Here is a 144,179-nt window from a genome sequence, read left to right as displayed (position 1 = left end):
TATCGTTCAACAGCCTATTGGTTAAAAGTTTTTTAATGAATATGTGCAATATAATGAGTACAGTGTATAATACATATATAATAATTATATTTACAGTTAACAGAGATTTGAGCACGATATTAAGAAATTAAATAACATGGACATTTAAATAATATTGAAAATTAACAGGAGATGATAAAATACATAATTTCAGTATGACATAAATATGTAGAAGTACATAGCGTTTGACACAATGTAAATAAACAATATAATCCTTAAATTAGCTAGGGGCAAATACTGTAGAGGGAGAATACAGGACAGCTCGCTCGTTTTCGCGAGAAACCGACGGTGCTGCGCTCTGGCGGCTCGGCGTGATGACTACCCCTAGCTGCCGCGACCACGGCCGCGCCATACGAAAACCTCTGAAACTAAACTCGCTGAAGTACAAAGAGTAACCGTCAGAATTGAAAGGAATTATTATTAAATATTTTTTTAAAATTCTATACCCTTATAGAACGTAAAAATTTTCCCCAAGTCAAAATATTTCTTTTAGAAAAACATACTATCGTGAGTTGTAATATTTCCCACTTCCCGCTTTCATTGTTAACTAAATATGCCTTATTTCTTGGTTTGTTGATATTATAGTGATTTTATGCTTTGTTTTTTTCTTCTTATTTTCACACAATTCCTTTTCAGATAATGTATTTCCTCGCAAAAGCATCGTTTACACCTTTTATAAAACAATTGATTATGACATTAAAATATTTGTTTTACGATGAATGTGGGAGAACCCGGAGTAAAGAAAACAAAAAAGCAAAAAAAGTCATGCACATGTAAATTGTATGGAATATCTAGCATAGCAGTGGTTATAAGGTATGATCGGGGAAAATAAACTTCTTGCTACCTATTTAGGTACAGCTGGATAAAATTTTACAAGCATATTCGTCTCTTGTATATTATTTGCCTTTTTCATTTACAATGGAAGTGAATCTGGTAAAACTTGTTCTAGCTCTGGTACCATTGTAATAATGCATTTATTTAAATATTATTATTTTAAAGTAACAAGGTATTAATACATATTTAATATTTATGGTAGCTTAAGATGGTGCAATTGTAAGTTCTAATTTAAGGATTAAAATTTTTATTTACATTGTGTCAAACGCTATGTACTTCTACATATTTATGTCATACTGAAATTATGTATTTTATCATCTCCTGTTAATTTTCAATATTATTTAAATGTCCATGTTATTTAATTTCATAATATCGTGCTCAAATCTCTGTTAACTGTACATATAATTATTATATATGTATTATACACTGTACTCATTATATTGCACATATTCATTAAAAAACTTTTAACCAATAGGCTGTTGAACGATAGCAAATCAATAGTATTTAGTGGCTAAAAAATTTGGATGATTTAATTAATTCATTAGATAATTCCCTAAATGAACGATGATTAGAAATAGAATGCTTTGAAAATTTTTTCTTCAATTTTCCTTGAAAATATGCTGTTCGTTGTTAACTATTTTTTACATCGAAAGCAACTAACTTTTCAGCGAATAAATTTACATCTGCATGGCCGCAAAGAATATGAGGGTCAACACAATTTTTTTCAGAAGAATCTGTTGATTAGTCTAGGTGCAATAACGAGTTGAATTTAATACATTTTAGGCTTGGAATGCATGGCCGTGGGTGCTGTTATCACGCCGAGCCGCTAGGTAGCAGCGCTGACGCTCTTCGCCCGCGCGGCTGTGCTATTAGTATAGAGCTGTCCTGTATTCTCCCTCTACAGTATTTGATTCAACTACGTCCCAGCATGCCGTCTCCTGACAATTCCTAACTCGGTTGTTTCGAGTGTCGTCCACAGCGAGGTCGGTAGAGACGGACGAACACTATACCATTCGGGAAAATCGGGGAAAGGATCGGACTTGTTTATCGTTTTATTTGTTAGGCCGGTGGTACTCTATAGCACACTAGCCGATGCGGATAAAACGTCCGCCACTTTTTATTTTTATTTTGGCTGGATATTCTTTCGACTGCTTTTCTAAATTGCACAATGTAGGTCTCACAAGGTTAGGTCCCACACACAATTTTTTTCTTTTTAAAATTTTTCATTACTTTTATTTAAGAGCTTTATTTTTTTTTTAAATTTTAACTTGATTTTCCCCCACCTCCCTTGTATTTGTTGTTGAATATTGAATATTTTCAACATATATTCACTTAATGTAATATACAGTACGTCCGTGAACGAATGTCCCAGTTATACATTTTTATAGTATCAACTGTATGCGTTGTAGAGTGTTGGTTCAAGGTCATAATTAAAGAGTAACTCAAAACAGTTTTAGATAAGCGCATGCGCGAGGCTCAGAATTATCGCGTACTGAAGCAACCAATGCGATCATTTTTACCGTCTTGCACGGCTGTCATGGCCAAGGCGCGCCTCTCAGGGTCCCAGGGCTGTGTTGTCTCATGGTGTGTTCTGATGGGGGTACGAGTGGCGAGTGAGTTTGGATGCCTACGCGGGGGTGAAGCGATGTGTGGTGGTGACGGTGTGGTCGCGGTCTTATCTGCCGCCAAGGTCCACCCGCCGAGGGGCGGCCAGCTGGTCTGATCAGTGGCATCGCGCCAGAGGTCCCAGGGTGGCGCAGCGCATGCGCGAGTGCTGCTCTGTTTACCCGCTTGCAGCGCCACCTACGCAAAACGGCGACTCCTATTCGTAATACGTTTTGTGTTCTGCAATTAGCTAGTAGTGAACCTGTAATTTCAGTTTAAGTGCGTTTCCCATTGGAATATCTTTTATTTATTTATTTATTTATTTATTTATTTATTCAATTTTTGTTCTGTAGATCCCATATGGAGGTAAGGACTCTGGGATATAGAACAAGTCAATTAATACAAATATTTACATATATACAAACTGTACAACCACAAAAACTAAATATTACAGAGTACTTTTACATTTCAAAAGAAAGAAAGATAAAAAAAAAGCATGTGTACATAAGGAATTGTATAAACTGAAGTCTAAAGCTCAGAGTGACGAGTTAGTTTACAAAACTCAATATTTTTCTCCTCGTTTTGTGATGTATTTAAAAAAAATTTGTACGAGAGTGTTTGAACGTCGAAATCCCTGACCGTTGGAATGGTCGTAATGGTCGAGACGACAGTGCTCTTTTTCGCTGGCCTCCACGTTTACCTGTTATAACGCAATGCGATTTTTTTTCCTATGGGGCTTTATAAAAGATCGTGTCTACGTTCCGCCGCTATCTAATGATTTGCCAGAGTTGAGATACAAAATTGAAAAGGTTATTGCTTGCCTTACTCCGGGCGTGTTAACCAAAGTGTGGGAAGAACTGGACTTCAGATTGGATGCGTGACTTATAACTAAAGGTGCACATATTGAAAATTTGTAAAAAAAAAAAAGGTAAGTTTACCTTCAATTTGATGTATGATTTGTTGTAAATAGTCTCAATTAAAATGATATAAAATACCAATATACCACTGAAACTGAGATTCTTTTATGGACATCTGTATAATGGGTGTAAAAGATCGCGCAAGTGATAAAAAAAAGATTCACGCAAAATTTAACATTCACTATATTACACTAAGTGGATATCTTCCGAAACTGCATATTTGTGACAAAACAAATATAGGTAAGGGAGATATAAGAGTTAAAAAAATTTGCCCTTAAATAAATATAATCACGAAAAAAAAAAACACATAAAAAATAAACATGGCATGTGAGAACTAGTCTTAAGAATGCAGTAAGTAAATCTATCATAATCGAATATGTAAACAAATGAAGTAGAATAAATCCCCGAGTAGATACTGGCGACCCCATAGTGTAACAACAGCCGGCCTTACCGTTGCGCCTGATAGATCAGTAAACGCAGCGCTTACAACGTACAAACAACTTGGAAGCGAGCCAGAGGCAGAAAGTACATGGAAAAAAAGTGAATAATAAACAAAGCTGGAGCGGCAGCATGTGGACGGATGAAAACAAAAGCTTGGAATGCCGCTTGACCGTGCACTGAGGCCAATAAGGTGCTCGTGAGCCCTGCGTCACTGAAGGAACTGCTGCGTGGATTATTGGGCACTTTATTACTAGGAGCCTTAGTCACAGTTCTTATATTGTTTCTTGAAATAATGACGACTTTTGACGTGACAACGTCTAATAAATCGATGAACGCCGGCTGCACGCACGAAAAAGTGTCCCGTTACGCACATTGTCCCGTTACGCTTTGTCCCGTTACGCTCATTGTACGCTTGCGCCGCATCTATCTCTCTTACACTCGATTGGAACATCCATCGATTTGACTTTTTCGAGGCACATAAAACTTTAAACAGTCCCATTTGTTTCCTACTTTTCCTATCATCGTCCTATCCTTAACAGAATAACACAGATTGGAAGAAGTTAAATAGCAAACATGTATAAAATTTATAGTTAAAATAATATGTTCGTTAAAGTTATAAACATATTTGAATTAATGAGTGCAAATAAAAGTAAATTTATAAATTAAATTGTAGATTTCATTTCACTCCTTCTTTGTATCCATACAAAATAGTGATAAATCAATAAAAATGATTCAATTTTATTCATAAAAGTATGCAATAATTTCATCAATGTTTTTTTATGACGTTGTCACGTTAAAATATCGTCCGTAAACCGATTTTACAGACAACCAATTTTTTTTTGTCTTTGAGTTGATGGATTTACCTCGCTGGGTCTTAAGTGTTTTCAACTTTGGTGTAGCCAGGATTGCTGAGAGTGTTAGAACATAAGTTTTGATAGAATCGATGATTCTCTGGACGAGGGTGTATGTTGGAGTAGAAGTAAAAGTGTCAGTCTGTGCACGAACTGCAGTACACAAATTTGTAACATGAGGTTCTGACACAATCTAAGTTTGATAATGCAGAAGAAAGTATCTGTTTTTCTTTATGATGAATACACCGCAGCTAAAAAAAGTTCTTTGACACTATCCTGAAGTTTAAAAATGTAAATAGTTCAGATGTAATTAATAAGAGCACACTTTAACTCTAACAAGGCCACCGAAGATCCTAATAAGGCCACACATGGCCTTATTTGGCACAACTACATGGTAAGATATTATCATATTTTACAACATTAATTTATTATACTTATGAAATTATATACACTATACTTGAAAGCCTTAATTATAATGTAAGAACACACATAAATAAGATTTGTAAAATTTATAACTACCTTTCATTTTCACACAGACATAGATTCTTAATATTGTAACAGACCTTAATAATCATCACTCTCAAGATAGTCTACAAGGAGCAATAGTTAGAAGTTCAGAATACAGACACCAGGTACAGCTATATTGCAGATCAAGTTAGTGATGCCATTTCTGGTATTTTCCATATACTTTTCAATATATCGGTAGGTGGTCTTATTAAAATCATGGCCTTATTTTGGTCGCTACCTTACATTGCTTTATGCATTTATTAAACCACTGAGTTTCATTTAATAAATTTGATCTATGTCTATCAGAATTCCACGACCCTATCCTGGGTGTACGCAAAAGGGGGGGGGGGGATGGTGGGCTATATATATACTCCCCCCCTCAAGTGATATTATGCGTACGCTTTTGGCTAAATTCCCAGAATGCAGTGGAAAATCCTTAGCCCTTCACTGCATCATTATCTCAAGGGAAAAAATGAGTTAATCCACTGTTTAGGACAGGGAGGTTAAGGTTAGGCAATAATGTCTTTCACATGGGGGCAAAAGAGAATCAATTTTTATTTATTACTCTTGGCACCAAAGTTTCAGTCAAGAAAAAAAAAGGCCTTATCCCCCCCCCCTCCCTTGTGAAACCTTAAGACCGCCTACCATGATGAACCGATGGCTCCTTTTTTTCTCCATAGTGATATTTTCACTGCACGTCAGCCATTTTTAAAGCACCTGTTGCACCGAAAGAAGGGGAAAATAAAAAGAAAGTCAGTTGCCTTTCGCTTCATCGGGGTCCTCGTTGGCAATGACTCACCGGCCGTTATGCTCGCCATTATACAAACGCTGGGATTGGCACTGCCAACTTCACGCGTCTCTTTTTTATGGCAGGCGTCCAGGGCCGACAACCTCGTGCGCATGAAAGAGCCGAGGAGACAGCAACCGGAAGGAATATGCGCGTGCACGTGATAGCAAGAGCTGTGGACTGTGAACTCCTGATAAAACCGCTCGTGAGGCACAGTGGCGGATACATGACATTTTTCGGTGTTTTGGGTTGGTCTTTCAGTACTCGCCAGAGATGTGTAACACGTAACCTCGGTAACGAGCGATTTCGTGTGTTTTCGTGTTGCAAATACACTGTAATACGAAACTCGGACACGAAATTAAACGTAGAATTCTTTAAAATAATGGCGAGCGTGATAAAAATACGCAAACTGTGTTTTTAACTACATATTTGGACGTGAAACACACGTAGTTTCCGCACCCGCCGCTAGAGTTCACTGCCAGATCAGCTACGTCGACTATCGAATCATTCGATTTGTAGAGCGAAATGTTATACTATATAATGAAACGGCTCCGACAAAGCTAAAAAGACTTGACGAAAAAAAAAATATCCCGGTTTTGTACCCGATTTTCGATAAGGAATTGTATTAAAATACCGTCCATCTTGTTAAAATTCACTAAACAGTTAATACTATAAAGTTTCCCTTTGTCTTTGTGAACTTTGGTTCGCGCCATCCGCCACAGATGGCAACAGCGTGGTTACACATTTCCGTTCCATGCGAAATTTATCCTACCAAAAGCCGTTTACCGAGAGTTAAGATGTTACTTATCAAAACTTACACTACTATTGACACTAACACACTGCCATATGGGCCCTTTAGTAGTAGTTGTAGGAGATGTGGCTTCACACCAGCAACAAACTGACTTCACTGATTTTTGCAAAGTTTTTCATAACTTCGTGTGGAGGAGGGAATATCATACCTATTCCCCTCCCCCCAAATCCTTTTTCCAGCTTTTGGAATCACAATACCATGGCAGACGCGGCGCTAAAGTCGCGACGCGACAGCCAAATATCACGTTATGCTAGAAATCTTCATAGGGCGATGGTCGCGAATATTATTGTTCTAACCAATCACGTTCAGCACATTCGTGATGTCACCAAAAACTTAAATGGTGGACGCAGCAGATTCCCGAACATAAATAATTTTTGTTTCCTTCGCGTCTTAGGCACTACGTTGCTGAATTGAACGGCAAAATTTTGTTTTCCGTAAGATGGTTAACTGGTGCGCTGGTAATAAGTATGTACTATTATTATTCGACTGATTTTTAAAGTCTTGTTTAGTTAATTTATTTGTGAAATCTTGGAAATATGTTCAGGACCTTCCGAGTGAAGGTGGAGGGCAAGCTGTCCAGGCCACGGCCAATCTCCAGTGGAGTGCCGCAAGGGGCGCGGCTAAGCCCCTTCCTTTACAGCTTGTAGGTCGCCGACATCCCCACAGCGCCGGACGTGCGAGTCCAGCTCTTCGCTGACGACACTGCGCTGTGGGCCACCGGCCCGGACATCGACCAGGTCCACCGCACCTGCAGGACTACCTAGGGCTCTTCACTTGTCGCAGGCCGGAACCACCACTACCTCTGGAGCTATTTGACACGCCCATTCCCCTAGCCCCCACGGCTAAATACCTGGGCCTAAACCTAGATTCCCGCCTGACCTGGCAGAACCATGCGGCCAGCAGAGTGGTGGAGTGCAAGAAGAGAGTGGGAGCACTCTACCCACTACTGAAGGGCCGAGTGCTGCCAGACAGGCTTTAAAGTACGGATCTACAAAGCAGTTGTCCTGCCCGTAATGCTTTATGCCGCCGAGGTGTGGGGTTATGCAGCCAGCCGCACCATCCAACGACTCCAGGTCGCACAAAACCAAGCCCTACGTCTCATCACTGGCATGGATCGTTTCACACGCATTCGCACTCTTCACAGACTCACAAGCATGCATCTCATTTCACAGCTGATCCTCACAAGGAACATCAAATTCCACAACACTGCCAGAGCGCACATAAATGCTCTAATTCGCGAACTGGGGAGCCACGACCCGGAGGAGGCCCACGTCTCGCAGCACCCTGAGCGCTCCACGGGGGCTGGCAGGACTCGTGCGCTGGCTGCCCGCAGCTGCCGGCCGTGGGTGCCTCGCGCGGGAGTCGGGCCACGCACCACAGACTCCGGGACCGATCCCGCACTCACGCCTGAAAGAGAGGGAACACCACCGGCCCACAGCTCGCTCCACAGCCACTCCACTCCGGGGTTCTCCGCGCTGCGGCCACATGAGGTCGACAAAGGCAAACCTAAGAAGGCACAGTCGTTAAAGGCGCCTCCAAATGCGTGCGGGGCAGGCAGGCGCGGCTGTACCGGCGCCCGCAGTGCGATAGCCGCGAGATCTCTCGGCGGCTCAAAGCCGGTAGTTCAAGGCGAGACAGGAACAGCTGGGGTCACCGGCGCGCGAACCCACGACTCTGGCATTGCCCGCAACGAGTGCAGGGTGAGGCGGGACAGTGGTGCCGGCTCTCTCTCGTATCGGGAAACTCGACCGCGTGACTGTGTGCGAAAGCGGCGAGCCAGAGCACTGGCTGTGCTAACACATGGCTAGTAGTCTCCTGGAGCGAGAGGAGGGCTCGAGTGACGGTCTCTTGCGGGGAGAGCTCCCGGGGGCCGTATTACTGCGCAGTGTGTCATCTCACTCATGTCCACAAGTAATCACCCACATTGGTTGCAGATAGCTGTGGGAATAGAACTGACTTCTATCTTTATTCATCGCATATGGGTTCGAGTCCCTACCGCAATCCCGCTAGAGAAACAAATTTCAACACCGCCTTATAAGTAACCCAGTATAATCCTTTTCACAGACATCCACACAGAAACTCTATTTCACAACAAGAGGCAGTGGGCGGCACTCCGCGGCCTGGCACTCCTCGCGGGCCCTTGGTTCGATGCTCGGCTCTGGCACACGGAACACGAGGCCCGCAATAGCTGTGATGACAATACAGTTTGCGGCACACTGTGTCGCAGTGTTGTCTGACCAAACAAACAGTCTGAACATGTTTTACACTTCAGAAATATCCGGGTTTGATCCCGCCCGGGAATCGAACAAGGAATTCCTCTGTGGGAGTGACCCACTAAGTTCACCGTAAAAATACTAGCAAGAATAATGTTATGTTTTGGATTAAAGGTCCGGAAAGGACAACCAAAATTAATGAACTTGAGCTTATTGATTATCTTATAATGATGCTATTTCCTAAATTACAAAAATCTGAATGACTGTCCACTTAAATGAGTCCACTATTCACTCTACCCGGGCCATTCTCCCATAAGTGTAAATTTTAGCTGTATAAAATTTTGATTTATAAAAGTCGTTTTTTATGCTGGTTTTGATTATATCTTAACTCGTTATATATTACAAAATAGGAACCAGCACTTTTACGCAAACTTTAAAGTTAAACTAATTTTTAACAGCAGTTTGAATACAATAAAAAAATTATTAGATGTCACTACTGTCCCTTCAAGTAGGCCTCATAAATATCACTGTAAATAGTTATTTGCTGCTACATATATAGTATTGTGTCTTAATATATTAATATATAATTTAATTAGAAATAGGTAAGTTATACAGGATAGGTGCAGAGATTAACATTTAAAAAAATAGCCATTCGAAAGTTATAACAAAAACTTGATAAATTTATGTTACACGGTATTGCTTAATTTATCAAGGTCCAAAAACAAAGTAAAGTAGCACTTATGCTGTTCAATAAAACACAATAAGCTACTGGTTATCCCAGTATTATAAAAATTGTGTGCAGTTAAAATGTACAATATTACGCTCCTGTACAATAAGAATCAACTTATGAATGAGCTAAAACATGTTGCAATTTTCTGTCTATTTCAACATCACTTGCGATTGTAAAATGTCTTGAAGACACAGGGCACGGTGCAGCTTCAATCAAACACAAGATTTCATCTTCAGGCACTACACGACTGTCTGGTTTGGTAGGCCAATAAAACCGCTTTCCAGCTCGGGACATGAAAGTGATCGTCACCATGTTGCCATCAACATCTTCAACTAAGCCTGTAAAACCCAATCAACTTTTGTAGAATTATTTATGTTTGACTAATAAAATTAATTATTTATTACTTAGCTGAACTTACCTGGATACCACTGTTCATCATAAATAACTGCAACCCATTTTCCAACAAGTGATGTTTTACTGTCATTTCTTTTAGATTTATTTACAAGTGTTGATCCATTGCAGTCATTGTCTAAATGCAGAAAATTGAGGAAAATAACTCAATGCAGATACATAGATTATGTGATGCAAATCAAGTAAATTGTGTACTGTGTCTCTCATTTAAACTACAGAACAACAATCTCAATAAGAGAACTGTTTAATAGTAACCAGGAAGTTGTTAAAAACAAATGTAATATGAACAGAACATAACTACTTACATGGAGAATAACATTACATATAATGCTTTGTAAAAGGATACTTGCAACCAAAGAGTGATGAAGTAAATTTACAGATGAGGGATTTAAGCTAAAATGTTTGCATTCTTTGTTGGTAGCGCACATGAAACAACTCAAGTATCGTAACTGTACCTTTGAAGGATCATTTTTATTCCATGTAACTTGGTGTAGTTTCATTGTATTAGGTACTGGAATACAAGAAATACTCAGTTTTATTTCATCACCATTTGTTATATCTGTTTCTTCTACTTTAAAAAGTTTGATATTAAGATTGCAATTTGATAATGTTTGTAACAATCTTTTAGCATATATTATGTCTGTTCCATATGCTACGGCCTGATCTGCTGTGTTCTTTAAAACTCTCCCTATTCCATCTACTGAACCCTTTCCATGTCCACTTTCAGTAAAGTTCCATGTAACATTTTGTAGTTGGAATTTGCGTGCAAAATAAGTCAGAAGAAAAAAATTAGTTCTGTTCCTATATTGAGTTGTTGGCCCATCACTTCCAAAGTGAACTGTGTTGACATCTGGAAACTCATCTTGAACAACCTGTAGTATCCTATGCACATGGGCCCATACGGCACAGGCATCATGCCTCAAACACTCGGATATTGTACAAAAAGACATCACAGAATAACCATCTTGGTTTTGTGTAACTACATTACTGGTTTCTTTAACTTCCTTGTGAAAGTAAATTACACCTGTGTCTAGTGTAACCTGATCTTTAGAGGCTCCAAAATGTGCACTCTGAACTTCTTTATTACACTTGCAAACGTAATTTTCCGAAAAATCAATGACAACAAGAATTTCATTTGTATTAAGTGATGTTTTAAGCTTCTTAAGTGTAGAAAATTAATGCCACCAATTGAATGTGTGCTTTAGAAAACTTGCTAAGTTTTCTTGAGCTTTTGCAATGAGCTGTTGGATGTCACAAACAATTTTTTCTTTCTTTGTTAATTTAACGTTGATAGTTTTCCCATTTTTGTCAATTCGTTCTTCGGTTTTTGGAGTCCATTGATAATAAAATGTCTGTTCCGACAGTTTTCTTTGTACTGTTTCTATGGGCAAAGCCTTATTTTCACAACGACTGCATTCTCGGTACATACATTCTTTGGAAAGTTTACTACAACAAACAAAGTTGCTCACGTCACTGACATTTTTGACTTTCAGCAGTTTATAATAGTGTAGCTTATCTATCAAAAATTGGTAGTTTTCATGTTTTGTGCATAAACAAGTATCCCTGTCGGACACTTGAGGATGAACAACCCAAAACGGTTTCAGTTTACAGAAGGTTGCATATGATATGCTAATGTTTGGTTTAGTTTCATTAAATTTCCTATGTAAATTCTTCAATGAATCTAGAAGAACTCTTTTTTTCTTTTTGGTTTTGTTCTTTGTGACAAACTCCTTTTTACCAGGTGTCATAGAGCTGTTGACATCTTCCTCATAAAATCTACAAACCATATCTTTTGTTTGTTGCGACATTGCATTTTGTTTTTGTTTTCTTTTGACAGGTTGTCTTCCTATATGAAGTCTCTGTCGAACACTGAGAAATCCTGTTTCGTGTAAAAGTCTGTATTTTTTTTATAATTTTACCAGAACAAATATTTGTGAGGCATCGCTTATCTTTCTCTGTAGAATGCTTTGCAGTGTTGGATAGCTCAGACATAAGTACTTCACCAAAAAGCAGTTTTTTTTAAATGTCTTTCTGGGTGCCTGATTTGAGCATTTTCTTCACTTTAGAATTTGGTGATGGAGAACCCATTGTATTATTTTGTACCTTGATTCTTTGAGGTCGTTTCTTTAGTTTCTCTGCCTTCCTCTTGTATTTATCAACATCTTTCTCACTTCTTTTAAGCGATACACTGCACTTCTATTCTTCCTTACTTTTTTCCTGCCCGATTGCCTTCTCTTGTTGGGAATTGTTCTGTCTTGAATTGGTGGTGGTGTTGGTGACGAAGTCTCTAGAAAAGCTACCACTTCATGATGAGCTTTCTTAGTTTGTCTGCTTTTTCTTTGCCTTTCTCTCCAGTCTTACCTCCTTTGTCGCTTCTCTCTAGGCGATAAATCTGTGATTAACTTTATTTTGCCTTTCTGCTTTCTTGTCTGGTAAATTTCTCTCTCTCTTTGTCTAAATCTTTCTCTTGTCTCAGGATCCTGTTTCATTCTTTCCCTTTGCTTTCTTTTTTTCTCCCGTTCTTTCAAACGTTTTTCTTCTGTTGTTATCTTCTTACTTTTTTTTGCAGATGATATCTTGTTGCATAACACTTTTGTACTATGGCACAATGGCACATCAGAAGTAGGCCTAAGGTCATTGTTTATGGTATCTGATTGCACTTTTGCTTTCCCTTTTTTTACTTGCTGATTAGATGTGATCCCCAAACTTGTTGAAGGTGCATTATAGTCAAAAATATCCATGTCACCTTTGAAAACCGGTTTCACATGTATTTAGATGTCAAATTTCCATTTGCAATTAAACCATTTTATTTATTTCCTAAAAAAAAAAAAAATTGTAACATAGATAGTTACATAAAAAAACTAATTAACATATATGCAGAAGTCACTACTGTCCTGTTGTTGTCACCACTGTCCCCATGAAAACAGTTGCTTTTAAGGGACAGTAGTGACTGGGACAGTAGTGACAATATTATTAAAATTGCTAATTTTAAATAAGTTAGAATTTACTAGGAAAGACACTAAGACCTTTGGTAAACAGAAAACAAATCTGTTTCATGCAACTAAAATATTTGTATACCAATTAACACTAATACATAAATAAACATTAGGGACAGTAGTGACAATAATAAACATACTCTTACCTTTTAATACATTTTAAAGATAATAAAATTGCTGTGAAACATAACAACCACGAATTGTGTTTCTTGCAACAAACAATATGGCTTCCTGCACTTGAAACTGCTGTGGTCAAGGCTAATGAAGCATCCCTGGTGAGTATTTAAGGAACTATTTACATAGGGACAGTAGTGACTAGACAAACAAGGGACAGCAGTTCAATAAACCCAAATAAATTACAAAAAATTTTTTACTAGTAAGTGGACATTATTGTATTTTCTTTTACAATGATTAATTTTAGAAAAAAAATTGTTTTCTGTATTATTTTATAAATTACACTTGAAACAGGACTTAACATTCATTATTTTGGGTTGGGGACAAGGGGCAGTAGTGACTTTTGGGTTCTTAAAATTTTCCTGTAGCCAAAGTTATTTACTTTGACTTTAAAAATGTCATAAAATTAAGAAAAACACACACAACAAAATAATTTAAGAACATAACCATTTATGCTTTAATTAATATGAACGATATAAAATTCCAGGGACTAAAAAATTTACACTTATGGGAGAATGGCCCACCCACTGGCGCTCGGCTCGACAGTGGCTCTCTCTACTGTTTGTTCTTGCCACGCATCTCGGTCCCAACACATTGCTGCGCACCAGTCACTCGTCCGCAGCACCGCAGCACCGTCCCCGATGCATCATTCTTCGCTCACGAAGTCCGTCCCTCGTCGCCCGCTATCGCTCGCCAAGAGGGTCACTCACCCTCTCCACTTCACTGCTGCTCGCATGTTGGTGTCCCTTTTATACCTCTCAGGTTCCGCCATGGAAAGGTCTCGTAGTCCTCCAAAGTGTCGCGTCATCAAAGTCCCCTGACTTAAGGGCCCCGCCTACCTGCACATACGGTGTGCAGAGTTTCAGGAAAAATAACGCGATTGGAAAACTTCTCAAGATATCTTAGTGAAGTCTGTTTAAGAAAAGCATTTAAGAATTCTCCGAGGGCTGATGATTAGTTTGGTTTCCGGATGAAATTTTTACTCTGTATTTTTAGAAGAGTAAAAAGGCTAAAAGGCGTGTTTTCAGAGTAATTTTTAAGCAGATAACAACTGATATAGATTATTGAAAGCACTTAGGGGACTCGCATTACACCTTTATCTTTATTTGTCCGCTATATAATGTTACGGTCACTGCTCAAATTTCATAGTGCCCTGTGCACGACGAGAAGACTGCGCACCAGTTCAGAGCGCTAGAAACACCAGCGAGCCTCGCGCTTATCCCGCATCACTAACCTAAATTCACCCCATGACTAGGCAGGCCCCTCAACACTAGAAGCTGCAAGAACAGTGGCGTTATAGTTACGCCACTTTACGCAGTGGTGCCATGGGGACACGCTGAGCTCTCCAGACGCCACAGTGATGCGTCCGGACTCTTTGGGAAGGAAGCTAATGGTATTTACGAGTGGGTCGCGTCCTTCAAGGAGGTAGGGTTTCCCCTCGTCATCCGCCTGGCCTGCGTGCTGTGTGACTGGCCGGACCTCGCCTCTGGCAGCCTCGTAACAATAATATATCATTTCGCACAAACAAACCAAAGACTGAATAATACTGTCTAATTGCTCAGGGAATTATTAATGGAAAATAATATGCCCATCACGTGATTAAAATGTGTATAATTATATTTTATAGGTATTGATTAAATGGATGTGAAAATGTATATAAGTTATTTGGTTTCCGATTATATAACCGCATACAACTAAGGCACAGAGCAGTAAAATTTTCTTCCCCTTCCCTCTGAAGTAATTCTTTAATTGAAAATTACTTCTTAGGTTTTTAGTATGTGCTAATGAACACCCCCTTCCCCTCAAATTAAAGGAGAGGGGATAGAGTAATAAAACTGGATTGAGGCACACATTTTTTGCTAGATTAAGCCAAGCGAACTAACTAGGTGAAAAAGTTTGAATAACATTTTCTTAAATTGCTCTTTTATTTTACTGGTAAAATTGACTCGAAGTCAACTAGTTTTCCTGTTTTATTTGCTTTTCAGAACATAATTGCCTTTTTTTTGCCCTCTGAATTTGCTAACTTCAATTAGTCCAGTTCGCCGCTTTAAAGTTTTACGACTTTATTTAACTTTATAGTAGCAGTCATTTGCATAAACGAACTGCTTGAAGTAACCGTTCTTAACTACTCGTTTTCTAAACGTTTCAAAATGAATTTCAGAGGACAGATGCATTTAAAGGTGCTCCTACTGGTTTGCTTGAACGTGTTTTGAACACGCTTTTCCTCATGCAATTATTGGGGAAATACATACCTGCGAATCAAATCCATTCTTCTGTCGACGGGGTAACTATCTTTTATGACAGACGCTACTTCTCTCGAAATTTGTTATATTTAGAAAAATAGCATGTGTATTTCTTTGCATTAAAAAGAATTTACTATTTTTTGTACTAACAAAAATAAAAATGAAAATTTATCCTGTCATCCGATTTAGTGTCAAAACTTAATGAATAATTTATTTTTCGCGCTTTGCTTTACAACATGATATTTTCAATTACAAAAAAAAATATCCGCTATGTAAGTGTTAACCCGCAAACATGCACTTAAATGAAGAAACACTCATTATAGCTTAAGGGATCCGTCTACCTCTACCCGGGCACACACACGGTGCGCAGAGCTTCAGGAAAAACAACGCGATTTCAGAACTACTCAAGATGTACGAGTGGGGTCTGTTTACGAAAAGCATTCAAGTGTTCGTTGAGAGCCGATAAGTAGTTTGGTTTTTGGATGAATTTTTAAATCAGCTGTATTTTTAGAAGAGTTAAAATGGCTAAAATGCGTGTTTTCAGAGCAATTTTAAGTCATAAACAACCGGTGTAGAATCTTAAAAAAACTTTAGGTAATTGCATTACACCTTTACCTTCATTTTTATGCCATATAATGTTACAGTCACCGCTTTAATTTCATAGTTGCCCTATTACTGCGCGCCAGTTCAGAATCTTGCACTTAGAGGCGGCACCGCTCTAGAAACACCAGCGAGCGTCGCACTTATCATCCCGCTTCACTAACATAGATTCACCTCTGACAAGGCGGGCCCCTTAATATACTTTAAGTATTATACTTTTATACTTTAAGTATTAATATTGTTTTTAAATGATGGTGGCTATACCTACATACAATGCTATTTATTATTTTATGTATATTATCACGTGAAACATTAATATTATAAACGTGCTGAATTGAAGGAAAAAAAATCTACTATTTATAGTTGAAAACCTGGGGTTTAAATAATGATACTCCTCAAAAGAACGAAATTCCCGTTTGAAGTGGTGATCGTGAGACGTGTACGTTATATATGGTTTCGTTCACAAAATCGCGAATCAGTGATCAGTGATCAGTGATTTCCATAACTTTAAATAATTCATCGTGACCACACACAAGAATTTTCGAAAATCATTTTTGAAGTGAAACGTCTTTGGGCGCGACGAGAGTAAAATTTCAAGGCAGAATTTTAATGCAACGTTTTCGTGAAACATCGTCGTGAAATGTTTCTGTCACGAAAAGGACAGAGAAAAGAGATTTGGCCAAGATATGTTGTTTTTTTCCTTAACCTAACTAAAACTAAGTGTATTTGTTTGTGAGGGTCCGGGTTAGGGAGGGACCTAGGTGCGTCTCAGGCCGAAGCCTATACGCCTAGTCATGCTGGGATTAGCCATGCAGGGAGATGGTTGCATGCATCGTGTGCTTTGTGCGGGGATTGGCCAGCCGTGGCAGGGAGTGATGCCATGGCTAACTCCCCTCACTCCTAATTCTATACTGTAACTACTAGATAAGTTGGGCCCAGGTAAAACCTAAATAGTTACAGGGAAAACCGTGGGCACTGTCATGTGGGGTGCAGATTTGCATGCATTAAGTGTAGGAAAATACAGGAGACAGAGGATGGTGAGGTTGAAGAGTTGGACAGAATAGAAAAGAGTCTACCACGTGGGAGTTGGGAACTTGGACTCGTGATCCACTTTTATTGTTGTCCAGTTCTGGCGGTGGTGAGTGGACACACTGACCACTCACTCTGCTTCCAGGCAGCATCTAAAACTGTAGAAGAAGGAAGATTAGTACATCTTACATACTAGAATTTATTAAATATGCAGTAGGTACATCCAGCTGATGCATGGGTGTGCTGTGCTTAAAATTAGGCTTTGTAGTGTAATACAGCAACTAAAACTATTATATATTTTTGGTTTTTGTATTTATTTTTTAACTTTCTCTCCCCCTCTTAATCTAGGTCCAGTGCCTATTATAATAGTAGAAGAATTGTCAGCGTGTTAACTTAAAAGCGAATGGAGAAGGAGCATTCGTATGTACATTTGTTTTGTTCAGAGAGGTATTGTGATCGTGTCATACGCAGGACGCCACCCAGCAGCGAGCAGCATGCCCCTTGTATCGGTTTCCAACTCGATGGGTGTATATTTGCACTGAATGCAAGGGCAAACTCACCGCTGTACGAAGCTCTTAGCCGCTAAATTGTAGTAGCCTAATTGTTTATTTAAGAAGTATAAAAATTAAAGTCACAGTCTTGATCGCGGGGAAAGTTTTCCCACCAGTCCGCCACGGCAGGGCTAGGGTCTGCGCGCGGGTTTCGCCGAAACGTATTTTTTAAATTTCCTAACTAAACTTAAACTAAGTGTATTTGTTTTCAAGGGGTCTGGGTTAGGGAAGACTGTAAGTGCGTTCCAGACTGAAGCCTTTACGCCCCATCATGCTGGGTTTCAGCCATGCAGAAAGGGTAGCATGCATCGTGTGCTGTGTTCGAGGATTGGTCAGCCATGTTAGCAACTGATGCCATGGCTAACTCCCCTTTCTTAACTCTAGACTATAACTAGTAAAGTTGGGCCCAGGTAAAGCCTGCATAGGCACAGGGAAAACCCTGGGCTCATTAATGCTGGGTAAAATAGTGCAAGCATTAAGCATGCAGGTTCAAAGCAGCGCAAGAAGGATGGTCCAGGAGGAAGAGTTGGTCAGGGACAAAACGTTCCCACCAAGCTGGTGTCGTCGGGAGCTTGGGCCTCTCGGCCCGCATTGTTGCTTGTTCGCATCTGGATGTGCACCAGTGACGCATGCGCCCCTGGCGGTGGGCAACAGTACTCGTCGCCCTCCAAGCTGTCAGTCAGCAATTTCCCTAAAGAGATATAAAGAGAGAACTATACGTTGCTGGGTTGGTTTTTGTTCTCCTCTTTGTGCGATGATTCGTCCCCCCCCCCCCTTCCAAAAAAGAACCGAGCAAGATAGATGAACAAAAGAATAAGACAGAGAGTGTGCGCATGTGCTTGCTTCAGGAAATAGATGAATGCCTTGAATTTTATATTTGCTACCAGCGTGCTCGCGTTCCTCCTTGTTCAACCAGCAGCGTAGAGAGCACTGTTGAGACAGTCCCTGCATTTTCCACACAGATAGCGCTACCTGTAATGAATATTATGTTTCGTTCAGAGATTTGGTGTGTTCCAAATGGCAGAATTGTTTGAAGAAACCGTAAGACGCACAATTTTTATATGGTGTGAGATTTGAATAGTGAGTAATATTTTATTTATTAAATCATTATTAATTGATCAATAGTTATTGACATCTTGAGATATTTTCAATTCATGTGTATTAATTAATTTTTATTTTTATAAAATTTCTAATGAATACAAAAAAGTTGGGATTCTTAAATAATTTAAAAGAAATGATAAAAAAAACCCGTGTTTTGTTATTTTTAGAAAATTGTTTTCTTTCTCTCTTTCCCTCTCTCTGCCGTTTTACCTCTTACGATATTCTTCGAGTCGAGGTTTGAATTGTCAAAGAAGTTTTATTTCTATCACGTGTACCGAATTACACGCTCTCGTTATTTTTTTTTAATCCTACCCCTTAAATTTATTTTAACGAAATAGTGTTTTTTAAAACATTTTTGAAATACATTTTTTACACTGTAGTACCTTGAACGGCAATGATGGTCTGAAACAAGAGATGATTGAAGTGTTGTAATCCCGAAGCTGACGAGGAGCCAACCACAACAATGATAATTTACCAAACATCAAGCCAGTGGAGCCTCTACTATACCCGGCCGTGCAAACAGCGCGCCGTGTAAACAGGTCACATGACCTCCTGGCGACCCGACGTGACCTGGCCGAGGCAACACCCTCCCCCCTCCCCGCTCGGCAGCCGGGGCTGTCTTACCCTGAGGTTAATTAGGCGGCGGATACCCCGCGCGTCTCATTAGGAACGGACCGGAGGTTAAAACTGCCTGCCCTGCCCGGCCCGACGTCCAATTAGCCCGTCCGTATGAAGTGGCAGCAGGCCTGCCAACCAACATCCCCGTGCCCGGTGAAATATCCCTTGCTTCGCCCCTTCTCTCGCCGGCTTTTGTTAGCCGCGACGGCCGATGTGCAGCGGAGTTCGTTAGGAACTGGCCATTATTAGACGGACCGAGGGTTTTTCGCACTAGGGAGACAGACAGAGACAGATACATAGGGAGAGATAGATGGTGAGGGGGAGAGTGAAATGTGATATATTCGGCTGTTCTTGCAGCACACTTTCAAATACTCAAGCACCGCTGACCTCTTTCGAGCCGAAGCCACAACAAATATAGTGAAATGTTTCACAACCATAAATATAGCGTAAAACGTTAAAGAAATCTAAATCTATACAAACATAATTCTTAATTTTTTTTTTTTTAAAGAAATGACATCAACCAGAATTGTGGTTTTATGAATCGAAACGCCAAAATAACTCGAAATAAGTTTTTGTTTACACATAAAGAAATTTGGAAACAGTCTCTAATGCACTGCCTTTTAGCTTAAGTCCATGTGACGTTTCCTTGTAGGTCAAACGTGATATGTTAGATCGTGGCAGAAATTTGAGTTACTAAAATGTTTATTTATAAATATTACCAAAAATTTGTTCTTTTCTTCTTGGCATATATATCACTCTGTCCGGAACGCTTCAATTATGTTTCTTTGTCACACTATATTACTGCACTTGTCTTTTAATACCTTTACTTATTTACACACATGTGTTGTACTTTTCAACGCTCCATTATATACGTCGTTGAGCTAATAACATGGTGGCTTGTAAACCAAACTTAACCTGTTGTAAAAATTAAAAACACGCCAGGCTCAAAAATGCCCTACTCGAGATTCGAACCCAGAAATCCTCGCACCTAAGTTGGCTCTTCGACCAACTGCTTAACGGAGGTTGTTTCAGGGTACAACCAGCTTCGATTTTTTTTTTTGGTTGGGGGGAAGGGAAGAGAGATAGATAGATAGAGAATTACCAGAGTATTTTGGGCGTATGGAAGGAGTCAATTTGTTTAAATTAAAAAAATATAAGCCAAAATCAGCCGATGTAAAAATTTAAATCCATAGACTGCACACAGAATTCCGCGGAGGAATTAGTAAGAAAAAAAAATGTTACAGCACAGATGGACACAGAGTGCTGACAACGACGAGACTGTTGAAACAAAAAAAAGTATATTAAGACAAAAAAATACCCTGGAAAAACAGTGACAAACAGACTAATCTGTACAACATAACGACAATACAGAGACGCATAGGTGAACCTCCAGCGATGTGACTAAACAGATAATCTGGACACCACAACGACGAAAGCACAGTAGGCTACCTAACACAAAACAGTGTATACAGCAATGGAATATGTAATTCTTTTTATCTACACTTTTGTTAAGTTCTATGGGGAAGGGGGAGAGAGATAGGTTGCCCTATCCAACCCTTCGGACCACCACCGTGTCATCATTTAATACCTTTACGTTAGTTGGCTTAGCAAAATTGATTGACTGTCGGGTGGACCGAAGAGGTGCGTACCCACAGCCGCGAAGCGAAGCAGAGAGACGCAAAGAGAAGAGAAGACAAGCGCTCACCCAGGTTGTCCGCCCACTGCTGCGAAGCGAAACGAAGAGAAGCAAAGAGTAGAGAAGCGAAGCGTTCTTCCTGGGTTATCCGCCCACTGCAGCGAACCGAAGTGAAGAGAAGAGAAGCAAAGAGAAGAGAAGCGAAGCGCTGCACCTGGGTTTTCCGCCCACTGCAGCGAAGCAAAGTGAAGAGAAGTGAAGCGAAAATAAGAGCAGCGAAGAGAAAAGAATAGAAGTTAGGTGCGCACTTGGGTTGTCCGCCCACTCGAAGCGAAGCGAAGAGAAGAGAAGCGAAGCGCTGCATGTGGGTTGTCCTCCCACTGCAGCGAAGAGAAGAGAAATGAAGCGAAGATAATAGAAGCGAATAGAAGAGAAGCAAAGAGAAGAGAAGAGAAGATAGGTGTGTACTCGGGTTGTCCGCTCACTGCCGCGAAGCGAAGAGGCGCGAGGCAGCCAACAATAATCTGGAATCCTCTTTCGCGCGACTGCGTAGAGGGAAGTGAAGGAACGGGGTATCCCTTTTCAATGTCCTAAAATTACAATTTATAAACGAAATAGCAAATTCTCATGCACCCTCAGCGTATTCTTAATTGATTTTCGCAAACAGACCCCGCTCTGGTAGCGAGAGCAGTTGTTAAATGGCGTGGTTTCTTCTGAAGCTCTGCACACTGTATGTGTGTCCGGGTGGGCGGGCCCTTAACGTCTAGTCGTTGTCGAGGTCATTAGAGACGATGAATTGTGCGGAGGTGAGAACGGAGCTTTGACGGAAAGATTGGGCGAGGGGTAAACGGGAATACCCCGAGATAAACCTATTGGCACAAGGCAAGGTCTACTTTGTCTGCCATGTATAATCAAGGAGCTGTGATGTGACCAAGGGCGAAGGAAAGTTTTCTTTATTAGGGGGACAGGGTATCAAGGTATAAAACTTTTTAAAAGCAATATGTTCACGTATTAAACATTATTTTAAAAAAAACTAGCAATTATCAGTACATCACGAAAATATATTATTCTTAAGTGCTTAACTACTTATTTTAACATTATAACCGAGGCTGTTCATGAACAGATATCGGACCTATCAAGACTAGTAATACTACTAAAGACTACAGAGTTTTAAATTTATTCTGTGAATTCGACCCTTAATATCACTCCTGAGCTGTGGTCCCGCCACCCATAACGGAGACAGAATCAGGTGACGCGGTACAAAAAAAAATCTCTCACCAAGGACAAAAACCAACGAACAAAGAAAAGTGAATTGAGTGTACATGGGATGTTTCAAAATTCGTGGTGGATACGTTAGGGGATAACTAGACAAGCCATGTCTCCGGAAATAAGCCGGCGAAGAGCTAGTAAACGGCATAAACGCGCAGTTCACACCGGTCGATGGAAGCCTTACTGAGCGCAGAAAAATAAAATGTTTACTAGATCTTGTATGTGTAATATTTATTATAAAAATGGTAAATAGTGAAAATAATCTGAAATAACTCAAACAAGTTACAATTATTGCTAACTTTTTTCTAAAATTTCCAGGGGAGGACCCCCGGACCCACGGACCCCTTACACGTAAGGACATTCCATACCCGCCAGACGTCCGGTACGACAACCACCCCAGTTAAAAAGCTGAAATAACACCTCTTCACAGTACTGTACTGAGCAAACTCTTGATTTGTGAGATCCTCTGACCACTATCAGCTCACATTCTAATCTTTAAAAAATGTTAAACGCTGCCATATTTACACTATAAAACGTTTTAATAATTGGGTGTATGTATATATATATAAATAAAGGCCACAGTGCACCATTAGTCACCCTACCAAGACTTATGCATCGTCTGGACTCGGTCGATGACCTCTGTCCTCCCACTGTACAGGACAGGAAGGCCTACTATTGGCTTTGTCCATTCCAGACTGCAGCCAGCCCCCCCCCCCTCATACAATGCAGGTTCGACACCAGACAAGGTGGTGAAGGTCACAAATCGAATCAATAACCTGTCTGGTTTTTGTCGAAAACTTATATATATATATATATATATATATATATATACACACACACACATATATATATATTTCTTCTAGCACGCCTACAGCGTATGAAGTGTTCAATTAAGTCTATTTAGTCAACTGGGTTTCATGAAACAAGAATGTAAATCGTTTCAAGTCTAGAAGTAGTTAATCGTACAACCATATTTCGTTTAAACTACATATCCATGGAAATACACGAAAGAAAATGCACAAAATGAACAACAACATTATTTGGAACGTAAAGTATACATTATAGCAAACAATTAATCTAAAAAAAATGCTTCTCTTAAATAAAAAGAAATATAGAGCTGGAAATGATTTGGAAAAGCAGAATGACATCCATTCTTTATAAAAATACAAACAAAAGAATCACTACATACTTTTAAAGTTTTAAGCTTTTCAGCTGGCTTGAACTCAAATTTAAATTTTTTTTTTCGACGTAGGTAATTTATTGCCCTCATGAAGTCGAGCCTTAAGAAGCTAGTAAAGTTAATTTTTTTGGCGTTAACGTAAGCCGCCCAAAAATTTCCATTTCCATATTTTCTTATTCGTAAATTATTGCCGTGGATCTCCTTTCGGCGACTTTCATAAAGTTCCCCTGTTATTACTCCTTCCAAGCGGAAGAAAGAAAATGAGCACAGAATTTTTTTCTTTCTTTTCCACAATCTCGCCTCCCTTGAAATTTCTTATTGAAGATGGGCATTTCTTATAAAAGATAACTTTTGCAATTTTTCGTGCCATGAACAGGAAGGAAAGTAGTTGCAACCTGAAGTTTCAAGAGCAAACTATAATTTACGAGCACTAAATGGGGGAAAAAAAATCTATGCAGATCGTTGAAATACTAAATTCCAAAACTAATTTCACCACCGGACTATATTTTTACGTCATTCATTTTTATAAAGTATGACAACTTTAAGTATTTTCAAAATTAGAAGATTTCATATTAGGCAGATTTAAAAGAAATACTACCTTTGTAGTCGTTACCATGGTGCAACTTCCGAAATTTTTATATAGTTTTTCATTTTATGGTCTCTAGATCCCAAAACCATCGTCAACTCAAAAGTTTATATATATATACACATATATAAATCACAATTTTGTGGACAAGATAACTGTAGCAATTTTTCACAAATCACTTCCATACTGATACATAAAAACTATTAGTGTAAAATCTCGGTCGAGTTCGTTAATTGGAAATATTCGACTAAAGGGGTAAAAATGGGGAAGGTTTTTTGAAAAACAGAATAATTGCTGTTACTCCCATAAAACGGAAGATATCACATCCTTTTGAACGTATTATAACCCGTAGGACTCATACTAAATCTTTTACCTAAACATGTTTTCGATATCACCAACCGTTACTGCAAAGGGTAGAATAAAAAAAGTGTTGGAGGACAAAACGTAATCATACCTACCATCGTGGACACAACATCGAATACGTTCGGATATTTTGTAAATCTCATAATTTTTATCCAAATTTTTTGTCTAAAACAATTTTTGATAAGATGAGCAATTGCTGCAAAGTTTGAAAAAAAAAGGCAGAATTTTAAAAAAATTCTGAAAATTAATACTATGTACATTAATAAATTCGTTCTAATTTATTGTAAAACCTTGAATTATTATATACAACCTTTGTCTGAAATAATTTTTTATACGACCTCCCATGACTGAAAGGGGTGGAATAAACAGGGGTTAAATAACAAAAAAAAAAAAAAAAAAAGAGTCATAACTCCCTTAGTAGGCACACTATCAAACCCGTTCAAATTGTTTATAAATCTTATAATTTTTATCTAAAACGTTTTTCTGAAACGATTTTTGATAGTACAAACCATTATGCAAGGGGGTTAAAAACAAATTGGTAAACTATCGAATCCATTGTTATTTTTGTTTAACTGTCAAAACATTTATAAAAAAATTGTTAAAATTAATTTTTGTTTACCGAACTATTACTGCAAGGGGTGGAAATAATAACGTTTGAAAGTAAAAAAAAATCATTTCTTTTTTTAATATATGTATATCATATCCGTTATAATTTATTGTATGAATCCTAAACTTCATTTAAAACTTTGGCTGAGACAATATTTGATGAAACATATAATTACCGTTATTCCATGAGTTGAAATAAAAAAAATTCAAAAATTTGTTAGTATCGACTTTACTTAAAATCATCTTAATATTACATTTCACATTGTTGCAAAGAAAATTTATATACGACCACGTTATTAGTGCAAAGAATGACAAATATTGTTTGAAGGTCAAATAAATTAAATAATTACCAATGAATTGCCATATACCGAGAGCTAAGATGTCACACATAAAAAAAAAATCTTCGGATGTATCAGGTGATACCATTAGATCTCCGCTCGGGGGAAAAAAAGCAACCAATTGAATACGTCTAAAGTTATCTTAATTGACTCGCCTGATTTGTTCACCGACGCTAATTAGCCGAACTGTTCGTCTCGATCTCAACGCCGACTGTATTTTTTCTTTTTCACTTTGGACTCCTCTTTCCTCGAGAACACCATAGACGGGGGGGGGGGGGGGGGAGGAGTAGGACTCGCCGGGGTTGGTCTCCGCGCGCTAATTGCGCGGCCGGACGCAGTTCCTGATCGCCGACTGCAATCGACCCGAGGTCGTCAAGGCCGGTCCGCGCGCAACGTTCCGAGCAGCGATCCAGGTAGAGACCCAAGCCTTGGACCCACACAGCGACTCCGAGTCTACGTGATGCCGCGACGTTGCACGATGTTGCGCAACACGTGACCTGCTCCCGCCCCGAGGGCGCACACAACACGTCAGCGGTGTCTTGACACTCTGCGAGGGCACGACATAGAAGCACACGACGTGCATCTCACTGTGATTGCAAATCTGACCTGAGGGAGGAACAGCGTTCCGTAATATTCTCTCTTGCTTGGCTATTGGAGGCCTGATCATTTGCAGCAAGTTTCAAAATCATTTATTTACTTTAGAGTAAAATTTACAAATGATCCATCTGAAATTGTAAGATCGCGTAGAATATCAACGTTTCTTTCTCTTTGCAGGTCGTAGCTTCGCACACACTGCCTCTTGTTTTGGCTCGATATACTCGTAAATATAATACACGCAACATAACTCAACCTCCTCGGGCGAAATTTTCCGCGGCACTGACCTGGTGTGTGCGAGCAAATTGTCGTGGGACATTGTTCCCGTAACATTACGCAGAAGTCCCTAGTCGTATTCCGCGGCATGTTGCTCCAGTTTGACCCCTAGTGAATCCCACGCTTTTTAGAGGAAGGCTACAGTTCACAAGGAAGAGAGCCACTCCCGAACACTTCCGAAGTTCTCCGAAGTTTGTCAATGGCTCGTGAAAAAAAATTTGCAATGATTTATATATTATACGGCCATTTTAAATAACACTAACCTAACCTTTCATTTAAGTAAAGGTAACCTTACCTACTCTCCCGAAAAAAAAAACAACTATTATTTACTACGCTGACCGAACTTAACTTAACATTTTACTTCGGTAAACTTCGGAATCGTTCAGGTTGTGCTTGCGGCTTTCATCACTTTGAACTGTAGGCTATCTTATACAACATGTGTACAGGAAAACTGAGCAGTGCTGTGAAAAACGGAACACTGAGACGAAAGACTGAGCCAATTAGCTCAAACCTCAGATAACTGCCCGGGCAAGTCGATACGTCACGCAGGTAAGTTGGTGCTTGTGGACAGTCGCTCCGTCTTCCGTTACGTCGTTACACAGCAGTTTTTGTTTAAAAGTTGCCGATAAACAACATTCCAATTGTATTGTTTTCTAAGATAGTGAAAATGACAATCTTCGTCAGTTCTCTATACAGAAAAAGTTTTTCTGTAGTATTACGAAATCTTCCTTTGGAATCCAGTTGTAAAGAAACAGTTTGTAATATATTGTAACTGTGTACGACACATGGCTATGGTTATATTTTCATTGATGAAATACGTTTGTCGAGATGATACTGAGTATTTCTAACAACATTTGGGGCATAGTTTTATGTTTTAATTTATGTTTAATTTAAGCATATTTTTTTAAAAAACATGGAAAATATATTCGAATATTCAAATAATTTAATTTATTTTGTTTTAAATGCTTATTAATGTGCGCAGTTAATACAGGAAAGCTGTTCAGGGAACAGGTTTACAAATAAATTAAACAACAAGAGATACTGGGAAAGCACAAAACATAATGTCCGGGTGAGAATTCGAACCCAGTATTATTGCGAACACTATTTTGTAGCAATATAGATGTTTTAATGTAAACTTAAAAATTTAAAAATAAATGTGTCTTTACATGAATTTTCTGTTCCATTAAAAAATACAGTGTTAAGTGTTTTTTATACTACTATATAAACTTTGTGAACTCTTGTTTGGGACGAGTTAAAAGTAGAGAGTATAGTGACTTTCGATGTGTGGAGTCGCTAATTGTAGTACACGAGAGTGTTTACTGCCGTCCATACGTAAGTCACTGCACCGATCTTAAGAGTCGCCTTGGAATTCACGAAGTAACCTCACATGGGAAGATTGGTTTCTCTTCTTTGGCCAGTGCGTGCACCATCTTGAAATTCGTTTCCTGACACATTTCGACCACCGTGTTTTAATAAAACAGATTGCAAAAAACTGACCAAAGTAACCACTCCTCAATGGCTGTCTCGTACTGATTGCTGAGAGCGAGTGTGAACGCTCTGCACAGTGTCAACTGCGCGTGTGAACCGGCCTTAACGCAAGACGTCGCTTCGGGGAAGACAACAGGTGTCGGATCACCACAGTGTCCGTATGAAACCTCAAGTATGCACTTAAATGCACCTGAACGCACTGCTGAGAACGCCATTTCGCTTCACTTCTTTTAGTTAATTTATTTCCCTCTTTTATTTAAAACTTCGACAATTCACAGGATTAAACAGGACATTTATCACTCACAAAAACAAGCTTATGTGTGAGTGCATAGTCAATTTTATATACGTGCGCTATTTTGACTGATGTAAACATTTAAAAAATTGTAACAATTGAAAAATAAATAAGTAAAAATTTAAGAAAACTTACATTAGTTAAAAAAGTTGAATGATGAAAATAGGAATTAATTTATATTAAATATAAATAATAAAAAAGTTTCAGAAAAATGTATTCATAAAAAACAATTTAAATTTAAAGGAAAAGGTATAAGTACTTACAAAGGTTAAGTCAGTATATAAAATCTTAATTGAATATTAAAGAAATCTCTTCTTCAGTTCAAATATCCAGCAAAGATTAAAATATTTTAGTTTTTGTTTAAATTTTTCAGGAAGAATAACTACAACTTTTGGAAGCAAAAATTCTAAAGATCGTTATGAAATTGTTATATAAAATAGAGTAATGGAGATATTAATGTTATATGTCTGTAAACGGTAGAAAATGATGAGACACATAATTTAATTGATTATTCCCTTTGATTAATACACGTTATTGCAGCTGTAATATATGTAGTAAACCTGGATAATTTTGTGATAAAATGTCATTTTATGATCATTTCCATGATACCAATAATAATTGCAAGTCTTTGTTTAGTATGTTAGCATTTAGTACACACTCAATTTTAATACAATCTTTTAAAAGTTCCTTGGATGGGTACTATATATATATATATATATATATATATATATATATATATATGAGCAACAAATAGGTGTCGAAAATTATTTATTGACAATAAAATTTAAACATTCTAAAGATAAATACCATACTACGAAAAATGCGAGTAACGAAATGCATTCGTGTGCAACGTTTCGTTACTCGGTACTAAATGGCGCACCCGTTACTCAGTACCGAATAGATACGGTTTGCTACAGCTCTAAACTTTAGTTTGCGCCATCCGCCACAAATAGCAATACCATTTTTGTCACACATTTCCATTCCATTCACGAATTTACTTCCACCAAATGCCGTATACCGATAACTAAGATGTTACTCATTTAAAAATGTCATTTGTCCCATTAAGTGTGAAAAATCTGCGTTCGAAGAATCGCGAAAGAATGAATGAAAGGGGGTGTCAGTCGCCGAAGTGTCAGCTTGAGATCGAAGACGTCAGGTGTATTGCTGATCTGTTGGCACCACTGTGAAGCTGCTTTGGTTCCCGTTGCAAGCAGGGTTGGGGAGGGGAGGTGTGTTGTTATCCCGTCGCACTTCCAGGGACACCGCGACTGCATTCGACGGAACCGAAGTTCCCTCTGGCGCGGCCGCTCGTGCTGGAATATGAGTGATGAAGTTGAGTCACTCTCCCCCTGGTGGGACTCTTTCCTCCTTCCTTAATCCTGCCCCGCGGAGCGTCTCCGTTTCCCGAGGTGTCTCCGACGTAATGGAACCAGTACCCCCTCCCCCAGACCCTCGTCTGCTCACTCTCTATCCTCGGGAACACGTATCGCACCAACCCCTTCCCTGCCAACCAGTCATCCCCTTCCGGGAGAGCAGATAACCGCGGTGACAAAACCAATCCTCTAACTTAGTCCCATCCCTTGCCGCGAGAAACCGAACAGCCTCGCCTCCCCCACTGATAAGATTTTCACGGAAGGATTCGTTTTCTTTCTCGCTAATTTTCCTCTTTTCCGCGTCGCCGCGGGCTTCGCTCTTCCCCTTTGCACACACCCCTTTCTATCTCCTGGTATATTTTCTCTCTCTCTCCCTCTCCCTTCCCCAGCCATATTTTCGCCTTCCGCTTCGGTTAATTTTCCACCCATCGCGTCAAGAAATTCCCCGCGCACGTCGTGAGCTGTGCCGGATAAGGCCGGTGTACAGGTGCGTACGGAGAAGAGTGCCAGACGCGTACATTTGCATGAGTAACGAAACTGATGAATAAATTGCCACGTCGCTATGAGCACCGATGAGCGAGATAGGGGGACCGTGTGTACTGAAAGAACCCGCACAGAATCGCCGTCTGTTCACTCTGAATTTTATATATATATATATATATACAGTTCACTTGTAGTTCTATATTAAATCGAATGAAATTTAGAATGACTTAAACACAAGTCTGGTTTGAAATACATAAAAATGAAAAAATGCACCTTACGCAATTTGGTATGTAATGCATGACTATGTTTTCTACAAATTACGAATGTTGCGACGCCGCGACGCCATACTGTACGCGTACGCAATACGACTCGATTCGTTGCTCTAACATAACATAGCATGTTATGAGGTATCAGAAGTAACGAGTAACGTAACGATACGATAGTAACGAGTACTAATTGTTATAGCAAGGAATACATACGGGTACGCTTTCTTTCGTTACTTTTACACGTCTACTAAAGTTCACAAAAACAAATGTAAACTTTATAGTATTAACTGTATACTGCATCTTAACAAGATAGGGATTGTTTTAATAAAATTTTTTTGTCAAAAATCTGGTCAAAAACTGAAGTTTAGTATTTTGTCAAGTCCTTTCACTTTTAACGGAGTCGTTTCATAATATATTTTAATATTCGCTCTGCAAACCGAATGATTCGATAGTCAACGTATCTGCTCCGGCAGCGAATTCTAACGGGAGGGGGGGGGGGTTGCGGAAAGTCCGTGTGATTCACGTCAAGAACTGTAGTTTTGAAGACACAATTTGCGTATATTTATCACGCTCGGCATTATTTTAAAGAGTTCTACCTTAAATTTCGTGTGCGAGTTTCGTATTATAAGTGTAGTTGTAACATGAGAAAACACGAATTTTCTCGCTACCGAGGTTAGATGTTACACACATCATTGGCGAGTCCTGAAAGACTGGCACAATTTTTTTTTAAAAATTTACGATGGAGCGTATTTATAAACGCTGCGTTTTGTAAACTGGAAGTGGGTAGTTACGATACTTAGGGTTTGAGCGTTTCCTAATACCACTGTGTTATATGGTACCTTCTATTCACAGCGCTGTGATACGCCGCCGCATGCAGGGTTGCCAACACTGTCACAGTTTCATTATGCTTGATGTTTGTTATGGACCTGTAAGCAGAACTAAGTTGGTGCAAAATCAGTAGAGTGGATTTCGAATATCTTACTTACGAGATAAGATACTGTTACGATTTATTAAAATAAAAATAATAAATCGTCGTGGGAAAACTACAGGGTTCGTAAATGGATAGCCTAATTAAATATTTTATTACTAGACGGTATTATTGATCTCCAATATTTACATCACTAACGAATAATTTTCTAAAAATGCTTAATAATCAATTACACTTAAAAAATTGGTTGTCTGTAAAGTCGGTTTACGGACGATAGTTTAACGTGACAACGTCATAACAAAACATTAATGAAATGATTTATCCAGAACAAAATGAAATATCATATTCGGCCTGAGACTGAGCCGTAATAGGTTTTTGCAACCAACCATTTAGGCATTAAAAATATTATATTCCTTGAGTAAGAGTTTTTTTTTTAATTTTTCTATCTTTTGTATGATAAAATCTACCTCTGCATACTTTTATGAATAAAATTGAATCATTTTTATTGAATTATCACTATTTTGTATAGATACAAAGAAGGAGTGAAATGAAATCTACAATTTAATTGATAAATTTACTTTTATTTGCATTCATTAATTCAGATATATTTATTACTTTTGTAGTGTCGCGTGCGCCGTGTTTATTTTTACAAGTACAAAACTAAAAGTACCGCAGCGGCCGGGATTCGATCCGTCAACTTTTGGCTTGGTAGTCAGCGATGCTAACCGCACGGCCACGAGGCCATATTGGAAACATTTGTTTCAGATGTTATATATACATTTATAAAAAAATTTGTTTTGTGTTGTGGAAGTTTTAAAAACGTACATAGTCCGGCAAATTACATAATATTAATAATTCAAACGACGAAAATATGATTGAATAGTCAAATCGATGGTTGTTCCAATCGAGTGGAAGAGAGATGCCATGCATGCGTACAATGAACATAACAGGACACATCCGTAGTGGGACATCCGTAGTGGGACAATGTGCGTTACGAGACACTTTTTCGTGCGTGCAGCCGGCGTTCATCGATTTATTAGACGTTGTCACGTCAAAAATGTCTATTCTCCAGTCACTCGGTTCTTACACACCGCACACCTCGCTAGGCCGCACCTCTGGCGCAACTCTCGCCGCAGCACCCCTCGTGGACCTCCGCCGCCGCACTCCGCCGCCGCCGCCGCCGTCGCACTTCCCTTCGCCGGGGCTCCGCTCGACGCTTCGCTCGGAACTTCGCTCGGGACTCGCCGAGGAGCTCGCTCGCCCAGGAACTCCGCCAGTGAGTAGTGGCGCGGCGCCAGTGAGTAGTGTGTGACAGAGAGTTCGGGTGTAGAGGCGCGCGGACACGGACCGACAACACACGGGTGCGCTGAAGCTTCTTCCCTTTCGCCATCCAGCTCCATCCTTTGTCATTAAACTGTAGACTTAATACGCACGTATGCCACGAGCTCCACTGGTTCGGAATCCAACATTACATGGGCGGGTCCCGTTATATCAAGCCTTAGGGCTTTACCTTGACGGTGCGTCGTGATGAAGTGATTAGCAGGGGCGCTCCTGCAACACACCTGCAATGTAATACTACTTGTCATCGAATTTTAAATTCTATTCATTATACGATGGTAACGTAATTTTTTCGAATTAAAAAACCCTTCAGCATACCATATATTGAAATTTAAGTTTAAGTTCAAGATTGGTTTAAACATGTTGTTTTAGTGAGTTATTTTTCAAATATTATAGTGGAGGGGCCTGAAACCCCATTATTCCCTTAGGGCCATTTCATACTCTCTGCCCCCCGCCCCCCTAGTAAGACCCCTTTAAAATCTAGGACCGCCATTGGCTAGTTAAACCCTTTTACTCGCATTCCAGGACACCTGTTGAGCTTTTATCACATTCACTAAAAAAACCCAGGCTAGGCAACGTCAACATTACCACCTACTTGTTGCAACCGGGCGCTACCGGGTTTAGGAGGCACAACTACTGTTCAATGCTGGGAAATAGCGTTATTCATTTCTACTATACCCATGGACATGGAGCTACTACTAGTCTATGGAGTGGGTGTCTGTTCTGCATTTGCCGTCAACTGGTTAGCAACTGTATAGAGCAAAACAAATTATAGTGACTTAAAGGCAAATAAGCTATATATTTGTTTGATAGCTTGAAGAGGACTCGAAAAAAAAAGCAATAATGTAATAAATATTGCTAAACATACGTGATACTAACGCATTTACAAGGTATTACCGTCCTAATATTGACTTTAAGCATTAACACGGAGACAGCGCACCCCAACTCTCTTACCTCTTGGCAACGAGCGAAGCTGTCAAAATGGCGAATTCGCGCGTGCGGCAGCACAAACCCGCATATTTTCGCGTTTGTGGACATCGGGATACGTACCAAATATATATTGGTGTGTCAAATGAAACTGTTTCATAATGAAACTATCATGAAATATATTCTGTAAACTTAAATAATTATAATATGAAATAAAAACAACTTTAAGAATTCATGATAAAATTAGCTTTATTGCATATATGAGGTAATGGCGCTAGGTTTTAGGATTACGTGTGTTTATAGCATAACGGTAAAGTGCTTGGTGTCAGTGAACAAAACATGGAGCTAAGATGTGGTTCAAATCTCTTCATTACATTTCATATTTTATTTTTTTATGTACCTTCTATATACTGTAAACTGTCTTACATACTTCTTAAAATAATATTATATGACTGCATTTATATATCAGCCCTACAAGGAAATCTTCATCTTTTAGTCGAGAATTGGAAATAATTTTTTTTTTTTCAATCTACAACACTTAAGTTGCACTATTTGTTTGCAAGTGTAATATATAAGAAAAATATTTAAAAAATCAATTCCGTGGTTAAAATTATTTTAAAATCAATTACATATTTGTAGTGTTTTTTACAGTTTTTGGTTAAATTTACAGCATGTTTATTTCTACCAAAATGTGCAGCTTCTATACAAAAACCACTTCATAAAGGAAAATAAATAAATTTAAATAAACATTAAACAAAATGTATTCTTGCTTTAGCTTTGGTTGCATACCAACTTGCTTGTCTAAGTAAAACAATTATTGCTGTGTCAAAGGTGAGGTATTATGTAAAACATGTATTACAAGCTTTATCCCTGTGAAGGTAATAAATGAGAAAATATCAATAAAGGAAATGTTGCAGTAGCCACTTCAGCACCGATTTCTTCATGGTTTTAAGAACACGAAGCTGATAGAAAACCTTAAGAAATAAAATATTTTTAAATTTAAACATATTCGAATTCTTATTTCAAAATTTAATTCTCATGTGTTATATTACCTATGCAAAAATTAACTACACACATTAAAATTATATATATGAAATACTGACCATATTTCGTAAACACAGTTTATAAAATATTATTTGTATTTAAGTAAATTTTGTGACTGATATCGACCAGCAGCGTGGTGTGTTATTTCTGGCATATCTTCTGTTTGCACATGGAATAAAAGTGGACATGACAGTTTTTATAGCAGTAGAGAAGAATGAATTCGTTTCTTCACACACACGATACCTAATGTGCTAACAGAGAAACAGCCATCATAGTTGCCGATCAAAGCAGCTGAAAATATGGGTAGAAATAAACATACTGCTGTAATTGAACCAAATACTGAGCAAGCACGAACATCTTAGCAGTGTATTCAAAAACTATGCGCCATGGCCCATGGGGAATGAATTATGGTTATTATATCTTCTAAACTTCACTTGCAAAAAAATACAGCAAAGTGTCTTCATATATATATATATATATATATATATATATATATATATATATAACATTCTGTGAAAACGAAATTTACTGCTATGCTATTTTTAAAATATAGTAATATGTAGCTATAATATAAATATAATATAAGATAATTGTGGCCTGATTAAGATAGTTTATGATATAACAATAACATTTCATGTTATTAGTCTTTCATCGAGATAGTTCACAGCAATAATGTTTCTTATTAAACGTTAAGGGTTCAAAATGCCACCGAGATAATTTTCTTTAAATGTTGATTAATTACTTACTTATTAGATTATTTTGAGAGATTGTAAAAACATTTTGTTTACGAACTGAGATAAAGGAACTGAAGTGAATTAAAATGAGCTCGCTTTTTCCATTTAAAAGGGGCGCATTTCCTAAAAATAAAATATTTTATCATTGAATAATGTAACGAACTTATTTACTAACCAACGTAGGTGGGTTCAATTAGAGAGTTAATTTTTTAAGTTTATTGTGCTCATATTATTAAATTTATTTAAGTAACCAGGGGCGTACGCAGAGCGCCTTTTCTTTAAGTGATCATTAAGGAGCTGCGCAACCTAAAAAATTGAATAAATAAATATTGTTCCTGTCGTAACACTCTCCGACAGGCCAGTTCTACAAAATTCGTACATGAGTGTAGTGCCTTAAATTCTTGTTCTTCATACGAAGATTGCACAAATTGAATAAAAAAATTGACATCGTTTCAATTTATTTGTTCGTGAGGAATCACCCGCGGTGTTGTCTGTGTTATTTGAAAATATCATTTGCTCCCTAATATTAAGCCTGAACTTAAAACGTAAATTCGTCATAGTGAATGTAAAACTTACACCTTCCCTTTCTAACAGTTACACTCCTAAATTCTGAACTAACGCCTGTGCTGGGAAAAAATCACGAATATAAAGAAATCTCCATAAATTTACGAAGTTCCCTTAATAATATGTAACCAGCGTATTTTTTATAATTTAACGGTAAGGCAAGTTTGACTGCTTGCCACCTAGCTAGCTCCAGTAGTTTAGTGAAGAGACAGGTAACCTTTCGGTGAGGATACATACGTCACTCAGAGACTACTCCAGATTGGGTTGCTTATTTGCACTTTTGGGGGAAAACCTTTTTGGGGGGAAATTTTTGTGGAAGAAAATTTCGGTATTTGGGAAATTGGGGAAGTATTTTATCTGCCTAGTCTTACTACTAATTTAGTTCAAACAACACACTTAGTTTTATAGACATTCACTATATCTCTCTCTCTTTAAATCAATCTATACAACTTTCATTTTTTCGTATCTGGTCTGTGTCTGTTTTTTTGTTGCTGTGCGCGCATGGTTTTTGTTATTTTTACGGTAGTAAGGAAGTAGGTATCTATTACCAAAACTTATTATCATGCAAATATATCATGGGAAGTTGAACCACAATTTTCTGGTAATTTTCTAAATTTCTAAGGTTTCTAGGTAATTTATTTGATGAAAACTAGAGTTTAAATCTCGTATAAAGCAAAGCTGAATAATGCAAATAAATTATTTTAATTTTAGTTTAAGAATAAATAGCATTATTTTTCTGGTCAGGCTATGGGTTTTTATTTACAAATTAAAAATTTAATTTATGTTCTAAGATTTTTGGTTGTTTACGATAATTTTACTGTCCTGAACACATAATTTCACCTCTTAAAAATACCATCATTGCTAATAAATATTACGAGAGCTATTCTTTATGTTCACTCCGTTTGGCCATTAAAAACTAAACTCGTGAGAAAAATACACACCTACCTTACATTTTTACATAATCACTATTCAGTTCCAAGAACTTTCGAAACGCTGTGCCAGTTCGCCGCCTGGAAATTAAACCAGTTAACAACCGTAATTTTTATAATTTTTTATGTCATTTTTGACCCAATTTTCATTAAATCAACCAAAATGACCCACATTTCCCTAAAGCGGTAGTTATCATTTTTCGACTCGAGTACGGAGATTACTTAAAAGTTATCCGGAGTTACAAAATTGTTTTGAACTAAATATTGATTATTTAAATATATGCAGTAGATATGTAGTAAACTAAAACAAAAAAAACTATTTTATCACTAGATTTTTAATGACCAAACGGAGCTAACTTTACAAATAGCCCTCTTAAGGAATAGGTAGATAAGGTAGGTTTAAGATATTTGGGAAAAAGTTGCTGAAATTGTATCAGTTTGGGGAAAATATTAGTCTGCACTGGGGAAATGTCGAAAACTCAAGCTGGAAACCCTGTCGTCACCACCACACAATTCCACAGATGGACCGGCTGGTTGACAATCTGCACTCGGACAATCAACTGTGCGCAGTGCTGCAGTCGCGAACTCAGGCTGCTATGGAACTGCCCCTGGACTCACGAGGGTTGCAGACGTGTCCGCGAGCACGTGTTCGCAATAAACAGCGTGTCCAGCTCAAAGCGGCAGGATGGGCATTTTTCGACATGAATTAATCTCATGTTGTGTGTCATTTCGGCTGAGGATTCGACACCGCTCAAAACTCGTAAACTATGAAAGCTACAGAGATGAAGTAATTATATATTTGTAGAGCAGACATTACTCGTGGTCGTTACGCTTGACTCACCCGGTTAACTCTTGAAGTGATGACGTAATGAGCGCTGGTGGGGAGCGTATAATTGAAGTCAGGAAGAGCTGTGACTCAGAAAGTAATAGGCCGAGTTGCGTGATTTGAACTTTAAGTGGCTTGTGAGTGAGCAGCACTAAGTGGTGCTAGTTGTGTGAAATAACTATAAAGTTACTAACTTTGGTTTTGGAGCCATTAAGCGCAAATGCCTAAGCGAAAACCGGTTATGTTGGAGAAAAAGAAAACAAATGAAATCGCTCGAGCAGAAGCCATTAAAAAAGCAGAAAAGTGTCGTAGGTGTCGAATGAGGCATAAGTACCCGAGAAAACGAGCCAGTGGAGCAAAAGGAACTCCCGAACGAGACGCGAAATTCGCGCTCGAGCGAGCCTCAGCCGTCCACCCCGCGAGAAGCAGCGGGGAATGAGAACATTGTTTGGTAATGGACGTGGACATGCTCTCTGATGATACTGATGTTGATATGGGGTCAGTTCAGCCAGTGGTTGTGAACGATGGGCCGAGTTTGGCGCAATCTTTCTGGCGTGGCTGCCCGACCGTCAAGTAACACATTCATCGAATTCACATAAAAAAAGAAACCAATATAAATTTTGTTAAATTATTTTATTTATTTCATATACATCATTCTCGTTCATTGCGATGGAAATTCATTAAAAAAAACCCTGGTGGCTGCAGTCCAAAATGCAGAATAGCCAGAATAGTTTCTCTCAGAAATTCAACCTATTTCATGGGGGAGGAGGGTCAATAGTGCCATACAATAACAAACAATAACAAAAAGGCAAAAAATTAGTGTCTCCATTTCGTAATTAGATTTTTCAAAGAGCTGAAACGCTAATAACAAACATGTTAGAATGTCTGAGAAAATTGTCTACATATTTGTTTTTATTTATTTTTTACACTTCGGAAAAGAAGGGGCAGGAACTACCCCTCAACGACTCCCTCCATTGATGTGCCCTTTTTCGGAAAAAAGAAGGGGAATGGGAGCGTAGAAACATTTATTTTTAGTCACCGGTGTGATTATCCCGCGATTTTTTTTAAAAAAGAGAGATGGTGAACATATATAACAATTTGTTTGGCTGCACGCTTTCAGATGGCGAAGCGATGCTAACTAAAACAGTCCGGAGAAATTTTATGTCCCTCCCCTATCTTTTAAAAGCTGTGTGGGGACCCCTGCGAAGGGAGGGGTGGAAAGGAAATGCAATAAATCCACATGTGCCTCCGAATCCTGATTTACGCGACCACGTCACGGGTCGTTATTATTTACGGCGTGAAATGCAGGGATTCCGGACCGACGCAGGATGTTAATAGACACGACAGATATAATTTATCATACAAAGATAATACACATCGACTCATGTTTTTTTATAAATCCCCGCCCGAGCGCACGATAATGTTCCTCCACTTTTGTTACCGGAATGACCGCTGCAGTCTCACTACACTCCAGTCTTTGTGGCCGCGAGGATTTTTTTTCTAGAGGAAAACGTTCGTGTGTACGGGGACATTACGGCACGATATACAGGACCAGCTAAAATTTAAACAACTCATCCTGGAATTTTAATCGCACGAAATAAAAAATTTTGTCTTTTAAGTTTTGCGGAAAATTTTCCATTATCTAACATGTGTAGAAAAAATAACCAAAGACAGGTAAACTCCAATTGAAAACACCAAACTGGAAATCAACAGAGAACTCAAAGAGTCTAAAACCCACGCTGAAAATAGTAGAACAGAAGACATAAACACAGAAACAAATACCTCCACAATTTATTAAAAGCGAAGTGCAAAACATTATTTATCAGTAAAATAGCAACTAAGGAAGGAAATCAAAAACCAAAAATTAAATTATGACGTTAATCAATCATCACGTGCATGAGGACGCTTCACGCGAGTATACTTATGTAAAGAATGCATTTTCTCAGACACACTCGCATGGAACAATACAACAACAAAAAACGTAAACAAATTTTGTCAAGCCATTATTTACCGCTGGCTAATTTTTGCAATATCGGTGGTGCGTTATACATGATTACCGCCATAAATACATAATACCGTAGAAAAATACGTTAGACCTAAATTCCTTAGAAGGAATTAGAACAATATCACAGTATCGTTGGCTGACAACGAGACAGTTTAAAAAAGAAAAGCAAAAAAATTGGTTGTCAGTAAAGTCGGTTTACGGACGATAGTTTAACGTGACGTCATAAAAAACATTGATGAAATGATTGCATACTTTTATGAATAAAATTGAATCATTTTTATTTTAATAATAAAAGAATAAATATTTGAAATTATACTAGTAATCAGATTTTTAAAATGCAAGAATAATTAACCTTGATTGCCGAAAATGTTGTTGTAATAAGCAATGAAAACCACATTAACTTTTCACTTCACTTTATAAACAGTCGACGAAACAGTTTACGTGTGGATGACTTGTAATTAATTTCAAAAAAATGACGTTTAGCTATAAAGTTTAAATAAAATAATGAACAAGTTTTCATTTAAATAAACTGTAATCAAATATCTATAATCAATTATATGAATCACCATCATTTTTTAGTCAATTGAAACATAACCTATTATTACTGCACTCGCCGACAGATGCTATTTTTTTTAATAATAAAAGAATAAATACTTAAATTATACTTGTAATCAGATTTTTAAAATGCAAGTAGATGTAAGTTGTGTGCTGCCACTGTCTTTCTTCTCCTCGGACGCATAGGCCAATCTAGTGGAAGAGAGATAGATGCGGCGCAAGCGTACAATGAGCGTAACTGGACACAGCGTAACGGAACAATGTGCGTAACGGGACACTTTTTCGTGCGTGCAGCCGGCGTTCATCGATTTATTAAACGTTGTCACGTCAAAAAACGGACAGACATCAACCGTGGACAACACAATGACTAAACAGCGAAGCACAGGCGAACACAGCGATGAAATTAAACAGATATTCTTGCAACACAATGGTGCCAGCATAGAAAAACACAGTAGGCTTCCTAAGACAGAACAGTTTTAACGTTTCAGGAAATGAGATCTTTTCCCGTCATCAGGCACTAGCAAATTGGTCTATGACAAACAGTTTAAACCAGCAGTGGCGAGTAGGAAAGCCCACGTGTAATGGGTTTTGTCGCTGCTGAGTCTAGGGCGACTATCAGGGTCACCAGGTCCTATGTGCAGCGCTGTGTTGCAGCCGAGTTACGCCCGCCGTGAGAAGGTGTTCCTACGCCATATCTTAATATATAAAAATACAGTTTCCTGATATTTGTTTCCAGTGAACTCTTCACCAATTCAACCGATTTCGATGAAAATTGGCATTTATGTGTAATTTTTTCCAACTTGAGAGATAGGATAGTTTTTATTTCGATAAAGGGTCTTAATTTATAATTAATAATAAACTGATCATCAATGTTGATTGGTGTTATTAATCGTAAGTTTCATAAGTCTCAAACAGATGGCGTCTTAAATCAGTTTTTTTACAGACAACTGTTGTACTGTCTGACATAAATATTTCATAGATGGCGCTACGTTTCAATTCTAATTTTAATTTTCTCCATGTTGTGCACATTTTCGTTGATCAATGTACTATGTAACCTCGCTTTTTTGTATTATTTTTTATTTTATTCTCACGTGTTTACAATTATGGATATCTATCTTCAGCTCTCAATCTACAGATATAATCAGAGTATTTATTAATAAAATGAACTGCGATTTATTATAAGTATAGGTAATCAGAGTATTTAATAATAAAATAGAATTGAAAACGGTATGTTAATCTGTGTTAAATTTTGCAGCCACAGCAACGCGTGGCTGGGTCTGCTAGTAATATTTATATACTTATAAAATATTTATGAGTAAATTTATAAAAAGCGAAGAGCAAGACAGGAAACCAAATTCTGCTATGTATGAGACTGATGACCACATAGTTCAATGACAACATTAATGCATTAAGGAACCAGAAGAATAAAAAAAAACATCAGTTAGGATTTGTGACGTAACCTTGCTATGCTCCCGGATGCCCAGCGAACTGGAAACAACATCCAGTTAGGTCAATTTTAATGTTTACGTTGATTTTGATTGACCAACTTTCGTAGCGCAGTCGGATGCGAGCCAGCTTTCAGCGCGAATAATTCTAAGTTAAGAGTCCCAGGCAAGGTAAGGACGTAAATTTGTACAGGCCTTAATCCGTCACTATTACGCCATGTAGTCACTAAATTGTCAAATAAAATCATTGCATGCCAACAGGCCAATAGTTATTCATCAAAGGAAGGATGCACGGCTCTCTAGTGACAACTTACCAACGAGAAAAAATACAAAAAAAGGAAAGTGTTTGGAGCTATTGACTGACGAGCCAAGGGACTTCGGTTCAATTCCAGACCAAGTCGGGAATTTTTTGGAAAGTTCCGTCACTGGGCGTAAGACCGGGCGTCCGGGCGTCTGGTTGTTTCATTGCCTCCACACTGCGGAAGGCAATGACGAACCATCGCATCATCATCTCGCCCGGTGCGCCGTGGTGATCTCCCCGCGGCGATGTCTGACCTCGGGCTGATCAATGCGCCAATATCAGTTATAAAATAAAACAAGTCTTTAAACGTTCTTTGAATGGTTCTTGCAACGAGAAGGATTGATTAAAAATTAAAAAAATATATATTTTGGAGAACGTCAACGCTGTTGACTCTTTATGCCACAGAAAAACCAAACCGAAGAACGGAAAAAGAAAGATTAATACACAGATACACAGAAAACAAGCCCAAATCAGCCGATAAGTCTGTTTGTGCCTGAGGACGGGAGCAGATATCAGTTCCCGAAATGTCTGCCGTGTTCGTGTGTGCAGTCGTCGTTGTGGTGTATAGAATACCTGCTTTATTTCATCGCTGGGTTCGTACGTGCGTCCTGTATTGCCGGTGTGTTTGGTATCATCGCTGGGTCCTCCTTTTTGTCGCTATGTTGTCCAACGTTATAGTCTGCCTATATTTGATGTTTCTGTTGAAACTGTCTCGTCAATTTCAGACAAACTTGTTTCGTCTGTGCTGTGATATTTTTCAGATTAATTACTCTTTCACAATTCTCTGTGCGGTTTATTTTTTTTTAACGTTTGGTTCGTTTTTATATATTAATCTTTCCTTGTCCGTTCTTCGGGATTGTACTCCATGACATACAGCACTAACTAGCAATGGCGTATGTCCTAAATAATGATTAAAAGCAAACGTATTAAAATGTTATGTACACCTTTATTTACTTCAGTGGGAGCCTCGCATAAGCTGACAATACCCTTCCCTTGGTGAGTGGACATTGATGAATAATCTCCTCCTCCTCCTTTTTTTTTTGACTTCCCACAAACGAATCTCGGGATTGCAGCATCATTGTCCGACGGCGAGGGATTGTTGTCAGGATGTCGACGTCCTTTCTCTACGCGGATACGCCGCCGCCGACAATGCGGTCGTATCGACGGTATTAAATTAAAACCCTTCGCATCGCTGTCTCTCTTTCTCCGGCACTCTCGGCCGGCCACGCTGATTTTTGGACGATAGAAAAAAAATGGCGTGCCTTTACGAATACGCATACCCGCTCGCGCAGCTGTAATTTAATTAAAAATTTATGTCTCGTCCGTCGCGGAGGAAGACAGGGGTGGCACCCTCTCGGCTGAAGAAATGATTGAAGCCTCTCGCGGAACGCTTTTCGCCTGCGATCTAATCGGGCGACACTTTGGGCACGTGATTCGCTTCTTTTTTATATCTTGAGATGTTTGATAACTTTTGTTTGCACGAGAAATAAAGAAGCCAGTGTTTCGAAATGTTTCAAAAATTTATCTGTTTTCACATAAAAATTAAAAAGATTTTATTTTATCAAGTTTTTGTATAGACAGTAATATAAAAAACAAGGAAATGTAAATTTTGCATTTTTTAAATATTTAAACGGAGGGGTGGGAGTGGTCAACTGGGAAAGATAACACCTTAAGTCTTTTGCATGCGCCGTGTACGAGTATTTTTATATGTTTGCATTTTAGATATTACAAATAATTAGAAAATATAATTAGCACTCATACACATGCTTGCTTTTGTGAGTATTAAATTTCCCGAAATCTTAGTGTGATCGAGTAAAAGATGTAAAAGGAACGGATAGTAAAAATACTATTATCCCGTATGTTATTTGAAGATATTTTTCGGACGTAACGTCATTGCTGGTTACGTTGTATATCGTAGACAAACCTCAATTAATGTCAAAAAGATGAATATGCAAACACACAGAAAGACCTTATTGAGGTTTATAAATTAAAAAGAGTGTCTGGTAGAAGAACCGATGGAATATCTTGAGGGATTGGGGAGGTCATTTGCTAGTTATTACCCATAGACCACATGTTCCAAATGTCACGGTACTGGGGATATACTTATATATTTTAAATATTTTTAATAAACCAAAATTTCGCTTTGTCATCATATATTTTGTTTTTGTTTTTGATGGTTATAGCATTAAGTATTTTTTGTTGTGTTCTACAATGTATTTTAATTTTAAATATATATTTTTAAACAATTAGTTTCAAGAAAATAACTAATGCGTTCCAAAATCACAACAATGTTTTAAATGTATGAAACAATGACACAGTAATGACGTAAATCCAACAAAAAATTTCAATTAATAATACCCAAACACATCCATACATTAAAAAGAACTGCAACGTGTGTACATGTATATTTGTGGTATATTTGTGATTCGAAGTGGTATATAGTCTATCAGTAAATTTCATATATCATCACCAAATAACTATTTAATGGATTCAATTGATATTTAGAACGGTAATACTATATGCCGTGAAGTATCATTAAATACATTTTCAATCCCTATTAGTTGAATCATTCTCGCAGCAAGCACACATTTTCTTTTCTCGCATAGCTCAGAACTCTTTAAAGCGGTCAAAGTTGCACGTATACTGTACATGTACAATTATTTTGTAAATGAAACAAAACAATTAATGTAAACTGACATATATTTGTAAATTTACATTAAAGTTTTACTGCAAAATAGTTTCCTCAGTAAAATTGGGTTCGGATTCTTACCACGGCATTTATGCTTTATAATGTCCCAGAACCTCCAATAGTCAAAGTTGTTTGTAAACCGTTTTCTAAATAGCTTTTCAATGTTAACTTCTCACATAAGTAATAGTCAAAAAAATTCAAATAGGTGAATATTCGATTATCTTTTCCATGGTTTAAAAAATTAGGCTTGAATGAAACATCACTTAAAATTTAAAATTATGTGCCTTTTTTCTTAAAATATACTGGTATTATCTAAAAACGTATTTCGTATATGCAAAAATAATCATAGTCTGAAAAAGACAGAAAAAGAGAAAAAAAAGAGTGATCTTTCAGTTCTCGCCAGAGATGTGTAACATCAAACCTGGGTAAGGAACAAATTCATATGTTATCATGTTGCAAATATACATATAATAAGAAACTTGGTAATGCAATCTAAAATAGAATTCTTTAAAGTGATGTCGAGCGTGATAAATATACGAAAATTGTGGTTTCAAATAAATTTATTGACACGAATCAAACGTAATTTTGGCAAACTCCGTGAGAATTCGTTGCTGGAGCAGCTACTTCGGATATGTATAAAATAATTAGATTTGCAGAGCGAAAGATAAAAGTATATGATGAAACGGAAAAGTGAAAAAGAGTTGAAAAAAAATGCTAAACCTCGGCTTTGGACCCGATTATCAACAAAGAATTTTATAAAAAAATACTGCTCATTTGTCATCATAAACAGGTAAATCTATAATGTTTAGATTTGGGTTTGTGAACATTCGTTTGCGCCATCCGCCACAGATGGCAGCACCGTGGTTACACATTTCCGTTCCATGAAGTAGCATTCACGAAATCACTCCTACCAAATGCCGTACATCGGGAGCTAAGATGTTACACATCAAAAATATCTCGGGTCTTGGCCAGCATGTGAAGGTAATTATTTTCGCTTGTTTTGTCTAAAATGTATCAGGTTTCGAGACGACGGCCCACATGAACTGATCGGTGTTCGAACGAAAACGACGTCATGGCAAACAAAACTCTTGATCCGAACGGGCTAGTGAGGCACCGAGGCATCACGTCCTCCCTTCTGCATGCCAAGTGACGTCACGCAACGCGCGCCACGCAAGTTTTCCGAACAGGCTTGCCGCCAGCTTATCGACTTATCGAGCGGTCGCCTGGCCCGAGCTCATGCGCCCCTCCAAGTCGCCACGCGAGGGTGTTTGCATATCCGCCAGGCGCGTCGAGTGTTCAGGGGAGGCCTCTCGACCAGTCGCCGGAAGGAATAGGACCTCCAGGAGGGGAAAAAAAAGTAATCAAGCTTGTATTCTTTTTTTATATTTTAAATTTATGCAGATTAAAAAAAATTCCCCAGGGTGATCTATTCGGGAGCTCGTGGGTCGCGCTGCGCCTGCAGGGTATACTCCGGGCGATGCACCACGCGCGCAACGGGAAGCATAAATCAAAGGCGCCCGGCGCTCCTCCCCTGCAGGGTCGTGAGATACAAGCAGTCGGAGCGGAGACGGGAATTTCCTTTCTTAACTGCCTGCAGTCATTCCGAGGAACCGACTTGCAGTTTCCTGACTCAGAAGTGATACTGCGGTAAAAAATGATAGCGAAGTAATTCGTGTTTAATTTAATCCTTTCCGCCACACTATGTATATCATTTCTCAATGTTAAATATTAATATTTTGTATCTGAAACAAGCAACGTTTTTATTTTTCATAAAATAAAAATAGAAAGATATTAAATTGTTTATTTTAAACACTGATATGAAAATATGAAAAGTCATTATAATAAAATTTAATATCTTAGGTGATAATAATTATGATGTCGATTAGAATGTACACCATGACAAGGTACACGCCTTATTCTCGAAAAGATCTCCAGATCAGCTTGGTGTTTAAACTTTGTAGCATTGTCTGCGTTTCGTGGTTGGCTGGGTTTATCTCATGTACGCGTATACCTTCAGCGCACCAATCATGGCCATCCAGTGTGGAAACAAAAGCGTCCTGAATGGCCGGCTTCTCATGCAGACGGCCGGCAATTACAAGGAAACAATCGCTAGTGCGGGCATATCGTACTTTAGTCTAGTGAGCAAACATATTTATTTTCGCTAAAAAATACATTCCCCTAACCATGACCCACAAATTAAAGTTGTATATAAACTCAATTTATCATTGGGTTATGAATCGTACACTAAAGTGAACGAATGGACTGAAGGGGTAAATTTGATTCTTGCATCGTATTTGTTTGCGAATAGAGCAAGAAGTAATTCCAGTGAACTTTATTTCAAATGATTATCTTAGCATTGTTTCATTAGTTATGTTTGAGTGAAAATGCATTAGTTCAGGAATTTGAGTGGGAAATTTGCTATTTTATGTTTATTTTCAGTTTTTTGAGTATATATCTTAAAATGTGTTGGTTTGGTACGGCAGACACGAAAACCTGCAAACTGAATATAACGCTTTGGTCAACAATTTAGGAACCCAGTTCCTGGCTTCTGAGTAGATTTTGGCAACGATAGAGAAAGTGATTCATACATTTTCAATATCCAATTAATATATTTTTATTCAAGTTTTTATAACACAAGGCACGGCTTAGGAAAAACATAAGATAAGAAGGTAGAACCTATCTTACTCAAATTTGTTTAGTTGCTGAGGAACTTTCTTGACTGCGGAAGATTCACACTCAAACGAAATACACTTTGGTTGTTTACGAACAGCTCCTTTAAGGACTTAGCTTAAAGGACCATTGAAGAGTGCATATTCAAGAATGGTAGACATTTTGGTTGACTTTCCAAGTAGTTGCAAGCATCCTTACAGAATCTTTCGCGTCAATTCACGCATCCATATGACATTTTATATCGTTAAGTTAAAATGTAATTTTGTCTACTGTCTTTTGGTTTGATATATTTGTGTCAAATTATTAACTTAAAAATTTTAAAATTTAAATTGCCAAAAATTTAGCATGGTCAATTTGCAAACACAAAAAAGAATGTCGGCTAAAAAAGTATTTCAATGTTGATACAGCAGGTTTTGTTAGCGTCTAAATAAATCGAATTATTTCACGGCTATTCTCTCAGTGAATGCATCCTTGAAATTAAAGGATCCTTTAGTTTAGTCTTCATCCTTACTATTCGGAAAGAGTGAATTTGTAATTGTGTCGGCAAACTACTAGTGTGGTTGATGTTAAAGACTGGTAAGGAAACCGAAATATGCAACATACAGACAGAAATGATGCGCTTTGCCCAAGCTTGCGGAACAAAGTTCGTGCCGCATGATGTGCACGATTAAACGACCTTTTCCCTCTGATTTCCCGGCCAGATTCCCAAGTGTACCTCTCCTTTCTCTTCAGGGAAGTAATTTAATTAGTTATCTCATGCCGACGGCTTTTTTTTTAGTTCGGTGGAAATCGATACTCATACTCGATTGTTTGATGCCCGCTGCTCGTTCTTTAAATGATTCATTCAACGGGGAATTTTGATTTAATACCATTTTTTGGACATATGCCATTGCAGTTTTTGCACTGTTTGTATTGGGAAAAACTCAAGAAGGCAATATAGATTTTAAAAAAAATTGGTTGTCTGTAAAGTCGGTTTACGGACGATAGTTTAACGTGACAACGTCATAAAAAAACATTGATGAAATGATTGATCCAGCAGAAAATGTAATATCCAATTCGGCCTGAGACTGAGCCGTAATATGTTTTTGCAACCAAACCATTTAGGCATTAAAAATATGGTATTCTTTGAGGAAGGATTTTTTTTTTTAATTTTTCTATCTTTTGTATGGTAAATTATACCTCTGCATACTTTTATGAATAAAATTGAATCTTTTTATTGAATTATCACTATTTTGTATGGATACAAAGAAGGAGTGAAATGAAATCTACTATTTAATTTATAAATTTGCTTTTATTTGCACTCATTAATTCAAATATGTTTATTACTTTTGTAGTGTCGCGCGCGCCGTATTTCTTTTTACAAGTACAAAAATGGGAGAAAAATGGGTGGTATCGCGGCGGCGGGGTTTCGATCCGTCAACCTTTGGAATAAAAGTCAGCGATGCTAACCGCACGGCCACGAGGCCATATTGCAAATAATAGTTTAAGATGTTGTGTATGTGCTTATAAAATTTTTGTTTTGTGTTCTGGAAGTTTTAAAAACGCATGTAGTCCGCCATGTTTATTTCTTATAGTGGTAGGCGGGAAATTAAAAATATATTGTCGGCTGCTAGTCGGCCGCCATGTTTATACTAACTTCAAGATCGTCGAGGATGTTTTACGCTTTTTCGCAATTACACATTTAACGACGAAGTTTGTTCGTCGTGAAATTAAACGTAGAATTTAATAAAAATGCCCTTGCAGTTAATAAAAAAGTATAAGTAAGTTTAAGAAATAATTTCGGCTTTAATCTCCAACCCAGACGCTCGTGGTGCGCTGGGGCCGAGATTAAAATTCGTCGAGAATATTTTACGTTTTTATGTCTTCCAGTGCTCTAAATGGTATGCAATTGTGGCCCCGGGCACAACATTTTATTTATAATTCATTAATAATAACGCCATTCGCGATAAACAAAGGAAAATATGTATTAACGAGTGCCCGGTTTCCGCGGAAGACAATGAGCGTAACGGGACACATCGTAGTGGGAAAATGTGCGTAACGGAACACTTTTTCGTGCGTGCAGCCGGCGTTCATCGATTTATTAGACGTTGTCACGTCAAAATGAAAACATAACTCCTCAGAGAACAAGACTAAATCAGCTGATGTCGAACAGATGGACCCGCCGATGAAACTGAACAGGTATTGTGGACAACACAATGCCGACAGCACAGACGATCAATGTAAAACTTTAAATATCAGACAGCACAAGAATTCTGTGTAAGAAATTTAGTCATGAAAAATTAACAGCACAGACGAACACAGTGGACTAACGTTCTAAAAAGAACCTGGACAACGCTGCAAAAATACGAACACAACGATGAAAATAAACAGGTATTATGTACAACACAACAACTACAGCACCGACGAATGCAGTAGATTTCCTATGACAAAACAGTTGCGACGTCATCAGGCACAAAGTTCGTCTGTGCTGTAGTCATTGTGTTGTCTATAATACTTGTTTAGTTCCATCGTTTTGCCCATCTGTTTGATATCAGCAATTTAGGCTTGGTGTATGAGGGTTTATATTTTCATTTTTATTTATTATTTTGCATCCTTGATTTTTTTTACTTGACAAACAGCGACGGAATTTTTTCCTTGTACAAACCTCTCTCTCAATGAGAGAGAAGTTTTGTAGTTATTGCGTGTTAACTTTCCGTCCCCTAACCTCTGTGTGGGCAACCTTGCCGAAACACTACTGTGCGCGGGTGGTATTGTGTTTCGAGTGTTTCGAAAAGTTTCCGAATGCCACCCCTCGCCGAGCAGCCTGTAGTCGGAAAGCTCGAATGTTAACCACGTCGTTCTGCGTGTCTCGCCGGAGAACGCGCAGATTCACAAACGAGTTTGGCATCTTGGATCAGAAGAAGAGCAACCAAAGCCTCGTGCCTGCCGAATGAAACGACAACCTCATTTCCCAACCCCCCTGCTTCCCCACGCCCTCGACACAACCCAGCCATCCCCGCCCACTTCCGCCCCTAGCCCTCAACCGGCTGTATAGCTTCGGTGGGCGGGGGCTCGGAAACTTGCGCGAAGCGCCGGAGGCAGGCTTGCAGGCGTTTCTCCTTTCGGAACATTTTCAATTAGTGGGGAAATCGTGCGTGGCACGTGAACACACGGACGTGGCACGTGAACACACGGACGTGGATGGTGAACTCGATTGCGACGGCAGTTCACCGACTGTCAATACGGGAGGAACGTAAAGAAAAATCACCTGCGTAAAATATAGACTGAAGTCAATTTGCAGTTAAGATCTCGAGGCCTATACATAAAATATTAGCTTTACTCCTTCAGCACTCAGACAATGGAATCTTCCAGAACGTAAAGTTTGGGAACATTGTGATACAGTATTACAACAAAACCGCCAATCTATGGTAATATTACATTAAAAAAAAAAGGAGTGGAGAAAGGACGCATTTTTTGTTTGTAACAAGTAGACACGAAAACTACTAGAGCTACTTTAAAAATTATTTTAGTGCTACATTATTCATAACATAAGACACTAAATTTTATTAAAAAAATATTTTAAATATAGCAAAATTTGTAACTGTAACTGTAGTAAAAGGACTAAAACGAATAATTTCTTGTATTTAGACGATTAAATCGTTAAATAATAACAAAATAACATGTACTTAGAATATGACATATATGTTTTATATACGAGGGATTTTTTTCAACATCCGATGGGCTATAAATTAGACAAATTTACTTAACATAATTTTATCATCCAATGAACTGCAAGGTCTTACATATTTTTGTTCATAATCGCCAAAATGATTGAGACATTTGTCATATCGTGACACAAGCTTCTCGATGTCTTCTCAGAAGAAGTTAGCCGTCAGTGAATAGAGATACAGGGCCAGCGCCTGGATCTCCCTCTCCCTCAGGACGCCGCTGTGAGGCGGATGGACTAATAGCGCGGCGCACTGGCTCCCGCGTCAATAATAATTATCACAAGAGTTGCGAATATTGGGACATTACTCTTTCCAAATGCAGTATACCGAGAGCTAAGGCGTTAAACATAAAATTTTTGTTGGAACTTGAAATTTAACTAAATGTCAGATTTTATAGTGCTTACAAATCTGTATCATTCAGTGCGAAGTCAGGTACCATACTAGTTGTTTATTTTCTGGTCCTGTTTGAAGTTTGTCTAGGCCGCCTATCGCAAGACATCTCGTATTACCGTTTAGTGACATTTATACTGAGAAAACCCTCTTCTTTGAATTTCCAGTGTTAACCAACTTAGAACGGAGTGCTAGCGGTTAGCCAAGCATGACATTAATAGGATAATTTTTCAACTGGTGAGCCCCCATTTCCCGCTACGCCAGCGTCAGCCCCTTCACAGTTATGACACTCCTCCGGCATGCATGTAAGTAGCCAAGTTTTGTCAGAGTGAGGACACGTTTCAGGACAACACCTGTACGCTTGAGGTAGGGGTTCTTGATGTGTAACATTTAACTCTCGGGATACGGCATTTGGTGGGAGAAACTACGTGAATTAAAGGAAGTCGCATGGGACGGAAATGTGTAAACATGATGCTGCCATATGTGGCGGATGGAGCGAACCAATGTTCATAAAGACAAAGAGAAACCTTATATTATTAACAGTTTAGTGATTATTATTTTCAAGATGGCCAGTATTTTAATAAATTCCTTGCCGGAAATCAGGCCTGAAGCCTGGTTTTTTATTTTTAAAAGTATTTTTTTTTCGCTTTAATCGGAGCCATTTCATTATATAGTTTAAACTTTTACTCTGCAAATCGAATTATCCGATAGTCAACGTAGCTGTTCTGTCAGCGAATCTTAGCGTCATGTGCGAAAACTATGTGTGATTTGCGTCCAGAAATGTAATTAAAAACCAAATTCGGTTATATTTATGGCGCTCAGAATTATTTTGAATAATTCTGCGTTGACATTTAGTATTATATTTAAGTGAGTAGTATTTAATAGTTCCTATTGCGCCATGCTGCAGGTGTGGAACTTGACCGGAGCTCAAGCTGTGATTGTGATGTAACGGCGGCTATTTTGGAGGTTTTTGATCTTAAAACTTTGACCTTGACCTATGACCTTGACCCCGGCGGCCATCTTGGATCCACTATCTATGATTCCGCGATTTTGTTTTCTATAACTTTCCAACATTATGAATTATATCACCATTGCAATTTTTATTATAGCCACCATTTTGAATTCTGAAATCATGTCCGCCATCACGGATGTGACATCACAGTCCCTTTTTTCGATTCTTACATCATGTCAGCCATTTTGTTTTCGTCCGCTGGAGACCGCTAACTTGGATGATGTCATGTTTGCCATATTGTTTTTTGTTCTGCTGGAGGCAGCCATCTTGGATTCCGACATCTTTGTTCGCTCTATTAACTGCTATAGAGTTCCAGCATCTCTCTCATCACATAAGGTCGATGTTCCATTACCTACCATAGCTATTATGGTCCTTATCGACATATTAAATGTAATGTTTTATGAAAAATACATTGGGAGTACTGTGATTCGAACGAACGCAGCTCTGATCTCTAGGTTGAGAAAATACACCTTTAACCACTCGGCCATCGAGACATTTACCCGACTGAGAATTAAATAAGGTATAAAAATTAAAACACATATTCAAATATGTACTTTTTTTTTTAATTTGAAGAAATAATAGTATCGCTTGTTCGAGACAGAAGCGGTGTATTTTTTTCAGTACTCGCTACCAGGAGCGCTAGTGCCACTTAGTACACACGGTATCTGCTAGAGAGTGCTGCCATCATCTTGTTTTCAATACTTCTTACTTGGAGCCCTAGGGTCACTTGGTACACACATCATCTGCTAGAGTGTGTTACCACCATTTTAGTTTGAATTTTACCCGCTAGAGTGCAAGACTCATTTATTGTTACTGTGGCAACCACGATATTGACATTTGACCGCCATCTTGGAAATTAGTAATAATTAACCTAAACATTCAGAAACAATTCCACAAATTAAAGATTATGCAATTAATATACTGATAGATTAGATCGGTTCCTATCCTTGGTTCAGTACTTGATCGATGCAAAACATTTTAATTTTAAATAAAAAAATTAATTTAAATAAATATAGTGGAAAGTTTTAATATAAGCTTAAATTAATCTACTACCATCTTGGAAATTCGTAATTAATTAGCTAGAAATTCGGGAAACATTCCAAAATTCATCGAAAAATATCACTCATTTATATAATGATTGATTCGATCGATATTTGTCATTGGTTCGGAACTTGATCAATGCAAAAAAAGTTATTTCAGTCAAAAACACTTATTTAATAAATCATGTTCAAAATCCGAAACGCAGCTTAAGTTCATAGTATACCAGACTCCTATAAGCCGATATGGCCACCGTCTTGACATTTATATTTATTGACCTGAAATTCGGAAAAAATTCCAAAATTCACAAAAAAAAAACAAAAAAAAAACACTTATTCAAATAATGATTGACGTGATAGATTTCCGACCTTGGTTTGTTTCTCAACAAGTGATAAGAGTAACTAATACTAAAATAAATTTTAAATTCTGTTTCCCATTACCTTTCGTGGAGTTTATTAACCATTCATTCTACGAAAAACGATTTTATACAAGATACCTGACCGATGAAATAAATACGTTGTCTGTGTGCCTACCATGGAAGTCTAATTTTTCGATATTTGGAATAAGTTCCAACCAGGTATTTTTCAATGTTATGCGTATAGACCAAGCATCTCCGAACCAAGAGGTATTTTACGATGATTATAATACAGTTGATCCACCTTTGCGAGGGGATAACGGAACCGTTCCCAGCGGTTTTAGTGCAACGTGGGCGAAGGCAACGTTGACGTGTGGCCAGAGACCTGTCTTGCGTGGCCTCGCATCTTGAGGACGACCGGTTTTTACGTCGTTCCTTTTTTTTTTTTCCTCTCGTCGGCCACACCGCAGCCATCTCCTCGGTGGGTAATTCCCGATCTTGCGGTGCACCGCATTTCCTCGTGGCCACCGCGTCTATATGAGCGCGCGGGCTGGCGGTTTTCCTCCAGTGTCTCCGAGAACCCCTTCCAGTGAGTGTGGACGCCTTGCCTCCCGGGATCCGTGACAAGTAAGTCTGAACTCACAACGCTAGCAAATTGTCCACTGATTTTAAGGGCGAGGAATAGCATCCGAAAGAACACAATCCACGTTTATATTTATGTGTAACTTCTTAGCTCAGTATACAGCAATTCGTAGGAGTGATTTCTTGAATGGAACGGAAGTAGCATGGAACGGAAATGTTTAAACACGGCTATGCCATTTGTGGCGGATGGTACGAACCAATTGCACGAAGCCAAAGGAAAACTTTATAGTGTTAACTGTTTAGTGTATTTTTTTTAACAAGAATGGACAGTTTTTTTTAATAAAATTATTTTTATAAAATCTGGTCCAAGTCCAGTCATTATTGCTTTCATCGGAGCTGTTTCTTTATGTAGTTTAATATTTGTATCTGAAAATTGAACAATTCAGTAGTCGACGTAGCGGTGGGTGCGGAAACTACGAGTGAATCGCGTCAAGAAATGAAAACACAATATATTTATCACGCTTGGAAATATTTTAAAGAATTCGACGTTAAATTTCGCTTCAAAATTTCGTATTATAATTGTATTTGCAACATGAAAACACATGAATTTACTCGTTGCCGAGTTTAGATGTTACATATCTTTGGCGAGTACTGAAAGACTAGCTCTAATTTTTTTTTGGAATGGCTACAGCTGTAATAAAACTGTTAATGTAACAATAATATGGTTTTCGTAAGCCCTAATCTCTAACTTGATTTTCTTTGGACATATGACTTTTTTATTATAAAACCATACTTAAGCCTTTTATCACCCTCTCAGGGGTTAAATTTCAGAAAGTGGGATAAAAGTGTTGGTGGGTATTTTATGTTAATTATTCATACATAATATCATACTTTCTGCTACTTTGTTTTGGAGAAACGATTTTTTTATTAAACAAAACAAAATTATCACAGTTTCACACTTATAAAAGTTAAATTTTGAAAAAAAAAATCATCAGGCTAACTAAATTTTGTAAGGAAGTATTGTTTTTAAAATAATTTTTAACTTATACAATCAGTGGTTGAGGCTAGGTTTCGATATGCAACTATGCCAGTCTATACTTTTATATGTAAGGAAGTTTACCATATATATATCAGAGCAGTCGACAGTCGTGTGCAATGTGAGAAAAATGATTAAAGATACAGGAAAGTATGCATATGAGTGCCGACTGACAGACTAAATATCTGCACTCACTTCACGCACGAGAATCGTCCTGCAAGTTGACTGCAGTCTGCAGGTTGCAATATCTTACTATCGCCAAACAGCGACACTTGACTACATATAAAAAAGGCGTGCTAGAATTTCTTCATAAATGGACGATTTCAAAACAGCTTCAATAGTTATATGCTGTCAATTGTTATAGATTTGCAGTAGGTTACACAGTTTTATATGTAGCATGCAGCTAGCAAAGACGAATCAGTAAAATTTTTGCTCTCTTTATTAGAAAAAACAAGACTTTAAGATTTTATTTTAAACTATGTAATTTATTATTTACGTTAGCCTAATTTAGCATTTGCATGTAGGAGAGAAACTTGAAACATAAATATGTAAAAAAATTGTCACGATGCAACACATAATACACTGTTGTTTAAAAGTATGAGTGAAAATACTAGAAAATTAAGCAAAAAGAATTTAGTTGGCAAAGAAAAAACCAACACAACCGAGTCAAAACAAGTATAAAATACTTGTATTTTATACTAATAACAATAAAACTTCTCAATGTGTGATAATAAAGACAACATAGACGAACACAGTAATTAGTCTGTGTTCACATGTGGCTTATTTGTCGTATCACTGGATTTTGGTTTCAATTTTGGTTATGCATAATATTTTTTCTGAGAAATGTTATGATATGTTTATTTATATCCATCGACCACATCTTCTTCCGTTGTAAAAAAAAATGAGGTTTGGTTACTGCATATTTTTGAGAAATTAAATTTTTTATTAAAAGTGTATATATTGAATTTATTATTTTGTTTAGTAGGTACACCCACAGAAACAAACTTAAAAAAAGGCCTGTTTTTAAATTTTGGGAGGGGGAGTGAGAAATCGCACCACTGAATAAACGCTATTATATTTGTTGTAAATCAGGTGTCCCAACACCTGAGTTTTAATTTTAACCCCGGTTATTCTAATTCCGTTTTTGTTGACCCAGCAGATCTGCGATTCCACATTTTCGGAGGTCTTCCTGTAACTTTTTTCACCGATAAAACAAGGCCAATAGTGTCGGTAGAAGTAAAAGTTACCATTCATTATCTGCGTTATTTTATAGTTATTTTTTGGCAACTTAAATAAACATTTTCTGGAATGCGCTCTATGAGCTTACTGAATTGGACCCTCACAGATAATCATGATGGCCCGCAGAGAAATAATCTTATAACGCTCAGAGATTGTTTTTCGTCTGGCTATTGCTTGTCTGTTTCCCAAACGAGAGGTTCAGTTAGACCATACGTTTCTCATCTGCCAGATGAAAATGCAGTTCTACAACTGCGTACATTGCCCTAGCAAACGGACGGTATCACTAAGGATTTTTCACTATACTGGTTGAGAGTGAAATGGATCGACAATCTCTGCCGGCAGATTCATCACGATAAATAAAAGTTGTAAATATCAATAAAACTTACGTTTTAAAATGCTTACCAGGGCTGGGATTTGTTTTTGAATTTGGACCTAAACACCAGTTTTAGTGTAAATACTTAAGTATTTAAGATAAAATTCTGAGCATCTGGATTAAGTTTAATTGAATGAAGTTCTTCAAACACCATGTGTTTTTTCGCTGTCGCGAACATATTTCATTAAAATAATTGGGGGTAACACCTATTTTTTTTTCCACATATACATTTTTTGACGTGTTACTACCTCCAATTAATTAATGAAATTTTTTTGACAGGGAAAATATTTTTGACGGTTGTATAACTTGATTTAACTAAACAAAATTTAGACGTTCAGTGGTCCATATTAAATACTTTCTTATTTACAACAAACAATGTTCTTCAGCTTCAAACTTCAAAGAATACCTAAATGGCAATTTAAATAATCCATCAGCGAGTTAATTTTTTTTATTTGGAAAAAAATGCGCTCAAAAAAGTTCTGATTTTTAGGAACAGATGTCGCATCACGAATGACTATATAAATATTTCGTCAGTGAGAGTTACTTTATCTCATGCAATAAACATGTTGAAAGTAGTTCCGATGTCACGTTATGTTTTGTTAGAGTAAATAAATATATTTTTTATTTTTATGTGGAATGCTGGATGCTCTCTTACAGTCACAAGAGAAGGAAGGCTTCGCTAGGCCTTAAGGGGAAGGGAAATCGTCTTGAATTGTAGTGTTTCTCTGTTGTTTTAAGGCATAGTAGTAATGATTCTTTCTGTTTGAATCACACATGATAAAAATATTATAAGAGTATATTTGGTAACAGAAACTCACGAACCAAAATACTATTTCTAAAATGAAGTATTTCTTATAATCTGTAATATATTAAAATATGCATAAAAATTATAAAAAAATATGCTGGGAATATATATATTTATGTTAAAAAATAAAAATATACATATGCATACCAATACATCATATATATGACTAGTAAAGAAAAGGGACTACTGGGACAAAGGGCTCAGAGTGTGGTGTCTGGCGCTGACCGAGCTCTGATGTCACATCCATCTCTGACGTCCCGGCAGCCACCTGATGACGGCTCCCAAGTATTTGACAAGGGTTCAGAGAGAGAGAAAGAGAGAGAAAGAGAGAAAGAGAGAGAGCGTTAATTCATTGCAGCAAATATTAACACATTAATTTTATTTTCTATTGTCCCACGGACAACTGTAACGACAGCTATCTTTTCTTGCTAACGACCATCACATCATCATATCACCTTCATCCTCACGATTAATTTAAATAACAACATGAAATGCCTTTAACTAAAACCATATTTTCCAATATTTCATACCTTCATGTCACAGAGAGGTTTCTGAAACTACCCAGGAACTGATCCTACCTTTTAAGCCATTGTTGCTGTGCTTCTTCAACACCACCCAAGTGGGGTGGTGACCCTGGGGAGTTTTGGGAAGAGAGAATGATGAGAAGGAAGGGGGAGGAGTACCTATGCTAAAGCACAGGTTAAGAGGAAATCATATCAAAGCATTATAAACAATAAGTGGTTGGGTAAAGAGGACGGGCAGGCCCTGAATGGATTGAGGCACTTTTAGTTCAAAGGTGTGTTTGAGGATATTTTAGTCTCACTGGTAACATTCAACCTAATTTTCTTTACTGTATATAATAAAAAATATCTAACTAACATATTGTATGCCACACATATTTTATTTTAGTAATCGTACAGTTGCTAATAAAAATATTACATTGAATTTTTTTATTATGTTATTTTTAGGGAAGTTATCTTAACTAACAAAATTAAAAAAAAATATTTAAGAAAAAATGAAGTAAAACATTCTATAATTTAAATAAATTATATACATTTGTAACATATTTATTAAAATATTGGTTTTGGACAATTTATTTAATGAAACACTCATTGAAAACCTTTAGATACTTAGCTGATATGAAAATAAATTTATTAATAATGCGTAAGAAACACTTAAGTCCATTTTCAAATCTTTGTTGAACAGAATGAGGAATGGATGAGTTAAAATATTAAAAAATGTGTTGAATATGTTCAATTAAATGTTTTAGGGAAATTAGCATGGATTCCAAGTTAAGCATTATTTTGATAGTCAGCGACCTGTTAAAAACATTACAACTCGACTATTAATAGATATTAATAGATTATTTTCACTCTCAAACTACATATTAAACATAAATGTCTCTTGACTATATATTTAAGGCAAAAATGTCTTCTTAAATAATAAAATATGATTCAAGGTTTTTTTAAAACGAAATATTTATGTAATAAGTATATATTGCTAAAAAATTATAAGTTACTATAGTAAATACATTTTATAATAATTTGTCGAGGAAAGGAGGAATCCAGTACAGGTCCTGCGAAAAAAACTACACGATGATAAAGTAGTGTTTGGTGCGAATACTGTGACAACACTCTACACTGTCAATATAGAATAGGCATATAGTGTGGGTATTGCGACAGGTACCGGATGTCATTCGAATAAAGTATAGATCGGGTACTGCGACATGTACCTCACAATTCTCGCCTGGAGTTGAGTGCTAAAACTAAGACAGGTACAAACGACGTCAGCATATTGTAATTTGCGTACTGTGACCAATCCTCCACGACATCAACATAGAGTATATTGTGGGTACTGTGACAGGTACACTTGCTCAGTGTCAAATGTTATTAATTCACCACGTATTTCACGGTGTTGCTGTTTAGTCTAAAGCAATAACTCCAACAACCATCCTTCTACATTGGCAGGAAGTGTGGTCACTGTGACAGGTATTCCACGATGAATATATGAAGTTCAGTGCGGGTACTGCGACTAGCACTCCACGACATCGGTGTGGCCCTTACGGCGTGCCACCTCTAAGGGCGTCAATGTGTCACAGTCCGTCAGCGCTGTGCTTAGCTCCCGCCTACGTGTACCGTGAGAGATCTAGATATGCACGCGCCAGCCCCGCCCAGCGCTCGTCGTAGTCGATGCCGTCGACGTCAGCTCCGCGGCGCCACAGGTACCGCGCCACCTCGAGCCTCCGGTACTTGCAGGCGAGGTGCAAGGGCGCGTTCCCCCAGGAGTTGCGCGACTCTATGCCAGCCCCGGCGTCCAGCAGCTCCTCGACCAAGGGCAGCTGTCCGCCGGTGACCGCCCCGTGGAGCAGGTTGTCGCCGGAGCCGTCCACCATGTTGAGGCCGCGGCCAGCGTGCACCAGTACCGCGGTGAGCTCGCGGTGACCATCGTAGCCGATCTGCCAGGGCGCGTACTCCTCGCTCTCCGACACGGCCATGAGCTGGCTGAAGGCCGGGCTGGAGTGGTCCAGCACGTCGCCCAGCCCGCTGCGCAGTTTCCTCCAGTTCTTGGTGAGATTGTAGTCCGCCACCTACCCCCGGTACATTACACGAATAAACAAGGTCAACACCCAACAAAGTCGAATTGTTCAAGTTTTAAATAGATATAGAATAATGACTACCTATATCAGTCCAAGGTTCGACCAATGGGAAATTTCAAACCCTATTATATTTTTCGTCATCCCTGGACCTTAAAACCGTTCCAGTCTGCAATATTATCTTAATAGAGTTATCACTTTTAAAAGTATGTGTACCAACTTGGCCTTTATGGGAATTTGAAGTCTCACTCGGAGAAATAATTTTAACATTCTGGGTCTTTGTTCCTGACACCACCAGATTTAACTCTGGAAGAAAAGGGATTGGGAAAGTGTAGGGGGAGTAGTTAGGTTACTTACGATGAAGATGGCTCAGATCCCATTGGCAAAGTCGATGTCAACTCTAGATGAGACTTCAACAGGTGTGGTACCACCAGCATAAGAGAGCTTAATGACTTCAGTGCTAGCTGCACAGGAAACCACGATGAACGACGTTTCGCCCTCTATGAAGGCTTCAATGGCTGGTGATTCGATAATAACTATCAGGCATCGATGCCGTTTCTGTGACAAGATTTTCTCAAACAACAGTATAGCTCGACGACACAAGAAGAGAGAATGATCTAAGAATCCTCATCGCAAAATGTTTGGCTGTGAGAAATGTCATAAGCAGTTTGCCAGAAAGTATAATATGAAAACTCACACATGAAGACATGCAGAGGTCGTGCTGTACGACAGAAAATAAAGATTTCTCTGAAGCAGCCAAGATTGATGTGCATAAGAGTACACCGGGAGTTAGTACAATTCCAGCAATATCATCTGGTTCGGGTCTGAAAGGCTCGTCTTCATTAAATAGGCATCCTAGCAGCTACTGTGATATGTCGTTCGCATTTTTCCATAATTCACGAAGACATGAGCGGAGCAAATGTGTAAGAATCCTTCTCGTACGAAGTTTTACTGCGATGAGTGCCATGTTTGGTTTACGCGTATTGACAGTTTGCAACGGCATGCGAAAAAAAATGTAAAGGTGAAGACCGTGTGCCTACTGTTGAACTACCGACAAACTTTTTGACTCCTCGGTTTAGGTTGGGGACTCGTGAGCGTACAAGCAAAAAAGCAGATGTGCAGCAACCGATTGCTATGATGTCTGGACATGAAACTAAACCCAAGACTGTGTTCGGTACATTACAGGTGAATGATCATATGTTCTACTTGGCGCAGTCTGCATTTCGTGGAACATTGAATGACTACTATTATCTAAATAAGTTTAGTAAGTCGAAAGACACTTGTACTTTACTTGACGATATCATGCAGGACATTATCAATCAGCTTGCTGATGAAGTAGCTACATACGGACCTATAAAATATAACATGTAGCTGGACTATATATATGGTAACCCATATCGATTCGATGACAAAGTGAAGAAGTGTGCATTAGAGACAGTGAATACTCCCATTTACAGTTCCGATTATGTGAAGCTGACTGTTAAACATAGTACCGAGAAACTCTGACGCGAAGAAAAAGACTATGTAGGCAAAGGATCTGGCTGGTCTCTGTCTAGTATAAATCGATTGGAGCTGAGAAATAGTCATTTCATGCCAATGCAGGACTAAATTTTTATTAGATTGCTTACTTTAGCAAGTGTTTTTGTAGGAGAGTAGAGATTATGTAATAAATTGCATTTGTAGAAAATTTTTTTTTTGAACCTTTCATTTTTTATTTAAATTATTGACCAAGTATTGAACCACGGGCAGGAATCCATCAATTTAATCATTATATTAATAGTGATTTTTGATGAATTTTGGAATTTTTCCTGAATTTCTAGGTTAATTATTATGAATAATCAAGATGGTGGTCATTAATGTTTACTGGAGGCCGGCTGGCATGGAAACTAAGTTGATTTGAGGTCTTTCCACCATATTTATTGAAATGATTATTTTTTTTAGATAAAATTAAATATTTTGCATCACAAAGGGATCGAAAGCAATGAAGAAACTAATCGAATTAATCAATATGTTAATTGCATATTTTTAAAATGAATTTTGGAATTTTTCCCGAATTTCTAGCTGAATAATTACACATTTTCAAGATGGCATCCAAATTTCAAGATGGCGGGCGCCTCAGTAATTTTACAAGAATACTGCACTCTAGTCGACAAAAATTAAACTAACATGGTGGTAGCACACTATCAGACGAAAACCAGATGGCTGCCTCCAGCAGACTAAAACAAGATGGCGAACATGACGTCATACTAGCTGACGATATATACCTTGGCATTAGTGGTCGAAGGTCAGTCTGCTGGTGGCTTCTGTGGAGGAAGGATCTATCATAATATTCATATTTTTGACTTCACTGGGCTCGAACGAAAGACGTATGCGTGTTTTAAAAATATTTTATCAAAAATTGATTAATTAAATTTTTTTATGATTTTTCACATTTTTCCCGATATTTTAACATAAAAATTACGGATTTTCAAGATGGTGGTCATTACGAAATTTGCAATGGTTACATCACAATTCAAAATGGCGGAAAGTTCTAGAAAACAATATGGTGGAAAGTTAAAAAAATAACGAATCCAAGATGGCGGACCTAAAATGGCCACCGGGGTTAAGGTCAAAGGTCAAGGTCATCATACGGTGTTAAATGACATCTGGTTTTTCAATTGAGGTAAGTGTAAGTACATTAACTTCATGTTTAAAAAAAGACATACTTTATATTCTTAAATTATTATATTATTCTACTAATTTTAACGTAAAAATGATAGCCTTTTGTAAATACGTAATATACGAAAACACAGACATGCTGCTGATTGATTTATGGACGAGGAAAGTGTTATTATAGCAACTAATTACACGCACCTTATTGAAACATCGTCAGGCCTGTGGGATCAGTGGTTTCAGTTACTATAAGTTTAGCTAAAGGTACCGGGTACTATTCCCGGCCTGATCGCGGTTTATACAAGTGTGTGAAATTCGATTTCTGGGTGTTGTCTTTCCTTCGTTTCTCCACTGCGAAATAATAACTGCTAGTACAGCGTGGCCATTTCTCCACAGCTATAAATTCATCTTATAATGTCTAAAACATAAAAATAATATAGTATTTTATATTAATTGCCTGTGTATAAAACTTAAATATTCCTTTTTCTACATCTGAAAGAATAAGAGCAATCAATATTCTTCTTAGATGAGTGAGGAAAAACCTATTTAGTAGTGGTCCTACCTACAGTGGCGAAAAATCTATGCTGGTTCTTGGAAACGCGGGTATGGGAGTCAGTTTTCTGGACTCAAAGGAATGATTGATTGATAAACTGAATGAACGAACGATAATGATTGAATGAAAAATATAATAGATTATAGAAGCATAAATTATAGTATAAATAAAAAATAAATAATGATTTTATATACGAATGAAAAATGTTGTCTTTGAAAGATTTGTGCAATGGGAGTGCATGACTTGATGTAGGCTTTTGGACATACGCCATTGCTTAGCACATGTATGTCTGTAGAAGAAAACTACAAAAAAACACAAATTAAGCAAAAAATTGCTGTTGTCAGGATTTAACTCCACACAATACTCCACAACCGGAATATGGTCAACAAACAAAGAAAAACCAAGAAAAATGGACAAACAGAACGAAAAAACCCCCACAAATGATGACAGCACAAAAATACCGAACCCAAAATATTCAGCACAATAGTTGAAACGAGAGAAAAAACACAACCAAACGAAAAGACGAAACAAAAAACAATATTTTTCAAAAAAAAAAAAAAAAAAAAGAGAAACGAAAAAAACCACATATGATGACAGCACAAAAATATTGAACCCAAAAAAATTCAGCACAACAGTCAAAACGAGACAAAAAAACAACCAAACGCACCTGTGTTTCCGTACCATGTGCGTCTCTGCCTGAGGACGGGAGCAGATAGCAGTTCCCGAAACGTCGCTTGTTTCTGTTTTAGAAAACTGTTGTGTTTGTTTCGTCTTTTCGTTTGGTTGTGTTTTTGTCTCGTTTCAACTGTTGTGCTGAATTTTTTGGGTTCGGTATTTTTGTGCTGTCATCATTTGTGGGTTTTTTTTCGTTCTGTTAGACCATTTTTCTTTGTTTTTCTTTGTTTGTTGACCATATTCCGGTTGTGGAGTATTGCGTGGCGTTAAATCCTGACAACAGCAATTTTTTGCTTAATTTGTGTTTTTTTGCAGTTTTCTTCTACAGACATACATGTGCTAAGCAATGGCGTATGTCCAAAAGCCTACATCAAGTCATGAAAAATATTGATAGACGATAATTTATAGAATTAATAAATATATAAACAATATAATCAATGAAAGATTTAATAATTAATATAATGAGTGATAGAAGAATACATCGTAGAATGAATGAACAAATAATAATTAGAGAATTAATTTACTTTATAATTAATAACTGAAGGATTGAATTAATAAAAGATTTAACGATGGAAAAATAAATGATACTTAGAATGAATTATAGAATAAATAATACTACTTCGATATCTGTATATTTAATAAATGAATGTAAAATTTAATTATTGATAGAAGTATAAATGATAGTTGAATAAATTATAGTATAAATAAATGACAAAAATATTAATAAATTATATAATAAGTTAATAATATAATGAATAATAGAATGGACTATAAAAAATAAAATATAGGATGAATGAATAAAAATTTGAACGATAGAATTAAAGAACTAAAGAGTAAAACGAGTTTTAAAATGAATTACATATGTGATAATAGGAAATTATTATAATATAATAAATAACAATCAAATGGGTGAAATAAGTAATTATAAAACGTTAGAATGAATGAACGAACGAATAAATGCATGCATGAATTATGAATGAAGGTATGAATGAAATGGCTCATATTTTCATCGACATCGGGATGAGGTGCCATGAGATGATAATGGAACATTATCCTGGCCAGGAATCGAAACCGAACCATCTTGGTGAAGGCGAGTGACCTGACCTTTTGATACCCCTCTCCCCATTTTCGTCTTTATTGAGTTGAGTAAACATTATCGCAAGACACCTTTTCTATCCCAGGTGCGAGATGAACTGTTTTTCCTTTTCTCCTCCTTCCTGGTCCGCTCTAGATTGTCTCCAACCTTCCTCACAACCCTTTGCCGCTAGTTGGGTACAGTAGCGTATTATTTGATGTTCTGGTATGTAATCGCTATGCAGATACTATGAATCTTATGAAGTAAACTAAGTATCCACGGTTAAATATTTGCTCATATTGAGCAATAATTCTTTACTGGTGAGTGCTATTTTTAAATAAGATTTTCGGGGAGATTGATTAGGTAAGTCAGAGAAAACATTAAAACAATCACTATGAGCCAGAGTGATTTATATATATATAAGTTTGTATATAAATTTAAATATATTCAAAGGATATGGGCAAGACTATCTTTCATCCCAAGATTCAGCTCTCATGAAATCTGACCACTCGATCAGTGAGGTTAGAAAACACAGAAATAGATGTTTTAAGACCGACCACTCGATTAGTGAGGTCAGAAACCACCGACCAAGATGTTTTAAGGCTGATCCTTTGATTAGTGAGGTCAGAAACCATGTGCATCGAAGTTTTAACCTGACCATTCGATCAGTGAGGTCATAAAGCACACAGATAGGAGTTTTAAGGCTGAACACTCGATCAATGAGGTCAGAAAGCATATACATAGAAGTTTTAAGGCAGACTACTTGATAAGTGAGGTCAGGCAGCACAGGTATAGACGAGTCAAGGGTCGGCTTCACCCGCCAAGTTGAATTATTTGTGTGATATGCATTTGTATAGTTTTATGAAGAAATATTTCGCAGATGATATTATGGAACCTTAATTGAATGTCACCAATCACTTGAAATAAACAGAAAACAAATTAATGAGTGACCACGACGACATAAGTAAGACGAAATTTTTGATAGTATTTATGCCTGTCTTTCTTACAAATAGCAGATGACATGTATCATACAGCTAGCGACAAACTTTGCTACCATCAATTAAATGCAGCCAATAATAATAATAGAACACGCGTTGTAATTGTTCTAGATAAAAAATAATGGGTTAATATGCATTAAAATAGCCAGCATGGTAGGTAAAAGAGGATCTTTAATTTTCTCATCATTACAATAATTTAAGGACGATTTATGTAATTTTAACATGATACCTCCCTTGCCTTTTTTGTTCCGTCAATAATATTTTATACGGACATATAGTGTTCTAAAACATTGCACACGTGATAATAATTACTTAAGAACTTTTATAATTACATTAAACTAAGTAAATAACTTTTGGAAATATCAGTGGCAGAACAACAAGAGGACGGAGGTGTAATATTATATATTTACTTAAAGAGTAGTAGTCTATAAAAGTCGGTAGGCCTACTTGCCCAGGGTGCAGAGAGAGAAGCTGGATCTGGTGTCCACCATCTTGGATTATGATGCCACGGACGACATCTTGGATTATGTCATGGCCGCCATATTGAATTACATTGACTTCCCTTGAATTTGAGCTCGGCGGCCATCTTGAATGACCTTTACTCCTACCGCCATTTTGAATTTCGATATTAGATTTTCTAGAACTTTCTGCTATCTTGGAATGGAGTACCTCACTCTCGAACATTGCATTTTTCGTTACTGTGAAATCTCAACCTTACTCCGGCTGCCATATTGGATTACGCCATTTTTAATTATGACGTTGCATCCGCCATATTGGATTTTGACATCACAACCATCATCTAGTATTCTGACATCACACTCACTTTCTACAGTTTTGTTTTTCGTTTCGTTTGCTGGAGCTCACCATATTGGGTGATGTCATAGCAGCCGCATTTTTTTTCTGGAGGTCACCATCTTGGATGACGTAATGTTTGACATCTTTGCCTCCGCTGTTTATTCCTAGACAGTGCCAGCATCGCTCTGTCTCGTGCAGTGTAGGTCGATGTTACATTATCTACAATTGTTGTTATGATCTTTATAGACATATTTAATTAAATTTTTATACAAAATACATAGGTGATTCGAACCATGACAGCTTAAATTTCAACATGCCTGGTAATTGTCTCGATGGCATTGTGGTCAAAGGTTATGGTTTCCATACCAGCGGTCCGAGCTGTCATGGCTCGAATCACCTCGCTTCCAAAGTATTTTATATAAAAATTTAATTAAATATATTTATAAAGATCATAACAACAATAGTAGGTAATGGAACATCGACCTTGCCTGCACGAGAGAGAGAGAGAGAGAGAGAGAGAGAGAGAGAGAGCGATGCTGACACACTTTAGAAAAAAAACAGCATAAATAAAGATGGTGAACATGACTTAATCCAAGATGGTGACCTCTAGCAGAAATAAACAAAATGGCGGCTGTAACATCAACCAATATGGCGGGCTCAAGCAAACGAAAACAATTTGGCATCAACCAAAGATATGGGCTATCATGTAAAAATCCAATATGGCAGCTATGATGTCAGAATCTACCATGGCTGCAATGATGCGATAATAAAAATGCCGGATTCCCAGATGGTGGCAGGCTCAAGGTAGTGACGTCACCTTAATGAAAAGTGCAACGTTCTTGAGTGAGGCACTCGATTCCAAGATGGTAGAATGTTCTGGAAAACAAAATGGTGGATGGTTAAAAACTAAATGGTAGGATCCAATATGGCAGAATTTGAAATTGTAGAGTTTTAAACGGCGGAATCCAAGAAATGGTAATTCAAAATAACAGCCGGTTTCAAGATTATCCCTGAAGGCCACCGAAGTCAAGTTCAAGGCCAAGGTCATCCATGATGATGGTCGTGGCATAATCTAAGATGGCGGACAATGGTTCCAGCTTCTCACCCAGCATACTGGGCCAGTATAGACTTTTATATACTTCTAATAACCATTACATAATAAAAATAATTATAAAATGAACAAGTCAGCTAGACGTGGGATACCGAGCGTTTCAAGTGTCAAAGGTATTGTGACAACAGATGATCGGACAGTCAACTGCAGTGTTAAGCGCGATAGATTCTTTTAAACATCGGAGTAGTTGATTATTCCCATTTGGATGTGATCTGAAGTGTAACATGACTCAAAGGTGAAAAAGAATATTTTTTAACACTCTCATAGAAAGAAATTAAGTAATAGAGGCGTAAATATTTAATAATTTTATTATCTTTTGTAACCTTTTTAAATTCTGGTAACGTAAAAAAATTATATGCATGCAAATAATTTCTTAGCGGAAAGATTAAGGCGTTTACATATTTACTAGTCAAATTGAAACATTGTTTTCCTTTCTGGCTTAGCTTGGGCACAGTCAAAAATAGTAATTCTAGAAAATATTTTTTTCAAGAAAGATGGATAAATAACTGTTTCTTTAAGACGCATAATTCAACGAGATTACGAGGTGTGGCTATTAAATAATTGGACAGATGCTGCTCCCAGCAAACTGCGAGCGTGCCACAACATGTTTGAACATGCCTGTGTCTGATGGTCCTTCCCCCATCCTGAGCTCGCTAGACAAGCCAGCATGTCGCTCAGTTTGACTGTAGCAGTTGATTGAATTAATCTACGCACTAGGGACGCGTCGGAAAAATGCCAAGTGGTCAGACGGAGCAACGGGTTAACCTCAAGTTTCTTATTAAGCTAGGGAAAACTGCCACAGATGCTTATGCATTGTTGAAAGAAGTCTACGGGAATGAATGTTTATCCCGCACAATGGTTTTTGAGTGGTTTAAACGGTTTAAAGAAGGGCGTGAAAAGACCGAAGACGATCGGCACCAAGGGCGGCCCTCAACGTCAAAAACGGCCGGAAACATTGAACATATTGGTAAATTTATCTGCACTGATCGTCATCTGAGCATCCGAGGGCTTGTTGAAATGACATGAATCGACAAAGAAAGTGTTCGACAGATTTTGCATGAATCATTTAACACACGGAAGGTTTGCGCAAATATGGTGCCGAAACTCCTCACTCCCGAGCAAAAGGCATCAAGACAGAACATTTGTACTGAAATCATAAAAAACATCGCCCCTAATCCGGATTTGTTAGAAATGGTGATTACTTGTGATGAATCATGGTTTCTTTACTTACGATCCCGAAAAAAAGAGGCAATCCATGCATTGGAAGAGCCCAAGCTCGCCAAGACAAAAAAAAACATTTCCAGGATGAGCGAATCCAAGTTCAAATCAATGATTGTCTTTTTCGACATTCGTAGCATTATCTACATTCACTGGGTTCCCGAGAGTCAGACGGTCAATCAACATTTCTACATGGAGGTTCTAACGGCCCTACGTGAGCGTGTAAGAAGACTAAGACCCGATTTGTGGAAGACCAAGTCCTGGATCCTTCACCAAGACAATGCACCAGCCCACTCTGCCTTATCTGTGAAAGCGTTCCTCGCAAAATTCGGCAATATCGTGTTGGAACATCCACCGTACTCGCCCGACCTTGCCCCCTGTGACGTTTTTCTATTTGCCAATGTCAAGTCGGCGCTGAAGGGGACAAGATTTGAAAGTGTGAAAGCGGTTAAAGTGAAAGCGACGGAGGTTCTCAATCAGCTGACAGAAGAGGACTTCCAGCACTACTTTCAACAATGGAAACGTCCTATGGAGCGGTGCAGGTATCGCCAAGGGGAGTACATTGAAGGTGTAATTAGTGACGAATAAAAAGTGTTATGACTTCAGTCCGGTTATTTAATAGCCATACCTCATATCCTTGTTTTCGGTATTACAGGGTCTTTAATGCGATGTGTTAGTAGTCCAGTTTAAGAATTATCAAGAATGTAACTTATTTTGACATATGTGTAGCCTTAGATATATTCTTTGTTATGCTTTCTAAATAATTAAATTACTACTTACTAATCTTAATTTATAATTTTTTAAAACATAGACAAACATACAATATATAAACCTCGATTTAATTATAAAAGATAAACTTCAAATGTTGTTAAAATATTAACAGCAATAATTCCAGCAAACTCAGTTTTAAATATCATTTAAAAGTTCTCACCTCTTTGAAGATATTTGCTAGTCGGATTTTCAGGATGGCATTTTTCTCCATGAGTTTATTTTTCACCTTAAAAAACAACACAGAAATATTTTAGCAAAAATTTAATACAAATAATGCATGCGTCTTTTAAACTTTTTTTTATTATTAGCAAAAAGGAAGAATACCTTTGGAATCATGTCTTCATTACTTCGCGTTTTTTTCGGATTTATTTTTTGAGTCCCGTTATCTAAAATGGCAAAAAAAAAAAAAACTCAAAATAATTTGAAGAGAAACCTTTAACAAGGTGTATTGCACCTTCAAAATTAATATTTTTTTGTAAAAATTTTATAAACTTATAATGGGCATATTATTTTCAAGAACAACTCAATCACCACTGGAATAACGTAAGTGTTTCTTCATTTACATAAAATAAGTAAATATTCACTGCTACCAGCTTAATTCTTGTTACCATAACCCTACACAGTTCTGGCAGATCCTAGTTTAAGTGAGTACAATGGACTAAAATAGAATACTTTTTTGTCATATTTCTAGAGGCCGTCGTTTATATCTAAATCAAAATTTAAAACAGTTCAAAAATTCAAAATTATATTACCACGCAATATTTATTGTTAAGTTAATAACTTTAAAATTAGCTGAGTTCCCTAACAAGGTCAACTAACAAGCTATGGCATGCTATGCTGCGAAAGATTACATAACCATCCGATTTAAATTCCAAAAATTTCTTTATGTATATAATGTCATAAATACCTTTCCCAGTCTAACATTAAAAAAATGTATGAATCTGTAAAAATTTCAACATGATAACTTAAAACGTTTGTGAAATCTGAACCTTTGGCTGAAAAAACATAAACCATCAAAGGTTAAATTATCATTAAATAAATATTTTGGCTAATACTTTAAAATATATTATCATCAAATCATAACTAATGATACCAAAAATTAAAAATTCTGATTATAAGTTATTTATTGAAGATTGTTTAGTTTGGTGTTAAAATAGTGCTGAAAAAAAATTAATAATCGTACGCTGTCCTATTACTCACTAGATATGATAGTTTAATGGCAGCTATAGTTTAGCCTGTTTCAAAATTACATTTCGAAACTCTAGGTTGTGGCATGATGACAGGTGCAAGTATCACAAGTCAACAATAACTCCATATTTACCTTCGTCCGAGGCCAGTTCAACTGTGGCGATTAGGGTTTCATTCCCACTGGCGTCAAAACAAGGATTTTTCTTTTCCCATGAGAGAAGCGTGGTGGAAGTTGCCGTGGGCAACTGGGTATTCTCGGGGCACTCCCTTTTCCCCATTCATTCGCATTCAATGATCCTGATGTCGAAGGGTTGTTCACTCATTCATTGACTTGCTTAGTTGACAATTACCGCACCAACATTGGCTTCCCAACTGCCAATGGAAAGGCCAAAAACTATCCGAGGGTGTAGACAGTGGTACTTGAGTTTGTTTACCGATATCACTCCAGATACAGCACTTAATTAAAATACAACTCTTTATGTATAAACCGGCTACCCAGGCACACATACGGTGTGCGGAGCTTCAGAAGAAACCACGCAATGTGACAAGAGATCCCAGTGGGGTCTGTTTACGAAAAGCTTTTAAGAATATCTTGAGGGCGGATCAATACTTCTGTTTCCATATTTCGTTTCTGAGTTTTATTTTTAGAAGAGTGAAAATGGCTAAAACGCCAGTCTGTATACGTTTTTGTCATGCAACACCCGAAACAGATATTTGATAGCACTCTAGGGCTTTAGATTAAAAATTTTATGTTATTGTTAACTCTGGAGTTCCATAGTTTCCCTATGCACGACGAGAAGACAAAGGGCCAGTACAGTATTTTGCGCTTAAAGGCGGTACCACACGAGAAGCACCAGTGAGCGTCGCACTTATTAGTTCTCATTTCGAACATATATCCCCCTTGAGGCATAAAGTCTTGTTTTACAAAGAGGTAATCAGAGGTAATAAGTTGTGATGACATGAAATTGAAGCATTAGCGGAACGCAGGGAGAGGGGGAAACGGGAGTAACAGAGCGTCCCCCCTCCAGGTCCAGGACACCTTTACCGCCTTTCACTATGGACAAAAATAAGCGTTGGAGTTCGCCGGAAACGAAACAAGGTTCCCCTTGTGATCTTACCACTCAAACACTGTGAAGTTCTTCATGTATAACACCACTATCCAATAACTACATTCGTTGAAACCGGGACACACCCAGGTCTAAAAGAATTTACAACTTCATTAACGTGCCAGCTGTGACTGATATATAAATGCTATTTTTTTTATTTCTGTTAGCAAAAAAGTCGTTAAATGTGGGCGGCCCAATATATTTTACGGTACATATCACGTGCCTACCTTTCTCAATATTAATAAATGACAAGTGTGTTGGGCACATTCGTTATATTTGAATCTGTAATAAAACCCGTAATAAAAATCGATTGACGGGAGTGAAATCATATAATGTATTCGAAAAAAAATTGGGAATTTAAATTATTGAATGCAAGGCAAAAATATTAACGAACGTTTAAAAATTGATCATGTGGATTACTACAGGCACTCGCCAGATCCGCAAGTTTGCGAATGTCCTCGCTGTGATCCTTGTAGAGCAGGAGCGCTTGCTGGTAAGTGTTCCCGAACATCTTCGTGGTGCGATTCAACTTGATCATCGCAGAGACCACACCTGCCTCCCTCACGTCTTCTGGCTGCGAAACGAACAACACTACGTAAGAAAACAATACATAAACTAGCTTCACATCCATCACGTGACCTCAGCTATCATTCACCAACCTCCGAGGGACCTCGGTGGCCATGATCATTTACGAGTCACACTCAAGGAACGAGGTTTATGGGGTTGATAACAACATCCTGACATGGCTCAAATATACGCGTAATGAGATGTTTATCAAGTAGTTCGGTATCCAATAGAATCTGGGAGGTACAAACGCTTTAAGTATGTGAGCATAACCTTTAAGCCGTTTCGTTAGCTAATTTAGAATATAAATAAATATAAACATAAATATAAACTTTTAATATCTTATAGTGAAGCACTATATAAACAAGTAATTCAAAAAATGATAACTTATACGTATTTTAACACAATTATTTCTCTTAAAATGTTCATTCTCAAAACTTTAAGTAACTTTTTATATTAACGTTGAAATATCACACAACGGTTAACATTTTTGGAACTACTTAAACCTTTGTTAATTTTATGTTTTTTACATTTTCGCTTACGTGAGTTGTCTTTACATCTTTAAATGTTTCTTACTTAATGTACAGCAATGTAAAACACCCATTCAGGCCCCCTAAAGTAATCTCAGTGGTTTTCCTTGAGTGTAAGTCTGGAATAAATAATGAGCTTTTTTACACGAATTTCTTAAATACGTAATAGCTTTTTTTCTTTACCAGCACAGGATCCAGGATGCTTGCAGCCAAGGCAGCACCGGCAGTCATCAGGAGAACAATCAGGATGTTCGGAGGCGTGTTGGAAGCCATGTTCACATTCTTGCAACAAACAAATACTTTTATGTACACAAACCTTACATTGACTGCATTATAAACAAGAAAAATTTCGTTAATGATGAAAACAAATAAAATTGAAATGATTTGGTTTTACCCATCATATTAATGCTATTATTTTTTTATTTTGCTTATTAACAATTTTATATTTAAAATGTAATTTTATAAATTAAATAAAAGTAATTGTCCAGTTGTAAAATAAACAACTGTAAATGAACTTCTAGTCAGTGAATGAGATACAATTGGGGAAACATGAAGAGCTAGCTATGTATAATTTGCCTATCGTTGATACAAACAGTTTACAGTTTGCATCGTATTTATGAGGACGAAGTTTTTCAACAAATTATAATACGTAACAGTTATACATAATCAGTCTAAATTCGACCAAATAACTTTGGCTGCATGTTTATCACACGAAACAAATCGAAAACATTTATACGACGCCAAAGATTTATAGTATGTATCGTCTAATGTGCTTCCCATGGCTGGTATTTGATTTTTTATGTGAAATTTTGGTATACCTCTGATCACAGACATAGAAGCTAATAGGAATCTCGAATCGATCCTGCTGCATTATCGTATTGATTCAGTTGCATTTTTTGCAGTAAGGAATTTGTCCTGAGAAAGAATACTAGATGCCATGAAAAGAATGACTGTGTTAAAGGCCACTACATAAAATGTTGATTTGTGATCGGTGATAGCTTAAAAATTCATGGAATGGCTTGTAAAGCCATACAAACTTACAGGATAAAGGTAATCGATAAAGCCGTTACACTAAGGAAGAGTGAACTGCACGAAGGAAAAAAAAATATATTTTTTCCTTGTTCATAACTCTCCTGATCTCGACAAATAACTTTAAATGTAGGACTTGAAGGTATAAGGAATTCTAAAGACAATGGAAGTATCATTACCGTGAAATGTGAGAGTATATTCAGGCAGATTTTAAATAGATCCTCCGAACTGGGCACTTATAAAGGATGCTTGTAGATGATGAATAATCTTCGACCTCAAAGATTTCGAATTCTTCCAGGAATCTAGCTGAACATACTGATAGCTACAAAAATAATGATCGTGACTTTCAAATTGGTGATAAAACAGATGACTATAAAGATTTACAGAATATTAACAGTAAAGGTGTAAACAATACGGAAACAGCAGAAAAGACGGATTACGTATTGAAAGATGATTTACATGGTATGGTTGACCAGCTAAGACATTTGATTGCTTCTCTATGTGCAGGAGACTATTATCACACAGATGAAAAATGCTACATACTTGAAATCCTGGCAAAAGTGGGATTAATGAAACAAAATAAATTATATGTTGATTGAACAAATTTTTATGTTTTTATATATTTGGGAGTCAAATAAAAATAATAAAGCAGCAAACTATTTTTTATGACCTTGTGGAACATAATGATTAACCAAGAAGCCAAATGTGCGTTAAAATGTGAAACCTTTATGTTTATGTGTGTCCAATATATATGTCTTTTTTGTTGAATTTGTGTCCAATGTGTGTCTTAGATGACGAGCGTGTGTCCAAATGTTGTCCTTATTACTGAATGTGCGTCAAAAATGACGGTCGTCCTTAATGACGAAAGTGTGCCCTACTGTAGCCTAGATGATGAATATATGCCCAAATGAGCATCCTTTTCGTTATAGGTATCCATCGTGTGTCCTTTTCGTTTTATGTGTGTCCAGTGTGGGTATTAGATAACGAAAATGTGTATAAAATGTGTTCTAGATGATGAATGTGTGTTCAACTTGTGTCCTAGATGACGAAAGTTGGTCCAACTGTGTGTCTGAAATGACGAATGTGCATCTCAGTGTGCGTCTTTTTCGTTGATGTACGAATTTTTTTTTGTTGAATGTGCGTCCTTCATGATTTTTATGGATGGAGCGCAGTCGAGTCTTAGCCAGGAGTGAAAATTTAATATTCCAAGTACTTTAGTTTTTGTAATTAGCATAGGAAATATTTTTCAAGGACGCTTGATCCTTTAACATGCATAACGGGCATTGAGTATTGATTACTGTGGGACTCGCTGTTAAAATCTGATAGGTCAAACTAAAATTAATCTATACTCTTATAAAACTGTATCTGTCTGTCTGTTTATTTGGTCGAGCATTATACAAAAACTACTGGACTGATTTTAATGAAACGTTTTGAATTAAAAAGCTTTGTTTTTGAATTAAAAACTGGTGTATATTTTATCTCGCTACAATTAAGGGAGCCGGAGATATAACATAAAAGCCATATTTTCATACATAATACGGGACGACATTTATTGAAATGTTGACAACTGGCTTGGATTAAAGACCCTCGATTGCTTTTATATCGAATGGCTATAATTGGATTATGTAATAATGAAATTCCAACTATAAGGGAGTGTATAAATGCTTAAATTCCGTTTTAAAATATAAAATCATAGGTAAGTCATGGATAGCGTGTGTCACTTACCTATGTCAGCCAAATGTATTTAGGTCCGGCAAATTCCTATCCTCCTTGGTAAGTCCCGCCGCTTTGTGAATCTCCGGTGGCTAGCGAACTAACGGCGCTAATAGTAGTTTAGTTTTGGTTTTCCTCAATAGATGGCGTTGCCTTAAAATTGTAACGCGTTATCGTTTGGTGCTTCAGTCACATCTTGCCTAGGAGTTACCTGCCTTCCCACAAACTGGAGCTGAAGGTTGACATCCAGGTTTGCTATTGCATAACCTTGATGCACCGAGATTTGACAACGGTACAGGCTGCACATCACAGAGCTGGGGAGAAAGATATTCTCATCGACCAGAGTAGCTAAAGGAGAGAGAGAACATGTTGATTTCCGGATGATTCCCAATAAATAGCCATTGCAGTTTAAGAAGCAGAAATTCCTGCTAAAGTTAACATTTAAAATGAAAAGTCCCATTGTCAAACATTGAAATTGGCAGGAATTCTTTGGACACTCCATGCTTCTCGTATGATCAGCTCTATTTTGGTTGTCCAAGAGTATGACTATTCGGATCTTATACATATTGTCGGAAAATAATAAATCATATAATGTTGTTTAAAAAATATATTGCGTTAAATTAACAGTGAGAAACAATTTAAATTCCACGACTCTACCCTATCAATAAAAGGCAAAATTGCAGTACAAATCAGACTCGACTATATTTTATATAATTAATTTTACCTATGTATTCATTCACCTCTGTATTCAGTTCTCAAGTCCACACAGATGAATTCGCGTACAAAAACATGTTATAAAATCATATCGGTACTTAATATATACTAAAAATTAAAAATAGCTTATGCACAACGACTTTAGTAAATATCACTCTTAAACGTTTTTCTTATGATTTTGCTCTTTTATACACCTAACAGTTAATTATGTCTATTGTTTAAGCAAAAATGTTTGAATTAAATATTTTTTTTTACAATGGTAAAATGTCAGCAATACCCTGAAATCGTGCGAGCGAAGCCGTGGATTATTGGCTAGTATATATAGCAAAACTATTACATTTAATGAAATTACTGAAAATGGTTGTGTTTTTGACTCACGTATTATACCATTTGCTGCGAGTATTTAAGTGAGAACTGGACGACGTGACTCTTAGTTTGTTAGTGGCTACGATGGTGTGACAATAATATAGTTTGACTTGTCTTATACACAAGTTAAGTAAATGGCTTTTCTTGAGAACTAGATGGCATCTTAACCATTTTTAACGCAGAATTCGTTGGAAGTTTACCATCGGTGACCCAGATCCTGATGACGGCGATGCCGACTACGACGCAGAACTCAGTGGAAAATGTAACATCGACGGCGGAGATCTCGATCCCAGAGACGACGCAGATACCGTTGGCATCGTCAAGGACAATAACGAAGAACTTGATGGAAGTTGTACCATCGACATACGAGATCTCGGCAGCGACGACGTAGATACCGATGGCAGTGATGCCAACCTCGGAGACTTAAACGAATTGTAATTTGTCAACAACTAGCACACATTTGTGGAAAGAACGACCGTAGGACCCATCATGCTTGGCATTTCGCTGTGATAGGTGTTGTGCAGGCTTTATTCGTATTGAGAATTTGGGAAGACATATTGAAAACTATAAAGGCGAGGTTTGTTCACCTACTGCGGACCAGCTAGTGTTGCATTCTGCCCCGAAAGTTAAGGCTGAAACTCGTACGCGCAATAAATCTAACAGTAGAACAGATATGCAGCAAGCAACTTTGACATCGACTCAATAAGTAGCTCATCCTCAACCCTTTTCGGCACGTTGATACCGAATAAAATGGATTCTACCTTGATAAATTAGCTTTCCGTGGAATGTTGAAAGACTTTTGTTACATGAACGGCTCTCTTGCACCAATAGATGTTTGTGCCTTTCTTTCTGATGCCAAAATTATATAGTTAATTAACTTAAATAAATTTTGGAAAAAAGATCACTCTATGAAATATATGTAGCTGGAATGTACCCAAGCCATTTCATGACTAGACTTGCCAAAGAGCATTCAATACTATGACTATACTATTAAATCGCTATTTCTAAAACTAAATTACTTCTTTTTTGCATTGTACAAGGATTGAACAAAGGATGGAAATTGAATAAATCAATTAATAAAAAAACAAAAATTTCAATGGTTTTTGGAATTTTTATAAATAAATTTTTCTATGTAAATAATTACAAAATTTCAAGATAACATACAATATGGTCTACAAGATGGTGGACGATACGATACTTTACAGTATAGTGATTGACACTACTGCACTCTAGCGAGTAAAACATAAACCAATATGGAGGCAGCGAACACTAGCAGACAAAAACATGGCAAATTCAAGATGGCTGCTATGACGTTATTAAGTGGAAGATATATATTCCTTGGCATTAGTGGGGGCATGTCAGTCTGATTGAAGACATTAATGGGGAAGGACCTGTCGCCATTATTTTTTAAAAGGTGCATCCGTCAGGTATCTAACAGAGGACAGAAAAATTTGACTAATTAAATATTGGAAATAAATAATGTTTTATATTTATTGTTTGGAGTTTGTTTAGATATTTCGGTAAAAATCTAAAGATTTTCAAGTTAACTGTTAAGGTCAAGGTCATGACCCAGAGACTTGAGTTTTGCTATTTCAAGGAATCTAGGCCTCGGCGAAGAAAATTAAGCATTTCCGAGGAAAATTATGACTGAGGAAAATTAAGTCTCAGTTTTTTTTTTGAAAAAAAAAAAGTGGGGAAATTTTACCTCAAATTGGGAATTTTCTCCTGAAATATGTAATATTTTATTCATTTTATAAATTTTTAAATCTTTTTGAGTTTTTTGAAAAAAAAAAGATACCAAAATGGCCACCGTGACGTCACAACCGAAAATGATGGGAGACACTTGGACATCTCAACCGTGATCTAGGCGCAGGAGTCTCTTTTACATACTACTGATACCTACCTGCTTATAACCAACTCAGGTGTGAAATTTCAGTAAGAGGAAAAAAGTGTTGGTTGATATTGTATGTGATATATTCAATTAATGTCATACTTCCTGCTGCTTTATTTGTTTCAAAGATACGATAGGATTTTATACCACCAAAACTATTCCAGTTACAGTCTTTTATACAATTGAAAAAAATATATACTACTGTTTGCTTAAATTGTGTAATGAATATTTTTTAATAATTTTTATATTATACGTTTAAAAGTTGAGGCAGGGTTTTTGATATGTAATTACCAGTGATCAAAGTTTACAAAATACATCTCAGAACAGTCGGCAGTTGAATGAAATTTGAGAAAAAATTCTAAGATATGGGAAAGTATGCATATAAGTGCCAAATTTCAAACTATATCTCTGCGTTTGTATTAGGCACTAGAATCGTCCTGCAAGTGTTAATGTATCCTGCAGGTTGCAATCTATTAATATGAGCCTGTAAAATATATCGCAAAAAAAATGCTTATCAAATTTCTTCATGGATGGATGATTTCAAAACAGCTTCAATAGTTCTACGTTGTCGAATATTACTGATTTTTATAAGTCTACACAGTTTCATATCTAGCACGAGCTTCAAAACTTTGAGCATAATATAACATTAATATAATTGCTTATATAATTTAAATAAACCAGGCTTCTGGATATAAATATAACCATGTAATTAATTATTTACGTAAGCCTATTTTAGCATTTATATATAGGAGAGAACCTACACCGACATATAAATATGTAAAAAATCTCACGATGCAAATACAAAGTAAGTTGTTGTTTAGAAGTATGAGTGAAAATATTATAGAATCAAACAAAAAGAATTTAGTTAGCAAAAGAAAAAAAAACCCTAACAAAACCTACTCCAAACGAGTTGAAAAATAATTATAATAGGAAACATCTCAAAATGTGATAATGAAGCCATGATAGACGAACACATTAGTTCGTCAATGTTCATCGGGGCGTATTTATAGAATTATTTGAAGTTCGTTTTTATTTTTGTTGCTGAGATTATTTTTTTCTCCGGAAGGTAGATGTTTTCTTATATTTTTTGACCTTAGCTAAGCTAGGATTCTCTTTGCTTTAAAAAAGGTTTGGTTACTCTATAGTTTTTGAGACATTCAATTTTTCATTAAAATTGTATGCACTTAATTTATTATCTGGTTTAGTACAACCATTGAAACAAAATAAAAAAAATCTTGTTAGCAAATGCAAAAAAAAAAAAAAAGAAATCGCACCATTGAATAAAATTTAGTGAATTTATTGTAAAATTAATGTCCTAAAACCTTAGTTTTAATTTTAACCCCGCTCATTTTGTTGCGTTTCGGTTCACCCAAAAGATCCGCGATTCCATATTTTCTGACGTCTCCCCGTAAATTTTCCCTCTGATTAAAAACATAATTGCTAATAGTGCAGGCAAAGCTAACAGTTACGTCATTATTTGAGTTATATTTTTTCGTTATTTTTGCCAGCCTAGATAAACATTTCCTGGAATGCGCTCTATGACCTTCCTGAATTGGACCCTCCCATACTATCTTGGTGGCCCGCAGAGAAATAATCTTGTAACGCTCAAAGGTTAGGTTCTTTCACTGGCTATTGCTTGTCTGTTTCCCAAACGAGAGGGTCGTTAAATTGACATTAGTAACAGTGATGATGTTTATTTCTAAGGGTCAGTACTTATCTGGCTCCAACAAAGCTGGTCGTTATATCACATCAGTTAAATACTAGCGCTGAGGTTCAGTTAGCTCTTACGTTTGTCGACTGCCGGATGAAAAAAACATTTCTACAACTACGTACACAGTCATAGCAAACTGTAAGTTACCTTACCAAAGTTCACTCACAACTTCTTAGTCCTATTAAGAACTATAGTTTATTAAAAAATATTTTTAAAGCGTTGTATCACTGCTCGATAAATATAAAAAAAATTGTAGAAAATAGTTGGCGAAGTAAAATATTTCCAAGACGCATATATTTGAACTAAGCGTATTTACTATTTGAAGAACGAAAAGAAAAATTCTCAATAAGGATATATTTAGAGACCATACCACATAATAACATAAAATGCTTCCGATGGCTGGGATAGGTTTTTGAATTTGGAGCTGATTACAAATTTAACTGTCAATAACACAGAAAGTATATAAAAAAGAACACTGTACGTCTGGAGTTATGCTTAAATGAATTAAGTTTTACAAACACCACGAAATTAGTCACTGTCGAAAAATTATTTCATTGAAATAATTGAAGTTAACATCTTTAGTTTCTACATGTTTAGTTTGATTTATTACTACCTCCAAATATTTTATACAATAATTGTAGACAAGGAAAAAATTTGCAATTACTGTAAAACTTAATTCAGTTAAACTTAATTCGGACGCTCAGTGTTTCATCTTAAATACTTTCTTACTAACAACAAAACATTTGTTCAGCTCCAACTTCGATGACGTATACCAGTTGTGGGAAGCATTTTAGACAACAAGTCATATACATGTTTTCGACTTATTTGGTCGTGATAAACCTGCAGCCAAGGTTTATCAGTCGAATTTAGACTTTTCCTGCATAAATATTGCATATTATGATTAGTTGCAAATTTTGTCAAAATAAATACGATACGTACTATTTGCTGTTTGTATAAACGTTAGGCAAATTATTCACAATTAGCACCTCTTGTTTGACTAATAGCATCGCGTTCACATATTACAAGATAATATTCAATTATTTCACGACTAGACATTAATTTTATATAATTTACAGTCAGATTTTTAAATACCACTTTGTAAGTAAGCTAATTTGCATAATAATAGCATTAAAATATAATGGGTGAAAACAAAACATTTAATTTATTTATTTATTTTCATCATTAACAAAAATTTTCAAGTCAATGTAAGGTTTTGTGTACATAAAATTATTTGTTTGTTGCAAGGCTGTGAACATGGCTTCCCACACGGCTCCGAACATCCTGATTGTTCTCCTGATGACTGTTGGTGCTGCCTTGGCTGCAAGCATCCTGGATCCTGTGCTGGTAAAGAAAAAAAAAAAGCTATTACGTATTTAAGAAATTCGTGTTGAAAATTCATTATTTATTCCAGACTTACATTCAAGGAAAACAACTGAGATTATTTAGGGGGCCTGAATGGATGTTTTACATTGCCGTACAGAAGTCAGAAACATTTAACGATGTAAAGACAACTCACTTAAGTAAAACTGTAAAAAAAAAACATAAAACCAAAAAAGGTTTAAGAAGTCACAAAAATGTTAACAATTCTGTGATATTTTAACTCATATAGTAATATAAAACATTAGATATAGGTAGTTTTGAGAATGAGCTTGTAAAAGAAATAGTTGTTTTAACATAAGTATAAGTAATAATTTTTTGAGTTTCTTGTTTGTATATTGCTTCACTATAAGATATTAAAAGTTTATATCAATTAAATATTTCGTTGCATACAATTGGTTCCTCTGAGAAAAAATTTCAATGAGACTTCTAAATTAGCTAACTAAACGGCTTGAAGGTTACGCTCATATACTTAAAGCGTTTGTACCTCCCAGATTCTATTGGATACCGAACTACTTGATAAACATCTCATTACGCGTATATTTGAGCCATGTCAGGATGTTGTTATCAACCCCATAAACCTCGTTCCTTGAGTGTGACTCGTAAATGATCATGGCCACCGAGGTCCCTCGGAGGTTGGTGAATGATAGCTGAGGTCACGTGATGGATGTGAAGCTAGTTTATGTATTGTTTTCTTACGTAGTGTTGTTCGTTTCGCAGCCAGAAGACGTGAGGGAGGCAGGTGTGGTCTCTGCGATGATCAAGTTGAATCGCACCACGAAGATGTTCGGGAACACTTACCAGCAAGCGCTCCTGCTCTACAAGGATCACAGCGAGGACATTCGCAAACTTGCGGATCTGGCGAGTGCCTGTAGTAATCCGCATGATCAATTTTTAAACGGGCGTTAAATATTTTTTTTGCCTTGCAATCTATAATTTAAATTCCCAATTTTTCTTCGAATGCATTATATGATTTCACTCCCGTCAAACGATTTTTTTTACCGGTTATTGAAATATAACGAATGTGCCCAACACTAGGTACTTGTCATTGATTTATGTTGAGAAATGTAGGCACGTGATTTGCACCGGTAAAATATCCGAGGGTGCCAACATTGTACGATTGGTTTTGCCATCATAAATGTAAAAAAAAAGTGTTTTACCTCTAAACAGTCGGTACGTTTTTGAAGTTGTAAAATCTTGTAGTCCTTGGAGTGTCCCAGTTTCAACGAATGTAGTTCTTGGCTAGTGCTGTTAAGTATGAAGTACTACGTAGTGGTTGAGTAGTAAGTTAACTCTCCTGTTACGAAGGGGACCCTCGTTACATTCGCGGCGGAATCTAACTTGGATTTTTGGCTAAGGGGAAACGTGGTAAACGTCTCTTTGATATGGTGGGTTTTCTCGGGTTACTCCCGTTTCCCCCTTTCCCTAAGCTGCGTTAATATTTAAATCTCATGTCATCAAATCTTATTTTCTCTAATTACCTCATTCTCAATGAGACGTTATACATCAAGGGGCTCGCTTAGTCAGTTGTGTTAGTGATTCCGTGTGCTAGGGCTTCTAACGAGGTATCGCATCTAATCGCAAGAGACTGACCTGACTCGCAGTATTTTCGTCGTGCATACGGCAACTATGAGATTTGAGAGGCTACCATAACACTAAATTTGTAATACAAGGACCTTGAGTACTTTCAAGTATCTTTACCGGGTTTTCATGTCTGAATATTATTCTGAATGCAGGCGTTTTAGCAATTTCCACTCTTCTAAAAATACAGTTTAAAAAACGAAATAAGGTAACGGAACTACTCATCCGCCCTCACAACATTCTTAAATGACTTTCGAAATTAGACCCCACTGGTATATCTTGTCACATTGCGTGGTTTCTTCTGAAGCTCCGCACACCGTATGCGTGCCGGAATCGGCTGAGGCCTCAATCAATTCATTTTATACATAAAGAGTTTTATTTTAAATAAGTGCTGTATCTGGAGTTATATCTGTAAACAAACTTAAGTACCACTGTCTACACCCTCGGATAGTTTTCGTCATTTCCATTGGCAGTTGGGAAGCCAATGTTGGTGCTACGCCAAGCGGGCAGGAATATGTATGTCTGTATCGTTATTACTCTGCGATACTTGTCAACTAAGCAAGTCAATGAATGAGTGAACGACCCTTCGTCATCAAGATCATTGAAGGTGAATGAATGGGGAAAAGGGAGTGCCCCGAGAATACTCAGGCCACCGGCCCACGGCAACGTCCACCACGTTTCTCACACGGGAAAAGTAAAATCCTTGTTTTGACGCCAGTGGGATTAAAACCATAATCACCACAGTTGAACTGGCCTCGGATGAAGGTACATATGCTTTAATTGTATTGCTTGTTTTATAATTGCTTCTGTTTTCATGCCACAACCTGTAAGGTCGAACTGTAATTTTGAAACAGGCTAAACTATAAAAGTAATTAAACCCTCATCTTTACTGAGTGATTGAACAGCTGTAAGTTTTTAAATATTTTTGTAGTACTATTTAAATACCAAATTAAACATTCTTCTATACATCATAAAAGCATTTTTTGCGTACTTGAAATTATTATAAGTTATGATTTAAATTTTTTTCTATAGTATCCAAATTATCGAATGAAACATTAATTTAACCTTTAATGTTTTGTTGCCAATGGTTCGTAGCTCGTAAAGTTTATAAGGTGGAATATTGAAAATCTGACAGATCAAACACGGTTTGATTTAAATCTGGGAAACGTAATTATGATGTTTGGAATACAATTATTTGGGAAATTTGGATTTAGAACGGGACAGTTTAGTAACCTTTTGCTGCATAGCATGTGGTGTTTTTGATATTTTGATCTTGTTGGGTATAATGCAGATAGTTTTAAAATTATTAATTAGTCAATAAAAAGTAAGAGGTAAGTAAATTTTGATTTTCTGAACGCCTTCAGTTTTCACTCTAAATATAAACGAAGACGTTAGAAATAACATAAGTAAATTCAATTGAAGTTTATTGTACTCAATTAAACTAGTGTCTACCAGTATGGTAAGGGATCATGCTAGTAAGAATTAATTTGTTAGCAGTGAATATTTGCATATATTTTATAAACAAATATGAAAATTTTTTCTTCCGATGACTCAGCTGTGTTTGAAAGTGATTTGCATATTAATAGAATGTAAATTTCCTTAGAATTAACCATTAATTTCGCAGGTGTAATATAACTTTTTTATGTTTTCTCTTCTGAATATTTTGATTTTTGTTTTGCCATTTTAGGTAAACGAACTCAAAAACGAAATCAGAGGAAAAACGCAAAATAATGAAGACGTAAGTCCAAAGGTATTCATCCTTTCTAGCTAAACAAAAAAATATAAAAAAAAAACGCATGCATTTTTTTTTTGTTATTTTGCTACAACAGTTCTGTGTTGTTTTTAAGGTAAAAGAACTCCTGGAAGAAAATGCTATCCTGAAAAGAAGACTAGCAAATATCTCGAAAGAGGTGAGAACGTTTAAATAATGTTTAGAAATGAGTTTTCTGGGATTATTAGTGTTAATATTTTAATAACAGTTGAAGTTTACCTTTGTAATTAAATCGAGCTTTATATCAATTGTATATTAGACTCTGTTTAAAAACATTATAACTTAAACTTAGTAAGTAGTTATTTAGTTATTGAAGAAACATACCAAATAATATCTCTAGGGCTACATATGTATCAAAATATATTACATGCTTGATTATTTTTAAAGTGAACTACTAACATATTGCGTTAAAAGCTCTGGAATACCAAAAACAAAGATAATCTCGTTGAGTTATGCTTTTTATTTACACATAGGTATAGTTATTAATTATTTTTATGAATTACATTTTTTGATTGTGCTCTAGCTATGCCAGAAAGGAAAACTCGGTTGCAATTTAAACAAAAAAGTATGTAAAAATAATGTATTTTTTTATTAGCAGTAAGAAAATATTATTTACTTGCGTCTCGATATTAAATGTTACCTGGAAGTACAGGGATTTCAAATGATAAAAATAGCTTGAAATTCATGCCTCTATTACTTTTTTATACCTCTTTGGGAGTATTTACAAATATTCTTTTTTATTCAAACACTTAATCTTTAATTATGTTACAGTCCAGATTACATCAAAATGGGAATAATAAACTTATCCGGTGTTTACAAGAACCTATCACGCTTAACACTGCAGTTGACTCTCCGATCATCTGTTGTCACAATACCTTTGTCATTTGAAACGTTCGGTCTCACACGTCTAATTGACTTGTCTATTTTCTTGTCATTACTAATGTTTAAGGGCTGCTTCTGTAAATTTCAATATGGAAACTCAGTGGATTTTTTTGCGTCTAATATTTTCAAAAGTTATTTACTTAGTGAAATATAATAGTTACATAAAGTCCTTAATTTTTCGTAATTATTATCGACTGTGCGAAATTTTGGATAGACTATACATCCGTAGAAAATATCATTGATAGAACAACAAATTCAAGGGAGTACCGTGTTAAAATTGCAGAAATTCCCTTTAAATTATTGTATTGACGAGAAAATTAAAGAACCAGTTTCACCTACCATGTTGAATGCATTTTCACCCATTATTTTTTATCTATGATATTACAGTGCGTGTTTCATTATTATTGATTGAATTTAATGAGTGGTAGCAATTTTTTTCGCTAGATGTGTGATACATGTAATCTGTTATGTGTAAGAAAGCCAAGCATAAATTCATTTTATTTTATAAATTTCGTCTAATTAACTGCGGTGTGGATACTTAGTTTTATTTATTCTGTTTAATTCCAAAAGCTGGATAACTTAATATTAGTTCCATGTATAATATTTTAAGGATATCTTAATATATATATATATATATGCTTATGTATGAAACACCAATCATTACATTTGGCTTTAAAACGTCCATGATTGTTCTTTTTGACCTCAATGATAGAGTGGCCAGCCTTCAAATTTCTTTGCCTTTGCGTACTGACCTTACTGATCGAGTGGTCAGTCTTAACAAGTCTATGCCTGTTATTTCTGACCCTACTGATAATAGAATGGTCAGCTTTAAAACTTGTATGTCTTTGCTTTCTCTGACGTTACTGTTCGAATGGTCATTTAACACGATAGATGAATCTTCGGATGAAAGTTAGAGTCTTACCTCGGGAGATGTAGGCTTAAATATAATATTATATATATATATAAATATCATATATATACACACATACATGCACATCACTCTGCCTCTTGAGTCACAGATTCCATCTCCCCGAAATATATATATATCACTCTCTAATTGGTTACTATTGATCAATATAACAAAATATATAAACGCGCATACATTATACGAGATATCGTATCTGTATATCGATTTGATACCAGAGCAACTTAAATAATACGCTTTTGTACCCAGCTACCGTCAAAGGGTTGTTCAAAAAGTTTGGAGACAAGCCAGAAGTTCGAAAGAAAAAAAAAAAAAAAAAAAAAACAGGTGTTAATTTCGCGCCTGTGATAGGAAAGGTCAGGCTTGCGAAAACAGTACTCTAGATAAGGATAAAAATAGGGAGGGGTTATCAAAAAAGGTCATATCACTCGCCCCACCAAATTGGTTCGATTTCGTTAAAGTTCCATTCTCATCTTTTCTATCATACATTGTATAATTCATTCACTCATTCACTAAATCTATCATTTATTAATTCTTTTATTCATTTATTTATTCTATATTTTATATTTATTAGATCTAATTATGATTCATTCTTCTATCACTCATTAAACATTCAATAATTTGTTAATTATATTATTAAATATTTTTTAGATAGTTTATTTATTTTAAATGTCATTTATATTTATATCATTCATTATATTATTCATTCATTATTATTTATATCATTCATTCATTCCTTTGAGCCTAGAAAACTGACCCACAAACCACGCGTTTCCAAGGAACAGCATAGAATTTTCGCCACTATAGGTAGGACCACGACTAAATAGGTTTTCTTCTCACTAATCTAAGAAGAATATTAAATGCACTTATTCTTTCAGATAGCCTATACAAAATGAATATATAAGTTTTATACAGAGACAATTAATAATAAATATTATATTATTTTTATGTTTTAGAGATTATAAGTTGAATTTCTAGCTGTGAAGAAATGGCCACGCTGTACTAGCAGCTATGATATCGCAGTGGAGAAACGGACAGATATCACCCAGAAATCGAATTTCACACACTTGTATAAATCGAAATCAGGCCGGGAATAGTACCCGGTACCTTTAGCTAAACTTACAGTAACTGAAACCACTAACCCAACAGGCCAGGCCATGTTTCAATAAGGTGTGTGTAATTAGTTGCTATAATAACACTTTCCTCGTCCATATATCAATCAGCAGCATGCCTGTATTTGGGTATATTACGTATTTACAAATGGCTGTAATTTTTATGTTAAAAGAGTAGAATATATTAATAATTTAAGAATATAATGTGGTTTTTAACATGAATTTAGGTTACTTATGTTACTTATGTCTTGGGAAATGTACTTAATTAAAATAAAATGTTTTCAGCTGTCCCATCAGAAAGAAAAGTGTAACAGGACGCTGGAATTACTGACACAACAACTAAACGTCAAAAATTTGGTAAATATTTGTTCTAAATATTGACTTATTTCCATTTAAGGATAAGGGACAGACTCTGAAAGACGCCATCTTAAATTCAGCCTTTTGAGATATTAGTATAGTTTATCGTTTGATTTAGAAATCTCGCCTTAGTTACGGCAGAGTCTAAAAAAGCATAACTGTTTTGTTGTTGTAGTCATTCTTCAAAAAAAAAACAAACAATGAAACTCAGAAAACTCAATGATATTAATGGATAATATATATGTTGTAAAGAAACATTTTCAACTTAAGGTAAACATTTAAGTTTTACACGAGGTCAAATACTCAATAATAAACAAATAATTATGCATGCATAACAATTTTACAGTCAAATATGGTGTCTTCCAGGATCAGTCTACCACCTTAATTGCTTTCAATTTGTTTGAATTTTAAATTTGTGGATCAGTAAACACTTATAAATAACATTGCATTGTTTATTATGAGCTACTTTAAAGGCTTGATTGTGTTGCAATACTGAGAACTATCAGAAATATCTTTAAGAGAGATATTTGCGCAATAATCTAATGTTTTAAAATAATATGATTATTATGTATTTATCACAAAAGTTAATGCTTAATTTAATTTAGGATTCTCGTCCACTTTTAGAACTCTTGGTTTAATTAAACGCAAACTGGAATTCTAGGTACTATAAATAAAAATACAAATACCTACCTCAAAGTAAACGAAAAATGTTCATCCAATATGGTAACGATATTTAAAAAAAAACTTTATCCAATCTTGGAAACTGACAGCGAGTGATGAAGAAAGCTTTCAATAGCTAGCGAGTAGAAAAAAAATTAATTATTTTCAAAATATAATTATTTCTTCAAATTGGTTTCATACTCACAGTCTTAAGTATTTATTATTACAGGCTAGGAAAAATGAAATAGAAAAAAAAGAGTGACGAGGTGGTAATGTAATTTGTGGGAAAAATTGTTTCTTATTTCACAAATGAGAAATGTGACCTAGTTCCTTTCGCCACGAGCGTATCCCCTCATAAATCATTACTAAACTCAATATGTAGTGCTTCCTTCAGCTTATTGTCGTAGGCGTAACCAATTGGTCTGTTGCCTTTACAGTGTTGACATTCACTCGCCAGCAGTTCAATGTTATAACTGTTACTGTACATCTTATTGCTTCTACGTAGATGCGTTGTGACTTTCACAGTTAAAATAATAATAATAGTTTACAGAAATACGTGAAGTTCTAAGCAGTAATGTAGGAATAACCACCAGTTTTTTTTTGTTACTAGAGTATAGCGTTTTTACTGTATTTTCTGTCCGTTTTGTTGCCTTTTAGAGCTGTTTATGTACATGGTGGCAGTAAGGGCTAAGTACGTTTAACTATCTGTTAGCCACAATGTTTATTTAAGCTTTTATAGGCAAACAGGGAAATTACAAGTTTTTATGTTGTCTTTATAGACAAGTTAGAGAAGTACCTGTATACAGATTGTTCGAAAATTGAAATGCATAAATTTAATGGGTGGCAGGGAATGAAAAAATCTATAATTTTGGTTGAAGATCATACGTCTGAAAAAAAGAAATTTCGCTAAGTTACAGGTACTAAGAGTAGCGTGCAAGTTTTAATTTCCCACGCAACTAACTCACTAACTACTAACTAACTAACTAACTAAGAAAGGCGTTGTGATTGTGCGACCTTTCAGCGACTGGGATGGTGCATAATTGTGCGCGAATTTCAAATTTGAGCGTAAACATCCGCGCCTGTAATTTTGCAGAGTTTATTTTCCGGAAATATATTCTTTAATAAAAATAGCTCGCTGGAATTCCATGTCATCCTTTGAATTGAAGGCTCCGCAATTTGCGAACATTCTGTAGAGCTCTTAGCAGTACGGTGTAGTAGGCTTGACCGTCTAGTTGCGCAGTGTTGCATTGCATTATTGCAGTAAATACCATCTGTACTGTACTGTCGTCTTTGTAGAGCTGCATGGAACTCACACCAGTACAGTACATAAGCTCTGTTGATGTTTCAGCGCATCGCTATTCCTCCAGGGTTCAATACTGTATTCATTGCATTTATTTGGTTATTATTTTAGAGTTATAAGGTGTTTTCGGCAGTAGATTATTTGGTAGCATTTTGGTTGAACGTAATATGAATGAGATATCAAGCCATTTTCATGTGGTTGTAGTCGTTTTGGTAAGTTAACACAAAACAATGTTGTACACAGATTTAGCTTTGATAAAAGACCATAAAAATTTAGTTTAGGTTACAACATTATACGTGTCAAAAATTATACAGAATTTGGTATATAGTGAAATACGTTTTTTGAACACTTAAAATTCCTTATTATTATTTATTTCCCCCCTCCCCATTAATTGTGACATTTAACTAGAAAAAATTTTGTTCCAATACTTTGCCTCGTGTAGTATCTGAAAGGAAGGCTACATTTAAGTTGAATCAGTCCATACATAAAGGTGGTTAAGCAATAATATGTCAAGATTGAGCTGATCTACCGTCATTAAAATAACATTATAATATTAAATGCAATTTCTGTGTTAATTAATTCCCTTGAAAATTTAATTTTAATTCAAATTATCATGTTTTTTGAGTTAAAATTCGAACGATTCCATATTAACTTTAATATTAACTAAAAAAAATTATGTGGTCAGGAAGTGTGTAGAAGTTACGAGGAATATGTAGTTTTAATTTCAAATTCACAGATTTTTGCAATTCATTTCATTCAATTGTTTTGGTGTATATATATTAATAAAATAAAATCTAGTCTTTTCATAAGTTGGCAGGCATAGTCCAGTACGTTTCTAATGAATTATTCCGAATTTGCATGACAAATTAAGTGGGCATATTAATTGAAAGTGGGTGTGTTCACATCACAGCATTTTGGTAAAATGAACAGATTATTTTAAAATTAATTTTCAATAGGAACATATTAGCAAAATCACCTGTTTACTTAAATCATAATAACTCTTAGGACTAGTTTACGACTGAGTACTTAAGAAATAACTTTAAGAAATAGTCTGCGCTCAGCGCTCCCAGCGACAATGGCCAATAAACACGCTCGGCGAGGCGACCTACCGGTCTCCGGTGCGACGAACTCGTAGTTGACGATGCGAATACACACATTCTCAACGGCACAAGAATGCCTTTAATATGTCGGATATAAATATCCCTTACAATAGCGATAAATGCTCTAATTTTTACTAATTACTTCCAGACTAATAGGGCATGTGTTGTTTTGCCTAAAGGCGTTTTGCCTAATTTTAGGCAAAACGCCGTTTAGGCAAGCCGCCGTTAGGCAAAACGCCGTTAGGAAAATCGCCTTTAGGCAAAACGCCATTTGCCAAATAGGAGTTAGACATAACGCCGTTAAGGAAAACGCCGTTAGGCTAATCGCCATTAGGCAATTCGCCGTTTGGCAAAACGCTTTTTCTTCTTTTAGGCAAAACACCATTAGGCAATTCGGCGTTAGGCAAAACGCCGTTAGGCAAATCGCCTAAATGACAGTGACAAATCTGCCTTTAGATGACAGTGATGCGATACCTCGGATAATGCGCCACATCACAAGGCCCTATCGAGAAATTAGTCCCATAGTTCAATAGTAAAGTGGAAATGGTAGCATCCAGTTTCGTAGGTGGATGAAAACTAGTCATGAAATTTAAGAGCTAAGCAACATTATAAACTACTAGCTGACCCGGCGAACTTCGTATCGCCTTAGCGTAGCAATGATGCACTACTTTATTTTGTATAGCTGACCTATCTTAGGTATGAGTACCTATTCAATTTGAACTGGAATCTATAATATCCTCCATATAAAAATGAATCCATAATTCCCTGGTATCACTATAACTGAAAAGGACCTTACTAATTTAATTAAATAAAAAACAAAATATATATTGTCAAAATAGTGTTTATTCCATAGGATTCAATAATTCCACTAATGTTTTTACAAATTGCTATTGAACAACTTGGCATTTTTAAGTAAACAATGAGCTCAATACCACTCTGAACTGTAATCAATTGCCTTATTATAACTGAATGCAGCTCTGTGGGGATTAAACACAACATTCCTATCTTGATATCGATTCCGTTCAAGTTCATTTCGCGCTTCGCGTTGCTCATCACTTTGATTTGCTCGTATATTTCTTTGACTTGCCGTATTTCGAGTTCTGCGGCCTAAGCTTGTACGTCTGGTTGTTGGCATTGTTAAAAACGAAAATCCAACTGAAAATAAAAAGCTCTCATACATTTTCTGTATAACCATGTATACCAAATTACAGTATTGTGTAGTCACCAAAAAGTTCTAAAAATCAATATGAAGCTGTGAACTTACCATGATTAACAAACACTTATTAGCAAACAAAAATCTTCTTAGTCTTTAAAACAATTATATGTTAAACGACATAAAGTTACATTAAAAAAGTTCAAAAATGAAAATTCAACTGTAAATTAAAGAAAACGGCTGCATTCTTCTTTATAAGCAAGTATATCACACAAAAACAAACATAGAAAATGTTTACATAATGTATTGATTTGTTTTTCTATTTTTAAACTGCAACACAGTAATAACGAATTATGGCATGACAATGGCCTAGGCAGAATGTACACAGCCAGAATAGCCTGCGCCAGCAGCTCTGTACCGAATGTACCGGTACAATATGTAGTAAAACGTTAATGTTGATAAATATTTCCTAAACGATACAGTTTCTTTACATCCTCTTTGAAGATATTTGCAGCAAACATCATGTCAATTCTATGTCAAACGTCATAAGGTTACTTTAAAAATATTTATATTGTACAAAGTGTTGGGTTAGTTTGGAAATAATTTTATATATGGTGGTTCAGTATTCTTAAATTTTCTAATTTTCCGTGAAATTTTTTCTTTCATAAGAACCTTCTCGTGACAATAACAAACACAACAAAAAAAGAATTAGTGAAATCGGTTCAGTCATTTACGCGTGATGGCGTGACCAAGGGAAATAGGAATTCATTATTCTTAAATTTTCTAATTTTCCGCACAATTTTCTTAATTTTTTCTTTCATAAGAACCTTCTCCTGACCATAGCAAACACAACAAAAAAAAATTAGTGAAATCGGTCCAGCCGTTCACGCGTGATGCCGTGACCAAGGAAAACGGGTTTCATTTATATATATATATAGATTACAAATTAATGTTGATGCAGGTTGCATGATAATACATATTGCATAAGGTATTTTAAGTCTTTGCTGTTAGGACTTATTTTATGGAACTTTACCACGGTAATGTTTTTTTATGAAAATAGAGTTAAGATTCGCAAGCATCTATAGCACAAAATGATAAAAACAATAATCTTTAATTGGCTTTTTGTACTTTGATGTTATTGTTACGTGTAATCTCCGATAAACCATGCTGCAAAAAAATAAAATTGGTAAAGACATCGCCCTTGACTGGGGTATTTTCAGGAAACCCATTAAAATTAAAAGCAGGCTTTATCGATTTGAAGTAGAACCAAAGTCTTCCTAATTATGAGTCCCACGTTTATACAGGTACACCAGCTTGTGCAGTTATAAGCACAGATACTTAAAAAAAAATTCCAGCCAGAACATATTTAGAAGAATTTAAATAAAATTGAATGGTTTAGGCACTGTCCTGAAATAGGTCGTCAATCAATACCTTTGAGAAATGATACATAATAAATAAAATATGCACAAAAATTTTAGTAGAGTACTCATAGGATGCACAATAATTTCAAACACGTCTTGTTTGTCATTTTAAGGAATTTATAGTGATAATTCTGATTTTCACAAAATCGTCTCAATTTCTACCATTTATACAATTATTTCCCACTAACGAACTCAATTAAGACTTCACTGCACTACATTTAATGTGTTAGTTGAGTAACAGGCAAGTTGCCTAAAGGCGGTTTGCCTAAACATGAATTCATTACGGCGATTTGCCTAAAGTCATTTAGCCTAAAGGCGTTTTTCCTAACGTCGAATTTCCTAAAGGCTATTTGCCTAAAGGCGATTTGCCTTACGGTGTTATCCCTAACGGAGTTCTGCCTGACGGTGATTTTCCTATCGGCGTTTTGCCTAACTTCAATTTGCCAAACGGCATTTTGCTTAACGGCGAATTGCCTAACGGCGAATTGCCTAACGGCAAAATGGCCTAACTGCGTTTTGTCTAATGGCGAATTGCCTAAGGGCGTTTTGCCTAATGGCGATTTGCCTAACGGCGTTTTGCCTTACCTTACCTAACCTAACCTAACCTAACCCAACCTAACCTAATGGCATTTTGCCTATCGGCGTTTTGCCTATCAGCGTTTTGCCTAACGGCGGTTTTCCTAACGGCGATTTGCCTAAAAGAAGAAAAAGCTTTTTGCCAAACGGCGAATTGCCTAATGGCGATTAGCCTAATGGCGTTTTCCCTAACGGCGTTTTCCCTAACGGCATTATGTCTAACGGCGTTTTGCCTAACGGCGATTTTCCTAACGGCGTTTTGCCTAACGGCGGCTTGCCTTAACGGCATTTTGCCTAAAATTAGGCAAAATGCCTTTAGGTAAAACGACACATGTCCTATTAGTCTGGAAGTAATTAGCAAAAATTAGAGAATATATCACTATTGTAAGAGATATTTATATCCGACATATTAAAAGGCATTCTTGTGCCGTTGAGAATGTGTGTATTCGCATCGTCAACTACGAGTTCGTCGCACCGGAGACCGGTAGGTCGCCTCGCCGAGCGTGTTTATTGGCCATTGTCGCTGGGAGCGCTGAGCGCAGCACGTGCAGGGCACGCGAGAGGAGAGTTCCTGCAGGCGCGGACAAGAGAGAGAGAGTTATGAACCATGGACCAGGACAGAGTGTAGTAGTCAGGACAAGAGCAGGGAGCCGGTGTTTATTTTAAGGGGAATCTATAGCTGATTGTTACGAGAAGCAGCTAGGCTAGAAGTCAACCTACTTTCTTAGCTTGAACGATGATAACAGGTGGAGCGGGTTGTGGACCAGAAGGTCAGAATGAGCCATGCAGTCGTCGAGAGCGCTGGAGGTCTCTTGTTCAAAGCTAGAAGAGAGTAAGAGCACTCCGTGACATCACGTACCGTAAAGTGCCGATTAGTAAAGGAAATAAATAGTAACGCTCATGGAAAAGGACAATCTTGAAGTGGCTCTTGAGCTACACCTATCGACAGCAATGCCTAATCGATAAGTGTAAAGATATAGAATCCTGCCCAAAGCTATCCTTAACACCTACCCTACCTACTACCCCTATACTTCCCCAATCTTATTTTCTTTCAAGGGTTAAATCTGATGGTATCAGAAACAAAGATACCGAATGTTAAAGCGTTTTATTCGTGCAAGTCTACACATTACTAATAAAGGCCAAGTTAGTACACTTCCATTTAAAAGTGATGAAAATATTAAAATAAATATGCTTTTGACGATGGTTTTAGTGTCTAGAGACCACGAAAAATAAAACAGGGTTTTAATTTTTCATAAATTGCACTTTCCTAACCACTGATATAAGTAGACATTATTCGAAATCAATGAAAAAACTTACCAATTCAAATTTGGTGGGTTTTGACCTTGTTTATTCGTGTAATGTACCGGGGGTAGGTGGCGGACTACAATCTCACCAAGAACTGGAGGAAACTGCGCAGCGGGCTGGGCGACGTGCTGGACCACTCCAGCCCGGCCTTCAGCCAGCTCATGGCCGTGTCGGAGAGCGAGGAGTACGCGCCCTGGCAGATCGGCTACGACGGCCACCGCGAGCTCACCGCGGTCCTGGTGTATGCTGGCCGTGGCCTCAACATGGTGGACGGCTCCGGCGACAACCTGCTCCACGGGTCGGTCGCCGGCGGACAGCTGCCCTTGGTCGAGGAGCTGCTGGACGCCGGGGCTGGCATAGAGTCGCGCAACTCCTGGGGGAACGCGCCCTTGGCCCTCGCCTGCAAGTACCGGAGGCTCGAGGTGGCGCGGTACCTGTGGCGCCGCGGAGCTGACGTCGACGGCATCAACTACGACGAGCGCTGGGCGGGGCTGGCGCGTGCTGCCGACAAAGGATATCTAGAGATCGCACGATTCATGGTCGAGGAGGCGGGAGCGAACACGACGCTGAAGGACCGTGAGGGGTTGACGCCCTTGGAGCTGGCGCGTCGCAATGGCCACAACGATGTCGTGGAGTACCTCTCGCAGTACCCGCACTAAACATTTTGAGTTCCTGTCGCAATAACTACAGCAAACTCTAAATCAATATCTTGGAGTACTTCTCGCAGTACCTACACTATACTCCAGAGAAACTTCGAGGGATAGTTGTAGCAGTTATTGTACTAAACTATACACAGATGCCGCGAAGTACCTGTCGCATTAATCACACTTGACACATGTCGTAGTACCCACACTATACTGTATGCCGATGCCGCGGAGGATTAGTCGCAGTACCCTAATTTTTAATATATGCCAATGTCGTTTGTACCTGTCTAAGTTCCCGCATTCAACTTCATGCCAGTATTGTGAGGTACATATCACAGTACTCGCACTATACTATATGTGAAAAACATGCAGTACTTGTCGCAGTACCCACGCTATACTATTCGTCGACATCCTGGAGTACTGTCACAGTACTCGCACTAAACTTTACATCGATATTGTAGGATACTGTCACAGTTCTCGCACTAATTATTACATGGAGATCGTGTAGTATATGTCTCAGTACCGGTATTGGATTCCTCTTTTCCTCGTCAAATGTTTCAAAAAGTGTATTTACCATTGTAATTGACATTTTCAGCAATATATTCTCACAGAAGAATTAAAGTGGTTATCTAACAAATTTGTACAGTTTTTTACTATTTAAGAAGAAATCACTTTCCCTTAAAAAACATAGTAAAATAATTACTGTAATGTGTAGCTTTTAACTCACGCGAGTATTTAAAAAAAATATCAATTATTTTTTGGTAACTAGTTAAGTTGTACGGTACTTTTTAACAGCTTGTTGGCTATCAAAATAAAACTTAACATGTAACTGAAGCTAATTTGCCTCAAAACTGATAAAAGGTGAATAAAACATATTTTCACACATTTTTTTTATAATTTAAGTAAATAATTCCTTGTTATTTTCCACGAAGAAATCAAAATCATTTTCAACCCTTCTGATGCATTGTTACTAATTTTATTTACAAAAAGGCTAAGCATCTAAATGTAGGCAAGCAGTGTTTTATTAGGTAAAAACCAAAATTTTAATTTACTTTCAAAATTCAATAAGTTGATATAAATATGACAATATCATACTCAACAAATAATATATTACTTCAAGCTCAATACTTTAGGGTTTATAATATTTTATTGTTTAAATAGTATACTGGGTACTGGGTGTGGAGCCGTGGAGCCAACCGCTATCTTGGATTGTGATGTCACGGCGGCCATCTTGGATGAACTTTGACCTTGACCTTGGCAGCTATTTTGGATCCGCCTTTTTTATTTTGCTACCATTTGGTATTCTCTTGGAATCGATGAACCCACTCATGTACGTTGCACTTTTCGTTATGTCCGCCATCTTGAAAATGTGTATTTTAAATGCTAGAAATTCGGGAAAAAATTTAGAATTAATAAAATTAATGTTCCACTATCTTGTATTCTGGAACTTTGCACTTTGCTACTACAACTGCTATCTTGAAAATCTATGTACTTAATGCTAGAAATAGGGAAAAATTTTAAAATTATTAAAACAGTTAATTAATTAAATTTTAATATAAAAATGTTTCACCATATTGGATTCTAGGACGTTGCACGTTTTGTTATGGCCACCATCTTGTAAACCTCTATTTTTATGCTAGAAAATTAGGAAAATTTTAAAAATTATATAAAAAAAATCTCTGATTAAATTTTAATAAAAAATAATAATAATACATGGAGTTTCCGGTTCAAATCCGGTGAGGTCATTCGATTAAAATTGCACAGATCCTTCCTCCATGGAAGCCCCCGACAGACTGATTCCCCACCACTAATGCTAAGATATATATTACATCAGCCAGTGTGATGTCATGGCGGCCATCTTGTTTTCGTCTGTTGGAAATCGCTATCTTGGAACCGACATGTGTTTATCGTATGCTAGAGGGCGCTGCCACCATATTAGTTTAAATTTTGCCCGCTAGAGTGCAGTAATTATTTATTACCTTGACATTCACCAACTTGTTGGCCATCTTTAAATATATAATGTTTTAGCAAAAAAATAAGAAACAGTTCCAAAAATCATCAAAAAATATACTTGATTGACTCTATCATATACAGTGCTTGGTCAGAGCCGTACTCGTTGCAAAAAAAGTTAATTAATCAGAAATAACACAAATGGCTAAAAATTATATGTTTGAGATAAACAAGAAAATTAGAAATAAAAGATACCTATATTATGAATATATACTCTTCCATAAGAATAAAAACAAACAAATTACTAGCGTTTCTCAATTTCTACAGTCTTCTTAGTGTTTGAAGCGAGTACTTTGCATACCTCTACATGTCATTTCAGTTTATCAGGTCGACTAATTGGTACACCACATTTATCACACAGAGAATAATTTTCTATTTTATCAAAAGGACAGTGGTATATTTCATGACATTTTACACTATGAATATTTGTTAATGCTTTGCCACAGAATATACAGTTTGATTCTGACGAATGATCAACTAATGCTTTGCAAAACCACATGGGCTTTTTCAAGTTTCCATAGTGTTTACACTGACTACAACACCTATTAAACTTATATTTAACGCGTTAAGTATTATTATTACAATTGTGTATTGGATAATCACGAATTTTAAAGTTTTGAAGTTATCACAGGACACATAGTCGGGCGATGGAACAAGATCAATTGCTGCTTCCTTTATCATTGTCACTGGCACTGTTGACAACCATTGAAACACTGGTAGAATGTCAGCGAATAAAGTCTTCAAGGTCTGTTGTGCTGTTGATACTGCAAGCATAGAAACCTCCTGCAGTGCTGGAAGAGTAGGTGCAACTGTTGACACCGTTGACAACAGGATCTGAGCTGTCGTCACCGTCGTTGGCATCGGGATCTCTGGAGCGACAGCAACGTTGCCATTGGAATCTGGAATGCTGATTGCAGGCCTTCCATCCATGTCAATTTAATGATAGTAATGATGCCATCGAGTTGTCTAGAATTCTCGGATACCATACTAATTTGTGAGATGGTCGATCCACATTGCACCATAGCCAGAGGTGGCATGAGATTCAAGTCAAAACAACAGTCAGTTTAATATTTATAAACTGGTTATTGCTTTCAATTAACTGACCCAGTGCCGTTGACGTCGATTTAGACTATCTAGTCGGGAAATTAGTTTATTACATTTGATGCACTGAAATAGCATTCTTTGTGCATTATTCCGGCCCATGAGCACTCGAAGTTGTGGAGATGATACATCACAGTATTTGCACCTATGCCTCGAACATGTCAATCGTCCATCGTCCATCGTCCATCGTTCATAGAAGTCTCAGAGGTTGCTGGCGAAACCTCAACCGATGGAACAGCCACAGCCGATTTCTTCTCTACTGGCGAATCACAGCTGGAATATTAGGTACAGCCACCACCATGACCTCCGGGATCTCCGCCGCAAACGACGATGCTGCCATCTAGGTCTCCGCTGCCACCAGAGTCTTCCCTGTTGATGGTAAACCGTTCATCAAGGTTGAAATTGGAACATCAATTAAATTTTTGGTAACATACTGAAGACAGCCGACTCACTATACCACAGTCAGAGGTATACTGAGGGTCTCATCGCCTGGACCTCACTTATATACCTACTGTTGGAGACATATTATGTGAGTCAAAAAAATGCATTTTTAATTATTTTTTATTAGTTTAAAATGTAGGTACCTTAAATTATATCAATAAAAGTCATAAAGTTCAAGTATAAAAAATTTATTAAAAAAATACACAAAAACATATTAGTTTAAGGCATTATGCATTTTCGTAACCAAAGTCTTTAATGCTGCTCGAACAGTCTCGTCGACTCTGGGTACTGTCTCATCGATTCTGATTCCAACCGGTTTGCTGGTCTCGGGCTCAGGAACACAAGTATCACACTGGTAATCTTCTTCGGCGATGACTGCTTCGGTGAGACATGGACGACGACAGTGACCATGGCTGCGACTTGGCTTTGACTCAGTGCTTGTTGAGACAGGATGACTGATTGAACTACGAAGAGACGTATGTCATTTTGACGTCTGTGTAGGTACATCGCAGGTCGCAACAGGTTGCAACACATCCAAGTTTGGTGTTGCATGTGCAGACGAAGTGATTACTTCTTCGATGCTGGCTGGGAGGATAGTTTCAGGTATAATATGATATATGGCACAGTTTCCAGGTTCGCAACAATCTAGCATCTCGTGAGTCTGTTTGTAGGTTACAGGAAAGTGCGAAAACCACCAAGGCTGAGCTCCTCCATCGCAGGTTTCCGTATATATGCTCAGATATCCGGCATTCCAGTAGCTGTAATTGACATGCTGAAGCTAGGTCTCATGCTGACACACACATTAGCAGGATGAAACGAAAACACCTTCTAGCAGGTCTGACTACAACTGAAGTCACGAACTGTGTCACACACACACACACACATATATATATGTATATGCAAGCTCTACTCACACTGCGAGTGCCATTTCCGTGTTAGCTGCGAGTTCAAACCTATCATGTGGCTGCTTATCATACATTGCACTAAGCTTGCGCAGGGGAGGACAGCCACAGGCTGTCTGTAGATCTACAATTGCGGTGGCTTTGTCGCAAAACTTGCTCAGCCATTTTTTTGCTCAGGTCCAGTGACGTAAATAATGCCATGCATATTCTGCAGTAGCAAATCATCTAGAGTGTTTTTCAATTGGTGGTATAGAACTTTACCTTCGTCTCACTCCAGGCCATAGTAGTATTGGCATAGCCATTCATTTAAGCGCTTGCTTTTTTCACCCATTAATTTCCAGGGAAATAGAGGCCAGAAGGTATGGGTTAGAGTCCTCCCGTCCTTCTCGTAGGTGACAACAATATCCTTTAAGACGAATCCGTTTTGGGTCTGGAAACCTTGCAGTTTGCAGTACACATTGACGCTAGAAATGTTCGGTCGTAACTAAATTAATCTCGCAAACATGCGGGTATTTATGACAGAAATTTCACTATCTTGTCTCTGAAGTTGTATGATGCAAGTCGATCTTAAAGTTTCAGACGAAAAGCATAAGTTTTTTTGTGGATTATTTCTCCTCGTCGTTTACTCGATCCTACAGACAAAGAATTTTGAATTAATTCGATCATCCTGTTTGGAAAAGTCAAACACCATTAACAGAGCCTTGTTCTTGAAACGATCGGAAGTCAGTATCGGCGACTGTCCATGGCCATAGTATGCTTGTTGAAACTTGGCATATATTTGATATAAATAAGAAATCCATGTTCCAAAATCCAAAATCCATGTTCATGTCAATGTACGAGTAGCTTTTGCTGTTTTAAAATATTTTTACATTATATTATTGGTAGTTATTGAACACAGAACAGCTTACTCATTTATTGAACTGTCTTCCAGTCTGCGGCTATATGATGATGTATCTTGGTTTTACCGTAGCGAAGCTGGACTTTACCATCCAATTGATACACTGACTGTAAGGAAAACCAGGATACATTTCCAGACCCCATGATCTGAATGGTATTTCAATGTTCTTGCCATTTTCTAGGTTCTTTAGCATCTTGATACGTTCAATCACACTAACTTGGACGTGAGACAGAATCCTTTAGATAGACTGTAGTATTAGCGAGACATTGCAGCAGCATGAATGTGTGAGTGTTGGCTAGAAGCAATACAAAAGCATGGACAGAGGAACACAAACTTCGAATTTTCCTTCGGCATAAACAGTTAGCTTGTATTCAAACTCCAGGCCCCAACTGGCTATCATTTTAGCAGGCAGTTCATTCGGCGTAAGCGAAAGGTAATTTTTAATTGCGGATGTTATGCCCACATATCTTGTCTGGTCTACTTCAATGTCATAGAGTACATATGTAATGCACTCGATTAGGTGAAGAATATAGTTGCAGGATATTGTCGTCTTTGTCGGATGCTTGCCATTTGCCTTTGTTAGCATGCCTCTTATATGTAGAGTGACTGCGAAGGTAAGGTAGAGATATATTGGTGATGTACAGCAATGCGTACATGCGTACAGTAAATGCTGCTACTCATGCAGTTCCATTTTCGTCATGCTATCATAGAAATGACCGTGTCTATCACATTGAGAATTTCATCTTCCATGTTTATTTGGCACTTGAAAAAAACTTTACTCTATCAGGTACACCTGGCAGAGAACTGGTCTTTTGCATGCATATTGCTATTTCTTTAATAACTGCTACATGTCGCAAACTTTATGCCCATCGCTTCCAGTGCAGACGTAATGTAATTTTTTCGTCTCGAAAATGCTTCAAATGTCCTCACTGATAAACGATTCTGGCGACGACTTAGTGTGTGCTCTTCACGACACCTGGAACTTAAATGATACTTTATGGCACTTAAACCAGTTTATAACCTGGTGATGCCATTGGTGAAAACTTGTGTAGTGTGTTGTTTTGTATTCTTTTGAGATATGTTCCACTTGCCAAATCGCAGTTTATTCGTATAACATTCACTGGCAATATGTTCACTACTCATGTATTTAATATGATTTTTCCGTAGCGTAAATCTTTGTTCTGAATCCGATCATCGGGCCTATGGTCCCAGGTTTCGTAAAGTCGACATTTTGACTGAATGTTAGAATTCCTTTTTGAGTATTTAGTTTTCCATGCAGTTGAAAGTCTACATCTTGTGGTATCTTTTCCTTGATTTAATTTGCAATATCATCAATTTCGTAAGAACCAACAGGTAGCTGAATTTATTGAGCGGTCCCATTACTTTTCAGGAACTGGATCTTGCAGATATCTTTGCCGATATTCGGTTTGGCATTATACTCTACAAAATCCGCGCGTTCAATACACCATTCTCCTTCCAACTCTTAGAGGAGGGAAATGTACCGCCTACACATCCGCAGTGTGACCTGTCAACGTAAGAGTTATCGATGTGACTGACTTATTATTTTTTAACTATATAGTCTTTAAATTCTTTTAAGAATAAAGTGAAAGCTCAAGTGACCACAGTTTATTGGTTAGACGACTGATTGGTACTATCTAAGTTCTCGTAGAGTTCTCAAATAACCGATACTTTCGTAGTATTCGGCCTTTTTTCTCAGACTTTATATATGTTACCCAGTGCGTATAATGACCTGACGACACATCGAAATTAATTATTGCTAACTCACAAGTCTTTAGCTTTGTATGTAAATTGTCTCACATAAACACTCCTCGGAAATTTGGTATTCTTAGTTTTCAAGCGTACTTAATTAAATATATATTGGTGAATGTATATTTCGGCAGAGAAATTAGGATTTTTTCACTCGCTTCTTTCTCATGCCTCGACCTGGTTTGTGGGGTCATAGGTAATGCACTGCGCCGTATTTTAACATATGGCAATGGATTCCATGATGGCATTGTGTCTTCATGTTTCCTCCAACTGCTTTCTTCGAAGTGTTACCTGCCACACTATACCACTCTTAGCACCGATGAGGCTGTCGTGGAAGCCCAATGCAGGTAAAAGTAGCGGTAGAAATCTGCCAGTAGTCTTATGGTCTAGTTTCTGTCTTTCTTCTTGTCTTTTTACACATATACACCAGTCTTGCATAACTTAGCCTTGGTCTTGCGGGTCCTGGATTAATCAGTACCAATTCCTAATTTAGTCTTGGCCTTCATGATTTTAGAGACACCCAAGTCTGCGAATTTCTCTCCAAGTCCTGCTTCTGGTGATTTACTTTTATCTTCAGCTTACTGTGCCAGTATCTTGTGAACTCGATTACTTGATTACAGATCCTTGCTGATGGAATAGGCAATATCGCGCTTGCGCTCCTCGTGAGAGAAGGTATGCCCACTTCACCGCGGGCTAGTCTTTTGGCTAGTTTCGTTCTCGGTCCACAGAACCTGCAACCTATAATGTTTAGCTGAAAATCAGATTATTTATCAGCTAGTTCACAAGTCCTGCATCTATATATTTTTTGTTCTTACCACTTCAAATCATTACAACAACTAAGAGGAAAGTATAAATATGTTTGCTTTTATAAAGTTTCGCCAGTACAATGCAAGTCGTCAAGAAATATGTGTGTTAGCTCGTGCGTATTACGCAAGATGACGAAGCTGGTGCGCATTAATCACGACATGGCTCGTTATTGCCTTCTGCCATACGATGCATTATAGCAGGCCCATACAACTGCGGCAAAACATGTGTTCTACTGAGTTGTTGAAGGAACCAAATGGTCTTAGGTTTGAGAATGGGTGACTCTATTTTAAGATGTTTAAAAAGCTATTGTACCAGCGCCTTGCTACAATTCTATAAATGATGGAAGGCCTGGAGTACATTCCATTTAACGATAATGCAAATGTGGTGCCTCATAGTGAAGCAAGAGCCAATTCAGTAATAGTTTTCGACGACGTCTTGTGTGAGAAGCAAGGAATAATTCAAGAGTACTTTTCCATTGGTATACATGCCAAAGTAGACTGCATTTACTTATGTAAAGCATACAGCAGGATTCCAGAAATATTTCCTATATGACAATGCTAATGTCGTCGTGCTGTTTCGTATGGACGAACATAATTTACATCATGCTTAAGACGTTCATAAAAACACCGACATGACAATTCAGCAAGTTAAAGACATGTGTTCTTTGTGATGGAAAAACGAGCATGGATTTATAGTTATAGTCAAGGACTGGCCTTTATATAATGACAGGTGCAGAAAAGGTTTCGATCATTTTATCGTCAAACATGATTCATAGAATTTCGAAATTTGGTCATAGCAGTCGCACTATATAACTGCATACTGTTATTAAGTCTCGCGACTTCTATATACACAAATATATTTCGCTACTTGGCCAAAATTATAAAGTATGGAAAACGAATTACTAGAGTACCTCGTTGCCAATGACCAGGGAGTGGAGGCCTCGGTTGAATGCGCGACATGATTGAAGTATCGAATGCGTAAAGATGTGAAGATTTGATGGATTTTTCAAAGTAGCCTAAATACAACACTAACTCACTTGTAAACGTAAACAGATCTTGCAAACCACAGGGAAGAAGTTTCTGCTGACGAATAAAAAAAGTATAAAAGGAAGTCTTGCAACATGTTTTCAGCCAGTACAATGTCGGACTTAGCCAGTGACCTTAATCGTGCAATACAATCTAGGCGTAAAAATTAACTATTTGCTAGGATAGCCAGAATTTCACGTGACATGGAAAATGAAGAAATATTTAAACAATCTCTAGTCTCGACGAACTAAAAAATAAAAAAGGACTAACCATCAACATGAAGACAAAAGTTGATGACAAGATGCCAACTCCAAAGAAGAGGACTTTACAAGTATAATCAATGACCGAGAAATATTATGGAAATGCTGACACCATGTAATGCATTTGTCTGGCCATACCTGAGATCTTTCACGAGCCAGAATAATGACACGACCTACTGAGTGTACAGAAAACACAATAGGTGATTCCGTGGTGCTAAATAAATAAACTTCTTACCAGAAAATATCATATGTGTAGAAAAGTACAAAACAAACGGGACTCCAGGTCTGCACGAATTTCTGTTTTGCGGGGAACATAAAGGCTAAACACACGAAGATTTGCAAGATTACAAATAACTTCTAGAACTAAAGCATGCGCATGTTTGCGATAACGATCCAGAAAGTGGTATATATAAAGGCAAATATCATGAAAAAGTCGACATTCCCACAATCTCTTCAGTGAACTAGTGGTACATGGTGAAGGTTTAAAAATCTATACATGTGTCAGAATTTGATTATGTGTATTAGGACTAACCAAACGAATTGATGGTCAGGCTACGACTTGTACTTGCTTCGCTTAGTGCAGAAAACTTCACATATCACATATCAACGAAATAGTCTCCGTACTCGAAGAACTGAGGGAAGCTGGCTACATACAATGAGTAGAGCGGAATCACTCATGAATTTCACGCTCCTGCAAGATGTAAATAACTTTGGAGCAAAGCCGTAGTGTGTAGACTTGAATTATTCCAGCCGGAAATTGTTGAATGATACCATATTCCCAAATTAACAGAGGTTTCAAGTACATATTGACGGCCATTAATGTGTATAACAAGTTTGCTTGAGCCAGACCTGTGAAATCGAAGAATGTAATCGATGTAACCAAGGCCATGACATACATTTTGCGTTATGGATGTGTACTGTCGCATCTGAAAACAGATCTCGGCAAAGAATTCTACAATACGACCTTCAAGGCTTCGATGAGGAAATTTGGCATTAAACACTCCTCTACGTTTACAAATGTCAAAGCCTATGTTGTCGAAAATGTTAATAAGAACTTTGTGCACCAAGATGTGGAGAGAGATCACAACTTACGAAATTACAATTGGCTGTATATCTTGCCGAAATTAATAAGTGAATACAATTCCACGGAACACTCCATCACGAAAATAAAGATGTGAAGGACGATCACCTCCTTCAAACAGTGTTTTCCAACACGAATAGGAAATATCCACAAAAGCCTAATGCTAATTTTGGTGACATTGCGCGGATCTACCAAGCAGAAAGGCATCTTCGAGAAAGGTTTCACAGTGAATATGAGTCCTGAACATTTCCGTGAGACCCACATTCGCGAATCGGAGCCTAGGGCCTACTACCTCAAAGATTTAGACTACATACCTGTTCGCGGTGGCTTCTATGCCTAAGAGATTCAGCCTATGATGTATCCCAACATGTATTTGGTGGAAAAGAGTCTTAAACGAAGAAATTGACTATCCTATGTCAAGTGGTAAGGCTTCCCACCTCGCTTTAATTCGTGGGTAGCAAATGCATAAATTAAGAAATTACAGTAATTTGTTGGTTTTTGTGGTAGAATATAAATTATGTGATAAATCTTTTATTTGTAATTTTTTGCTTTTTTCTCAAACCTGTAATTTCTTTAGCAATTTGATGGTATTTTTGATTCAATTTTTTTATTGGACAAATATTAAACTAAGTACTCTATGCTAACGAGTGATTTAATTATTTTTTTATATAATTTTTACAATTTTTTCCGATTTTTTTGCTAAATTATTATATATTTTAAAGATGGTGACCAAGATGGATGACAGGATGGCGCATGTCAAGGTAATAAATAATTACTGCACTCTAGAGGGCAAAAATTAAACTAATATGGTGGCAATGCTCTCTAGAGACGATAACCATATGTCGGATCCAAGATAGCGGCCTCCAGGAGAATCCAAAAAGATCGCTACCATGATGTCATACTGGCTGACGTAATATCTACCTTGGCGTAAGTGGTGGGAGGTCAGTCTGCTGGTGGTTTCCATGAAGTAAGTATCTGTTTCTATTTTTAATCAAATGACCGCACCGGGTTCGAACCAAAGACTCCATGACATAAGTACGACTTCATCATTATTATTTTCTAAACTATAATTAAATATTTTTTATAATTTTAAAAACTTTTTCCCAATATTCTAGCATAAAAATACAGGTTTTCAAGATGGAGGCCATAGCAAAAAGTGCAAAACAAAATGGTGGAATCCAAAATGGTGAAAAACCAAATAGGGATCAAAAATGGCCACCGTGGTCAAGGTTCAAGGTCAAAAGTCAAAGACAAGCCTATCCAACATGGCTACCGTGATGTCACAATCTAAGATTGTGATCGGCTCCATAGACCTAGTATCCAGATTCCGGACTGCCATTACTATACTTCTTGTTGAAATAATTAAATAAATATTTTAATTTTAGTCCCTCTTTAATGAATAAAAAAAGACATTCTATTAGTTTTAATAACTTCCTTATAAAATGAAAAAGTAAATGTTACATTTAAATGTAGTTTTATATCTACAATTATATGAGTACAAGAATAACATATTTGCAGAATATGAAAAATAGGTGTTTTTAATTTTTATAGGAAAGGAAATTAATTATAAACGTTAATAAATAATCTAACTGCCATTTAGAGCTTACCCCTTCTCACTACCCAACCATTTATTGCCTATAATACACTGGGATTATTTCGCTTCATCTGTGCTTCAGCATGGGTACCTTCTCATCCCGCTCTCTTTCCAGAACTCCCAAGATTCTTACCCCTCTAGGGTGGTGTTGAAAGGCAATGGCTGGAATAGTACAGGTGTTGTTTCAGAACCTCCTCTGGGTTATGAAGGTTTGATATATTGGAAAATAGGAGTTTAGTTAAAGGCATGTCATGTTGGGATTTAAATTAATCGTGAGAAGGATGATATGACGATGGGGTGGTTGTTAGCAAGAAAATAAAGATGTCGTTTCAGGGAAAATTAAAAATAAAATTAATTGGGTGATATTTGCTCTCTCTCAACCATTGTCAAATAGTCTTGGAAGCCGTCTTAAAATATATGGAAAAATTAATAGTGAAATATGTATAGTATTAACTGCAAAATATATGACATTTTCTGAAAGTGTAGTTCTTGTTGTTCCGATACAGTATGTAAGCGTGTGTATGTCAAAACAAACTCCTAAAAAACTGAAATAAATTTTATTTTACATGAAAATATGTGCTTAAAAAATTATTTGCTTTAAATAAATGAGTATGTCTGGTACCTTCTCGTATTTCAACATGGAATGCACCGCGAAAGCACACACAGTGTCTAACATTGTAATAAATCACATGTGTTGAACCAGTTCCTCATACAAGGCCGGAAAACGACCATTTTTCCACTTCTCCTAAAAATTTCATTATCATGACACCTTTTCAGAGACCATGGTTATAATATGCTCTTTTTGATTTCGTGATAGTACAAACTTTTCTTTTGTGTTTATTTGTGTGTATATACATAACATTTATGGTGGAAAAAGGTCTTATATATTATTATGAATATCATCGTAACAGTTTTGGTTTAAGTTAAATTTATTTTAAACAAAAAAAAATTAATTTAATAATGAAATTATGCCTTTAATATGTGCAGTCTATTGTTTGGACAAATAACTGACATTTATTTATATTGAAATGATAGGATGTTTATTTAACTGAAAATATTTTGGCGAATATACAAAAATAGCTGTTTAAAAATGTTCAAATTCAAAGTCAGTACTTGGCTAGTATAAAATGGTGCAAAATAAATATTTCAAGAAAATTGGCTGTTGAGTACTGAATATACCTATTCATGTCCGGTTTTGTAGTGGCATCAAAAGAGTCGCTATTTTTTTTATAAATAATATTCTCTGGAAGAGAGATAGTAATATAATAAAAATAAAATTATTAAAAGAAATTGTGGCCATCGTCTGATTTATACTTGAGTTGCTCTAGAGACGACGAATATCAATTGTACTTGCACACTTATACATCCGGACACTTAATCACGCTAGGAAAAGATGTTGACATATAATCTACCCAGCAGTGATTAAAATTAATTTCAACTTTAAGGTATTTATAAAAAAACGCAGTGGCCTCTAACAGCTTTAATTTTTAAAATTTTATAAACAATTAACTCAGTTAAGGCTTGAATACAGACTATAAATTATTTTTGTGAATGTTAAAATTTGGTTGCTATTAGTGAGAAAATGTCTAAAATATAAAGAAAACACACCATTTGATTCTTTTTGTAGGTCATTTGTGCTTAATTTCTTAACTCCAATTTGATTAGCTTTGAAAATACAAGTTTTTATTATATTACAAACATATCAACGTTTCACACTTTTGAGATTGATTTTTTTAAATAAAATCCTCTGAATTCCTCTGTGAGGAATGTTTTCTTGGAAATCTAAATTTATGGAAATAAAAATTGAAGTAAGTCGCTGATGTATCACTGTCAGTTTATACTTTCACACACAAATCATACTTCAAAATTAATCCCCGAATAGACAGCAAGCGCATGCAATGTTAGCATACGGATTAAAGATAAAGTAATCACATACGAGATCGTCCTGTGTTGACACTGCCTGCTCGTCGCACTCTGTGTAGTCCGCTGCGCGAGCTACCCCCAAATTTGGAATATATTTTATATTAAAACCTTTTATTTAGGTAAAATCATATTGAATGACTAATAAGTTTTAATTTTTTATTAAATTATTAGTTGACCGAATTTGATCCAGTAAACCTATTTAATAAATATGAGCTTGTTAATGTTGGCAAAATGTTTTTAGTTTAATATTTTTATCTTTTAATGTCTTAATTTTGTTGTATATATTTTAAGTAGGGATAATTTTTATTTCAAGTCCATACAGCTTGTTATTAAGTGAAATCAAACAGAACTGACCGAAATACTTGATAAGCGGCGCCGGTTAAATACGTTAAACCCACGCAGGGCCGGGAGAGAGGGGGACAGCTGTGACGACAGAGAGACAGCTGATCAAGACGGGTGTTGACCGTGAACGCTTGTGATGTGAAGGTCGCGAACAGGCGGTGTATAGCCTGTGGTACGCGACGCGAAAGTTTCGGCGACTCAACTTTGGTAATTTTACGCATGATATTGCGTATTGTGGTTCTTAAATTGTGACGTATCAAGATTACGAGCACAACCTAATTGGGCCTACGCATTGTGCGACCAAAGCCATTTTGGTTGATACATAACATGTCTGCTAGTACGGTCATGACTGTGTTTCACCGAATGTGTTGTTACACTCTGTCTCTACATTGGTGTAACCTAAATGTCTTCCTGGAAACATTTTGGGAGACTGTGGATATTTAGTTTCAAAAGAATAAATAACAACAAATGCAGTTTCGTCTATAACTGTGCCTCTATTTATTTTTATATCATAGTTAAATAAACAAAAGTAAACAAAATATCAACTTGATAATTACAAGTTGGTTTGATAAAATAGTTAATTACTTAAAATATATAATTGGACTAATACATTAGAAGTTACAATTTATAATATAGGTTAATACCTTCATAGGTAAAATTTTATAACAGGGCCGGCCCGTGCCAAATTATTAAGAGGTACCTTACACGATAGTTAAAAATAAAAATAAACAATCCCAGAGTTATGATTATTAGCATGTAGCATAATTAAAGAACTGCACTTCCCACTTTAGTTATCGCAGATTTACTTAGTACAATTAGCTGACACTTAGAAATTGCATAGCACTGGCACGCTCTAAGTCGCGGGGTATTTGGGTGTCGTATATTTGGAACTTGCTGGTCGGGAGTGATACATCATACTGTAGCCGGGCTGCCAGGTGGTGCCTCAGTAGTTTCCGGTTACCGAAGATGAGGGAGAGCATTTGGCCGCAATGTCGGCGCCGGCTCTGGGACTCTGGGATACCAATTCTTGGACCCTGTCTGTGAACAAGCCAAATCCAAAAGAATTAGACCTGCTTCGCAGCCAGTCGTTAAACGGGCAAAAATGCCCACAAAAACGGGGATCGTCGGGGAAGAGAAAGAGGGTGTAGAAAACTCACCAAACCAGGGTGTTGTCTTTGCACTCAGGAGGGGCCCCGCCGCGATGCGCGCGAGATCCTGACCGAAACAAGCGCGGTGGACGCGGAAGCACTCATAATTTACATTTATTAAAATTTAGCAAATTATAAAAGTTTCTACATTGAAATACATAATGACTTATTACTATCTAAAAACCTAGGAAGACATCCCTAGACGAGACAACTGCATCCTAGTGGGCGTGTCGAAGTTGAATCTTGCTGAGGTCTGGCCGAGAAACGAAGTAGTCATTCTGACGTCGCGCCAAGAAGTCCCTGGGGGGTCGGTGTGACGCTTAATTAAAAACAGGCGCTTGATTTAGAAAAAAAAAAGGGTGGGGGGTACTTCGGCTTCAGATCCGAAAGGTTCCGAAGACGTCCGAGTGAGTGGAAGAACTAATTGCTTCGATATCTCGACGTTTCTTCTGGCGCCTGATGGCAGCGCTATCTACTGGGAGGTGGCCGAAACAGAAATTAAATCGACTCGTGCATGTCGCACGAGGCTTCTTCTAAAGCAAGGGGGCTTATGGAGGAGACTGGTGTAGCGCTCTTGTGGCTCGGAATAGAAAGACAGGAGAATGTTTGTTGCATGAGTCGCCAGGGGGCAGGCTGATCTTGACAACCGCTCGGAGTAGTTGATAATTTCGCCACTAGAGGTCAGGGGCGGTACATTTGAAAACCTTTGGCTGGCCTTGAAGGAGACCGGGGTTAGTGGCCGGTCATTGTACTGGAGTCTAAAGTTGTGGGGGGGGGGGGGTTGGAAACAGCAGTGACAGTGGGAATTGTGCTCTACTGAGCCTGGAAATGTGACTGTGAGTTTGGTAAAATGACTCGTGAACATGCTTTAAAGTGCTCAGGAGAGCTCTGGGTGCCATGGGAAGATACAGGGATAAGCAGTCCTGATCACGGCGACAGGCCGTGTTTCAGTGACGAGACGTGCACCGAAGCGAGGATAAGATAAGCCTGAATGCTGCCCTCGCAGATGTTGGCAAAAATCATATATGGCTCTGGGAAAGAATTGGGGAACTAGCTTGACAAAGATTAAGTGGAAGTGTACAGTGAGTGGGAAAAGTTTAAGTTGTAACTACAAAATTACTTCTAAAATAATAATTAAAAAATTTAAATTTACAATTGTGCCGAAAAATGCTAATTGGTGGCATAGTGTCAATAATGAGAGACTGGCAATGTGTGTCAGGCATGGTTGATCTATACCAAAGACTTCGAGCTTCCAAAAAAATAGTAAATGATTTCTTCGTAGATGGTGTATTAGCTGGTGTCGTTACGATTTGAATCTACTGGGGAAGTTACCTTTTTCAAACGTCAGTGAGTGACGTCAAGCCACTTTTGCAAGTAAATGTGAAAACGATAAATTGTAAATTTATCAAACCCGACGTGTGCAAGTTGATGTTATTTTGGAAAACTTAAATTTAAAGAAACAAGCTCCTAAGAACTTATCGTACTATGTAAGTAATTTCGGCGCGAATGTTAAAATTTTGGCTTGAGCTTTAATATTCTTCAAAGGTGATAATATTTTTGGCAAATACTAAGTCTTATAACTTAAAATTTAAGATCTTAAGTTTTGAATAGCTATAAATTTATGTTAAGCTTAATATAGGCATTTAAAGTATTAATTATTATTTATTATCAATTTTAATAATATTGTTATGTCTGGTGTGGTAGTTATACAAATATATCCGTTCATGGTACAACATGAAGTTGAAATAAATTTTAGAAATGTAAATTATTTAAATATATTTTCTTTTATGCTGCCGTTACTGCTATGGATAACTATGTTGGTCATCGTAAAACTTCTGGCATATTTTGCAATTAAAGTCAAATGTGTAACATTTAAAAAAAATTACTGGAATACATCTTCCCATTAAAATTTGTTCAGCTTCTTTTCATATTTGTTTTGATGATACATCCTTGAAAAGGAAAGGTGTAGAGACAAATACGAGTAGTTTATTTGGAGGATTAAAAGTTTAGTTTTTTTTTTTTTTTGGATTGTATAGACGTATACACCGCTCCTAGCCGTGGGTCTTAATTTTGTGTACTATCTCCTGTGTGGAATAACAGCCACATCTGTTAACATGATGTCAAGTCTACCACCAATCCATTATACAACTGCAAAAAAATGTGAGCGAATCTTTCAGTATTCACCAGTGATGTGTGAACATCCAACCTCGGTAACGAGCATGTGTTCTCATGTTGTAAATACATGTGGAATACGAAAATCGGGCACAAAGTTTAACGTAGAATTCTTTACAATAACGCCGAGAGTTATAAATATATGAATATTGTGTTTTCAAATACATTTTTTTGACGCAAATCACACGTAGTTTCAGCACCCGCTACTAGAACTCGTTGCCGGAGCAGCTACGTCTACTATTGAATCATTCGATTTGCAAAGTGAAAGGTTAAACTATATAATGAAACGGCTCCGATGAAAAGCGAAAAAGGCTTGAAAAAATACTAAAGGTCTGCTTTACGGCATGGAATTTTATAAAATACTGTCCAGTTAAAACTATAAAGGTTTCCTTTGCATTTGTGATATTTGGTTCGTGCCATCCGCAACAGATGACAGCACGGTGGTTGTTACATATTTCCGTTCCTTGACTTCCCACGCATACACGAAATTACGCCTACCAAATGTCGTATACCAAGAGCTAATACGGTACACATCAAAAATCGTGTAAAAATTGTTTCATGGATGGATTATTTCGAAACAGTTTCAATAGTTCTAAGCCATCGAACGTGACCGATTTGCTACAGATTTCACAGTGTCATAATTGAAGTTCAGTTTCACCATTCTAAGCAAATACATATGACAAAAAAATTCATTCTCCCCTTTGGATGAAGTCTATTTTGCGATACCATATTTATATTTGTTGATAATAACATAGGGGAAAATTATCGACGTTATATTAGTAGGGTAAAGAGATTGGAAAAAGAATGTGTCAGTTATTGAGTTAGTACAACTGGAGGTTATTGTTTCGATGATAGCGAGTTTGGTATGGAAGTTAATGAGTTGGTAGAACTAGAGTTTATTGTTATGATGTTAGCATATTTGTTTGTGATGTGATGGGTAGTTTTGGAAGTTTAAGCGGGAATGGTGAAAAGTAGGTGTTTTAAATTATGAAAGGTAAAAAGAAAAAATTGGACAGTGAGATGCAAAAAAAATTGAGAATTAGAGGTAAGTCAAAAATTTTAAAATATTGTCACGAACGTGAGCAAGGCCACGGCATGTGCAGGTGCTCAGCTGGCTGACATCATGTGGTCGCGCAACATGAGACGTTCTGCACGCACCTGGGTCGCCACTTCCCCTCCCTCTAGCCCTCAGCTCCCCGCACGGCGCTGTTAGTTTGACATCCGAAACCTGACAGTTGCGGAGTTACGCGAGACGCCGACACGTTGTTTCGAGAGATTACAGCCGTCGGGTCGGCGCGGAATGACGCGACTGGTCCCACCCCACTCGTGTTTTCTGGAAGGCGCCTGGGCTGATATATAAGAGGAAGACGCCGGCATCAGTCAGTCAGAGTTCAGGCGGGAGCTTTCCCGCGGCGGAGTTTCCGGGGCGATAATGCCGCGGGTGCGGCAGAGTAGCGAAGTCCTTGGACGAAGGTTCCAGGGCAGGAGCTCAGTAGAGTCGGGAGTTTTCCCGCGGCGGAGTTTCCGGGCGATAAAGGGGTGAAGTCCCTGGACGAAGGTTCCAGGGCGAAGATTTCAGTTCCGGGTTATATTGTCGCGGGCGCGGCGGAGTTCCGAGCGAGGCGTCGTGTGGGCGAAGGGAGCTGCGACGGCGGCGGCGGAGGTTCGCGAGGGGTGCTGCGGCGAGAGTTGCGCCCGAGGTGCGGCCCAGCGAGGTGTGCGGTGTGTGAAAACGAGTGACTGGAGAAGCAACATTTTTTTAAGTGAAATTGATTATTTGCCATTTTGTACCAACCTCGGGGAATAGTAAAAGTATTTATAAATTAATTTAAATAAAACAGCAATAGAACATTAAATAAGCAAGGTGCCTAATGAAGGACATGTGAACTCTTACCAAAATAATACGTTCCAAAGGATTTACACAAGTTCGTTCAACAAATTTATTCGTTCAAAACAAGTAACATGCAACTATGAAAATGACAGCGAAAATAACGATAGCAATGACACATCTGGAAATCATGCAGATGCAATATACTGAACAATTCATGTGATACAATAACGTTTCCTGCATATCATGATCAACAAAGCTTAACAGCACTAAATAAGACTCGTTATTACAGTAGCATTAGCAATAACTAACCTTCAAATCATGCAAATGCAATATACTGAACAATTCATGCAATACAATAATTCGCTAGATTCAAACATACGATCTCAACTATACAAGAGCGATATCAAGAGCAATTAATACACTGGTCAAAATTTATACCGAAAGAGAGAAGCCTGATACAATTACCGCATCAGACAAAGGTTACAACAAATATTTCACATGACGACCTAACCTAACCGAATTATGTTATAGATTCACGAACCATCGTTAGTGCAAACTTCAATACAATAAAACAAATATATTACTAACATTACATATTTACGACATCGCGGCGTCGGTAAATGCACCACATATACAGATACATTAAAGCATTTAACTCGCAAAGTTTTATTTAACTCCTTTTACATAGAGAGTGCGATGCACCGACCACTCGTGAACATTTAAAGTTTACCTATAAAATTGATAATACTGGGCAAAGGCAACACAGCCAATCAAAACGACTGAGCGACATTATGAAAAAAAATGATTCCTACACGTAAGTAATGATAAGCCAAAGAAAATTTCCAAAGGCAATCCGAAAACTAATTTAGAAAAAACCTAATCCAAAGTTAATCAATCACATACCCCCTTCGTGCTGCCCACACATGTCGGAAACGGCATACTACCTGCTACCCAATTATTTACATGTTACCTCGTTCAAACCTGAAATAAGAAGAACGTCAAACAGTCGTTGCAACTACCAGGGAGACCAAACGCTCGAGCGCATGTGCAGAGAGAAGACTGGAGTAGGGGAAAAGGAGGGGAGGCAGCACAGACCACCAGGGAGGGGACAATAAGAAGGAGAGGAGGAAGGAGGGAAGATTCTTGTTTAACGATGACGTCACTCAAATGTTTTCTTGCTGCTGGCACAACCACCTACCCTTAAAACCATGACTAGGGTTTGACACCCTAAAATCCTGCCTCTTGATGCTTCACCACTCCTAGCCACATAGTTATACACTCAGCTCTCCCAAGTCTAAGTCCGTCGTCCATTGAATATTACGCGTAGCATGATCACGAAGAGAAGAACTGAGCAGACGAAGTCCAGAAGAATAGAGAAGAGGTTACTTCGCTGCAGACAGAAACAAAGTAGCACTAGGCAAAGAGCACCTAGAAGTTCGTCAACCGCTGAACAGCGGTGTCACACAGGACACTGAGTTCAGAAACATGCTCCAAGAGCAGGTAGCCCCCCGGTGTACTTCAGGAGATGAGCACCACAGCAAGCAGGGTTTAATCGTATCCATCTTCCAGAGCGTCTTCCGGTCTAGACAAGGGTGGTGTCGGCAGCAAGGGAATCCAAAATCCTCTTCTTCGATGATGCAGCATCCATTGCGGTTCCATGTAACAACCAAACTTCTTACAGCACGGCGATCCATATCAAGAATGGGAATCAGGTTATAGGCATTGGAAACAAGGGGAAAACATTGGGAGTAGCGCATGCTTACCAATCATCCAAAAAAAAACTAAATAGCAACTCAACAAGATTATTACCACTAACAACCTTTCTAACGTAGCCAGTTAAAACTAAACCATGACACTGACATAAATACACAACTATCATGACTACATATGTGACAAGCTTACACAATATCATTACCCGTGAGAATTGATAAACAGAGAAAGTAGCCCTTTCCGACATAATAAATGCAATAATTTAGATACTGTTACGATCGCGCTTGGCTGCAGTGCATGGCATCGCCGCACTCGTTCGGCCTGTCTGCGCCCCCCTTCCACCCGCATCCTCTCCCTGGTATCTCGTGTCATACTATCTCGCTACATCCTGACCGTCGCAGCGCGCACCTGCCTCAGATCGGGTTACTTAAAAGAGGCCGCACTGCGGAATAAAATGACTCAGACGCCTTTATCGGCGTTCTTAGAGCAGCCACCGCGTCCTTCGAGGACTCACGATGCGTTTCTGGGCATTTCGACGGCGAAGGTCGCGCGATATCTCGGAGACATGCCCGATTGTTCTGGATGGGAACCCAAGGGCTATTTAAGGAGGTTGGGCCGACCTTCGAGTCAGTGAGAGAGAGAGTCTGAGTGGGGAGTTCTCCCGCGGCGGAGTTTCCGGGCGATAGTGCCGCAGGTGCGGCAGAGTGGCGAAGTCCTTGGACGAAGGTTCCAGGGCAGGGAGTGAGTGAGTTCAGTGGAGTCGGGAGTTTCCGGGCGATAGAGTCGCGGGCGCGGCGGAGTCCCGAACGAAGTTGTGAGCGAGGAGTCGGGTGGATCCTCGGCGAAGGCAAGTGTCGTCGGCGGCGGCGGAGTGCGGCGACGGAGTCCCGCGGCGGAGACCCACGAGGGGTGTTGCGGCGAGAGTTGCGCCGGAAGTGCGGCCCAGCGAGGTGTGTGAAACGAGGGACTGGGGAATTGACATTTCTTTACATGTAATTAATTATCTGCCAATTTAGAAGATTATTTGTAAGTGGCAAGTAGTAGTAATAAATAAAACTGTATGTGAAATAAAATCTATTAATTGGGCTATCCTTTACGAACCCCCAGGAAATCGTAACAATACATAGAATCATAGTAACAAATTACTTAACAAATGTTTTTATCTGACTAGTGTGAGCTTTTCTAAACACCTAGTTATCTCTGTTTACAAGCAACACAGTATTTTTACCAAAAAACTTCTTTATGACAAATGGCCCAACAAAACGAGGTATCAGCTTACTGCTGACCTTAGCCGCAGCATCAGGCAACACATAATTCCTGCAACAAACCAAGTATCCTGGGTGAAAACCGTGCTGTTCATGTGAAGCATCATAACGCCTTGCTACAATGGCTTGAGCCCGTTTTAAATTAGAAACCACATATTCAAAAAGCTCTTTGCGGGAAGCATCATCTAGCGGGAGTGAAGAAGGGAAGCCCCACTCATTGAGCAGAGGATGTGCAAGATGCCTACCAAGGAAGGGCAGGGAAGGAGGGAACCCTGTTGACCCATGCTCAGCAGCATTGAAACCCAGATTAATCAAGTCCAGATCCTCATTACAAAGGGTGTGGTCCTTATTATAAAAAATTGTTAGACAAGACAAGGTTATGATTAAATCGTTCTACCATGTTACCCTTGGGAAAATATGGAGTACTGAAAATTGGTCTAATTGCCCATTCGAAACACATATTATTATATATCACTGACTGAAAACACTTGGCATTATCCGAAGTCAGAAAACACGGAGCCCCAAAGAGCTTCCAAACCTGTGATGTCAAAACTTTTACCACCGTAGAGGCTTTCAAATTTCTCATAGGAAGTAAAAACACAAATTTTGAAAAAATATCTAATAAAATCAAAATGCACACATTACCCTTTTTAGACCTCACCAGAGGACCGAACACATCCAAGTGCGCAGTATGCCAAGGAGCTTCAGGCAAACTATCAGCATGCAAGCCCAAGTTAGCTTGACGAGGAGGCTTACAAAGCTGACAATCTGAACATTTCTGCAGATAATTCTTAACATCCTCAATTAGAGATGGCCATGCAAAATGTAAAGCAATCTTCTTCAATGTTTTTGCCCTCCCCAAATGTCCTCCAAACACCGAGGAATGGAAATACTTTAACACAACCGATCGTAACGATAAGGGAACTAGCACCTTTTTTGGTCGTCCTGTCTTCCCCGTATAACACATTAGCCCATTATGCATACAATAATGAATAGTATCACCATTAGCAATTTTATGGGACAATTCTACACAAAAGGGGTCCTGCGCTTGAGCCTCTTTCAAGTTGACGAATGTTTCCGGAATAACCCGCAAGGCCAACACCTCTGCTACCTTGACATCATTGGCAGAGTCAACCTGGTAATCAACCTGGTAATCTTCCGGCTGAAACATGCCCGAAAGTGCATCTGCGACCACATTATCAGCTCCACGAATATGATGAATTTTGTACCGAAAATGAGAGAGATGCAACACCCATGTACCAATTCTGCCCAATTGATCAGGGTGGTTCAAGAGCCATGTCAGAGCCTGGTTGTCAGAATATAAATCAAATTCAGAACAATCCAAATAGGTTTGAAACTTCTCCATACCATAAATGCATGCAAGACCTTCCTTTTCATAAGCACTAAGCTTGCGCTCAGAAACTGTGAGCGCCCGACTGGCATACGCAATGGGCCTTAACCTAACCTCTTCCATTTGTCCCAAAACCGCTCCCAGAGCCAAGGAAGACGCATCCACTTGCAAAGAAAAATGCTTAGAAAAGTCAGGCAATATGAGAACTGGAGGAGAGGCAAGCTTATTCTTGAGAATTTTAAACGCCGATTCTTAATCTTCACCCCACTCGAATTTGTGACCTTTTCGCTTCAGAAGATTCAAAGGAGCCGCATAAACAGAAAAATCTTTAACAAAACGGGAATAGTAACCCAAAACACCAAGGAATCGCTGTACACCCTTCACATTCTTTGGACACGGATAATTAAGTATAGGAGCAACCTTATCAGGATCCATCAACAGTTCTCCAGAATAAATCAAATAACCCAAAACTTTAACATGTCTTTTACCCAAAGTAATCTTATTCGGGTTGACTGTAAGACCCGCCAACCGAAGTCTGTCAAAAACCTGTCGAATATGATACATGTGATCTTCCCAAGAATTACTATATATATAATAATGCCATCTATATAGTTGAACAGAAACTGAAATTTGATATCACCCAATATATGTTCCAGCACTCTAGACAATGCCTGTGTCCCAAATGAGGAACCCATAAGTACCCTATTATACTCAAAATGACCCCATAGGGTGGAAAAGGCCACATATTTACTACAATCAGGATGTATTAGCACCTGATGGAAACTAGAGTTCAGGTCCACAATAGTGAAATACTTGGCACAACCCAGATGCTGCAATGCACTCTCAACCGTCAGCATGGGAAATGGGCCAAATACTATGAGGTCATTAACCTGCTTAAAGGAATGAAATAGCCTGAATTCACCTGGTTCTTTCTTGGCAATCAAAAAAGTCGGGGTACAATATTCAGATAGCGAAGGTGATGTGACACCCGCCTTTAGCAATTTATATCAATGAGAGTTCGCATAATCTGCATTTTAGGAGGAGATAAGTGGTATGGACACTCTCTAACCGGCAAGTCTTCCTTGTCACGAAAACGATAGGGAAACACGTCACATCTTCCCAATTTCTTTGTGACAACATCAGAATATTCCTCCAATATACTACTCAACTGCTTAATCTGCTCCTCTCCTTCCTTCACAACCACTTCCATCACAGAACAACTGCCCTAATTAGCCCAAGGAATCTCAACATCCGATGCAAAAGCAAAATGCAAGCACCACTTGCCTGCATCTACAACACACTTAACATGCCCTAAAAAGTCCAAGCCTATAATAATGTCTGCAGTGATCTGCGGAATTATCCAGAAAAGAAAGCTCCAGGAAAAACAACCAATTTTAAAATGTAATCGTACACAGGACCTAGAAGACACCATTTCTCCATTAGCTACACAATCTCGCAACTGCTGGTCTTCTGAACACACCCTGTATAAATGAGGGCATTCCCTTAACAAACTTTCGAAAAATTTAGCACTAACCTCGCAATGCGTGGCCCCTGTATCCACAAGTGCCAAAACCTGTTTACCATACAAAAGTATTGGGACTTGACACGCTCGAAGGCGAATTACCTTTTATTCTTTGAACCCCACTCACACACCTCACGTGAGCAGAGCGGCCTCGTTTCCCGGACATTTCTCCCTAACATGACCTGGTTGTTTGCAACGAAAACACAGTTGTTCAGAATAAGCAATCTGTGGACTAGTGCAACGCGAGGACGCATGTCCATACTGACAGCAATTAGCACATCTAACATTCACAGCGCCAGACAGAGTCGCACCAAATGCCTCCACTTTCGGCGAATTACGATTCGTAAATGTTGCTTGGAGCGACCACTAACAACTGCCCTACTAGAAAGCTGGACGCCTTGTCCAGAACATTGGCTACGAGTCTCACTAACAGAAAATTTCCTTGCATATTCCTTCGTAGCCAGCAGTCTGTTCTCAACTTCACTAGCCAGGGCCCTCAACTGCGCAAAGGAGCGTGGCACGTACGCAAAACTACAGTGCTGCAGGGTAAGAGGAGATAGATTTCCCACAATAATCTCTACTAGAGTTGCCTCGGGAAGACCTGTGCACAACACGTTCGAAAAGTCTATAACTGAATTGACAAAATGTATCATCGGCTCATTAGGTTCCTGAAAACGATAAACTAGATCAGCCTTGCACTTTTCTCTCACCCGCGGAGGACAAGCATAGTCCAACACGGACTTCGCAAAGTCATCAAATTTACCGTGCACCCTAATGACATCACAAAATAACTGTAGAAAATTATCAGCACACTTCGTAAGAAGTGAGTGGACAAAATCTGATTCACTCACTAACATGAGCTCACACAATTTTCTGGCAGCAATCAGAAAATCCAAGACCGCACGAGGATCCCCGGATGACAACTTTGGCAAACCCTGCAGGTATTTTTGAAATAACTTTTGACTGAAGGAAGGAGGAATGCTTGGACTCACAGATGTTGCTTCCTGCGAAGGCGGTGCGGACAGCACCGCGCGGAGAAACTGAACTGCTTTTCACCTTAGATCTTGCACCGTCTCACGCTCCTCGCTAGCCACGCCCACGTCCGATAGAAAGGCCAGCAACTCAACCTTGCTGACAGTGTAGACCCAAGACACGGACATGGTCACTGTTGGCTCGTGTTCACATGAAACAAAGACAAACAAAGAATTAGACACACAAGCCAGCAGAGTTGCGCAGAATTTGTACCAACCTCGGGGAATAGTACAAGTATTTATCAATTAATTTAAATAAAACAGCAATAGAACATTAAATAAGCAAGGTGCCTAATGAAGGACATGTGAACTCTTACCAAAATAATACGTTCCAAAGGATTTACACAAGTTCGTTCAACAAATTTATTCGTTCAAAACAAGTAACATGCAACTATGAAAATGACAGCGAAAATAACGATAGCAATGACACATCTGGAAATCATGCAGATGCAATATACTGAACAATTCATGTGATACAATAACGTTTCCTGCATATCATGATCAACAAAGCTTAAATGCACTAAATAAGACTCGTTATTACAGTAGCATTAGCAATGACTAACCTTTAAATCACGCAAATGCAATATACTGAACAATTCATGGAATACAATAATTCTCTATACAACTATACAAGAGCGATATCAAGAGCAATTAATACACTGGTCAAAATTTATACCGAGACAGAAGCCTGATACAATTACCGCATTTGACAAAGGTTACAACAAATATTTCACATGACGTCTTAACATAACCGAACCATGTCATAGATTCACGAACCATCGTTAGTGCAAACTGCAATACAATAAAACAAATATATTACTAACATTACATATTTACGACATCGCGGCGTCGGTAAATGCACCACATATACAGTTACATTAAAGCATTTAACTCGCAAAGTTTTATTTAACTCCTTTTACATAGAGAGTGTGATGCACCGACCACTCATGAACATTTAACGTTTACCTATAAAATTGATAATACTGGGCAAAGGCAACACAGCCAATCAAAACGACTGAGCGACATTATGAAACAAAATGATTCCTACACGTAAGTAATGATAAGCCAAAGAAAATTTCCAAAGGCAATCCGAAAACTAATTTAGAAAAAACCTAATCTAAAGTTAATCAATCACATACCCCCTTCGTGCTGCCCACACACGTCGGAAACGGCGTACTACCTGCTACCCAATTATTTATATGTTACCTCGTTCATACCTGAAATAAGAAGAACGTCAAACAGTCGTTGCAACTACCAGGGAGACCAAACGCTCGAGCGCATGCGCAGAGAGAAGACTGGAGTAGGGGAAAAGGAGGGGAGGCAGCACAGACCACCAGGGAGGGGACAATAAGAAGGAGAGGAGGAAGGAGGGAAGATTCTTGTTTGTTGATGACGTTACTCAAATCCCTTCTTGCTGCCGGCACAATTTTAGAAGATTAATTGTAAGTGACATCAATAAAACCGTGTAGTGTAATAAAATCTTTAATTGGGCTATCCTTTTACGAACCCGGTAAATCTCAACAATATTGTGTTATAATTGTTATACTTGCAATAATAATAATATATATTATTCTTATGGTTTCTATGAATAAAATTGCTGCTTTTATTCATCCATTGTTTCTGATTTATGAATGAGCTATAATTTTACGAATTGAGGTTTGATTTAACTCTCCAATAGATCCAAAAATGTTTGATAGTACTATTGTACTTAAAGTTATACATTTTAATTTATTGGTATTTGATATTATTGTGATTAGAGGGATCACTTTTTGTCGTGTTATTAAAAGAAGACATTTGTATCACCTTATTCCTTATATTATTTTGGGTGTTCAGAAAAGGGGAAGGGGAAGGGAAACAGAAGGGAAGCTGGGAAGTTTATATGTATACGAAAAGGAAAGGTAATGCCGTTACCTTATTATTCTTAATAATTAATGGATTTGCCGAGTACAAGTGGGGTTAAAGGTATTAGGCGGAGGCGCGAGGGTTCAATCAGTAGCAGTACTGGAAGTAGTAGTGGTGCAGATGATAGAAGGCAAAATGCGATTTCGGGGGTCGCCGTTAACTTGGCTTACCTAATGACTGTGCTGATAGGAGTACAGGAAGCTTTGAAATATCCACAGAAATTGGGAATAGTGGCAATACAATATGTACACGTGAGTTGTGATGGTGACAGCCCAAAGGAGCGCACCAAGGACTCTATGGTGCTGAGGTGTAGGAGGGATTTGAAGTGGCGTAGCGTAAAGAAAGGCATTTGCTTTGAGAAATCACACTTGACAGTAAAACATATTGTTGACTAATTTGTGGGTGTGGAAGCACATATATGTGACACTGCATGAGGTGGGAGTGACATGACAAACAACAGTCGATTGGTATAATTTTTGTCGGGAAGTCTGTAGTAAATGGGTAGGTAAGAGGGCGTATATAAGAAGAAAAGGAGAGATTGTAGAGGTGGACGAAGGTTGTTTCGGAAAAAGAAAATATAATAGAGGTAAGATAACGAAGGGAGAATGGGTTATTGGAGCGGCGGAGAAAGAAAAATATAAGAAAGGGCATTGTTTTGAAGGTGGTAGAGAAGCGGGACAAGAAAACACTATTAAGGTTATTTAAAGAAAATGTATTACCAGGAACTATTATATATTGAGATTTGTAGAACAGATTTAGAGGATTCGAAGAGGCAGGTTTTCAACATTTCAAATTAAATTATAAAATCTAATTAAAAATTAAGACACAGGTTGTTGTATAAATACGATTGAGGGATTTTGGAATGCAGTAAAGCATGGGAATGGAAAAGGAAGAAAAGAATGGTAACTTTACAGTCTCTTTTGGATAAGTATGTATGGCGTTACAATAACAGCAATGAACCATATTTATTCGAGGCCGTTATGAAAGAAGTTTGTCGGCAGTATGCACGGAAGGAACATGATGAGGCTTGAATATAAAAATGAAGTATAAGTAACAAAAGTATGCTAACAAAATTATATAAAAATAATTTCTTTTGTAGGTGACAGTGGTTGTGGAATGTGTTAATTATAACAGTACTTGAATAAAAGAGAAAATAATTGTAAATATTGTTGTAATAAGTGATAGTAAAATGAGAAGTGGAAAATTTAGTATCGAAAGAAAGGATAAAAGTAGGTTATATGTGGTTAAATTGAAAGCTATTTTCACGTACATTAAATATATACGAGGGGGAAATAGTAGTATACGAATGTATTTCCGAGATCAGGGTTCAGGGTGTGGTGCCGGTGCCGGTGTCCGCCATCTTGGATTCTGACGTCACGGCGGCCATCTTGGATGGTTGTGACCTTGACCTTTGACCTTGACCTTGAATTTGATCCTCAAAAATCGCCAAAATCCACCAAAATTGGGCAAAATTTGCCCAAAATTCCTCAAAAATCGCCAAAATTTCCATTTCTGTGGAAAAAAGTTCCGCCAAAAAATCTCAAAAAATTCCACAAATTAAAAATTTCTCTTTTCGAGGAAAAAATTTCCCGTTTCGAGGGAAAAATTCCCGTTTTTAGTCCTTAAAAATCCCAGCTGCTGAAAATTCCTAAAACTGGCTTAAGCATCCTTAACTCAAGCCTCAGTTAAGCCATTTATAGGAATAAGGATACCATAACCGCCATCTTGGATTATGTCGTCACCGTTGCAATTTTCGTTACGGTCGCCATCTTTAACTTTTTTATTATCCGATTATAATAAAAAAAATTAAAATTTATTAAAAAATTCAAATAATAAAATTTTAATAAAAATATTTAAAAAACATACGTTAACGACACGGAGCTCGGAGTCCTCGGTTCGAACCCGGTGAGGGCGAAAAAAATAAAAATAGCGACCGATCCTTCCACCACGGAAGTCACCTACAGTCTAACCTACCACCACCAATAACAAGGTCAACTAGTATGATGTCATGTCCGCCATCTTGTCTTCGTCTGCTGGTAGCCATCATCATCTTGTTATCGTCGGCGAGAGTGCGCTAACGCCATGTTAGTTTAATTCTTATCCGCTAGAGTGCAGTAATCATTTATTATTGCTGTGTCACCCGCCATCTTGTCATTTGGCCGCCATCTTGGAATCGTGTAATTATTTAGCTAGAAATTTGGGAAAAATTCCAAAATTCATTAAATAAATCACTCATTAATTTACAGATTGATTCGATCAGTTTCAGTCCTTGTTTCGATACCCGATCGTTGCAATAATGTTTAATTTGATGTAAAAAAAAATAATAATTTCATTATTCCATGTTCAACATTCTTAAAGAGACATTAAAACCTCTACTGTCATCATCATCCTATAAGCCATCAACACCACCATATTGGAAATTCGTAATTGTAATGCTAGAGATTCGGGAAAAAGTTCAGAAATCATTAAATAAATTTCCAATCAATGTACTGATTAATTAGATCGACTTAGGTCCTTGGTACGATTCTGGACAATGAAAAAAATAACAATTTAACATAATAGTGACAGGTTCGAGAAAAAAAAAACAAAAACAACACAAGTTCTTTCACAAACATAATATTTATTACATAATATATATTCTACTACAGGATCACTTACGAAAGCCAGCAATCTTATAATTATTTAGTTCCGCAGCGGTGTGAAATGACTAATTCTTAGCTCCAATCGGTTTATACTAGACAGAGTCCAGCCAGAACCTTTACAGACATAGTCCACCTCTTCTTGACAGAGTTTCTGGATACTGTATTTAACAGTTTGCTTCACATCGTTAGAACTGTAAATTACTGCAGCCGATGTCTTGAATGCACACTTCTTCACTTTGTCATCGAACGGATATGGCTTTCCATATATACAGTCCAACCACAAGTTATATTTCAAAGGTCCGTTTGTTGCTACATCATCAGTAAGCTGATTGATTATCTTCTGTCTGATATCGTCAAGAAAATTACAAATGTCCTTCAACTCACCGAACGTATTTAGATAATAGTAGTCTTTCAACGTTCCACGAAATGCAGACTGCACCAAGTAGAAGACATTATCGTTCACTTGTAATGCTCCGAACACAGTCTTAGGTTTAGTTCCATGTTCAGACGTCATAACAATCGGTTGCTGGACATCTGTTTTTTTTTGGTTATACGCTTTCGTGTCTCCAATCTAAAGCGAGGAGTCGAAATGTCGGCAGGTAGTTCAGCAGTAGGAGCACAGACTCCACCTTTACATTTTTTCGCATGATGTCGCAAACTGTCAATTCGAGTAAACCATTTAAGGCACTCATCACATCGAAACTTCATGCGAGAAGGATTCTTCGTGCATTTGCTCCGCTCATGTCTTCGTGCATCATGGGAAAATGCGAACGACGTATCACAGTAGCTGCAAGGATACCGTGGTGATGAAGACGATCCTTTCAGACCCGATCCAGATACAGGCGTTGCAACAGTAGTACCATTTCCAGGCATTCTCTTATGCACATCGATGCATCGTTGTTGCGACGAAACCTTTACTTTCTGCCGCACAGCAGGACCTTTGCATACCTTCATTTGCGTTTTCATATTATCTTTTCTGGCAAACTGCTTATGACATTTCTCACAAACAGACATTTTACGATATAGGCTCTTGACACATTCGCTCCTCTCGTGTCGCCGAGCATTGCTGTTGTTTGAGAAAATCTTGTCGCAGTAACAGCACCGATGTTCGCTAGTTGTCATATCAGCATCCATTGAAGTCTCCATCGAGGTCGTATCGTCGATCGTCGTGGTTTCCTGCACATCCAGCTCAGTAGTCATTAAGCTATCTTCTGCTGGTGGTATCACATGTGTTGAAATCTCCTCCAATGTTGACGTCGTCGTCGTTGCCAACGAGATCTGCTCCACCATTGTCGTCGCTGACGTCAAGGTTCCCGTAGACGATGATACAACGTCCATCGAGTTCGGCGTTAAAGTCGGTAAAGATGCCATCGAGTTCTCAAGAACAGGTAATTACGCGACTTATGTACCAGATGAAATAATCTAGGTGATCCTTACACCGTCGTTGACATAACAAACTGAGCGACCTGCTGTCTAGGACTCGCTTATATACATGCACCGGATGGAATAATATGCTAGTCAAATCAAGAATCATTTACAATAATACTAGAGTCAAAACAACATTAAAAACAGAAGGACCATCAACGAAAAGGCAGCACATTTAGAAGCACCGACAACGAAAAGGCAGCACCGACAACGAAAAGGCAGCACATTTGGAAGCACCTGACAAAGAAAAGGCAGCACCGCCAACGAAAAGGCAGCACATTTTGAAAGCACCAACAACGAAAAGGCAGCACCGTCATCGAAAAGACACGGACCGCAAGACCGGGTCATGTCAATATCAGACATATAGACCATGAACTCAGTACACACAGGAAAAAGGAATGTACACGCAGGAAAACGGAACGTACACGCTTAAAAACGGAATTTACACTCAGGAAAATGGAATGTACACGCAGGAAAACGGAATATACACACAGGAAAACGGAATTTACACGCAGGTAAACGGAACGTACATGCAGGAAAAACGGAATGTACGTGCAGGAAAACGGAAGGTACACGCAGTAAAACGGAACGTACACGCAGGAAAAACGGAACGTACACGCAGGAAAAACGGAACGTACACGCAGGAAAAACGGAACGTACACGCAGGAAAACGGAAGGTACACGCAGGAAAACGGAACGTACACGCAGGAAAACGGATCGTACACACAGGAAAACGGAATGTACGCGCAGGAAAACGGAAGGTACACGCAGTAAAACGGAACGTACACGCAGGAAAAACGGAACGTACACGCAGGAAAAACGGAACGTACACGCAGGAAAAACGGAATGTACACGCAGGAAAACGGAAGGTACACGCAGGAAAACGGAACGTACACGCAGGAAAACGGATCGTACACGCAGGAAAACGGAATGTTCACGCAGGAAAACGGAATGTACACGCAGGAAAACGGAATTTACACGCAGGAAAACGGAACGTACACGCAGGAAAAACGGAACGTACACGCAGGAAAAACGGAACGTACACGCAGGAAAAACGGAACGTACACGCAGGAAAACGGAAGGTACACACAGGAAAACGAAACGTACACGCAGGAAAACGGAATGTACACGCAGGAAAACGGAATGTACACGCAGTAAAACGGAACGTACACGCAGGAAAACGGAATGTACACGCAGGAAAACGGAACGTACACGCAGGAAAACGGATTGTACACGCAGGAAAACGGAATTTACACGCAGGAAAACGGAACGTACACGCAGGAAAAACGGAACGTACACGCAGGAAAAACGGAACGTACACGCAGGAAAACGGAATGTTCACGCAGGAAAACGGAATGTACACGCAGGAAAACGGAATTTACACGCAGGAAAACGGAACTTACACGCAGGAAAAACGGAACGTACACGCAGGAAAAACGGAACGTACACGCAGGAAAAACGGAACGTACACGCAGGAAAACGGAAGGTACACACAGGAAAACGAAACGTACACGCAGGAAAACGGAATGTACACGCAGGAAAACGGAATGTACACGCAGGAAAACGGAACGTACACGCAGGAAAACGGAACGTACACGCAGGAAAACGGAACGTACACGCAGGAAAACGGAATTCACACACAGGAAAACAGAAAGTACACGCAGGAAAACGGAACATACACGCAGGAAAACGGAACGTACACGCAGGAAAACGGAACGTACACGCAGGAAAACGGAACGTACACGCAGGAAAACGGAACGTACACGCAGGAAAACGGAATTCACACACAGGAAAACAGAAAGTACACGCAGGAAAACGGAACATACACGCAGGAAAACGGAACGTACACGCAGGAAAAACGGAACGTACACACAGGAAACGGAACATACACGCAGGAAACGGAATGATCACAGGCTCCAAAATTCATTGGCTCCAATATTCATTGACTCCAATATTCATTGGCTCCAATATTCATTTACTCCAATATACATTGACTCCAATATTCATTGGCTTCAATATTCATTGGCTCCATCAGTCATTGTCACCAACAGCCTTTTGGTTCCAAAAGTCTTTTGGCTCTCAATATATTTGGCTAGAATTCTTCGAGTCTAAGAGACTATGAGGCCACATGGCTACGAGTCTAAAATGATCTAGATATTTACGATTTATACACGGCTTGCGAGGCTAGAGCTACGAAGCTTCTAGTTCACAAGTTTACGTGACTGCGAGGATACAGGACTACTAGTCTACACGAGTACTTGACTACGAAGCTACTCGTCTACAAGGCTCCAATTGCAGCATCTGTCTTCGTCAGAATTTTCTCTCTTGATCCAACTGCACCACCACCATTATGTTATAAGATTACATGGATACTTGCTTACGTAGCTTCAAGTCTACGTGGCTCCAATGTATCATGACTACGCGACTTCAAACAATGAGGTTACGAGACTACGTGACTACGAATCTTCAAGTTGACGAGACTACGAGGCTACAGATCTACGAAGCCTCTAGAAAACGAGTTTACGTGACTGCGAGGATAGAGGTCATCAAGTCTACATGAGTTCTTGACTACGAAGCTACTTGTCTACAAGGCTACAATTACTACATTTGTCTTCGACGGAATTTTCTCTTTTACTACATCTGCTCCATCACCATTATGTTATAAGATTACAAGGCTACTTGCTTACGTAGCTTCAAGTCTACGAGGCTCCAATGCATCATGACTACGAGACTACGTGCCATGAGGTTACGAGACTATGCGATTGCAAGTCTTCAAGGTTACGTGATCCCGAGGCTATAGGACTACCAAGCTTCCAGAACGTATGGTTACGAGACTGCATGACTAATTGACGGCGCGGCTACGAAACTTCATGTCTCTAACTGACTACAATAGCACTATTCAGTGGTGAGAGTTAATTTATCTCATGCAAAGGTACTTGCTGCAAGTAGTTCCGCTTTTCAACATCAGATGACGTCACGTGTTGCTTGCAGGTAAATAATATTTATTTCTTATATGCGGGATGCTCACTATCGATCGCATAAGAAGAATGGCATCGATAGTCTTCAAGGAGAAGGAAGTTCGTCCTTCCTGCTAGTGCTTCTCAGATTTCTCACGGTCCGCCATCTTGGATTGCGACGTCACGGCTGTCATCTTGGATGGGTGTGACTTTGACCTTTGACCGAAACCGCAGGAATGATCGCAAGCACACGGATTAACCATCAAAATATTGATAAGAATAATCAGGAGCACACGGAGAAAACCATCATAATATTGGCAAGAATAATCAGGAGCACACAGAGAAAAACGACACACGTTTTCTTTGATATCATAAAATTACAGAAAAAAATATTTAAAAATAAAAATAAATTAATAAAAAATTTAAAATAAAAACAAAAAATACATAAAATTCTGGCTTGGAATAGAACTCTATCTTTGCTCAACAATGAGAAGTTCACAAGCTAGCAGAATCTGTTTATGTATTTTTTGTTTTTATTTTAAATTTTTTATTAATTTATTTTTATTTTTAAATATTTTTTTCTGTAATTTTATGATATCAAAGAAAACGTGTGTCGTTTTTCTCTGTGTGCTCCTGATTATTCTTGCCAATATTATGATGGTTTTCTCCGTGTGCTCCTGATTATTCTTATCAATATTTTGATGGTTAATCCGTGTGCTTGCGATCATTCCTGCGGTTTCGGTCAAAGGTCAAAGTCACACCCATCCAAGATGACAGCCGTGACGTCGCAATCCAAGATGGCGGACCGTGAGAAATCTGAGAAGCACTAGCAGGAAGGACGAACTTCCTTCTCCTTGAAGACTATCGATGCCATTCTTCTTATGCTATCGATAGTCAGCATCCCGCATATAAGAAATAAATATTATTTACCTGCAAGCAACACGTGACGTCATCTGATGTTGAAAAGCGGAACTACTTGCAGCAAGTACCTTTGCATGAGATAAATTAACTCTCACCACTGAATAGTGCTATTGTAGTCAGTTAGAGACATGAAGTTTCGTAGCCGCGCCGCCAATTAGTCATGCAGTCTCGTAACCATACGTTCTGGAAGCTTGGTAGTCCTATAGCCTCGGGATCACGTAACCTTGAAGACTTGCAATCGCATAGTCTCGTAACCTCATGGCACGTAGTCTCGTAGTCATGATGCATTGCAGCCTCGTAGACTTGAAGCTACATAAGCAAGTAGCCTTGTAATCTTATAACATAATGGTGATGGAGCAGATGTAGTAAAAGAGAAAATTCCGTCGAAGACAAATGTAGTAATTGTAGCCTTGTAGACGAGTAGCTTCGTAGTCAAGAACTCATGCAGACTTGATGACCTCTATCCTCGCAGTCACGTAAACTCGTTTTCTAGAGGCTTCGTAGATCTGTAGACTCGCAGTCTCGTCAACTTGAAGATTCGTAGTCACGTAGTCTCGTAACCTCATTGTTTGAAGTCGCGTAGTCATGATACATTGGAGCCACGTAGACTTGAAGCTACGTAAGCAAGTATCCATGTAATCTTATAACATAATGGTGGTGGTGCAGTTGGAGCAAGAGAGAAAATTCTGACGAAGACAGATGCTGCAATTGGAGCCTTGTAGACGAGTAGCTTCGTAGTCAAGTACTCGTGTAGACTAGTAGTCCTGTATCCTCGCAGTCACGTAAACTTGAGAACTAGAAGCTTCGTAGCTCTAGCCTCGCAAGCCGTGTATAACTCGTAAATATCTAGATCATTTTAGACTCGTAGCCATGTGGCCTCATAGTCTCTTAGACTCGAAGAATTCTAGCCAAATATATTTAGAGCCAAAAGACTTTTGGGACCAAAAGACTGTTGGTGACAATGACTGATGGAGCCAATGAATATTGAAGCCAATGAATATTGGAGTCAATGTATATTGGAGTAAATGAATATTGGAGCCAATGAATATTGGAGTCAATGAATATTGGAGCCAATGAATTTTGGAGCCTGTGATCATTCCGTTTCCTGCGTGTATGTTCCGTTTCCTGTGTGTACGTTCCGTTTTTCCTGCGTGTACGTTCCGTTTTCCTGCGTGTACGTTCAGTTTTCCTGCGTGTACTTTCTGTTTTCCTGTGTGTAAATTCCATTTTCCTGCGTGTACGTTCCATATTCCTGCGTGTACGTTCCGTTTTCCTGCGTGTACGTTCCGTTTTCCTGCGTGTACTTTCCGTTTTCCTGCGTGTACGTTCCTTTTTCCTGCGTGTAAGTTCCGTTTTCCTGCGTGTACAATCCGTTTTCCTGCGTGTACGTTCCGTTTTCCTGCGTGTACGTTCCGTTTTCCTGTGTGCGTTCCGTTTTCCAGTGTGTACCTTCCGTTTTCCTGCGTGTACGTTCCGTTTTTCCTGCGTGTACGTTCCGTTTTTCCTGCGTGTACGTTCCGTTTTTCCTGCGTGTACGTTCCGTTTTACTGCGTGTACTTCCGTTTTCCTGCGCGTACATTCCGTTTTCCTGCGCGTACATTCCGTTTTCCTGCGTGAACATTCCGTTTTCCTGCGTGTATGATCCGTTTTCCTGCGTGTACGTTCCGTTTTCCTGTGTGTACGTTCCATTTTTCCTGGGTGTACGTTCCGTTTTACTGCGTGTACCTTCCGTTTTTCCTGCGTGTACGTTCCGTTTTACTGCGTGTACCTACCTTTTTCCTGCGCGTACATTCCGTTTTTCCTGCGTGTACGTTCCGTTTACCTGCGTTAACATTCCGTTTTCCTGCGTGTACTATCCGTTCTCCTGCGTGTACATTCCGTTTTCCTGCGTGTACGTTCCGTTTTCCTGTGTGTACCTTCCGTTTTCCTGCGTGTACGTTCCGTTTTTCCTGCGTAAACGTTCCGTTTTTCCTGCGTGTATGTTCCGTTTTTCCTGCGTGTACGTTCCGTTTTCCTGCGTGTAAATTCAGTTTTCCTGCGTGTACATTCCGTTTTCCTGCGTGAACATTCCGTTTTCCTGCGTGTACGATCCGTTTTCCTGCGTGTACGTTCCGTTTTCCTGCGTGTACGTTCCGTTTACCTGCGTGAATTTTCCGATTTCTTGCGTGTACATTCCGTTTTCCTGCGTGTACATTCCGTTTTCCTGCGTGCACGTTCCGTTTTCCTGTGTGTACCTTCCGTTTTCCTGCGTGTACGTTCCTTTTTCCTGCGTGTACGTTCCGTTTTCCTGCGTGAACATTCCGTTTTCCTGCGTGTACCTTCCGTTTTCCTGCGTGTACGTTCCGTTTTTCCTGCGTGTACGTTCCGTTTTTCCAGCGTGTACGTTCCGTTTTACTGCGTGTACGTTCCGTTTTCCTGCAAGTACATTCCATTTTCCTGCGTGAACTTTCCGTTTTCCTGCGTGAACATTCCGTTTTCCTGCATGTACGATCCGTTTTCCTCGTGTACGTTCCGTTTTCCTGCGTGTACGATCCGTTTTCCTGCGTGTACGTTCCGTTTTCCTGCGTGTACGTTCCGTTTTACTTCGTGTACCTTCCGTTTTTCCTGCGTGTACGTTCCGTTTTACTGCGTGTACCTTCCGTTTTCCTGCGCGTACATTCCGTTTTTCCTGCGTGTACGTTCCGTTTACCTGCGTGAACATTCCGTTATCCTGCGTGTACATTCCGTTTTCCTGCGTGTACATTCCGTTTTCCTGCGTGTACGTTCCGTTTTTCCTGCGTGTACGTTCCGTTTTTCCTGCGTGTACGTTCCGTTTTTCCTGCGTGTACGTTCCGTTTTACTGCGTGTACCTTCCATTTTCCTGCGCGTACATTCCGTTTTCCTGCGTGAACATTCCATTTTTTTGCGTGTATGATCCGTTTTCCTGCGTGTACGTTCCGTTTTCCTGTGTGTACGTTCCATTTTTCCTGCGTGTACGTTCCGTTTTACTGCGTGTACCTTCCGTTTTTCCAGCGTGTACGTTTCGTTTTACTGCGTGTACCTTCCGTTTTCCTGCGCGTACATTCCGTTTTTCCTGCGTGTACGTTCCGTTTACCTGCGTTAACATTCCGTTTTCCTGCGTGTACTATCCGTTTTCCTGCGTGTACATTCCGTTTTCCTGCGTGTACGTTCCGTTTTCCTGTGTGTACCTTCCGTTTTCCTGCGTGTACGTTCCGTTTTTCCTGCGTTAACGTTCCGTTTTTCCTGCGTGTACGTTCCGTTTTTCCTGCGTGTACGTTCCGTTTTCCTGCGTGTAAATTCCGTTTTCTTGCGTGTACATTCCGTTTTCCTGCGTGAACATTCCGTTTTCCTGCCTGTACGATCCGTTTTCCTGCGTGTACGTTCCGTTTTCCTGCGTGTACGTTCCGTTTACCTGCGTGAACATTCCGTTTTCCTGCGTGTACATTCTGTTTTCCTGCGTGTACATTCAGTTTTCCTGCTTGTACGTTCCGTTTTCCTGTGTGTACCTTCCGTTTTCCTGCGTGTACGTTCCTTTTTCCTGCGTGTACGTTCCGTTTTTCCTGCGTGTACGTTCCGTTTTTCCTGCGTGTACGTTCCGTTTACCTGCGTGTAAATTCCGTTTTCCAGCGTGTACATTCCGTTTTCCTGCGTGAACATTCCGTTTTCCTGCGTGTACGATCCGTTTTCCTGCGTGTACGTTCCGTTTTCCTGCGTGTACCTTCCGTTTTCCTGCGTGTACGTTCCGTTTTTCTGCATGTACGTTCCGTTTTCCTGTGTGTACCTTCCGTTTTCCTGCGTTAACGTTCCGTTTTTCCTGCGTGTACGTTCCGTTTTTCCTGCGTGTACGTTCCGTTTTTCCTGCGTGTACGTTCCGTTTTCCTGCGTGTAAATTCCGTTTTCCTGCGTGTACATTCCGTTTTCCTGCGTGAACATTCCTTTTTCCTGCGTGTACGATCCGTTTTCTTGCGTGTACATTCCGTTTTCCTGCGTGTACCTTCCGTTTTCCTGCGTGTACGTTCCGTTTTTCCTGCGTGTACGTTCCGTTTTTCCTGCGTGTACGTTCCGTTTTACTACGTGTACCTTCCGTTTTCCTGCGCGTACATTCCGTTTTCCTGCGTGAACATTCCGTTTTCCTGCGTGTATGATCCGTTTTCCTGCGTTTACGTTTGGTTTCCTGCGTGTACGTTCCGTTTTTCCTGCGTGTACGTTCCGTTTTACTGCGTGTACCTTCCGTTTTTCCTGCGTGTACGTTCCGTTTTACTGCGTGTACCTTCCGTTTTCCTGCGCGTACATTCCGTTTTTCCTGCGTGTACGTTCCGTTTACCTGCGTGATCATTCCGTTTTCCTGCGTGTACATTCCGTTTTCCTGCGTGTACATTCCGTTTTCCTGCGTGTACGTTCCGTTTTTCCTGCGTGTACGTTCAGTTTTTCCTGCGTGTACGTTCCGTTTTCCTGCGTGTACATTCCGTTTTCCTGCGTGTACGTTCCGTTTTCCTGTGTGTACCTTCCGTTTTCCTGCGTGTACGTTCCGTTTTCCTGCGTGTACATTCCGTTTTCCTGCGTGAACATTCCGTTTTCTTGCGTGAACATTCCGTTTTCTTGCGTGTACGATCCGTTTTCCTGCGTGTACGTTCCGTTTTCCTGCCTGAACGTTCCGTTTTCCTGCGTGTACGTTCCGTTTTACTGCGTGTTCCTTCCGTTTTTCCTGCGTGTACGTTCCGTTTTACTGCGTGTACCTTCCGTTTTCCTGCGCGTACATTCCGTTTTTCCTGCGTGTACGTTCCGTTTACCTGCGTGAACATTCCGTTTTCCTGCGTGTACATTCCGTTTTCCGTCGTGTACATTCCGTTTTCCTGCGTGTAAGTTCCGTTTTCCTGTGTGTACCTTCCGTTTTCCTGCATGTACGTGCCGTTTTTCCTGCGTGTACGTTCCGTTTTTCCTGCGTGTACGTTCCGTTTTTCCTGCGTGTACGTTCCGTTTTCCTGCGTGTAAATTCCGTTTTCCTGCGTGTACATTCTGTTTTCCTGCGTGAACATTCCGTTTTCCTGCGTGTACGATCAGTTTTCCTGCGTGTACGTTCCGTTTTCCTGCGTGTACCTTCCGTTTTCCTGCGTGTACGTTCCGTTTTTCCTGCGTGTACGTTCCGTTTTTCCTGCGTGTACGTTCCGTTTTCCTGTGTGTACCTTACATTTTCCTGCGTGTACGTTCCGTTTTTCCTGCGTGTACGTTCCGTTTTACCTGCGTGTACGTACCGTTTTTCCTGCGTGTACGTTCCGTTTTCCTGCGTGTACGTTCCGTTTTTCCTGCGTGTACGTTCCGTTTTCCTGCGTGTAAATTCCGTTTTCCTGCGTGTACATTCCGTTTTCCTGCGTGAACATTCCGTTTTCCTGCGTGTACGATCCGTTTTCCTGCGTGTATGTTCCGTTTACCTGCGTGTACCTTCCGTTTTCCTGCGTGTACGTTCCGTTTTTCCTGCGTGTACGTTCCGTTTTTCCTGCGTGTACGTTCCGTTTTTCCTGCATGTACGTTCCGTTTTAATGCGTGTACCTTCCGTTTTCCTGCCCGTACATTCCGTTTTCCTGCATGAACATTCCGTTTTCCTGCGTGTATGATCTGTTTTCCTGCGTGTACGTTCCGTTTTCCTGCGTGTACCTTCCGTTTTCCTGCGTGTACGTTCCGTTTTTCCTGCGTGTACGTTCCGTTTTTCCTGCGTGTACGTTCCGTATTTCCTGCATGTACGTTCCGTTTTACTGCGTGTACCTTCCGTTTTCCTGCGCGTACATTCCGTTTTCCTGTGTGAACATTCCGTTTTCCTGCGTGTAATATCCGTTTTCCTGCCTGTACGTTCCGTTTTCCTGCATGTACCTTCCGTTTTCCTGCGTGTACGTTCCGTTTTTCCTGCGTGTACATTCCGTTTTACTTTGTGTACCTTCCGTTTTTCCTGCGTGTCGTTCCGTTTTACTGCGTGTACCTTCCGTTTTCCTGCGCGTACATTCCGTTTTTCCTGCGTGTATGTTCCGTTTACCTGCGTGTACATTCCGTTTTCCTGAGTGTAAATTCCGTTTTCCAGCGTGTACGTTCCGTTTTCCTGCGTGTAAATTCCGTTTTCCAGCGTGTACGTTCCGTTTTCCTGCGTGTACATTCCTTTTTCCTGTGTGTACTGAGTTCATGGTCTATATGTCTGATATTGACATGACCCGGTCTTGCGGTCCGTGCCTTTACGATGACGGTGCTGCCTTTTCGTTGTTGGTGCTTTCAAAATGTGCTGCCTTTTCGTTGGCGGTGCTGCCTTTTCTTTGTCGGTGCTTCCAAATGTGCTGCCTTTTTGTTGCCGGTGCTTCCAAATGTGCTGCCTTTTCGTTGATGGTCCTTCTATTTTTAATGTTGTTTTGACTCTAGTATTATTGTAAATGATTCTTGATTTGACTAGCGTATTATTCCATCCGGTGCATGTATATAAGCGAGTCCTAGACAGCAGGTCGCTCAGTTTGTTACTGTCAACAACGGTGTAAGGATCACCTAGATTATTTCATCTGTTACATAAGTCGCGTAATTACCTGTTCTTGAGAACTCGATGGCATCTTTACCGACTTTAACGCCGAACTCGATGGACGTTGTATCATCGTCTACGGGAACCTTGACGTCAGCGACGACAATGGTGGAGCAGATCTCGTTGGCAACGACGACGACGTCAACATTGGAGGAGATTTCAACAGATGTGATACCACCAGCAGAAGATAGCTTAATGACTACTGAGCTGGATGTGCAGGAAACCACGACGATCGACGATACGACCTCGATGGAGACTTCAATGGATGCTGATATGACAACTAGCGAACATCGGTGCTGTTACTGCGACAAGATTTTCTCAAACAACAGCAATGCTCGGCGACACGAGAGGAGCGAATGTGTCAAGAACCTATATCGTAAAATGTCTGTTTGTGAGAAATGTCATAAGCAGTTTGCCAGAAATGATAATATGAAAACGCACATGAAGGTATGCAAAGGTCCTGCTGTGCGGCAGAAAGTAAAGGTTTCGTCGCAACAACGATGCATCGATGTGCATAAGAGAATGCCTGGAAATGGTACTACTGTTGCAACGCCTGTATCTGGATCGGGTCTGAAAGGATCGTCTTCATCACCACGGTATCCTTGCAGCTACTGTGATACGTCGTTCGCATTTTCCCATGATGCACGAAGACATGAGCGGAGCAAATGCACGAAGAATCCTTCTCGCATGAAGTTTCGATGTGATGAGTGCCTTAAATGGTTTACTCGAATTGACAGTTTGCGACATCATGCGAAAAAATGTAAAGGTGGAGTCTGTGCTCCTACTGCTGAACTACCTGCCGACATTTCGACTCCTCGCTTTAGATTGGAGACACGAAAGCGTATAACCAAAAAAAACAGATGTCCAGCAACCGATTGTTATGACGTCTGAACATGGAACTAAACCTAAGACTGTGGTCGGAGCATTACAAGTGAACGATAATGTCTTCTACTTGGTGCAGTCTGCATTTCGTGGAACGTTGAAAGACTACTATTATCTAAATACGTTCGGTGAGTCGAAGGACATTTGTAATTTTCTTGACGATATCAGACAGAAGATAATTAATCAGCTTACTGATGATGTAGCAACAAACAGACCATTGAAATATAACTTGTGGTTGGACTGTTTATATGGAAAGCCATATCCGTTTGATGACAAAGTGAAGAAGTGTGCATTCAAGACATCGGCTGCAGTAATTTACAGTTCTAACGATGTGAAGCAAACTGTTAAATACGGTATCCAGAAACTCTGTCAAGAAGAGGTGGACTATGTCTGTAAAGGTTCTGGCTTTACTCTGTCTAGTATAAACCGATTGGAGCTAAGAATTAGTCATTTCACACCGCTGCGGAACTAAATGATTATAAGATTGCTGGCTTTCGTAAGTGATCCTGTAGTAGAATATATATTATGTAATAAATATTATGTTTGTGAAAGAACTTGTGTTGTTTTTGTTTTTTTTTCTCGAACCTGTCACTATTATGTTAAATTGTTATTTTTTTCATTGTCCAGAATCGTACCAAGTACCTAAGTCGATCTAATTAATCAGTACATTGATTGGAAATTTATTTAATGATTTCTGAACTTTTTCCCGAATCTCTAGCATTACAATTACGAATTTCCAATATGGTGGTGTTGATGGCTTATAGGATGATGATGACAGTAGAGGTTTTAATGTCTCTTTAAGAATGTTGAACATGGAATAATGAAATTATTATTTTTTTACATCAAATTAAACATTATTGCATCGATCGGGTATCGAAACAAGGACTGAAACTGATCGAATCAATCTGTAAATTAATGAGTGATTTATTTAATGAATTTTGGAATTTTTCCCAAATTTCTAGCTAAATAATTACACGATTCCAAGATGGCGGCCAAATGACAAGATGGCGGGTGACACAGCAATAATAAATGATTACTGCACTCTAGCGGATAAGAATTAAACTAACATGGCGTTAGCGCACTCTCGCCGACGATAACAAGATGATGATGGCTACCAGCAGACGAAGACAAGATGGCGGACATGACATCATACTAGTTGACCTTGTTATTGGTGGTGGTAGGTTAGACTGTAGGTGACTTCCGTGGTGGAAGGATCGGTCGCCATTTTTATTTTTTTCGCCCTCACCGGGTTCGAACCGAGGACTCCGAGCTCCGTGTCGTTAACGTATGTTTTTTAAATATTTTTATTAAAATTTTATTATTTGAATTTTTTAATAAATTTTAATTTTTTTTATTATAATCGGATAATAAAAAAGTTAAAGATGGCGACCGTAACGAAAATTGCAACGGTGACGACATAATCCAAGATGGCGGTCATGTTATCCTTATTCCTAGAAATGGCTTAACTGAGGCTTGAGTTAAGGATGCTTAAGTCAGTTTTAGGAATTTTCAGCAGCTGGGATTTTTAAGGACTAAAAACGGGAATTTTTCCCTCGAAACGGGAAATTTTTCCCTCGAAAAGAGAAATTTTTAATTTGTGGAATTTTTTGAGATTTTTTGGTGGAACTTTTTTCCACAGAAATGGAAATTTTGGCGATTTTTGAGGAATTTTGGGCAAATTTTGCCCAATTTTGGTGGATTTTGGCGATTTTTGAGGATCAAATTCAAGGTCAAGGTCAAAGGTCAAGGTCACAACCATCCAAGATGGCCGCCGTGACGTCAGAATCCAAGATGGCGGACACCGGCACCGGCACCACACCCTGAACCCTGATCTCGGAAATACATTCGTATACTACTGGAAATATCAACAGTGAAATATAATTGCCGTAAAGCCAAGAAAGGTGAGTGTTTACTAAGTGTTTGAAATGGTTGTGACCATGTGAAGTGTAATATTTGTTGTATGAATAATGAAAACATGTAGGAAACGTCGGTAACCGAGTATTAAATTACTTTGATCGTGTAATGTGTTGTATACGTTTAATAATGAGTGAAGTGTTAAGAAAAATAGAGGAAGAGGGCGTAACAAATGAGTGCTAAAAATTAAATACAGTATGTTGGAATAGGTTTAAAAATAATTACGCAAATATGTCCTAAACAAATTAAGTCGGAAATGGATAATCGGGTGTTTGTAAGAAATTAGTATGTATTTTAAGTGAATGAGGGGTACCTGAAATTTGATATATAATACGTTAGGTTAGTATATCTTGAGGTAATAAAAATAAGTGAAAAATTGATTAATTTATTTCAGCTCCGTTATAAATAATTACAATTATAACGGAAGGAACCGTCTATAGTGTAATGGAGGTCGGTTAAAAAAATAAAATGCTACATTAAAATGGATACGCGTGGAAAAATGTAGATTAGGGTCAGAGTAATATTAAGGAAGGATTTTTCGCGTATTAACTCAGAGAATATGAAAAATATTGGGAATAGTAAGTAAGAAATAATTCTTTAGTTAAGGCAATAATAAAAGTTATTAGGTAATAAAAACGGTTCGTTTTTCAAAATGTCACTTATGCTATCGGTACAATGATAAGAACAAAGTAAAAAGTTTTGTGAGCGTAGGTCAACTAATAAAAAATGTTTATATACTTAATTTTGGTAAGTTATAAGTATTGTGTATCGTAAAGCAGACTAAAATTTTACTGGGTCTAGTTTGTTTTGGGATACCGGTATTTCATTTGTTGATAAAGAGAATTTTCGTGAATAAATATTCTATTCGTGGTATAATGAAATATAATATAGGACAACCCGGTATAGTCTATTTGGCGATACTAGTAGTTAATTTGATGAAAATAAGATTTTTTCGAGATAATTTATCCTGGTGTTATGTTGTGCTGAATTATTTTGGGTTTCAATATTTTTGTGTTGTCATCATTTGTGGGGATTTTTTCGTTCTCTTAGTACATTTTTCTTTGTTTTTCTTTGTTTGTTTGCTGACCATATTCCTGTTTCGGAATATTTTGTGGTGTTCATATCCTTGTTGACAACAGCAATTGTTTGCTTAATTTTGTGTGTTTTTTGTCTTTTTTTGAGTATTTTTATTTATTTATTTATTTTATTTATTAGTTTTTCTTCAAACAGAAAAAGTTCTTAGCAATGGCGTATGTCCAAAAACTTACATCAAGTCAATTTATCCTGGTATCGTGAAGTAGACTACAGTCCCACACTATCTAGTCTATTTAGCGACACCGGTAATTAATTATTGAAATTGAGGTGTTTTGAAATATTTTTTCGGTATATGAAGTAGAAAACAGTCCCACCCGGTTTAGTATATTATGCGATACCGGTATTTCCTTCCTTAGAATTTAATCCTTTTCCTGCAGCAATTATTGTTCAGCATAATGAAGTTTAATAATAAATAGGCCACTGTGATATATTTCATGATATATTCAATTGTAATGTGTACGGGTATAATTTTGCAACGTGGTAGGTAACGAGGTCCCACCAAGTCACAATCGTGCGCCAAGAAAAAAAAACGCTAGACAACGTTAAGGCCGCACGAGCGACGTGTAACTACTCCAAGCAGAGCTGATTGTGAG

The 144,179-nt window shown here is 38.1% G+C and overlaps 1 protein-coding gene and 1 long non-coding RNA gene across 3 annotated transcripts; one reads left to right on the top strand and one right to left on the bottom strand.

Annotated features, from left to right (window-relative positions):
• Positions 1-54,125: 54,125 nt before the first annotated feature.
• On the top strand, positions 54,126-97,754 carry LOC134540707 (receptor-interacting serine/threonine-protein kinase 4-like). Of its 2 annotated transcripts, none has more exons than XM_063383604.1 (7): positions 54,126-54,292; positions 82,199-82,297; positions 83,051-83,191; positions 85,599-85,649; positions 85,759-85,821; positions 88,887-88,958; positions 96,542-97,754. In XM_063383604.1, exons 2-7 carry the CDS (start codon positions 82,208-82,210, stop codon positions 97,130-97,132), a joined length of 1,008 nt encoding a protein of 335 aa, XP_063239674.1. In that variant the 5' UTR covers positions 54,126-54,292; positions 82,199-82,207; the 3' UTR covers positions 97,133-97,754. The 2 variants fall into 2 exon arrangements, with proteins under 2 accessions (XP_063239674.1, XP_063239665.1); XM_063383595.1 differs by having other exon boundaries at positions 85,599-85,661.
• A 13,988-nt stretch (positions 97,755-111,742) lies between these two features.
• LOC134529386 (uncharacterized) lies at positions 111,743-112,737 on the bottom strand. The gene is made up of 2 exons (XR_010074559.1): positions 112,426-112,737; positions 111,743-112,306 (listed from the first exon to the last, which is right to left on the bottom strand). It is a non-coding gene; the product is annotated as an uncharacterized LOC134529386 (long non-coding RNA).
• Between the last annotated feature and the right edge of the window lie 31,442 nt (positions 112,738-144,179).

The sequence above is a fragment of the Bacillus rossius genome, chromosome 1 (genome assembly GCF_032445375.1).
Source record: "Bacillus rossius redtenbacheri isolate Brsri chromosome 1, Brsri_v3, whole genome shotgun sequence".
Taxonomy (NCBI): Eukaryota; Metazoa; Arthropoda; class Insecta; order Phasmatodea; family Bacillidae; genus Bacillus; species Bacillus rossius.
This window is presented reverse-complemented; position numbering and strand designations above follow the sequence as displayed.

Coding starts and splice junctions, on each gene's coding strand:
- LOC134540707 (XM_063383595.1), top strand. CDS start 82,208: ATGGCTTCCCACACGGCTCCGAACATCCTGATTGTTCTCCTGATGACT. Junction 85,662..85,758: donor ATGAAGACGTAAGTCCAAAG/GTATTCATCCTT, acceptor GTTGTTTTTAAG/GTAAAAGAACTCCTGGAAGA. Junction 88,959..96,541: donor AACTAAACGTCAAAAATTTG/GTAAATATTTGT, acceptor TACCGGGGGTAG/GTGGCGGACTACAATCTCAC.